We start from the raw sequence: 119,887 nt of genomic DNA, 5'->3' as shown, positions 1-119,887 counted from the left end.
ACAAGCTTTTACTTTCTCACTGTTAGTGGCACAAAGCACACTCTGCTCTCCCAACTGAGGCATGCAAAGCAGTGAGGTGCTGGAAGGTGGAAAAAACCTTCCTGTTGCATTTAAAGACAGCAGAACAGAAACACCTACAGAAGAACAGGTGATACCTTAAGCAGGTCTTTTAGTTTTCCTTATATTTTTCTTCTGGTTCATCAATGGAGGACAGGAACCACTCCTTTGTCAGTGGAATTCTCTGAGGATTTTCCTTTCTAATAAAATATTATGAGGTCACTGCTATAGGTTTGCAGCTGACTTTTGTGCAAGTGCTGACTGTGGCTGAGTGCACTGGGCTCTGGTGTCCCTCTGTCCCCTACACTGTCTGTCAGCTCTTCTAATGGCATAGAAGCCATCAGGATTTAAATGAAGAACAGCAGGTTTTTGTTTCTCAGTGAAATGGGGAAAGATGATTCTGGTGAGAAAAAAGTGACATATGGTAACAAAAATGAGCAAAAAAGCATTGCTTTTAGGAGATGAGGAAGAATATAAAAGACTATTAAGCTTCATCTTTAGAATTTCCAACTACAGTTAGAAATAGATGTATGTAGGATGCTTATTCCAGCACCAAAACATCTCCCCTATCTCCAAGTTTGCTACTTGATGATTTGGCCTGGTGACTTTAACATTTTATTTGTAGTTTTTGTAACAATGGCATACAATCCAGTTAAATACCTGTGCTTTAGTCTTTCTTGGATGGCCTACTTTAAAATCTCCAGTTAATTAACAAAAGGGAAGTGATATATACGTCAAAGAAATCTCATCTGAAATGGTTAATACTTGTAGTGACTCATGCTCACTCATTGTGCTTTGCCAGAGAGAAATGAGAGGAAGAACCTGAAGGGATTTCTAAGGCACTTTCCGTGTTGAAAGAGCACTTTCCAGGGCGTGTTCCCCTGTAGACTTATTCCACAGGCCTCCCACTAGTGGCAGATATTGTCCTGTTGTCACAGACGGATATCTCGTTTCAGAGATGCAAATTCATGTTTGCACAACCTGTGTGTGTAGGAAGTTTCAGCTCAGCATATCCGCTCTACATTTTTTTATCCTCAAGGTGCACCTCATTACAGACACCATGGGAGACTTTGAATCATTGCAACAGCCCAAGTAGTGTAAAGTCGTGCTGGAAGAGCATTTGTCACATTTTCATAAGCGGTCATAACAAGCTGGCTGCTTCATTTAATGCTACAACTCTAATGTCAGCTGGAATAGACTTAAAATAAGTCCACTATAGTGCTCGTGTTTGCTTAAATGTAAGAATTCTTGCACTTAAAATGTCCTGAGTTCTTCTAATACCTTGATTTCTTGCCAGGTCCAAAGAGTTTTGATCATAGTTATTAAAGACTTTAGGGGTATTGTTTTTGTTTGTTGTTTGTTTTTTTCATCAACAGTGTGTTAGGTTTTATCCCTTCCATGAAGAATTTTTTTTTTAAATGTGATCCAAGTTTTTTCTCCATGTGCCTTCACCTTCCTGTCAATTCTTTCTAAGGCAAATTAGTTACAGTATATGTTGTACCCTGGGGCTCTGGCCCTGGTTGCCAAATGCCTCCATGTCCTAGGTCAGGTACAAACACAAAGAGAAAAAGGACCAGTCTTTGATCTGAGGAAGGCTGAGCCTACTTACTCGAGGAGAAGTTCTTGTAAAATACAGGTCACTTTGGAATAGTAGATTTCTGTCAAGCCCAGATTACTTGACTTAAAACATCTTTACTTGCTTAAAACAGTTTTTCTGTCTCTGGTTCTTGCCTTGTTTACAGGAGTAAACTGATTGTGAGCAGGCTTGAGTGCTTGGACACAGCACCCTCCTCAAAGCCCTAGCCAAGAGCCCAACCCACAGGCACTTTTGGGGCTGGCTGCAGTTGTCTGGACTGGCAATAAGCACAAAAGACTCTGAAAATGGGGACAGGAAAGAGAAGGCTTGAAGCAGCCAAGGGAACCCTGCAGCAAGAGAGGAAAAATTACCCTGGCAGATGGCTTCCTTCACAGGAGCTAGGGCAAGGCTGCTCTTCCTAGGGCCTCCAAATGCCCCTTGCAGAAATCAAGAGGTGATAACCAAGGTTCAAAAAAGGGGTATAGGAAGGTTAAAAAGTCAGTGATCTCAGCGGTGTTATGCAAAAGAACCTGTAAGAGTCAGGATGGAAGGGATGTGATGGTGTGGTTTCTTTGGGAAAAGAGCAGACCTCTTGAAAAGAGGGAAGTCCAAGGCAGCTGATTTGGGCAACTGTGGTTTAAAGCTCCTCACAGGAAAGTCCCTATAACGCAACTATGGAGTGCTGAAAAGCTGCAGTGATTGCAGCACTTGTCTTGAGAGGGCCTGTGTCCACAGCTGCTCTGCCAGCCTTCGTGACACAGCAGCTATTTAAAACAATCTTGATTGGTTTTTGTTTGGCAAGCCCAAATAAACAGGTATTGCTGGGTACTTTTAAGCTGCTCTTCCCGTAACACATGCCAAAATTCTGGCTCTGTTAACAATGTGCTAAGTAGTCCAAGTAATCGCATCTTCTACATGATATGATATAGCTATACGATATGAATATCTAGATTCTATAGATATTCTATATATCTATATGATATATTCTATGTGATTCTATATGTCAAGTATGACTTAGTAAAACCTTCTGAGTTCTCTTGGTCAAATTAAAACTTTACTATTTCATGTTGTTTAGTTATTTTTTCTCTTTTCTTTTTAAGGTTTGGATTATTTGTCTTAGGTCTTCCTGAGGAAGCAAACAGAAAACAAAAAAAGCAGCTTCCCATATTCTTAATAGTTCTCTTTTAATTTTATACAAAACCATGTTTCAATTGAATTAATGAACACTTTCAGGCAACCTAAAACTACATTTTAATGAAAATTTTAAGTCACAGATTTTCTTCTTCCCTATTTCTATTCTTGTATTGTACTTTCAAGATTAAGAAAATGTCACATATTTATCCTTCATAATTGCCAAGGCATACTATCTTTTTCTCCTCTTTCTGAATTAAAAATTTTTAAACTGCAAGCTCTTATTTTAGCAGTATTGGAAGGCATTTTCATGTTCAGGCTGTGGATTTTGGCTCCAGCAATTTTCCTTTTCTAAATCTTCTTTGGGATCTATGCATCTTGGGGAAATTCTCAGCCAAACTGAAGCAGTGAAGAAGCACTGACTTGTGTAGAAGTGGTGAGGGTCAGGCTCAGTCTCAGCATGGTTGTATGATCACTCTCATGCTGAAAAGCTGCTGATAGCTTTTCTTGGCGTAGTTTTTGGGATGTTAAACACATCTGTGTCTAATGTCTGTAGTATCCTTTCATTACATTAATTTAATTATATCATTAATTAATCAATCACATTGCTACTTTTTGTAATCAGGTTTCTTTTTGTCTCGAAATGACACTTGGTGGTCCCTTGCAGACAAAAAGAAACCTGATTACAAATCCTCAGTCCCTTGCTGGAGATAGTGTAAAATCCTTTCAAGTGATTCCTTCTTTTTTTCCCATCTTTGCAGAAGTTATTCAGAAAATCCACACTTCTGGATTACTTTAAAGATCAGAAATATATTAGTTAAAATGTTCCTGCTGTTGTGTTTCCTATGCCTGAAGGCATAAAATAAAAAATAAAATAAAAACAAATTTAAACTGGAAGAGAACTAGGGCTGTAACCAAACCAATATAATGTAACTTAGAGCCCAGCTTGGCAGGCAGCTTTAAACTTTTTTTAAAGCTTCCTGCTTTGACAGGTGTGTTGACCCTGGCTGGATTCCAGGTGCTCACCAAAGCTGCTCTAACACTCCACTCCTCAGCTGGGCAGAGGAGAGGTAAATAAGGAAAGGCTCAGAGACCAAAACAATGGCATAGAGAGATTAATCACCAATTGCCAACACAGGCAAAACAGATTCAACTTGAGGAAATAAATTTTTTTAGCAATCAGTCAAGGTAGGATAATGACAGGTAATGTCAACACTTAAAACATCTCTCCCCCACACCTCCCTCCTTCCTGTGCTTAATTTTACTCCTGATTTTCTATACCTCCTTCACCCAGCAGTTCAGGTTATGAAAATGGTGGTTTTGGTCACTTCATCACATGTAACCTCTGCTGCTCCCTCCTGCTCAGGGAGAGAACTCCTCACACTATGTCCCTCCTCCAGCATGGGTTCCTCTCTCCATGGAGCCACAGGTCCTGCCAGGATCCTGCTGCAGTGTGGGTTTCCCAAGGGGCCACAGCCTCCCTTGGGCATCCACCTGCTCTGCAGTGGGGTCCTCCAGGGGCAGCAGGTGAATCTCTGCTCCTGCATGGGTGCAGCTGCCTCACCACAGCCTGCACTTTGGGCTTCAGGGGAATCTGCTCTGGCACCTGGAGCAGGTCCTGAGCCTCCTTCTGCAATGAACTTGGGGTCTGCAGAGTGGTTTTGTATATCCATCCTCCATATACTCATTATTCTCTCTGGCTGCAGTTGCACAGGGCTTTTCCCCCCTTCCTAAATACATTATCCCAGAGATGATACCACTGTCAGTGATAGGCTCAGCCTTGTTCACCGAGTCCTTCCTTGGAGGCAGCTGGCATTGGCTCTGCCAGACATGGGAGAAGATTCTAGCAGACAATCTACCACCAGTGCCTACCCAAAACCCTGCCACACAAATCCAATGAAGATTTTTTTTTCATTCTTCTTTCTAGTCATAAGCTTTTGCATCACATTTGAGAGGTCCATTTCTGTGAAAAGGTGGTCAGCCACCCCAGGGGACTGTAGACAGAGTAGAGTTAACTTTGCAGAGAGAAATCTGCCCTCAGAACACTAGATATTCAGCTTCTGTATGTAGGTAGCAGGAAGCAATCAGTAGTGCTGGGATGCTGCCAGGATGTTCCTGGCAGGTGCATCAGGACTCCTCATAATCTGCACTTTCGATAGATGAGAAGTTAATTTCTCCTAACAGGCACATATCTTGTCCATAACTGCATCAAAGCAATGTCATTCAGTGGTATTTCTACGTCTGTAACATAGTGCAGCCTGTAATTAGTGAAAATTAACTTCTTCCTCAGCTAACAGCTTTTGTCAGTCATGCAAGTACTGAATTGCCTGAAATCACTGGATTGAGTCACAGCCTCTAAAGCACCAGAGGTATTGAGCAAGTTACCTCTGGAACTTTTGTGCTTGGTACTTATTATGCATTTACTCATCAGAGATTTCGCAATAATTAATTCCCCGTATTTGGAAATGTTCCTGCTGGCTACTGCCTTCTCATGCACTTTGCTCTATCAAAGGAGTCCTAAACCTTTGGAAACTACAGAAGGGAATTTCCCCCATTTGGTTCTGTGTTTCCTGCATGATCAGCATTATTGCTGTAAGACTTTATTTACATCAATTCAGAAAAGATACTAATATGCAATAAAACAATATCTCTTTGTGAGGATGAAAAGCATGGAAACTTGTTAACTGCTAGTTCATTAACAACTGGCGGTATGTTTCTCATCTTATTGTAGGGCACAGGTAAAGATACAGTGTCTGACATTCAAGTTCATTTAGTCTTTCATCTTTAATGTTAGACTTAAGCCCATAAAGTGACAACAATCAAATGGTTAATGATTATAAAATTCCTTCTCTGTCTTTCTTTTCAAAAGTCCATGAAGTATTTTACCCCTTGCATGGAAACCAGGTAGACTGCTCCTGTGCATTTCTGTGAGGGGGAGAATGATGTGGTAAGCCCATCCCCTCCCCTCCAGTTTTTTGCCCTGTATGGAGGTGTTTATCAAGGTTGAACTATGAAGTCCTCTTCAGCACTTCAGACTTTCAGCAGGTATTTCTGTGAGTAAAAGTCCTTTGGGATATAAGAGAGGAAGCACATTACCAGGATGTAGCAGCTTGGTGAGCAGAGAAAGTTGCCTCTGGCTGTAGCTTTGCAGATGGTGTCTGAGAGCAGTTTGAGTCCCCAGCTCTCCTCTTCAACACCCCCCAGCTGCTCAGAACTGTCAATTCCCCAGTATTACTAGGGAAAAGGTTCTGTTTTCCCTAATGCATTTCTTCCACAGGTCTGACTGGATGGCTCTGCAACACTGGCACCTAGGCTGCCTTTGCTCTTACACACAGGAGGGGTTTGAGCCTGCTTTCTCTGGCCCCTGGAACAACAGGAGAGGAAGCTAAGGAGAGGATGATGGCTTTGTCAGTCTGTGTTTTATTGCTCTGCCTTACTGTGACTGCAGTTGTTGTGAGGGGATCTGAGGAGGGACAACAGGAGGGAGGGAAGCTGAGAAGCTTACAGCAAAGTCAAGAAGACAAATAAGTCAGGGAACTAAAATAAGAAACTAAGAGCTAAATGTGAAAAACCCAGAAGAAATAATTTAGGGTTGATTGTGGTTTGGGAAGGAACCGAAGTTTAAGATCATGTTCAGGTAAAGACCACATCCAGCTTGAGTATCTGCAAGGGTATTCAAACTAGGCTTTTCCATCCTGGCAACATGTCCCAGTGCCTCACCCCCTTGCTATGGAGAGGTGGCTTCTCTATGTCTGATTGGAATTTAGCTTTTCACAGCTTGTGGCTGATACCTCTCATGCTTTGGCTGTACTCTCTGAGGAGACCTGGATACAGTGCTCCCTACACAGGCCCCAGGAAAGGGAAATGATGGCTGCCCTTGACTTGGTGGCCCCCTCAGTGTTGTAGCCTTTGAACTGCAGTAGTGTTAGGACACTAAACACATTTATATGGCTCCTACAACTGAGCCAGGAACAGGTCTGGAGGTGCCACTGGCTACCCCAGGGCCTGGCAGCCTCATGGCTGCGTGGCAGTCCCTGGCCAGCCCACAAGGCCCCACTTGGTCATGCAGGTGCCAGAGGAAACCAGGTTTAAAGTCTGGCTGGGTCAGGGTGGACAACAGTCACTGTCCCCTCACTCCCAGGGAATAATGAAAAACACTTCCCTGGGACATATAAGCACCTTCTTGCTTTTTTATATTTTTTGCCTTCTGTTTCCATTAGGGGTTTGTGAAGGTAAAGACTGATAAGATACAGCTATGTGTCATATCACAACCAGCAGAGCTTTCTTCAGCTGTTTGCATTAAACCTTTTTGGATTAACTACTTTGTGCAAATAAACTGAGGGTACTTTGTATACACCAAGTACAAACAAAGTGACAGTGCTCCTGAAGCTGGGGCCCTCCTTGTGGCTGTTGTTCTAAATCTTAACCTAATTTCCTAAATCAAACAAAAAATGAGATAATAGGAACACCTTTTAAAATGAGCATGAGTCCAGCTGTGACAAGGCACGTCACCAGCCCTGGTCAGCTGTGGGAACCACTGGTGTGATGGAAACTGCCTCAGGGCAGGCCTAGGGGGTGAGCGCTGCCTGAGCAGAGTCATCGCCCTGGTATCCAAACTGCTGGGGCTTAGCTGGAAGTGTCAAAGCTCAGATGAGAAGATTCTGTCCAAGGAGCACTCGGTGGAGAAGAAATAGAGCTGTAGAGTCATGAGGAAGACATGAGGTGCAAGGCCAACTCCATCTGGATAACAGCATGGCCTAGGAAATGGCATATGGAATGCCAGAGCTGGGTATAGGTAGAATAGATTTGGGATCCATGAAACCTGTATGTAAAAGAAAAAACTACCATTCTAGTCAGTGAGTTTGAGGCATTGCCTAATGCTGACATATAGTCTTTAAAGCAGTGCAGAGATAGCTGCATACTGAGAGCATTGATCTTTTTGAACTTTTGTGGCATTTCACCATGATCCATAAAACACAAAATGCTGCACTCATTAGGGCATGGGTTCTTTGTTGCCTCCTCCCCATCCTTTGGCCAGTTGCTGTGGCTGTGCAGAGAAGCCTGTCCAGTACATGTGATGCCATGCACACTGCAAGGTTGATCATGTATACCTCAGCCATATGAAACTCCCTCAGTTCTCACTATTACATAGAGAATTACTTTCTCTGAATAAGTCTGTTCTAGAGTTCAAGCTGTTTCTATTTCTACAAATCACCCTTTGAGAGAGGTACTGGCACTCTGTGAAGGATAGAAGGCATGAAATTATGCACTGTCTATGACTGTCCATGAGCTCTACCTTAACAGAAGTCACTTAAAGCTCAGGTTACTCTATAAGCACCTGGAGCTGGCAGCAGCTCCTGTCAGCACTGGCTGGCCAGGACATGGCCTGCAGCCATCACAGTAGTTTCACACACATCCCTAAACAGCATGGGAAAGCTCCATCCTTGAGTAGCACCTCAAACAATGTACTTGGAGTGGTGACAGAGCCTCTCCCTGGTGGTTTCTCTAGAGCTGTGCGCGGCAAATTTAAGATTGTGTGTATTTTTGTTGAATGTTCAGGAGTCACAATACTCTGATACACTTTGGAAAAACAACAAACTATGGCTATTGTTTATTAAGTGCATTAATGCATTCTAGAAGGCACAGATTTGGAGAACATAGGCCCAGTTTCAAGTTTCAAGCTCATTCTGTTGCAGATGAAATAGTTCAGACATGTAACAACCTGGCAGGAAGTCATGGCAAGGAATATACGGTTAAGGAAACGAAATAAACCCATTTCCATGAATACTCAATGTTGCTCATGTGTCCTTGCCAATACCACAGTCCAGAGCTCAGAAAGCAGTAATCTGGAAAGTCCGATGTTACGGAGTTGGCCAACCAGGAAATATTAATGTAGTACTTTGGCATTGGTGCAGCTTGTGACCCAGCTCCTGTGGGCTTGCCACACTGAAATGAATCTGGCTGGCTCAGCCCACCTGCCTCTACTCCCAGGCTGTGTTTATTAAACTAGAGCACAGCAGACACACAGTTTCTATAGGTAACGTTTAAATTACCTACATTTGACTATCCTCATTTCACCCACCCACCTCTTTCCTCGTTTCACTCCTACCTCTACACACGCTTCACCCACAGAAACATTACCTCACAGCCTTTTTTTTCCTTTTCTTTTAGACCAAATCTTTTAAGCAACTTTAAAAAAAAAAAAAAAAGAAAATATTCCCCAGCACACTTATCTCTGTTTGTAGTACCGGGAAGAACTGCTGGGGCCAAATCGGGCGCAATGGAATTTGCTGTGGGGAAACCCGCTGATGACACTGGAACCCGCCCGTGTGTGAATTCCCGCGGCTCCTGCCACCCCTTTATAAGCAGGTGGAGGTGAGGCAGGGCTGGCAGGAGCAGCAGGCAGCAGCCAGGCACTCGCTGGAGCACAGCTGTGTGTGGAGAGGGAATGACTGGCTGCAGCAGCAAGAGCATGGTCCTGGTTTCCCTGCTGGGGCTCCTGGCACTGCTCCTGTGGGGCACCTCGGAAGGTGAGTGACCTCGGGTGTTCTGCTCTGGGAAGGGCTCCTGGTGCTGCTCACAGCTGGCAGCAGGATGGGGCTGAGCTGGGAGGGAATGGTTTCACCAAAATGTGCTGTCTCCTCTCTCATCCACCTCTTCTGTCATGAGCAAGCTGGATGGTTGGGGTTGAACAGTGAGTGCCCTAGACAGCAGGGCCAAATGGGGTTTATTTACTTTGTTGTTGTCCTTCATTCCAGCACAAAGCAACCAGGATTGCTGCCTGTCCTACACCAAAGTGCGTCTGCCTCGGTGGGCCCTGAAGGGTTACACTGAACAGCTCCCCAGTGAGGTCTGCGACATCCCTGCCATCATGTAAGTAACTTTCTGAATCTCTGCAGTTTTTTCTGACCTGTATTATCCTTGGGATGTCTGTCTGGGCTAAACCAGGATTTGAATGTTATAAAGGTGATTCTTCCTGCCTTTTCAGAAAGTTAAATTAACTAAAGAAATTGTATATCACACCCGTAAACAAAACACACAACCTCTAGTTGATAGGGACTGCTAACCCAAGGGACAGTCATTCAATGTAAATAATAAATCTGACTCTTTAGGAATCAGCTGTGCAAACAAAGACAATTTTTTTCTCCAGCTAAGAGCCATTCTGGCCAGCACAGTGTGCTCCCTTGCCAAAACCTGTGAACAGATACATAAGTGACAAGACTCCTTCTAATTCACAGGGATCAGATGTTTTTCTTACAAGGTTTTGGCCTTGATGTTGATCTGTCACCTTAGCTTGACAGCAGCTATTCTCAATTTTACAAATTGTTTCTGGCATCCAGCAAAGGTCTTTGCCTAAACAGATCAAATAAATTGAACAACATTTTATGGTGCAAAAAATGATCCCTGAGACTGAAGTAACTATTACATTTAACTTTCTTTTTCTTCATATAATATTGGAGGGATTTGGAGCATTCCATGTCTAGCTGGTGTTTACAAAAGCAGTTTCTATTGGTCATTATATAGAGTAACTGTACTCCACACAGCAGTTATTGGCAGGGATTTCTGATATCTTAATCATTATTTCTTTTCCAGTTTCCACACTGCCAGTGGGCGGAACGCCTGTGTAAATCCTAAGGAAGGCTGGGTGAAGAAACATCTCCGTTTCCTGAGGTAGGAATCCATCTCTTTCCATCTCCTGTCAGACTTAGCTACTCCTTTCTGGAGTCTTCTCAGAGACAGTCATATCACATATCCCTTCTTCCACCTGAGCTATTCTCTCAGGGAAGAGAAAACTATAATTGAGGTCATTATTTATGTGTGTTCTCTCTTCCTTTGAACAGCCACAAGCTCAGGAAGATGTCAGCCTGACACAGTGTCCAGCAAGGGCCTAAACACAGACATGGCTGAAGAAGTCCTGGGTTGAGGCTCCTGGCTGAGGTGGTTTGTACACTGCTGTGTGCTCACTCACCTCCAACTCTGGCTTCTTTGGAACCCATGAACTCTTGAGTTGATTCATATTGCATCACTGGTTTGCTTGAGTTAAGCATGTTGTTAAAGTTTTTATTTTTACTAATATGTGTATATTAGTGATAGAACATGAGTATTATTTACTTCGAGCTGTTGTACAGAGTGTGAATTTTATTAAGTTTATTGCATGTTGGTTTTGTTTTCTTCAGCATATGTAAAGCAGGTTATTTATTCTGTTTATTTTGTTATTGTCTTGTGCCAAAATGTTTCCTTTAACCATTATAATACCTCTTGAACTATTGTTAAATAAAGTCTGTTTGCAGAAAAAATTGGTAATTGAAGATTTAAAAAAAATAAATGTTAAAATCAGCACCCACTGTGATATGTTTATTTCTTTTTAATTGAAAATATGACTTCTCCTTGAAATTAATTCCTTTGTTAAGAGCCTCCAGGTGAAACAATTTCACAGGTGTGTTGACACCTGTTACAGCCACTTTCCACCTTACTCACTTTGCTTGCCCCAGGGGTAGCTATGACCTCCATAGGGTGTAATTCCTTCCTCACCCTCACACAGCTGCTATATATCAAGTTCTGCTTACCATGAAGACTTAGCTTCATCTTAATCAGACTCAAAAGAACTGCTTTTGCCAATTTCTCTGCTTATTCAGGAGGAGCCTTACACATTACTGGGCAAGCTTCTAGCTTATGCACCGAGGAGGATTCGTTGTGGTAACAGTCTGCTCTCAACCTAAAGGGCTTTCTCTAGAGGAGAAACTTGCAGTGCTTTCCTCTGCTTTTTGTGTCTGCTTGTGGTATCCTTTTTGTGTCTGCCTGTGGCCTCCAGCATAATGAGGTTTTCCTGATGCAGGAGTTCTTGATGGAGGTCAGGGATAAAATAATGAGACCTCATGGAAGAGATGGGTGCAGGTGGGCTCAGCTTTTTATCCTCACTTACATGGCCCATGTGGACTTCAGGGATGTGATCATGTAGGGTGTGCAAGTGAAGTCCTCCCACTGTCAGCACAGGAGTCTTGTGGATAAATTTACATCTTGCCTCTTAGTACCTTTTAGTCATGGAAACACAAGCACTAATTTAATTTAATTTTTAAACTTAAAGGCAAAGTATTTTTGGTGCCCTTAAGAGAGGAGCTGAGAGATACTGGGTTTTTAAAATGGTGTTCATGAGTGTAAGGCTGTTATCTTCTGGTTTCAACACCTGCTAGAACTTAAAAAAATTGCTTGTGGCTCTACAAATCTGGAACTTGTCAGTTCCCTGTGGGTGAAACTCTCAAGGAGCAAGGTATCTAAATTAGCAAAATTAATTAGCTTTAATTTCCTTCAGGTGGATTCCTGATATTGCGAACATAAGGTATTCTCTGGGGAGAAGTAATTACCCAGCTTGTTCTGGGCATTCCCCTAACTTCTGGGCAGAAGTGTGGAGCTTTGTCTTATTCCTGCTAGCACTGGTATGGGCTGCCTGGGCTCAAAGAGTTCACAGGCTAAATCAGGTACCAAAAAGTGGTACAGACACGATGAACGGGTTTGTGTTAAAAGTTTCCCAAGCCTACCCTGCGAATTGGTTTAGGAACCAGAGCTGTAAAAGAACTTGGTACAGAAAAGCCTGAAGTCCAAAGGCTGAATTTAAAGCAGGGGAGCAAAATAAGGAAGTGAAGACCAGTGTGTGGAATTCTGTGGGTGGCTCTTCATTCCCAGTTCAGGCTTCTTTAAAGTTTTGCATTGCTTCTGTAACTCATGCTTCCTCTGCTTATCCATGGTACCATTGCTACAAAACCCCACATGCTCTATCCACAGAGCTATGACTTGAGGGATTTCTTTTTAGTTCCTCTTATTCTGGGTGAATTTTTTTTATAATCAACCCCTTGGGAAGAGGAAAGGTATTGAAAATATTGGTTTCCATGCTCAATATCCGAAATTGCTATGGTTGTTATATTACTGGTAAGAAAGTCTGTGTAGAAATAGCCTGTCCCCTTCCTGAGGATACAAACAGGCATTGTAACTGAGTGCTGGGACTCCAATATCATCATATCAGAGGCACATTTTTGTATGTAACCTTAAGTAGTCAGTTAGAAGTTCTGACAGCTCTGTAAATCATGACCCTTTCTAGAAAAAACTGAATCCTGATTACTTTGGTGGGACTGTTCTGCATGTGAGTAGGTGAGTCTCTGTCTCCTCTCTTTGACCTTCAGCTCCTAATTCAGCCTGTGTGATTTTATTGAATAATTTGAGATGAAGAATTAAATAATGGTAATTTGGAGACTATTTCTCTTCAATTTGCATAATGTTTAAAAAATAAAAAAAAATTTTTTCTTGCAAAATGTTTTTTATTATAGCTTGGATATTTGGGAGGTGGATGTGAGAGCTTTTCCTTCAAACTATGAGCACTTTATACTTCAGTTTCAAAGTGTCCTGCTTTCTCTGTATTGAAACCAGTCCTCAGTGATTCTTGTGCTAGCTGCAGTACTGCTATTGAATCCTATTTGTGTCTGTTCGTTCTTTGCTTTTTTAAATAATTTTTTTTAAATTTCTTTTTCAATTATTTTTTTTTTTTACCACAAAACAATCTCACACCTTTCCAAATCAGGAATTGCAGCCTTTTGTTGTGTTAGGATCTTTGACAGAAAAATTTCTGTTCATATATGGAATCATAACTAGATTTACTAATTTCTAATTTTTTTAAAGTCACACTTCAGCACAAAGTGACAAAATAACTAGCACTGCGTGGTCAGGGACTTTTGTAAGGAATGGCAAATCTTATGATTTAATTTTGCTGTTAAAATATAAAACCTGCCACATTTCGTCTGCTGGAGAAGTACTCAGAAGTTATTTATTGCATTTCTCTTCAGTTGATGGCAGCTTCCCTGAGCTGAAGACTGTTTTACCCCTTCCTTGTATCCTCATTTTTCCACCAAAAGGGGAAAAACACGAAGAGGGGTTGTAAAGCCCCCTCAAATCCAAGAGACAAATGGGTGAGTGGCCTTGTCCTGCAGTGCACAGCTTTCAGTCATATCTCAAACCCCAGCTTTACTGGGTGGTGCCAGTGACACTTTCAGCCCCCCCACAGGGATGTGGATAATTGGTCAGTTATTTTCAATTCCCAACGAGCCCACGTGCAGCCTAACTTCACTCCTGATGAACTCGAGTGCACTACTCAGCTGCAATTTTGTTGAGAATTGAACTGGGGAACTCCAGAACTGCAAAGGGCTTTAAGCTTATGACACTGTCACTTGATTCTGATGGTATCCACCCAGCTGGAAAAACATCAAAACAATAGAAATGGATCAATTGTAACAGATTTTCTGTACACTGAGTTCAGCTGTGTTACACCCTGGCACCCTTGCTCCAAATATCAGGCTACAGGCAACATCCTTTGCCAAAAAATGAATCATAAAAGAAGCTTTTAGTCTTCAGAACAAGCCCACTGCATTTTGCATGCTAAGTATAATAACCAATTACAGCTGTATGACTGTACATAAATGAAAACTATGATTTATGTTCCCATGATCTTGTGGTTGCTCTGTTCTGGGAGGTGTCAGCCTTAACTGAGCAGTGTGGCAGTCCTAAGTCTGTAAAGGCTTTTGAATTGCTGTGTTTATTCTTTCTGTGCTGGCAGGTGCAGACAGCTCCCAGCCAAAGCCCTCCTAGAGCTGCTGGTGTTAGAACATTTAAATGCAATATACAATAGCTGCAGTCCTGTGGCTGCTATTGTACATTAGCCATAGAGCATTGCTCATAGACCTACCACTGCAAATAAACCCAGGCACACATTTAATAGTGTTTTAGCTTTCTTGAATCTCTAGCGTTATTCAAATATTATGCAATACAAAATAATATTAAATGTAAAAGCAGCAGATGAAATTTAGAATACTGAATGCATAAAAAGCAAATATGCCACATCAAAAGTAGAGACAAAAATACTATATTTAATTTTTGTTTTTAAATTTACAACAGCATTTCTATAGTTTTGTTTCCATGACTTTGTATCAAGGAGAAAATTTATAATTCGGGTTGAAACTCTATAAAAAAACAGCTGTTCTCTAAATAGTGTCCATATAAAGAATTTGTTGGATATATTTACAAGGCATATCCTATATGACAGGGATTTTATCCACCCTTGTGGCAACACAGCTGATGTACAAAAGTGAGGAGAGAGAGATTGCACATGGCACTTTCTCCTAGACTGATACTGCCAGCAAAGGGATATGAGCATCCAAGGAGAAAGAGTACTACCCTTGCTTTCAGAAGTGGTGGCTGATACGAGTGGGAGTTGACTTTGTATAGGAATCTGTTCTACAGATAAAGAGTTGCATCACAGGTTCTGTTAAATTTGGTTTCTTCCCAACTCTTAATATTCATGAGATGCAATCAAATCAGGTCCATTGAATATAAAATTAATTGCCACACATATAAATTTAAAAACCTAAGCCCCTTGATTAATTTTTTTTGTATCCAATGCATTTCAGCATACCAGGTTTTCATGAAGTATCTTGATTTACTTAAAAATCTAAGCCTCATAATGACTATTTTTTCTAGCCCTCAAAATAAACCCAGACAAACAAGTGGAAAATACGTCAACACCTTTTCACATCCAAGCTAGTTGCATGATGTTTCAACACCCAACACATGTTTTTGTGTAGCAGCTGTAGTAGTGAAATTTAACAGGAAGGTCATTGCCATGTTTCTTTCAGTGAACACTACTTCCAGTTATCAGAAATTATGATCTTGAGTCCCTTTTTTCAGTGAAAACAACGGCTGTTCTAGCTGAGGCTGAAGATGCCTACGTTCTTTCTATCTGTTTGGTTTATAGGTTAGATTTTTTTTTCTCTTGATGCCTTTACTGCTGGAGAGGGATGGAATGGCCTTTCGGGACAATTCAGCACAGCCAGGCTATCATTAGCTGTCCGTGTCACAGTGCAGGAGAGGACACACACAAGTAGCTGTAATATCAGATATCCTTTCTGTAAGATGACACCTGGTTAAGAGACGTGCCCGTGATAAGAAGGAGGGAGCAGGAAACAAACAAACATACAAACCAGGTTGTGGAAATGGGAGCAGGGTGGCCCACCTGGGCTTCCTGGTGAGAAAACCTGAATGATAGGATCCATTTAATAGACAGCTACAAGATAAGGCAACTCAGGAAATGTGAAGCATGGAAATAGCGCAGTTGGGGGTCCATAGTTAGTGTAGGCATGTACCAAAGAGTTTAAAACAGAGCACAAAATATTTCTGCTTTGATTTACACAATATGGAGGTGCCAGCAGATAGCATCATTAGGTGCCAAGGGCAGAGAAACATTACAAATCTGTCGGGAGCTACAGCCTCAGACCTGTGGGGGAGCAGACAGCCTGACCAAGCCATCTGATCAGAGTGTGCCAGTGGAAATGGGTTCCAGTAAGTGGTCCACTTGCGAAATTGTCAATTACAGTGTCAAGATTAAACTAGTAGTTCAATATCCTTGCAGCATCGTTAGTCAGGCACAAAGCCAGTGATAACTCTATAAACATTCAAAGTAGGCAAATGGGAAATTGAGAATGACAAATTTAATATGGCAGGTAAATCAGAGCTGTAGAGTGGTCAGTGTATAGAGTGACTTCAGTTGTTCACTCACGTATGAATTGCATCTCATGTATGAATAAGAATACAGCTGTGTTTAGGGAATGCAAATCAAAATGCTCACATAAAAGTTTGTCCTGCATATCTGAAAATTAATAATGTTTAGGCTATATATCCTACTACAGTGCTGGTTTTTTTTTTTCAAATGTACATGTAATACAGCTGTTTCAAAGAGATTATTGTGTGTTCCTGTGAGCATCTGAATGTTTTATGTTTTTATGACTAGGAATAAATGGTCAAAATGTCTTTCAGAGATGATGCAAATCTCAGATATCTGAGATATTGCAAATCTCAAAGATACCAAATCTCAAATCTCTATAGCATTCCCCAAATTGGTACAAGAGTAGGCAAAAATGTTTCATGACTATGAAAGCGGGTAGTGCTGTATTACTGCTAATTACAATTAATGGTTGATATATATGCACTTTGTTTTGCACATCCATATGAAGAACATCAAAATGATGGTAAAGAAGAGAAGACAATGTAGTAAGACTAGCACACTTATTGAAGGACTATAGAATCATAGAATGGTTTGGGTTAGAAGGGACCTTAAAGATCATCCAGTTTCCACCTCCCTGACATGGGCAGGGACACCTTCCACTAGACCAGGTTGCTTACAGACCCATCCAAACCCAACCAACCTGGCCTTGAAACAGATATGGAGAAAAGAACTGCTTAAGTGAATTGCTTAATAAATTTCAGAATTATAGATAATAAATATGAAATCATAAGTTAGTTATTCTGGCTTTAAAAAAAAAAAATTATGACAAACAATGGTGAGATGAACACACTTCTGCGGAGTCGTGTTTTCTAAAACAAAGTGGCTTTCACTACTTATATTTTCCAGTTCTATTGTAGACTTACTAGAAATCTTGTTATTTGTCAGGAGTTTTTGCTGCCTCCTGACTCATGGTTTGACCCAATTGTGCATTATGTATATGTAGAAGAGCTCCTCTCTCTTCCTCACTGGGTGCATCTGAAAACGACTGACCGCAGAACACTTGCGTTATTACCCAACACCGTCAGCCTCGCCGTCTTGATGGGACGATGCAGAGCTCAGCCTAAAGGTCCTCAGCACCCATGGGCCATGGAAAGAAAGATTAAAGTCATCTCTGAGTTCTTCTCAGAAGCGGTAAGATAAATATATCTCATTGGGGTTTTTGTACTGAGGATTTTTTTGTTGTCAGTTCAACTCATAAACTTGGCAAGGTTAAGAGGAAAGTCATAAAAAGTGGACAGGAAGGAAAAATTTGTTTCAGTTAAGTGAAAATTTGACTGAAGCAAGTAAGGATGTATGAAATTCCCTGACTGCATGGGATATGCAAGCAATTTGTCAGAGATGGAAAATGGAAAAGTAAGGAAGAGAACTACTGTTCCTTTCTGCGACTTGTTATTATCTCACTGTAGGCGAACATCACAAGCAACTATTCGTCTGAACAGAAATTTGTGGGTGACACATTTTCTTGGCAAATTGCAACCAGTATTATTTTTATTTTAGATTTTTAAATTAATGAAAATGGCCATGCAAAGAGGATAAACAATCCTTGGGAAAGAGAACACTGTTCTACAATGCACTGTCACTTCCTTCTCCTGGAACAGCTCTTACCTAGCAAAGGGAAAACTCCCAGAACATAAAGTCCCTTATGTAAGTAATAGTTTTAACATTTTCGTGGCTGTGGTGTCATGATTAGCATTGGAAATAACAGAGCAGAAGTGAGAAGGAGCTTTAGCAATGCATTGAGTCTGTTTGGGTAAGAGGAAGAGAATAGGCCGGAATAAAACAACCTTGGGAAAAAAAGATGTAAATCTGTTTAATTCACCAAGCAGAAACAAGGAACTATCAGAGAACTGTTCTTCTGTATTCTACAGACCTGAAAATGATGAGAAAGGACAACACACAAAAACTCCCCTTAGTAAAATTCACTTCACCCACTGCTGGCATAACAGACATAGGAAGTGGCTTTCTACATCTTTCTCTCTACTCAGACTACACTTGGGCTGGACTTTCTGACTGAGTTCAGCACACCACAGGCTGACCTACTTCAGAACAAGTGGGTCATGATGCAACTTTAAACCAGAAAGCCTAAACCCCACTCTTCTCTACAAGCAATTGTGTTTGAGTCAGAAACACTTATTTCACCTTATCCTTAGGATTGTACATTGTCTCAAGAGAGGATTTTTCAGAACCTGTGTTGGCAGGAAGAACCCAAGGTTCTCCAAAGGTGGTTCTTCATTGTAACTGCACTGATTTTGCTTCACATTGCCTGATAGAGTTCCCTTCAGCACTGTAGATAACCTACACTGAAGCCTTTCAAAGCCTCTTGAATACAGACCAATGAGTTTTATACCATCTCAACTTTCTGCCTCCCCTGGAAGCTGCTGAGATAAGCAAAAATGCACAGGGAGCAACTGCTCTATAAATTATCTTTCCAGGCTGATATCATCAATATTTTTGATCTCTGTGCATAAAAGATGTATGTCTCAGCATTTAATTTTTACTTCCAGTGTAGATATTTTTGAACTCCCTACATGGTGCATTCTTTGAAGTCAGTCTTTCATGACTAAGAGGTTGTGTGCACTCTTTAGACACTGAAAAATAGCAGGGCAACAATTTTGCCCCAGCAGCCTGAAAATATTCCTTCTAAAAGTATGCACTAGTGGCTTCTTTCCATGAACTTGGAGCAAAGTTGCATTTCTCCTTAACAGTCAAGGTTTAATGGCATGGACAGGAGCTCAGTCGGCTGTATCATCAGAATCCCTCTTATCTAGACTCCAAGAAAAAATGAAATAGCAAGTCCTTCTCATTTCTCCTTAACAGTCAAGGTTTAATGGCATGGACAGGAGCTCAGTCTGCTGTATCATCAGAATCCCCTTATCTAGACTCCAAGAAAAAATGAAACAGCAAGTCCTTCCATTCACTCCTTCCCCACAGTTTTCCCCTTTTTGCCTAAAGCCTCCCCAGGTAATCCCACCGGTGCTACAGCTCTGGTTCTGTTTTGCCAGAAGGACACACTGTGTCATTGTACATGTATTTTCACCCAGGCCCATCCTGGGTAGCACTGTGGGGAAAGCTTCGTCTTGGCACAGAGTGAGCTCCTTGTCCCCACTCAGGTGGTCAGCAGGGTTTTCCAGTGACCGCACAGGAGTGGAGCAAACAAGGCCATCACATCAGTGCCTCTCTGGGTCGGCCTGGAGAGCAGGCACAGGGCTCAGAGGGATTGACTTCTGCCATGACTCCACTGCTCCCTCATCTTATGTTTACAGAAGCAAAGAAAGAGGTGACAGCTGAGGCCTCATTTATCATCTCGTGTCATTATTGCATCCTAATAACAGGTAAGGACAAATTGTGAGGTGTTCAGATGGAGATTTGGAGTAAGAAAGTGAGGGGAAAACGTTGTGATCAACAGGTACTGACGTCATGGAGCTTTGCAGTCCTTCCATTTCCCTCCCCTGGTTTGACTATTTTGTTTAAATATGACTAAAACAATTAAATGTAGTACTTCCAGTTGGTGTTAAATAATACTGAAGGTACCAGAAAGGCTGCATGAATCTCTGTGTTTATGATGAACAAATTATGTTGTAAGGTAAGAAGCACTGTCCTTGCCACAGTTGTTTGATCACGTCATTTAAGTTAAAAGAACAGAAAAATATTTCTATTCTGAATTTATAATCTGGGTGAATAAATATTGTGCTGAACAAATACAAAAAGTTGTTAAGAAATTGGAGACCACCAAGATTTGGGGTTGTTAAAAAAGTTATTTTTGAACAGGGTTGGTCCAAGTAAGTCAATTCCGTCGGAAAGCTGTTCAGATTGTTTTCAATAAAAATATTTCTTATCTGCCTCAAGACTTGCCACATACAAACAAGATAAAAGACTTAAAACAAACAAGTGGGAATGAAAAATTTGGAGACCACTTTGTCCCCCAGCCATGTCCTGAAATAAGTCTGGAATTGGCCATTGTATTTTATTTCCTGGCTTTCAAAAAATCAAAGGACTGTCTTCAAAGTGAAGCTGTAGGGAGCCATATGGGTGTTTTTGGAAAAACTCTTGTATTGTTAAACACTGAGTGGGACTGTCTTGTATTGATCCATTGTCAACAATGTGGGCCACCAGATCGGCCAAATGAGAATGTGTTTACTGCTTCCCCCTATTGATGCTCTACAGCCATTTCAACATAAAGCTTGACACAAATTTTCCACGCTATAAATGCTATTATCTTCTCATGACTCCATGTTGGTTCTCTCTTTTCAATTACGTGTTTTCTTCTCTTTTTGATGACATGCACATGCAAAGAAAGGCAGTGAAACTGACGCAGGGAGCTGGGGAGAAGGAGTCTGGGGGTGACACCTGCAAGGAGCGAGGCAGGGTGGGTCTCTTCTGTGGGTAATAAGTGACAGGATGAGTGGAAATGGCCTCAGATTGTGCCAGGGCATGGTTTAGATTGGAAGTTAAGAGCTGCTGAGGGAACTGGTGGAATCAGCATTCCTGGCAGTGCTCTGAAGGCGTGTGGCCTTGGTTTAGTGGTGAACGTGGTGGTGCTGGTCAATGGCTGGTCTCTATTGCAAGGCCTTTCCAGCCTTAATGATTCTGTGATTCTAAACCGTGTTTTCATAGTTGTGCTTCTGCCCTATCTCTTTAAAAAAACTAAACTGATTAGGTTTTTCTTTTTTTAATTTAATCATTGCCCTCTTTCCTTAGTAAGTAACTATTCACTTTCCAAAAAGCTTTCACACATTTGCTATGCCGTTACTAGCGGCTCTTTGGCACTCCGAATTTTATACGTATATTTTAGCGCACTCCTTTCTAGACCGCTCCTTTCCTCTCAGTGTAGCAGCCCTGGCAGCTCTGTAGGACGATACAGTGCCAAGTGCCAGCCCGGGGCCGCTAGCGCTGACCCGGCTGCGCAGCCACAGCGGCACAGCCCACACCCGCCATGGCGGGCCCGGCGCCTCAGCGCCGCGCCGCAGCCGCGCATGCGCGTCGGGCCGTTGCCATGGCTGCGGGCGGACGCGCGGGCCGGGCGGCGGTGGCGGCCATGGCGCTGAGGCGGCTGCCCAGAGAGGTGGTGCAGCCACCATCACTGAGGTGTTTAAGGACTGGCACTCAGTGCCAGGGTTTGGTTAACAAGGTGGTGTTTGCTTATGGGTTGGACTTAATAATGATCCCAGAGGCCTTTTCCAGCCTAGCTGATACTAATTCCTATTTTGTATCCTTCATTTATGAGTTTTCTGAGTGGAGCCGTGCTTTGAAAAGCAATGCTGCCAGATTGGCATGGTGTATCCTGTACTCAGGTGACTCAGTGAATTTTCAGAAGTGAAACAAGCTGGAGGTGGCCAGCTCAGGAATTGTATTGGTAAAAAGGATCTTCCTTTCAAATTCAAAAACTCACCCACTTTCTGCCAGTGATTTGTGGCACGGGCTTTGTCTCCAGCTTGACAGAAATATCCACAAGCAATAATCATACATTACATGGATGGTTTACTTATTGCAGTGCCAACACATAAAGAAATGGAAGAAGCTTGTGAACAGTGTAGTCACAGAAGTGTGTGACTTTTCCTGTGAATTTTGTGAAATGCAGAATGACACAGAAGTTTATCTAAATTATCTTTTCCCACAAAGTCAAGGAGCAGCTGAGCCCTTTATCAGCTGTTTCAAAACAGCAAGCCATGTGGTTAAACATTTTAATACTCCAGTTCAGTGGAAGTTGCAGAGGTGCCAGAGCAAACCTGGGAATGTAAAGCGTTTTATGATTTCTGATACATTACTGCACTCAAGCCTTTGCAAAGACTAGAATAAATATAATGGGTTTTGCAAAACATGTTTTCTAGGCTTCCTGGGACACCAAACTACAGCAAGTATCTTCAGGACAGCTTCTTTGAAATTAATGCTGATGACGTGATGCAAAATGTTGTTGGAAAAAAGAGCTTGTTCATTTCCAGAATAGAAAATATCTCAGAAATAATATTGTTTAATATCCTTTTTCTTATAAGCATATCAGAGTTGTTAATCACCATGCTTGCTCTCAGCCATGGCAGCCAACCTCCTTCCAGCTCCAAGAACTGGAACTGAGTCTCCTGAAGCTGGTGGAGCTATGAAAGTGTGAGTGCTGCTGTCTACAGTGCATGTTATAAAACTTCAGAAGTCTAATTATGACCTGTTTATCACTTGTTTTTAAAGGAATTATTCTGGAATATGTAGAAGGTGGTGAGTCAAAGACCAGATCAATAGATCTGCTTGATCTTAGACCTGAGTAAGTATGATACTGCTTCAGATAACAGCACTCTCTGTGTTTATCTAGCATGTTCATGTACAACTCTATTTGACTGTGTTACACGTAACTGAGATCAGCTATTGGGTAGAGCCTGTGTGCTCTACTCAGCCAGCTCAGCTAGGAAGGGCTTCAGAAAAATAATAAAGTGCCACCATTAAATAAAGTTACCCAAATCCATGGAGTTTATTAGGCTGAAATACATGAAGTAATATGATTGTCTTAATAGCAGCATTGGTATGGAAGAGGCCTTGCATGTAAGCCCAAGTCAGCAGGCAGTGTAACCTGGATATGCAGGATGAAAAATCCCAATTTAAAAATTATTAAGTTTTGTCTACTTAGGACTGTCCAGTATGGTGCTGTGGGTAAAACCAATCAAGTCTCTTCGTGAAAGAAATAAGTTGTCTGGTGTTAGTGAACAGGAGTATAAACACTGAGAGGATATTCTTTTATGATGTAGTGGCTCCCACTTAGAAGACTGACGCAGAAAATCCCCTTAGACTTGAATAATTCCCATACCTACAGAAATACTTGGCTTTCTTGCTAAGCTGATTTTAAGAGGGTATTGTGATTTGACTGCTGGGTATTGTCAACCCTTGGTTTCTCAGAGAAAGCCAGAAATCAGTAGTTACCTGATGAAATGGAAAGAGGATCCAGTTGGACAGACCAGCTGTGTGCCCCTTGCTGGGGGCTCCAGGGACATCAGAACACAGCACCACTGGTAGTTACTGTCAAAACTAAGAGTTATGGAAGCAGCCATAGATTTCTGAAGCCACAGAGATAAATTTAAGACTTTGCACACATAGTTTGTCTTGTTACTACTTCATGGGCAATTTGTTTGGAATTTATGAAATTCCAGTATGATTCAGATATCTAAACTGACAGTGTGGGACACACATCTCCCATGCCTGATCCTCCATGGAAGTTGTTCCAAAAGATAAATTTCTTCCAAGCTACAATTTTTAAAAGTTGAATTTTACTATACAGCTTCAGTAAGAGAGGGAAGGAAATATAAAAACCAAGAAAGATTTATTCTTATTTCTTTATGCCTTTACAGAATTAGATAAATGCATAACATTTAATTGCTTACTTCAGTTTCTTTGCAAGTAAATAATATTCTTTGGTTTGAATTCATAATTATTTCCAGAGGATGGAGTGTGGTGGGTTTGGGGTATTTATTGAGTTTGTTTTCATTCTTTTCTCATAATTAGCACAGATGTTACAGCCTTAGTAGAAGAAATCCAAAAAAGAGAACCTCTCATCACAGCTTCCTGCTTGGAACATGTCATACATCTAGTGCAAAGATTGCAGGAGAAGCTAGGGGAAAAACAGAATCACAAATTCTCTCTTTTTAAGGTCAGAGGCGTCTTTAAAATAATTTTGGGCATTTGGGGGGGTTTAAGTTGTGATACTGTGAGTATATTTTTACTGCTGTGTATTGTGCTGTATGACTGATTCCTTGGCACTTTTCAAACCTCTCTGCACTTTCAGAGCAACTGAGTCTGGCCTGATTTTCCAGCCAGGAATTCCCCCAATAAAGCTGAGAGGTATAACTGTCCCTAGATATTGTTTTCCCAGGCTTAATCATTAGGGTGTGTTTTGGATGGAGAGAAATCAATCTTTTATTTGTTGAGAAAGAGTTTGTGGGCCAGCAACACCCACAGTTACATTTCAACAAAGCCTGTAAATCGACCCCACGTAAATTAGCTGTTGGGAAAGGACCAAAATATTTTCATACATGTGTCTACTTGTTCTTCATTTTGTGAAAATTGTGGGATTTATGCTGTTATTTTATGGGGTTTTATGCTACATGCAGTTGTCATTACAAATCTTAGTTTTCATTGCTTTCTTTCATTACTGTTATCTTTGAATATTGATAAATTGATTTTCAGCTTACAAAGAGCACTGGAATATTTTTTCAAAGAAAAAGGATTTTTAAGAACAATGATTACAGAGACCTTTCAGAGCTTCAAATCCAGGACTGAGTGTGTCAGAAGAGAATTGGTTTAATTGTATTTAATTGTGGAAATGAAACTTTCTTCCACGTATTACATGCTACAATCTGACATAGTTAAACGTTGTATCTTTATTGTGTCAGCAGATGGCAATGTGTAGTTGTTGAACAATGCTGGTCAGTGCTATGGCGTTTATTGTTACCTTAAATTAGAAGAGAAAAAGAAGGTTTGTGTTGGTTTGTTCAGCTGTAAAAATCCCTTACATGTTCTGAGGTATAGCTTTGATTCTTTTGACCAACAATACTCATCTGGGTGAATTCTGCAAAGAAATATGTATTTAACCTTGAAAACAGAGCTATGTAGCAGGGCATCTTAAATTTAAAAGTTTCTCTTCCAAGTTATGCTCTCAGCTGAGATAATGCCTTGCTTTTCAAAAGCTTTAGAAATTGTTTGTTCATCACAGAGACTGACAAAATCTTCAAATGCTTGTTCAAACTTGAGTGTAAATAATGTATTTGTTCATTGTTGGGTGTAGTGCTGTGCCTGAGCTTCTGTATTTGGAAATAATAGAAGCAGGCAAATCCAATCAGTGCTGGATTATTTCCTTCACTCAAGAGTGGTTAGAAGTGTGTGAAAAGAACTTTTTTGATGTTCAGTTTCATCTAAGGTTTCTAAATGAAATATGAGTACCAGGTCCTTTTGAGATACTAATAAAATATAAGAGATGGGTGGGAGTGAGATTTGTTTTTCTTTTCCCTGAAAAAAAAAAAGTTTTATGTGTACATTGCTTGGAAATGAATGGTTTTTATTCCTGTTGCACTGGAGAATAAACTGAAACAAGTGTATAAGCTCATCTTTTTGTTATTTCCAGTAATTGTAGTGATGGTGGTGTGTTAGGCACCCTGCAGAGAAATGAGGTATTATAGCAATTTCTCAGGTTCTAAAGTGTTCCAAGGCATGGGATGCTATAGTAATTTGCAGATTTTTATCTTAGGTACAGCTTTAGCAGATTTTGCAGAACGGAGGTATATTTTTTCTAATATTGCCTTAGGGTTTGATTATTGTATCATTTGCACAGGCAATTCTTGCTGGCTCAGAGTTCTGTGGATGAAGCAACTGCAGCACTGGGCATTGGAAGAACAGAATTAGTCTCATAATCTGAAATTACATAAAAACACATCTCGTTTTCCTCCCTTTTTTCATAATTTCAAAATACCTTTGTTCTTCAGAGCTGCCTGCATGTAGTCCTAAAAAAGTTATGGGTGAGATTTCCATAAATTTCCATAATTATTGATTCTCATATGCAGACGGATATTGTGGCTCTTTTTAAAAAACAAAATATTTTTGTCATTTCCACATCTTGATTGCCCATTCCCACTTCAGCAGCTGAAAGTACAACTTGTGTTGCTTTCTCAAGAGAGAAGAAATTGCTGTTTCTGTAACGTAAAATACATTTTCTGTTTCTCTCTCCCTCTCAGTCCTTCACTTATCAACTGTTATTTCCATTTTGATGAATCCCTACTCTTCTGAGCAGGAGATCTATGAGCCTTTCTCATTTTCCTTTTGGAGACAGGCAGCTTGGAGGACTTGAGATAAGCAAAAAAAGTTGAAGCTCTGGTAATATGTCAGTGATTAAATCTCACTGTTCATAAACAGTTTCTTCTTCATTCTTACACTGCAGAAAAGACCTAGTGAACCACTGGGGTATTTTTAACTTCCCTTTACTTCACTGTCAGCAGTTGTGGTGATTTCCCAGTTTATGATTTTATTATGGTTTAGACTTGAGGAGAGGGCAGCTTCTAAAAGGTGGAAATTATTCAAGTGCAAACCATGTTTTACAGCTGCCAATTTATTCATACACCAACCAGATTAAATTTTTTTGTTTCTTTTTAAAGTGTCATGGCAAGGTGACTTCCACTGCAGTATCTGAAACTATTTTCACCTCTGCTTAATAAACCTCAGTTTGTGTTACTATGGCTATGGGCTCATTCACATGAATTATCCTGTAGTGTCTGATTAAAGCACTGTTAGAAAACAGTGCCCTACACAATCTGTGCAGACATTAAAGTTGAAATTCTGTCTTGGAATTTTGCCTTGCTGAGTATCTTTGTTATGGTTTTGCACAATTTGTCATGACTTCATAGGACAGAGCTGAAACTTATATTTCTTATAAGCTGTAGCTTATATTTATTTTTTTGTTCCTGTTGTGTACAACAAAGTCAAGTGCCAGCTGGAAGCATCCCACACCCTAAAAGTCTCAAATTTAACTGGATTTCTTGGTTCACTGGCTATGGCTTAATATTAGTTGGGATTTCTTTTATCAGTGATCTTACATCATCATGGTCTCCTCTTTTGTTTTGCCCATTTAGCTCTGGTCTGGGGTTGTTTTGCTGGTCTTGAAGAAGGTGAAGACAATGCAAACATGGGAAAACAACCAGTTCATTGAAATAAAAGAGAAAATTGAAATCTATACTATATAACATCTTCAGTGGTAACCTGATGATTAATGTGGGGTTTCTTCTTCTCTAACAGGAGGACAAGAAAAAATTAATCTGTTGAATATTCTGAGCAATTTTGTTTATTTTTTTAGCTTCAAATGTTTTACTTCTCACTGCCTCCACTTCTATTTCAGGTGCTTAGAACACACATATTGCCTCTGACTAATGTTGCATTTAACAAATCTGGTTCTCGGTAAGTTGTTTTCAAAGTCAAGGTACCTAATACTTAATTGAAGTTTTGTACTTGTAAATTAAATGGTAAGGAAATGTCAGTGCTCTTATCTTGCTGCAGAAAGAATTCAGCTTTGCAGCTTAAAAGCAGCTTCAGGCATAACTGGAGATTATATTTCAGGCCTCTGTGGAAAACCCATGGGAGATGCAAAAAAGTAGCAGATGAGATTAAATTAATGTGATTTTTTTTCTTCCACAGTCATAGTCTGGTGACAATTACCATATTACACCTTTATGGCAATAGCACCTTTATGGCAGTAAACTAAATATTGCTAAAAGCTAAATGAGTCTTTGACATAAACTTATTTGGGAATTTCACTGTAGTGAAAGTGTAACTTTCATGTTAATTGATTTCACTGTGGACATTTGTCTAATAATTTTTTCCTTCATATCTTAAAAGCAACAGGATGCTTTCTAGTTAAAATACATTAAAGATTAGAAAAATATGTTTTTTTGACTAAGATGTTAAAAAGAAAGAAGAAAAGGAACCTCTATGGTCATAAATCTCTATTTCTGAATACAGATTTAGGGTCTGAGACAATGCTAATTAAAATCTGTGGAAATAAATAATTTGGCAGTGCCTTGGGACCAGTAAGATATTTGCTGTATTCAGAAATGAATTTCTCTTTGCTTTAGCTTTATCACTGGAAGCTATGACAGAACCTGCAAACTGTGGGATACAGCATCAGGAGAAGAGCTGCATTCTCTGGAGGGACACAGAAACGTTGTCTATGCCATAGCTTTCAATAACCCCTATGGGTAAATAAATTTCCTCTGAGATTCTTCATAATTGCTAATACTGTTATTTTACAAATGCTCTAACACAGAACAGACTATTTTAAATTGAAAGAGTTCAACTTCTGAGTTTGTAGAGTTCAGCTATAGCTAATCACTGTAGGATGACACTGTCATTATTTGTACAAGAGATCCATTCAAACATGTTTTCTGCTATCATTTTTAAAAATTAAATTTAGAAATTCTAACCAAAATTTTAATTAGGTATTCAGTCTGAGTCTAAATGAGTATTCAGTCTAATGAGTTAGTTGAGTGTATTGAAACACAGTTTATTTCAGTAATATCTACATGATCAGATTGTATTCTGAATGTTAATCATTCTCTTCTGCCTCCATGTAGTTGTATGTGGTGTGACATGTAAGCACTTATGACAATCCATGTTGCTCCACTTAAGGAGAAAGAAGTGGATTTTTCCATTTGCCATTACAAATTCTGTATTATTTAGGACATGATTTAGAAATGTCACAGCTTTTGAGTAATTTTTGTAAAATCCACAAGGTGCTGCTGTGTGAACATCAGATATTAATTTTTGCATGTTTTGTTTTCCTCAGTAAGTTTTTGCCCTAGGCTGGAATTGCCACCTGTTAGGTGCAGGGAATTATGTGTTAGCTACTGAAGTTTCATTGTCATTTGCTTGCTGAGGAAGCTGTCATGTGTGAGAAAACCATTTTTTCTGTAAAGATAAATTAATTCATATTTTTCTATTGAATCACATTACTGTTGGATGTCCTATTTATCAGTTGAAAAATACACAATTACCAACAGGAAATAAATGTTAAAATATTTGTTCTTACACTATTTGAAACTTCATCTCTTTTTTCTATATGAAAAGAAAAACTTAGACATTTTTGCGTCAATGTCTTATATTCTGATATTATTCTTTACTTTATAAAAGCTTTTAATGAAGTTCATTTATATGGCTTGGTGAAACTAATGACAAAAATCTGGGCTAAGATTAATAACTAGACTGAAACATAAAAGTGGAGAAGCAGCATACAGCGAGACAAAGCCTGATGAGAACCTTGAACTACTTTTGTATTAAAAATTTGATAAAACCCCCTTTTTTTTTCTGCTAATCTTCACGTTTTGGTATAGTGCCCCTTGGTACATTTTCTGGAGGTTGATAAAACCCCCTTTTTTTTTTTCTGCTAATCTTCATGTTTTGGTACAGTGCCCCTTGGTACATTTTCTGGAGACTTCACTTTAGTCTTGGTCTAACTGCAGATGGTCACAACACTTCCACTGACTTCAGTGGGAGTAGAGTTCAACTTCTGAAGTTTGGGTGAACTGCATTTGTAATTGTTGATAAACAGATGTAATCTGATGAAATTATATAACTTCTTAATAAATCTGTAAGTGCAGCACAGCACCATCCCTAAAGCAGGTCAGTCATCAGTTATGAACACTCCTGTGCTAATAGATAGGTGCAGTAGCACTCTTAGAAACTCCCTGTGTCTGCTAATTTTTTGCCTTGCTGTAACTTGTGTTTGTGAAATCCTGCTGCAGGGTCTTGTAGTGTGGCAGTGAGCACCAAAGTGCATTGGAGCTTCCAAGGCTGGGTGTTGTTTCTCTGGATTCTGCTGTCTCTGGAGTCAGAAGGTTTTTCTACATAAAAATTACAGCATTTTTTTTGTCTTTCTATTTAGTGACAAGATTGCCACTGGATCTTTTGATAAAACCTGCAAAGTGTGGAGTACAGAAACAGGAAAATGTTATCATACCTTCAGAGGACATAGTGCAGAAATAGTGAGTAGTGATGGATGTTTCTTATTCCTTTATGTTTTTTCTCACTATCATTGATGACTGTGGGTTCTGACTCCCTTTGAGCTCCCACTGGAAGGCACAGCTATTGTGGCACATCTACTCATACATCCAGGTCCTCTTAGCATTTCTGCACTGCAAGGGAGGAGAGTCTGACAGTTCTGGAGATAGAATAAACCCTCATACACTGTTTGAAATTATATTGTTGTTTTAACTTTGTTCTGATTTCCCTGTTTGCTAAATGTTAAAACATTGAAAAATACCATAGCAACTGGAATTTTCATTGTACATATTTTTTGTTTGATTACGTATCACATGTTTTTCTAGCTATCTTGCATTTCCTCCCATATTTGCAGAACTAAATATACAAGAACATCATTGCTTGTGTTGTTGTCTTTCACAGAGATCTGTACTTTGTGTACAGAACCAATTGGAGCTGTAGGGGAAGGAATTTCTGAAATTTAAAGTGTGTTAACTGGGAGTATGTGGGATGCTGAAATGTCAAAGATCTATGAAATTAAACCAGTTTAAACTTAAAAATGCTTGGTTTCCTCTCCCATGCACTAGGACCCCTATCAGCAGTAGCAAGTGCCTTGATGCACAAATTACAGTTTGAAAGATCAGGGCAAAACCACTAAAACTCTGAATTTCAATGATGAATGTTTTGTTTTTCTTTTTTCAACCCAAAAACTTTGGTTTTTAAATTTTAATTGGTTTTTTTTTTTTTTTTTTTTGGGTTTTTTTTTTTTTTAATTGCTATACAATCACTGTCCACGAAATATTGCTGAAAATTGTTTCTGAAAAAACAATTTAAATTTATTTGTAGATTGAGAGGCCTTAACTACAAAGAGGTGAGAAAACGGTGGTTTACTATATTGGGATTTGGGGTTTGTTTCAGTGTGTTTTTGATTCTCTGGATGTTTGAAAGATCAGGGCAAAACCACTAAAACTCTGAATTTCAATGATGAATGTTTTGTTTTTCTTTTTTCTTTTTTTTTTTTTTAATTGCTCTACAATCACTGTCCATGAAATATTGGTGAAAGTTGTTTCTGAAAAAACAATTTATTTATTTGTAGATTGAGAGGCCTTAACTACAAAGAGGTGAGAAAACGGTGGTTTACTATATTGGGATTTGGGGTTTGTTTCAGTGTGTTTTTGATTCTCTGGATGCTCTGAGCTACTCCTTACAATGGAGAACATATTTGCTTATTGAGAAGGGCTGCAGTGGTTTTACTTCCACAAATCAGTCAGGTAAATGTTTAAAGGCTTCTCCATTTTTTCTGACTTCTTAGAGGTAGATTAGACCCAGAGTGTTATGAGTTGTGCTGACAAGTAATTAGAAGTAGGTAATTGCCAGCAGGAAATGATGTGTTTCTCTGAATCCGACCTGTTTCTGAAAGGCCATTATTGCATCTGATACACTGCTGGCAAGGGCATGCCCACAGTTACTCAGGATGAAAAAACTGAGCTGCTATTTTCCTCTTTTCATTGCACCTGCTATTCTTTATTTGCAGAGCAATCACACCAAATAATTGCAGAAAATGGGAGGATGAATACATGATTTTTTAATGTGAGAAATTAATTAAAGTAGTTGTTGAGCTTTTATTCTTTCTTTTCCTTAAATATGATGTTGTGGCAATGCCCTTGGCAAATGACATTGATAATGACACCTGATAGGGTAAGAGTGCACAGAGTGTGTTTGTGGGTACACAGAACTGTTTGGAAGATCTTTGCCCCAGTTTCATCAAGTAACAGAGAAAATCTACCAAATGATAGTGCTAGTGAGCACTGTCAGACTGAACAGTAATTGTAAGATTTTAGTGAGAATTTTGAAATAAAGAAAACAAAGCATGTGCTTGCAAGGAGTCCACTTGGTTTGAGTACTTATCCAGAATTATGTGGTAAGATTTTGTTGCTGTTCTAGTGAGTGATTGGAAGAATTCTGCAAGTTTTCTGTATGTCATAAAATATTATCAGACCTTTGTCTTATTTAAAAATAGTAATCCTGACCCTTGTTTAGTTTACTTAGAAAGTATATATAAGTGGACTCCTTTAAACTTTTTCTACCCCATGTTTCTCGCTACAGGTATGTTTATCATTTAATCCTCAGAGCACACTCTTGGCAACTGGAAGCATGGATACCACTGCCAAATTATGGGATCTAGAGAAAGGAGAAGAAGTAGCCACTTTAAATGTATGTTTGCATTCCTTATGCTTTCAGAGGTGTTCCTTGCTTAGTTTTCCAGCTGAGATAAGTAACAGTGTAACCATTACAACTGTTTCAAACCTTGCAGTTTCTTTTACCAGGTGATCCCATAGTGACTACAGTTCCAAAACAGAATAAGAAAACTTGAAGGGAATGAGAAAGCTGTGGTGTTTTATGAATCCTATTTATCAAAAGACAGATTTTCTCATTGCAGTGGCATCACTGCTCTAGATTAGAATCCCTTCCATTACTTGTTGAAACCTGCTGCTCTACTGTCAGTTGTGACCTCTGTATGGAGGAGGTAAGCATGGGCAGAGGACAGCATCCAGTTACCTCTAGATTGTCATCCCTCTGTGCTCTGCATGGCTTGCTGGCATTCCCAGGGTCAGATTGGCCTCTGCTGCTGCAATGCATTTCTCTCACATAAATTCTAAGTCATATATAGTGAATAAGCTTCCTGCTTAAGTGGTGTGCCTGAGTTGTTGCAGTTGTTGGGATATTGACTATTCCACAATCAGGTAGATCTTTCTGTCAAAATTGTGATATTCTTGACAAGACGGTAAATAAAATAGTGATGAGTTGTGGAAGGATTATGCTGCTGAGAAAACAGGACTACATATTAAACAATATTAATGGAAAAGTAATAATTTGTATTCTCATACTCCTTTTTAAAAATTCTCTCAGGGGCACTCAGCAGAAATTATTGCTCTGTCTTTCAACACCACTGGAGACAGGATCATCACTGGCTCCTTTGACCATACAGTAGCAGTATGGGATGTTGGCACTGGCAGGTACTAAAGCACTAATATTATTTTACTTTGCATGATTTCAGGACAAATTAAATAGAAAGTGTTGAGCTACACCTTACAGAGCTTGTATTTCATTTAGAGTTTATGTTCTCTGGTCTTGTAATTTGTTACTCCTCTTCTCTTTGTTCTTTTGAAAAGCAATGCTGCTCATGAAATACTTTTGTATTTATTGTTTTAAATTCTATCTTATGAGTGCTAAAGAGGTGGAAAGACTGGACTGATCCTGTGCTTGTTCCTGTGAATTCTCCAAAGAGGAATATATTTTGTCAACATGGAAACTCATGACTTGCAAGGTGTCTAGGATTTCTAGACTGTTTAAGTAGAAAGCATATTTTGTATTACAGAAAATGATTCTGGTTATGTTATCTTTAAAAACTATAGAGGGTGTGTTTTTCCTTCTCACTATCCTTCATCAATATAAATTTAAAATGTGTTCTCCTTTGACTGTAGAGAGCAAAATCTCTTGATTAAGATGCCAACAAATAATAATGCAAGAGGTAAATATTTGCTTGTATAATGCTGACAAATTCAATTGTTTTGTCAGTGGGAACTCAGTGTAAGTAAAATAATATGATCACCCTGATTACTGACAAAGTAATTTATGAAGATAACCATTCTATTTTGTTTACAGGGGTTGTGCCTTTCTTTTTTTTTTTCTTTTGAGAGCAAGGGGAATATCTCTGAAATTTATACATAAAAGGAAAGTGTTTGTATAGTGATATCTTGGGATAATAGACAATATATATAAAAGTGAGACTAAGTGTGTGATTTATAAGTTGTGTACACATAGTGTATAATTTAAGGCTTGATCCCATAGTCTTTGAGCTTATTCAACACCAACACTCATTCAGCAAATCGACCTTTGAATTCAATTTCCTTCAGCCTGATGTTCTTGCAAGTATTTTTGTGTGAAAACAACTTCCTTGGGCTTATTGTCTGAGCCTACAGTGAAATCAAAGTGTGGGGATTTTCATGTTGCATTTTTTTTTCTATGAAATCAATATGAACTTCACATCAGGGCCATTACCAGCAGATTCTCCCTGGCAGTTCTGGTGATTAGCTAGTGGGCAGTAGAATTGTTCCAAGACCAGCAGTCAGCCTTTCAGATGGCACCTGGGCATGAATAGATTTAGGAATAATGGAAAGTTGCAGTCAGAAAGACTGTCAGCAAATCATAATTTACTGTCAACACTTTCAGGTACATTTGCAAAAATCTTGTAGGTGAGGTTTTGTGTGCTTGTTTTTCACCATGTGAATTCCATGAGGTGTACAGCTAAACAAATTTGAGTTTCTTCCAATTTTGCTGGCTGATGCTGCTAAGCATATATGTTCCTGAGTTTTATTCTGGGTAGGTGCCCTGAACTTCCCTGGGGGAAATTGATCTAGGGACAGGACAGCTGAACAAAGTTTGAGATTCTTTTCATACAATACTGTGATTTAAAAGAAAAAAGGGTGAAGTGGGAAACACGCTTTTGTAATCCAGGTCTGTATTTCCATGGCAGATACAGCCCATTGTAGTCCAGTTGAAGGTGTCTGCAGAGCTTCATTTGGTAAATCAACAGCCTGGTCCTGTATCTTGGGTCAGGAGTGCTGGACACCAGAGTGTGAGAGAAAAGCAGTTTCTCATTTGCAATTATAGTCAAATACTAGAGCATCCATAGATCAAATTTCACTAGGAAACTGAAGGCTAAGGAAATACTGTCATGACTAAAGCTGATTGCTTTTAATAAAAAACTTAAATGGAATTTTTATGGCACTTCATAAGTCTCTCTTCTGTGTTCTTTCTGTATCTGATAAGAGCTTCTGTAAGATGTTCTCCACATTGCTATTTATTCTGTTTCTTGATCAGATTTTTATGTCAAAGCTTGAAGGCCGCACTGCCTTTTTGAAAACTGGAAGTTTAAGCTTTCAGCTTTTAAATTAAAACTTTTTTTTCTAGGTATTTCTAGGTATTTTGGGCATTAGGTATTACAGTAACAGTAGTCTTGATGACCAAATAATATGTTTATAAAATTGACTTTTCTTCTGTTATCTGCTTGTTGATTTTTTGTTTTACTGTAAAAAAAAATCTACACAATTACAATAGTATAGACCTCACAGTGTTAGAAAATAAAAGGAGTAATTCTGCAAAATGCTAAGAATGTAATCAAGTTTTTGTTATTATAAACAAACAGCAAATTCAAAAGCTCAGGAAATTTTCTTTACTGTTCATTTAGCACATATATTAATTTACCTACTCTTACATATCTTGTACAATGAATAAAAACATTTCAGTCACAAACTAATTTAGTTGTTTTTCTAGTCATTAGTTTATCTGTTATTTACAGTCTGCTTCTATTAATGATGCAGTGATACTAGCATTGTGATAATAACCCAACTTGCTAATCCTTTAATAGATGTATATCTCAATTAATCTTTTTTAGGCTTTGTTGCCTTATAGGCCATTAAATAGGAAGCAGTATTGGCTAATTGTATAACCTCTCTACTCAGATAAAGCTGAAGAATTTAATGGGACTTGTATTGCTAGTCTTGTGCAGCAAGAAGTTGAGGATTAATGAGGATTAGAAATCATATTTCAGTTGGGCTGTCATTTGCCTGTTATTTGGGAACATGCTTGCATTAAGTACCTGATTAACTTCCATTTGATCTTCAGTGGATTTTATAAAAGGTTTAGATTATATGGAGTTTTAAAGATGTACTGTTTTTACAGTTCATTGAAGTAGGATAATGGGAGAATAATGTGGAAAAACTTGCTGTACTTGCTTAGCATGTAGATGAATACAAGGAATCTGTCGCTGGTGCTGAAAATCATCACATTTCACTGGAGATACATTCACTAAAATATTTTTGAAAGAGAAGGGAGGAAAATTCCATTTTGTTCTTTACTGCCTCTTTTTGCCAAAAATAGAAAATGGAATTGATGTAGTACTAGAATCCTAAATGAGCTGCACCACTCCATTTAATTGCTTTAATGGTGAAGACTTGATGCTTTAACTATACCATTTTCTAAACTTGTAATTTATATGTGTATATAAAAATACACACTATAAATGTAAATGATTATTTAAATTTGTTTTGGTAGGTTGTTACATACTTTAATAGGCCACCGAGGAGAGATTAGCAGTGCCCAGTTCAACTGGGACTGTTCTCTCATTGTCACTGGATCAATGGACAAAACGTGCATGGTAAGCTGCTTCAGTAGGTTTACTCAATAGAGCTACTTGACATATAAAATGTATCTTTTTTAAATTGAGGAGCATCATTTTAAAGTAGTACATGTAATGAATTAGAGAATTTACAACTAAATGTAAAACCCATAATCTTACTAATTTCAGTGAAGTCTAGTTAAGTCTTGTTTAATCAATACACTGAACTAAAAAATGTATAGAACATTAAACTAATGAAAGAATGACTCATTATTGATTTGTATTCAGCTTTTGTGTTTTACATGTCAGACATCAGAAAGGGCCTCTACGAGTTGCTCTATCAATCAGCTAGGTATCTATAAAGTGAATTAGGCCAAGGCAGCAATGCAGTGCCCCTGTTTGTGTGTGCAGCTGTGGGATGCTGTGACAGGGACACACATAGCCACGCTGGCAGGGCACAGCAAGGAGGTGCTGGATGTGTGCTTTGACTACGCCGGGCAGCGCATTGCGACGGCCTCTGCCGATGGTGAGTCGGGGCCTGCCTCTGAACTGCAGCTTCAAACACCTCTGTCCTTCCCTTTGCCTCTGCTTTGGGTGTAGCTTGATGAACAGGAGGACTTGATTCAAAACTATCAATCTGTTGCATGACAGAAATTGGGCATTCAACTTTAAAAGTTTTCTCCAGTGACAAAGTCCTTATTTTCATACTTCAATCAACTCAACATGTCTCCCCTTTAACTTCAAACTTAGAAGCAAATATTTCACTTGTGGCTGGAAATACATTTTAAATGTGTATGTAAATAGCTTTTGAGTGGGTTGATTTGGTGGCTCAGATTTAGCCTTAAATGAAAAATGTAGTTGGAGTTTTATTGGTGGATTTACTAGCAGGCTTTTCTAATGCACAGCAAAAGAATACACAATAAAGAGGTAGTGAAAGAAGCAATTTTGTTTTGTTATTGGTATGCAGAAGTTTTGCATGCTTATTATTTGTCTAGGAATCACAATAAATAGTTTTCTATATTCACCTGCTCAGTTATTTATATTATACTGCATAATGACAATACTGTATTCGTTTTAGATACACAATTCCAGAAACAGCATACCAGACTGGATGGGGAGGACTATTTGGATCTATTTTCCTGTACTTGCTATATTAAGACAAGAGCCAATGTAAAAAGTTTCCTGATGTTTAATCAATATCTTGTTAAATATAATGAATAGATTATTAAATAGTTAAATATAATGAAAGCTTTATAAATATATTGTACATGCATTCTGAAATAATAGGCTTCAGTAAACTGTGTTCTATGTGGACCTTTGTATTTGTATGTTAGGAATTTTTCAGGAGAATCCATTTCTGGTCAGGAAAGGAAGTAAATATTTTTCATGCAGATTACAGATTTTTTTTTTAAACATACTTTACCCTTGGAGGAAACTCCGTGAAGTTTGCCTTGTACTTCTTCCAAAATTAAACCTGAGAATGAGTTCCTTCTGACCTTATTCTAATATTCTTACTGAAATGGGTGCTTAAGCATAACAATCACATATGGCTCCTACTGCAACAGGGTCAGCAAGAGTCTATAATGCAGGAACAAAACAGTGCATTGCAAAGCTAGAAGGACATGAAGATGAAATTTCAAAGGTAAGTTGTGTGTGGTTTGCACCTTTTTTAATTTGACTCTGTGTGACATCCAATTCACCAGTTATTCCGTAATGCAGGAATACTGTTAATCATTATACCACCACATTCTTTAAGATAGGTCTGGCTAAGAAGTTTTCTTTACTAAAACAACATTCCTTTTGGCTGAAAGCTATCCGACAATGATTGTTTACCAATTTCCCACTTCTGAGCTTAGACAATACTGGGTGTGTTACTCCTAGGGATTCCAAGAGCCACTTCTCTGTATTGTCATGTCATTACCATTTGATTCCTTAGAATGGTGGCAGCTGCTTAAGTCCATTCCTCCAAGGGGTGGACACCTGGCTTTGATGCCATTGAAATGACTGGTTTTCCTTAGCTCTTTCCTTTTCCTGAAGCAGTTTATCAGTTGGGTCTGCACACACACTTGGTGAAGAGCAGGGGAGCAGAGAGGGAGATGCTCTCTAAGTGCTCCTTCAGTGTGATTGTCAACAGAGCTCATCTGACCTGTCCCAAACTCTGCCTGTGTTATTCTGCCATTGGAGTCCCACATTCTCTGACAGAATGAGCACAGGGTTTTTCATCTCTTGTTGACATCTTAAGGCTGTTACCTCTAAGGCTTTTACCTTCCTTCCTTTCTTCCTTCCTTCTACCAGATGTGTTCCTCTTTCCTCATTGTCATTTCTCTGCACACCTGATTTATGGAATGGAACAGAAAAAATATATTTCTGTGGAAAAATATATGGAGAATCTTGTTTTCAAAAGTGCATAAGGGATTTGGAAATACAAACTCTGTTTCGAGAATCACTTGGTCATGAGGAGTGTGCTCACGTGCTTTGCTTATCTGGCTCAATTCTGAACACCAAGGTTCTGATCCAAATAAATTTAGTTGCTTCCAACATAGTACGTTTTTCTCAAACTTTATTAACTTTATTTTTTATTGCTTGCAGCTTTTCATTATTCTTTCAAATAGATAATCTCCCTAGCTTCCAAGCTAGTGTGCTATGTTTATGCTGCTTTTTCGGATGTATTTTGATGTTGAAATATTAATATTTTTAATCTAGGATGGTTCTTAATGAACAAAACTTAAATGCTTTCATTTTATTGTTTTGCCTATAAATCATTTTGCTGAAGAATAGAAAGTTCAGAAGGATTGGTCTTTCCTCAGTTACTAAAGTCACTGCATATCTCACACTCAGTGCTGACCCACTGAAGACAGTCTGAACCCCTGCTGCTGAGAGGGTGGGTCAGAGACAGCTTCCATCAAGGCCTTAGTGCTGGAGGAGAGAATCTGCTCCTCTGGGAGCATGGGGAAAAGGCCATGTATTTGTGCAGATATTCTATGGAGATGTGACCACTTAGGAATGCTATTACCTGGAGACTGGATTTCTGGGGAGCAGACATTTTGCCTTCAGTGATTAAGCAATTTTGAATTATATAATAAACTGGTATTGTCCAGTTAGTGCTTGAAAAATGTACCTGATTATCTGGAAATCCATGCAGTTATGGCAGTGAATGTTTAACAAATATGAAGACTTACTATAAAATTAATTGTTTCCAGTGCAGATTCTGATAACAAAGATGTATGTTATTTAATATAAAACTCTATAAAACGTATAAATTTTACATTGGAATAATGGCAACATTTAAATAAAGCTGCTATTTGGAAGTTATGATCCTGTTGTAAGGTCATGGTATATCTGCTTTGTAAAAACACAAAATTTTCAGCCACAGAAATTTGCCAGCATGACTCTAGTGGAATACTACCCTTGATTTTAGCTAAAAAACTGAATGCAAGAGTTGCTGCTTTCTATTTTCATCTTTCAATCACTTTGATATGCTTCTTTCTCTAGGCATACTGACTTGCTGAGTAACAGAACTCATTTCTGTATTTTTAAAGGTGTGTTTCAACCCTAAAGGCAATTGCATACTAACAGCCAGCTCTGATAAAACAGCTCGGCTCTGGGATGCTGCTACTGGGCACTGCCTTCAGATATTAGAGGGTCATGCTGATGAGATCTTCTCCTGTGCTTTTAACTACAAAGGGGATACAATCATTACAGGTAACTAACACATTCTATTTTTCTTTTCTTTTTTTTTTAAAGACATCTGAAATCTTGCTACAGCAAAACAAAAACAGTCTGAAAACTTTCCTGAGGCCCAATGCAGGTACCAGCAGTGACTTACAATGTAGTCAAGAAAATCTAGATCTTCATTTTAGAACTGAAATTTAAGAGAATATGGCCATGAACAAATTTGTGCAAAGGCATGGGCACGCCCTCCCATCTCTCCAGTGGCACATACCAGCACCAGAGAGGTGACTAAGCCATTTTCTCACAATGCATTGCTATGAAGGAGGTGTGGATGAACAAAAGGCAAAGGAGCATGCCTTTGGTGTAATAAGTACTGAACTCGGACCAGGTTTCCTTCATTTCAGTCATGGGATGCGATGATCTCAGCTGAAAGTATTGCCCTTGATTCTGCTGCCTGTTGCTAGTTGTTGAGAAAAAAAAAAAGTGTCTCCTGGGTACATTGTTGATGTAGGTCTTAACAAAAATGGATAGACTGTGCACCTGAATGCTCCTTCACAATGTGTGTTTATTACTAGGGAGCAAGGATAACTCCTGTAGAATCTGGCACTGACTGAAGAAAAGGATCCAGTTTGATGTATGCCTGCCTATTTTGTGAGTTTCAGAGTCAATAAACTCAGCCTGTCAGATCTGTTTTCTTTCACTATCCTTGTTCACCTTCTTTTGAAGTAGAGCAGTTATCTAGATTTGATAGGTTTGACATGGATATGGCATCACAGAACTGCGAGGTTGGAAGGGACCGCTGGAGGTCACCCAGCACGACAGCCTGCCCTGCTGAGCCCTTGCATCCCAGCAGGCTGCCCAGGACTGATGTGGGTTTGAATATCTCCAAGGATGAAGACTCTACAGTTTCTCTGTACAACCTGCTTAGTATTTGATTACTTACATAGTAAAAAAGAAAACTAGGGTTTTTTCCCCCCTTACATTTAAGTGGAATAGTTCCTTATATTTCAATTGGTGCATGTTGCCTTTTCACTGAGTAGCAGTGAGAAGAATCTGGTCTGTTATTTCAGTCACCAGAGAGAAATCATGATTACTGAGAATGAATGCATAGGATAACTCAGTTTCTTTATGTGTGATTTTTAACTTGTAACCTTTTTAATAAAAAAAAAAAATAGAGCATAATGTAATCTCAGTCGTGAAAGGAGTGTTGGTATGCACTTACTTTGAGGAGTTTTGTATTCATTTTTTGTGTGTGTGTAATAAAATATTGAATTAAAATGCCAGTTTTTGTTTTTGTAATACAATGCCCCATTTATATTCCTGGAGAAAACCAGCAGCCATTTATGAGCTGTCTTGCTATTAACTATTGTGTGTGTGTGTGCTGCAGTTAAACTCCCATCTCATCCTTGTCCATATCTTTCCAGTCAATATATGCCTTTCTGCTCAGTCCTCATTCTTGTATTTTGAAGTGAGGAAAAAAAAAATAATATCAGTGTTGACTTAAACTTGGAATCCTGGCCCAGTGATTAAGTCCAGCATGACGAAACTCTGCTTTCCAAAGTTGGAAGCCAAGGATTGTGACATAAATGGAGAAGTGGATAAGAAACTCCTGCAAGTCATTTACTAGCAATGAGCTTTTAGCCAGGCATTCTTCTCCCAGAAATTGCCAATAGGTTTCACCTGTGCAGAGCTGGCTCCACTTGCTGAGAGCACCTGGAAGTGCAGTTGTTCTTTGCAGGCATAGTGAAGGAGCAGAACTGAGTGGTCTCCTCCAGCAGACTTGAAAGAAGGATGAAGAGGCCAAGAGAGGAAAAAGGAAGTGTACAGCAGAGAATGAACTTGGAGGTATTTTGTTTATATTTTCTATCTCTGGGTGATTATGGACTTCTAAATGTTGTTAAATGTAGTAGGAATTTACTAAAGCTGATGTGTTGGGACTACCACTGAGTGCTTTCCAGCACCCTTGTGTGCAAATGAAGAAACAAAAGTGCCTGTCATCACTTGGCTGATTTCCTGGTTATTTCAAGTAGTGCTGTGCTGTGGGAGAAGTGAGCAGAGAGCTGCAGATCATTTAAAATGAAACTTTCACCAGTAGGGAAAGTGGCTGCACAAATGTCTCTGTAATGCCTGTGGTGCTTCCTAGGTTTTTGTGCAAAACCTTCGGATGTCAAAAACTTATCTCAGTTAACTGGAACTGAAAGGGCCAGGAGGGGCAGTGCTGTTCTCTTGGTTGGTTTAGAATTGCCCAATGTCCCTGGATTGATGGGCACCTGTGACCTGGGAGATTTCCAGCTGACAAAGTTGAAGGAAAATTACTATGGTGAGCTGTATATAATTACTGCTACATAGTTAAAAACTGAAATTTGACTTGCTGTGAACTATCACAAAGTAGAAAATATTCTTTGGGCTGTGATTGGAAACTAGATTCTCGCACCACCTCCCCCCCTTAATATTTTAGTTTAGTTTTCTTCCTGTTGCCTCTTCCTTTATGATTTTTTTGTTATACTATGCTAGTGAATCAGATGTCTGTAATAGCTTTTGGCTTCAAGCCCTTGTCCTATTTTTGCAAGAAATTGTGAGTTGAGGTTTAATACAGTAAGCATTGGACTGGCAGGCCATCTGCCTTCTATTTCTGATTCTTCCTAGATTCTTGAGTGTGTAGAACTGCTTTTCAGGCTAAGTTATCTAAGTTTCCTGCTCATATGTGACATATCTTCACATCTGGTGTGATTCACAGCTGGAAAGGGTGCTGGCTTGGTAAGAGCTTCAGTAGTATTCTAGATACTCTCTGTGAATGCTTTCATGTTATGTTCTCTGCACCTTGGGTCACCCACTTGTGGATTTTGTAAATTACAGATATACGCATTAGGAATGTATTGCATAAATGTAACTTGCTGGAGCCATTCTGTGGGTCTGGCAGCAGCTTTATCCCTTTCTCTGATTCCACTTTAGTCCTTCAGCCAAAATGGTGAATGTGTAGGTCCAAGCTCTATTACCTGGCACTTTTTAAATCTGGGTACCTCATACTATCCAAGTGTTACTTTAATCACTGTATGGTTGGAGATGTAGCTTTCAACATTACCCTGAAATGGTGACAAACTTGGCTCCCTGTGACCTTACTGGAAAGGAATAGCTCAGGAGAGCCCTGAAGTGCTTAGGCTTGTCACTGTAAAATCATATTTGCTGTATTCTCTCTGTTCTTTAGCCTTTTGAAATCTTTTCAGGATGAACCTCTCTGAATATGCAGTTTTCTTTTTCTGGGAAAGAAGTTTGTGTCATGTAACTGCTCTAGGACAGAATGTACACTTCACAAGGATGGGGATTTCCATGTAAGCACATGATGTGTTCTTGGACTTGTGACGTGTGAGATTCAAGTTCTTTCTGGATAGGTGATGACAGTAATACTTACACCCACTCATGTTTTAAAAGTGGCATTTTGTGTGATTTTTTTTTTCTCCTTCAGTAAGATCACTCACATTTCCTGGGTAGTTAGTAAAAGGATGTGGAAATACATTCTGCTTCTATTTTCCAGTTTGCTGCACTTTACTGTCTAATTCTTAGCTGAAGCTGGGAGAGGGGTGCAGTACCCATCACCCAGCCCTGTCTTCACTGCAAATTGTTCAAATTAGTTTGATAGTCCAGCTGTCTAATAGAGCTGTCTGTCCTGCTAAATGCTGCACAGCTGCAAGTTGCCTTCTGAGGGGCTGTTCATTGTGATGACTGGGTTCAGAGTGGGTTGGGAAAACCAAAATAGTGGTGTTACAGGTTTGCTCATACCTGGAAAAGGCTTAGGAATGGCTCTGACTCAGATTCTTAAATTGGCTAGTATGGATGTGCCTTCCTTCTGAGCTGCAATTTGTTTTATTTAAGTAGGTCATGTGGGTTTTTTATTTCAATGGACTCGTGAGCTTTTTCCCTCTGTCATTTTTAAACAAAGAGTTCAGGATTCACAGTGAAATGCCTATGCTTGTCTGTCATGCAGCTCTACATGAAACAGGACAAGAGCAAGTATAAAACTGACAACTTCAGAAAAGTTATCTACTGAATCTACAGGTGACTATTTTTATCACAGACCATAAATGGTTAATTTACTTTAAGACAATAAAAATCTTCAGAGGTATGAACAAAATTGAGGTGGATTTCAGTTTTTCAGCTTCTAGTAACCTCAACATTAAAAGAACCCTAAACACAAAAACATAAAAAATGAAGTTTTTAAATATCTAATTCAAATACAGTAGAATTGCTTTTTGAAGAGTAGCATTTCTACAGGCCAAATGTTGCTGCTCATTATGGGGATAGAATCAACCCTGGGGGTTGCACCTTCCCCTGGAGCCACCTCCAGGAAGGGGAGCACTGCAGCCGTGGCTGCTGCTCCCATGGGGGCCTCTGATGGCCAGGGCATCCCCGAGACATCTCCTGCAAGAACTGCTCCAGCTCACACCAGAAGCTGTGTACAGTTCCTTGCATCCTCTCATTTGATAACTTCTCATCTCTTTTTGTTTGCTTTGAATCTGGCTCATATGATTTTAATTTCTTGTATCCTGGTTTTTATCCAGAAAGATAGTGAGCAACCACCCCTGATGTTAAAAACCTGCACCATGCTCATGCAGAGGGAGATTTTTACCTAAGGCTGTATGTTGTTCTCAATTGCCTGTATTTAATATCCACTTTTAAAAAACTGAAAATAAATTAAGAATGGACAGATGCTTTTCTGATTTATTCAGCGAAGTGATGGGTTTCCTTTTCTGTGTAGCAGTAGAAATACCTGTGATATCTAGACAATATTGCAGTAGCAGTAGAAATACCAGTGATATCTAGAGAATACTGCAGTAAATGCCCCTGTGAACTTACACAAGGAGAGGAAAGTCCTGAACTTCTGTCTCCCCACCCTCCCGCTCCTTTTGCAGATACTGAAAGAAGCCAGAGTGAGCACTGATACAGGCTTGCACACTGGGAGTTATGCTGGGCAATCAGGGTATCATTTCTCTTTACTGTGATACTAAGAATGTTATGTTTAGCCTTTTATCTCTTGAATGACTTGTGGAACCTGAGTAGCTTTGACACTGAGGTAAGAACTGGACCTTGCTCTGTCTTGTTTTGGTCAGAGCCATGGATCAGATTTGTCATTGAGAAGCAGAGCATGAGAAGCTCCAGGGATGGCAGGCAAATATTTAATAGGTCAAAAAAAAAAATCCATAGCTCATTTGTGAACATTTTAGGAAGGCAAAGAGGACACACATTATAACATAAATTTATTTCTGAATTAATTGCAACATTAAGAACTACTGTACAGAGAAACTGCATCACACTGTTACAACTCTGTCATGATATTTGTGCTTTGTAAACATTTATTCTATCACAACAAAAAATTGTATACTGACAACTAACTGTATTTGGTTTAAAAATAAATACACTTTCCCATTTATTAACTCAAACAAAGCACTTTATAATTCTTGGTGCTTTTTATTAGCTCTCAGCCTCAGAAATGCTGAGCATTCAGAGTTGCCACTCATGTTAGTGGGAGTTACAGATGCTCAGCACTTCTTAGGGACTGGCCCAGTGACTCCAGTTATGCTCAGTGTTTGCAATAAATTGACTTTTATTTTGACTGTAAAGCCACCCCGTTCTGTTTATAGTGCAGACTAGATTGAGAATTACTCATGTTATTGAATGTTCCTCATTAGATTTTGATTCACTAACAATTTGTATTTTGTAACAAATGAGTGATGCAATCATGCAAGTTTTGTAATGGTTTTAAAGATAAAACTGAGAATATGGCTCTTTTTCATAAATTATTTAAAACTACTTCAAAATTTTCAAAAATATTTAGTGCAAAAGGATAGGTTTTTTTTCAAGAAATATTACAGAAGCATATACTGTTATATGGAAAATAAAACTTCTCTTATATATTTTTTTGGGAAAAGCAGGCAGGTATTCTATTCCACTATTTGAGTAAGAAGATGAAAAGTATTTAAAAAAAAAGAAACAAATTGCAAAAGAGCTGTGATGTTGTAAGTCGTGTTTACCTTTATATTCACACCCAGTCTCTTTGGCAGAGTCAAGAGAATGTGTTACTAAGTGCATGATGCCAACAGATCATCTCAACAGGACAATAGCAGAGTATATCTTATCAAACCATTATAGAAATGTTATAGGAATGTGAACTCTCACACACAGTCCAAACAGTTATCTCCAAAATGAACACATATGTCTGCTGAAATTTTAACAAACATTTTGCTTTTTTCTAAGTTACAAAAATTAACCTTGAGATTTTTAGGACAAGATATTTTTTAAGATATGCATTTCTTCACCTCATTAACAATTTATTCTATTACGTTAAATTAAAATAGTTATTTTTTCACTATTTTTAATTGATATGTAAAATGTTACATAGTGCTTTCAACAGAAGCACTTCAGGTAACAATTGTACTATCATGATTCCCTTTTGCCAGGCAGGGACACTGAGGCACAGAGGTGAAATGACTCGCCCAAGGTGGCAGGGCTGGGGCAGGACAGGGCTTGAGAAAGCTGCCCTGGCTCACAGAGCTGTGTGCAGGAATCTGCCAGGTGTAGCTGTACTGAACTGCACTGCTTCCCAGGGAAAAGGAACCAGTCTTTTAAGGACAGTAACCAGGAGACTGGATTTTATTTCTTTGGGAAGGTTGCAGGAGTCAGGAACAGCTATGGAAGGGAAATAAACACATAGGAAGAAACTAAAATGTGTTTTCAGCAGCTTTTTGTTGTGTTGTCTAACTGCAAAGGTGTTGGTGTTCAAAAGCTTTTACCCCTTAGCAGATTATGGGGATTTTAAGAACCCATAAATATTACTTATCTAGGGACAAGGGTGCCTCCAGGCATTCTGAAACACACTCTGCTTCTAACAGTTAAACTGTACAAATATTGGTGTTGTTTTAAAGCTGAATGGTAGGCTACTATCCCATTTTACCTGACTGATTTAATCAAATTGATGAAAATTGAATATATTAGATAATTAAGCCTTTACTGTGTAGTTCATTAATTCAGGAGGTTAAAAATCCATCCCCTCATAGTACAGTGCATCCTAAAGCACAACATGTCAAGAGACCCTCATGACACAGAAAGACACAACAAATTCAGATTTGCTTTGCTCCTGGGTCAGTTGTGGCATGGGCTTGTGCTGTTCTTGTAGAGTTTGTACATTTTGCACATTTTATTCAGTGATGTTCAGAAATCAGAGCGTTACACAAACCACTGCTTATTTAGCTGGAATAAAACAGGAAAGCTGAACCAGGGAGCTGTGTTAGCCCAGCTCAAGCAGCCAGTCAAACAGGCTGGGTGTGACCTCTCTGCCCTCCTCGCTGAGCTTGCAGTACTGCACCACGGCTTGGAAGATATCCCCCACTTTCCAGGACTTCCGCTGAACTAACTGCACCACATCTAGAAACTGAATAAAAATAACACCATGAAATCAACACACTTGGGATTTGGTGAACACCTTTTTGAGGAAGGCATAGACACAAACTCTTGTTAGCCCACCCTTTGTAAATGCACAGCTGCATGAGGGAGTGGACACCATTCAGTGCACAGCAACATCAACATTCAATATTCTTGCTATTTATAAAACCTAATTTCTCTAGTTCCATAGCTCCCCAAAGACTGATGGGCTCTCATGACATTTTCTAAATTAACTGCTTCTGTCAATTATTTATTTATTGCAATGAAAGTAAAAACAGAAAAAGTCAGTTTGATAAAGGATAGCTATTTGCCATGTTATCAACAATTTATTGTCAAAATAATGGAAGTGTGATTATCCATCTTGAAAAAATATTTTTGCATTATCACTGGCTGTATTTTACTTTGTCTAATTCTCTGTACTTCCATATATACATGCCATAGTATTTAAAATATTCAAATAGTACTGGTGAGAGGGAATTCTTTGTAAAATTTTGTCACATGAAGATATCACAGTTGTGTTTTAAACATAGTAAAAACAGACATAAACATAGACAGTATCTGTATTTGACTTTTTTTTTTTAATTCCACAAGAAACCAGAGGTTAACTATATGTTCTTAAGCAGCTGTAAAAAAATCCTGAGTTTTGTCCACTCGGTACTTAATAATGGGTTCCACAGGGTCATCCATCTGGTCCCTTTTTCTTCTGAAGCACATAAATAAAAATCAAAACTTTTCAGTTCTTTGAATTTTGCAATAATTAGTTTGCTCCTTCCATCTTTAGTTTTAAAGCACAAAAGAAAAGATTGTGTCTCTACTTGGTGTAGCTGTTTGCTGTTTACATACTGCAGCCTAAACTTTTAATATGTATTTTAATGATATTTAATAGGCACGTGATTTCCAAGAATGCTGTTGTAGGCAGGATGTGCTTCATTATTCTCTAGTGTATTTTTGCAATTGAATTAACTGTTTGCCAAAGCACATGGGTAAAGCTGACAGCTGTTTCTTTAATTAGATGCAATTTGGACTGTTGCTGTTGAATGCATTTTAAATTATGTTTATGATTCCCAAATGCATGTACTCAAGAAAATCAAACAATATCTCTGCTACTCAAAATGATCTTCCCATAAGAGACCAAAATACTGATTTGTAATATTAATACTTCATTAATTGACTTAAATACTAACATGTTTTTAAGTCTTAAAGCATAAGCTCTCTTGCTGATCTTGGAAATGGGTCTCTTTTTTGGTCTTTCCTGAATTGTTGTGGTTGGTGTTTGGTGGGGTCTACAAAGGAGCCCCAGCTGATCATTCAGAAATAGAAAGAGTTTGCACTTGTTGTGGTTATTTTGGACTTCAGTGTTGCTCCTGGCTCTGGCTTGGACTAACACCTCAGGAGGTTTCTCAGTCATCTGTCTCTCCACTCTCTCTCTCAAGAGACTTCTGCTCTCAAAAGCTGTACCCTCAGCTGCAGCAATTTATGAACAGCCAGGCACAAGGCCAGCTGACCTGAGGCTGCTGTAATTGGTGTTACAGGCAAGGCAGAACCAGCATAAGGACTGAAAGTCTTAAGTCCAAACAATGTCTCACACTATAATGACCAAGTAGGAGACCATTGTGCATGTGATATCTACACAAAATGTTTTTTATTTTTATTTTTTAAACCTTTGCACTTAAACTCCATGTAAGCCACGTGCAGCCTTTCAAATGCAGCCACATAAAGGACTCTGTTAATTCTGCCTTGAGCATTAGTATTTGATGTATCATTGATACGAAAAAGTGAACACATTCATCAAAGCATGCTATACATACTTGGACAAGATATCATGGTCACATTTTCTTATGCCATAAACAATCTGCTACATATTTCATGTACTTTAAATTCTGACACACCTGTCCTGTCATTTCTTTCTCTCATAAACAGTAGTGTTGCCATCTTACAGTAAGGAAGATGTTTTTGCATCTGCTTTTAAGCTCAATAACTTCAATAAATTGTAACTCTTTCAGTTATGTAGACATTAATAGTATGCCCGATTCTGTAAACATTACCTTTTCAATTCTGTTTTCCTGAGATTTCTTAAAATAGATAGTTGGAATTCCAAGTTCAGAAGCAGCAATCCACTGCAGGGTGGCTCTCAGCTCCACGTCAGGGCACTCTGGCTCCAAATCAAAGTTTATCACCAGGAGGTCCTTTTGACAGTTGGCTGTTCCCACTGAAAGCTCAGAAGTACTTTCTGGAAAAATAATCCCACTAGTTACTGTGCAATTGCTTGTGTTACCTTCAAACTGTATGTTTTAATTGATATGGTTCAACTTACCCTCAGTGTTTTCTGTCTGTTCTTTAAGGAAAACCTTTTCTTCTACTAATTCACTTAGAAACAAACAACAACAAAACTTATTAGTCATACTTAGGAACAGTCTACAATATTGCTTCATGATGAATAAACTTCTCCCTCAATGCAAGACCTAGAAAACTGCAAGGAATAAGTTACATAGGATGAAACAATAAAATGCTGAATATATTTCATTATTTAATCTGTGAATCAGGAAAAACTGAACTGCAGCATTTTTCTGTAGCAGGATGAAGTACTTGTATTAGTTATGTCATGTATTACATTTCACCAGGATCTGTGCATCTTTACAGCTCACATAATGACAGGCAAACGACATTATGGTAAGACACAGCAAGTCTCATAATCTGGGTGGAAATGCTGAATTTCCAATGTCTGTATTTTGCTGGGACAATTTTCTGATGTCACTGACTTCAGAAATTCCCGTGTTCAGTATGTGATGTCCAGTCTGTGTGTTTGTGCAGTGGGTGTGCCCTGGCTGCATAATGACATTCACCAGCTGGCAGGCTGTACCAGGATCTTTAGGCAGGATGTGCTCGCACATCTCTTGATAATTGAATTGCATGGTCAGTAGAAACATTCCCAGAAACAATTGGTAAGATGTACTGTGGGCCAAATTATTATTATTATTGGAAAGAATGCTGTTGGGTTTTTTAAAATGGCTTTTAATTGATCCTCATTTGCTTGACCTTCCTTGGTATTACAGCAGAGCTTTGATAATATCTGAAGTCATTCAGAGAAGAAGGTTTGATGACAGAAAACTGATAGCACAGAGAACTGTCTTTTACACAGGGTGATTGATGGATCTATGTTCTCAAGAGATTCACCTGACTGGGTTTTCCTGTAATTTTTCACTGTCTGGTGCCCTCACTCTGCACAGACACCTGCACGTGCTTTTTTCTGAAACCATGGGCAGGCACAGCAGCAGGTGCAAAGCAGGGCTTGGCAAGGTTTCGGTGGCATAAATGATTTGCAGTTAAAATTGGACTAAACATCAAGTCTCACTTCAGTGACTACTTACTTAATCATAGGAGAAGATGGCACGTTCTCCTGATAAATTTCCAGGTCCATAATGCCAAGACTGCTAGTTGTACTGCTGTTGCCATTGCTGACAAAGCAAAAGTTTAAGTATTAGTGCCAAGCTGTGCTGAACATGTCTCCATACATCTTCTAAAAATTTATTTCTGTACAAAGCAAAGTGGGGAGGAGCTCTGTTCCATAAAATCAATTGTGCTCAGCAAGTAGTTCCCTGAATGAAGCACACTAGTCTGCTCAAAGTAATGAGGCTTTTATTAAAATAGTTCTAGATCGAGTATGCATCAGTGCATCAAGTGATGCTGTAAATTGCAGGAAAAAAGGTGGACTGTCTTCTTGTGAATGGCTTATGCAATGAACACTTGGCCTCAAACAAAAACTGAGCGTGCCTGAGTCCTTGAAAAGAAGGATTAGCAGGTACAGAGATGTCCTGCAAGAAACCTGCAAAGATCCAGTTCCCTCTGAACACAGGGAGTTCAGGAGCAAGGCACTGGCTGCCCTCATACACTTACCTGTAGGGTGAGTCCACATTGGTAACCAGCAGCAGTTTCAGTGTATTACATCATACCCCAAATACTGTTTGGGATCTGATGGAACCCACAGGTACAGAGATGGCCCCTCATGTTTCTGACTACTCTGAAAGACTGAGATTTTAATCAAAGCCAATTTGCTTGTTGGGACCAGAAATACACAGAAATATTCTCTTTGGCTTCTTCACAAGGATGAAGTAGCACACTTGAGGATATTTGGAAAAAAATAGTACCAGTTCACTTTATAACATCATTATAAATGTGACAGTGAATGTTTATGCAGATACTGTAATAGTCTCATGGACAGGTTGTGAATTTGCTGGCTTCAAGTCAATTACCATGAACAAATTCTGTGTGGCAAGTCATGGTGAACCACTTAATTTTTACTGAGAAACCATCCAATAGTATTTTCCCCTACATTAGAGGGATTGATTAGCCAGTTCCTCTCCCCATCAGGGTGCTCTGAGACATTGTCAGCATGCCATGCATTCAGACTTGCTGTAGCAATTTCTGTTCTAGTGCAGAGCTGAAAGACACAATACTTCAGCTCTCTCAGACCAAGGACTTTGGTAAAGGTTGATACTGTAATAACAGGATGAATGTTCAGCTGCACTGACAGCCGTGTTTTGTTCAGTAATTTCAGCCAGCCAGCAGTGCTCTCTGACAGAGACTTTCTTTTCCCTGCTTCATTACCATAATGTCTTCCCTCCTTGTCATCTTAATACTCAAGAAAAAGATGTAATTACTTGATAATATTTTAAAACACAGTCTAAGAGCATGTGAAGGAAAAACCTTACTCAATTTGGTGCTGTGAAAGGGCTGAAGTAAAACTACCACCGCTCTATATAAACTCCAAAGACTAAATAACATTTTCAAACATTTGTCCTGACTTGAGTTTGGAACAAAATCAGGTCATAGTAGTAGGAGCTGTTGAATTTATACCTAGTCAGGGAAAAATTGGTCATCCTCTGTTAATTTGCACCCTTGTGCCAGTCTAAGCAGATCAGGGCTCAATCTTTGCTCTCAGTGCATGGATTTCTGGTGGGAATGGCAGTCTTGTCTATCTTGGCTAAGGAGGTGCCAAAATAAACATTAGGCAAACAACAGAAAATAAATAAAAAGAAAAATTATAGTAATTAACTTGTCCAATGGCCTTTTTGCTGTAGGACTGAGACACTTTAGTGATGCCAGGAGGTTTTTTCTTTGCCTGAATTGAGCTACTCACCAATAGTAAAAAGACCTGGCTGAGAATCAGAACACGGCTAATATTTTTCCCTTATTAAAAAATAAAGAAATACAGTTTGCCATTAGACATTCTTTAGAGTATCCTGAGTAAATCTCAAGCTGTTGCCTCTCACTGCTGATGCAGGGTAGGCTTGGAGGGCAGAGCACACTGTGCAGTGGGAAGAGACAACGTGGGTACCTCAGGGAGCGCTCGCTGAGCTGCAGGTAGCTGCTGGTGTCATCAGGATTGTCCTCATCGTTGGCCAGCTGGGACCAGCTGCCAGTGCTTTCCTCACTGCTGCTCAGATGGGCTGGGAACTCTTCAGCTGCTTTTGTCTCTCCTAGGATCTCAGCATCCGACCTGCTCTGAGGACTGTTGCTGGCAGGGTAATAGGGAAGGCACATTGGTATTGTAATATAGGCAAACAAACTGGTGCCACCAATCTTCAGGCAATGCTGCTCATTAAAGTCAACCAAGCTGCAGAATTATAGACATGCAAAAGATTGGACAAGCTTATAATTTATACATAGTCCAGCAGAACATCTGGCCCGAGATGCTCTTAAAGGACTTTCTTATGACTGCTATAAATAAACATAAACCCTAGATTTAAGTATGCATAGAAAGGTTTTAGCTTGTACAGAAAGATTTAGCATGTATAAAAACCTGATCACTGTCAAGTTTCATTGCTTAATGCACTTCAGTCAATCAGTGATTGAAATATGTGGTCTATGTTACTGAAGAATGACAGAATTTCTAGGAAATATATATTGCTGCTAAATCTCTGTCATGCTAATGGGTGAATAAAGTTCTTGACAGGGTTTTCTACTTTATTAAAATTGTAGATCCGAAAGAAGTGAAAGTAAGAAAGTATTGTGGGTTGTGAATCACGAATGACTCTGAGTCTGCCATGTCCTTAGGATCTTCACTGCTTAGGCTTGGGAAGGACAAAATATTGCAACAGTCAGAAACCAGACTGAAGATGGAGACCAGGCTGAGTTTAGAAAGTACAGGGTTAAGGGAAAAATGCTTTAATTCTGCACACTTGACATATGTCACACATGTGTGTATGCCATATATATGTACACATGCTCCCAACTAACACAGAAACAAAAAAAGTAACTATATTTTTGCTAAGTTTTTAGAGCTAAGCTGGGCTTTTGATACAAAGAAAAATAATAATCAATTCCTCCAATAATTATATCACTGTAGTGCCAGAATAACAGGTAAAGCAAAACTGTAGTTTTGTTGTATTCACTGATAGTCTGCACTTGCAATTTAGGGATTAAAGCAATGTTATGTTATGTTCTGTACTGATAACTCTCTGCAGGATCTCTCTAGAGACGTTCTTGCCTTCAGACCTTTACCTGTAGTTATGGTTAAGGCATCTGCCTTCAGTTAAAGCAGGAGATCACACCAGAAATTCTAGTGCTCCTGAGTAATTACCTTGATTAGGCATATGCTGAGACAATATCCTTGTGGGTATCTCTTTTTGCCAAGCTCTCAGTCTCAGAAGCTGCTGCATTAATGCTGGATGACAGAGAGCTGCAGCCTGTGCAGGGAGTTGGGACTTGCCTGCCTGGGGCTCTGCTCCCCTGGCAGGCAGCTCTGCCAAACCCCTGTGCCCTGGCCCAGGACTCTGCCCCTGCCCTCTCTGACACCTGGGCACTGAGCAGCCAGGCCACAGGGCAGGGCTGCTATTCAGCTTAGTACAGGACAGGCAGCTCCTGATACCTGGTGCAAAACACAAGAGGTTTGTGTGGGTGATGTTTCTTGGCATTTTGGGTTTTGTTTGACTCATTACGCAATTACATCTCACGCCAGTGATGCTTTGAACTGACAGTTCCCCACTTGTGAACAGTCACTTGGAACAGTTTCTGTGTAACTGTGACAGGACTGGCTCTATTGCACTGCCTACATACAAGAAACAGCTTGTTTTCCATTGCTGAAGGTCTTAATTTTTTTTTCTCCCTAACTGACTCTGTGTCTGCTGGATATTTTGCCTGGAGTCCTATGTGCCTGTATCTGAACTAGCAAGTAATTTCATGCAGTAAGAGTGGATCAGAGCAATTTCTACTGATGCCTTTATAGCTACATTATATATATTTTTAGTTTTTCACTTCAGCCTAGACTTGGTCCAGACAGCCATGCCACAAATGGTTCAGATCTGTGTGAAGAACCACTGGAGGCTCTGCCTTCCCAGCAAGGATATGAGTACATCTGGAGAGCACTTGGGCAGCTTCTATTTGAGATTGCTTTTGGATTTCTCTGCATTTCATGCTGCTGAGGCCAATGGACAGAAATGGAGGCAAGCTGAACCAGAACTGCACAGCATTGCTGAGCCAAGATGCTCAGGCAGATGTAGCCTCTGCTTACTAATTCTGCCCTACCAATCCTATTGTTTTAACCATGTCATAGCCATGTTGGGAACTCTGCTTCAAAGGTAGAGGAAAATATGAAAGGGCTTGTAAATGGCAAAAATAACTTCATTTTCAGGCAGTCAAGATTCCAAATAGGTGGGTTTCTAAATTTATCTTACTAAAAGCAGGTTGCATTTTAATGAGGAGGAAAGTTAGTGTGGGAGAGTCAGTATGAAAGACTAGCGACACCATGGCAATTATCCACCTAATTGCTGCCGTACACAGGGAAGTACTTACAATCTATCTACTTTCTCACTTCAAGCAGAGCTTTGTCAAATGCTGAAACACAGCCCTGCCTAGAATAAAATGAGCTACAAAATGGTTTCTAACACCAGCACCTGCACTCTTTCTGCCACTCTGAGATAATGAGGTGCTGCAGTGCTCCAAGACTGGCAGTTTAGATACCACTGAAGTAACAGATACAATGAAGTTCTGTGATAAAGAGACAAGGCCTTGAGAGAGAGCATTCCCTTCACCTCAGAGCACCCACAGCAATACTCTGCATTTGCACTGCACTCTCATGCTGGCTCACACTTTAGCTTTGGAAGGAAGGTAAAGGAAGCTGCAGATTTCCTTACAAAAGGAGTACAGCTGTAAGGAGAGGGTGGTAAACTGTGTATGTTAACTGAGGATGTAAACTCCATGAAATGACATTAAAATAAAATGCTCTTCTTTTCCTTACCTAAATTCTACCAGAGAAGTCTTGAACTAAGAGGTGAGGGCTTTTTTTATTCTTACTTTTCCTTCACTAAAGAAATTTTACTACTTGTAGCTCCAGGTTGTAAACACAAAGTTAAACTTCAGGCTCTCAGAAGTCTGGTCTTGTTTCCAGGTACACAAAACATTACTTGCAACAAGCATAGCAGAGAACTACCGGTCAAATCCTGCTACTGTCTGTTATACACTAGCACTGATTTTTATTTATCCATTTTTTAGTTCAGATATCAGCCTGAGCTAAATAAAAGTTTAAACTTGGTCCATCTTTCCTATCTTAGGGGAGACATCAATGTCTGCAGAGAGAACTTGTCTGTACAGTATTAGATTTAAATCTTAATACCATAATGTCATATTCAATCTAGGTTTCCTCCAGAAAGTATCACTGTGACACATGAATGGGTGATTTTATGCCAAAAGAAACCTGTAGTCAAAACTTATCCTGCTTACTTCTTTAAAAGTACCACTCTCATCTTCTTCCTTTATCAAAATAACTTTTACTGGGAAAAGAAACCAAAGACCAAAGCAATGTGCTGATTTGCTGTTTTGTCACTTACCTACTTACTGGGGAACTGGAAACCACGTGTTTCCCATCCAAAGCTTCTGGAGGCTTTTCTTTGCTTTGATGCCCCTTTCCAGATGGGCCACATGAAGTCAAGGACTCTGAGTCTTTATCTGGCTCATCTCGTTGATCAGTTTCTATCTGAATTAAAGGCACTTCCCTGAGCTGTCCTGCAGGGAGGCTTCCAGAGCTCTTCACCTGTTCTTTTTTCTCATCCAAATTTCCTTCCTCCATTTTGGGTTTGGGCTGTGTCTGGGTTGTGCTTTGGGGATGTTTGCTTTCCAGCACGTGTTCTCGGCTTGTATAATCACAGGAATCCTGCTGGACAACAATTAAACTTTTACCACTTTCAACAATATTTGCAGCCAGTCTTTTTGCATATTGTTCCACATGTGGTGGAGAATCACTGTAAAACTGGTCTGCCTCTGTAGCCTCTGCCTCGTCTGCTATGATTTTGTTCTTGCGCATCAGGGACTCGATGGAACTGGCCCACGTCTCGTGGATCAGCATGTCTGTGATCTGGTCAGTCTTGCCCCTCTGGTACAGGCACGAGTCAGACTTGCAGAGCCCAGCAGAAGCCACGGTACTGACGGGCTGTACGCTTAGGGAATCTTGGCGATGGTGGGCAAACCCATCTAAGGAATTTGCTTTAATTGGGACGTTCACAGTAAGCCTGGAGCCTGAGGATCTGCTGTCGGGCATCGACGACTGCCTAAAGCAGAAAGGTGACCGCAGAGAGGGTGCCAGCAAACTGCCACACCAGTCCTTTGAATTCCGAGAGGATGATGCATTGTCTTTATTTTCCTTTTCGATTTCTCTTAGCATATACCTATAAAACTCTTCTGTTATACTTTCTGTGCTGGACTGTTTGGATGGGCAACTTGGTCTTACATTAAGATGGCCATTTTTCTTGGCTACCTGTTGCAAGGCAGAAGTTAAGATGTTGTTTGCATTTTTTCCTGCATAATAATCCAGTAATAAATCAAAACCTCTTCCTTCATTTTCCATCTGGTTCACCATAAATCTTGAAAATTCATCTGTAATGCTTTCACAACTAGACTGCTTTGAGACAGAACTTGTCTGGCTCAGAGAGTGACCAAAGCTGTTCATGAGGCCTAGGGTATTGAAAGAGGCTTTGGAATCTGAGTCCTCCTCTGGTATGCTCTCACAGCTTGAGGCCTTGGCTCGGCTCCACCTTTCACAGTGCAGCCTGTTCCTGGGGTGGTTTGGACCTTGCCAGATGCTATCAACCATGGAGAGTTCAGTGAGGTTCATGATCTTGGCAGCCACTTCATTCGCAAAGAGATTGACTGAATCTGGTGTGTCCTCAAGGTTTATAGATTCATCTACTACCCGATTCATCAATTTTTCCTTTAGCTCAGGATGCTCATCTGTTTTTCTTTTGATCTCACTAAGCCTAGGTGCCCTGTGCTTCCGAACCACAGAACCATTGGTATGAGTTTCCTTCTTCCTTTTCATGGTTCTGCATGATAAACTCTGGGTCACCAGATATTCATTGCCTCTCTTCCATGCACAGAACCAGGGTTGCTTGCCATTTGAATTTTCTAGACAAATGGCAGCTATTTCTGTTGCCATAGAGACAACTGTTTCTGCCAATTCTTCCGCAAAGTCTGTTATACAATATTTGTCCCTTGAATTTTTCACCTGTAGCACAGGCTGAGAAGGAAGCAACACATGGTTTCCTAACAAAGACAAGCTAAGTTGAACATCATTATTTAGCACAGAATCACACTTAATCTTGGCTTGGTTTTCTGTATTTATGGTGGCACTGGAAGACTGCTGCTCTTGAACACCGTGCCTGCATTCACTGTTTGCAAAGGTATTTTCTCTGTCTGAAAATGATCTGTAGTCTTTCTTCTGATGATGATTGTTACTCTGATTTGGGGATTTGTAACAGTCTCGTGCAGTTCTTTTCAGGTACCTCTTCTTGGGAGATGTTTTTGCACCAAGTGTGTTATGCCCTGTATCTCCACTTGGTTCTGAATTCAGTGTGGAACCTTCACTGCTATTTACATCTTTGATATCACTCTTGCAAATGCTTGTGACCTTTTCAAGATCTTTGCTAGTACTGGTGCTGTAGGATGTACCAAATGGCTTAGCAGCAGAGTGATCAAGGGGGCTGTGTGAAGTTTCACATGCTGTTGCCAGTGTTGGCCATCCTTCTGCTCTTGTTACTTTCTCTGCTTTCGTGCCTTCGGAAAAGAGAGGAGAACACTCTTCAAGTTGCCTTATGTCGTTCATCTTCTTGCAAGTGAAATATATTATATTATAAAGCAACTCGTTTGCGGTCTCTGTGAAAATGTCTTGTGTACTTGAGCCATCCTCCAAATGGGCTTGCAGCTGTCTCTTCTTCCTAACCTCTTCCATAGAATGTCGTAGAATAATATTGGATAAGTTTTGTGCAAGTTCGTCCCTGATTACTCCATCAGCACGTGGAATACGTGGTCTTGCTGCTGTTTCAATAATTTTCCCATTTATGGATTCCATAAAATGCCCTACATTTTTGTATGTGTTGGGTTTTGTCAGGATTACGGATGCCTCTTTGAGAAGCGCCTCTGCAATGCTCTCATTCAGCTTCTCCATGCTGCTTCCTACAGCTAAGCTGCAATGCAGAGTAATGGCTGCAGAGGCCTGAGCAGCAGACAGAAGTCCACTGGAAGTTGCAGGGTACTTGTCCTCCTTTGTTTCCCCCAGGCCACAGATGGCTACAGCACTTGCCACCTGAGTCATGCCACAGAGTGCAGATGGGAACGAGTATTCCGTGCCAGCGTGGCCGTCAGGGAGCTGTGAGGGTGCTGCGTGCCCCTCTTCCTTAGCAGCCACTCCACTCCTCGAGTCTGTGGCTTCCTGCTCCAGGCGGAATTTTTCTGCAGCCTGGGGACTGGAAATGGTTCCAATGACAGTGGCTGCACAAGCCAGAGCCACTTCCAGTGCACTTTGGTCATGTCTGTTTGAATGCTCTTCCTCCAAGTAATCGGAAACCTCAGCAGAGCTTTCTGCCTCAGCCCAGTGGCTCAGGCTGGGGAAGGCAGAGCCTGGCCACTCAGGTACATTCTCAGAACTGTCTGGACTTTGCACTATCACAATCTTTGGGAGTTCATTCCATGATCGGGAAGCAGAGGCATCTTCTGACTTACAGGAGCTTCCCACAGAGATGCTGACTGCAGCCTCCTCACTGAAACTGGGTCGAGACTGTGACAGTCTAATGAATGCATCCTGCAGAACAGATTCTACTAAATTTGTGGCGTACTGACCTGTGGTGGCCTGCTCATTCTGGGAAGGAGGATCAGTTTTCCTGATACCTGCACAATCTTTCCCATCTGCCTTGCTGCTGTGTTTCGTTGTGGGGTCACCCCGAGGCTCCAGCTCCTCTTTAGCCATTTTGGTTACAGACACATCTTCTAACATGAGTGCTGAGTTTTCAACCCCACTAGACAAATTAGTAGTACTAAATGATGAAGTACCTTTTTCAGCTAATTCCTTCTGTATTTCCTGGTCTGACTTATCTTCAGGTTGTGAGATGCCATCTTCAGCCACAACATTCACAGTTTCAGAGACCTGAGCAGCTGCATTATCTTTATTAATGCAGTTCCCTTCAAGAATGAATGGCAACCTGGCTTTTCTATAGTGGATGTTTTCAAATCCCTTTCCTTTATTTTTTTTGACATCTGAAGATGCTTCTGAAACATTTAATTTGTCATGACCTGTTGAGAAAAAGAAAAAAATAGTTTTTGGAGAGTAACTTGAGACTTCTAAAAGAAAAGAGCTGTACAACTTTGTAGTCCATTACTGCTCTGTAAAAGTACTGCACAGCCACGTACCTTGTCTTTGAACAAAACTTTAAAAATATGAATGGCTGTCCATTTTCTAAATTACATATGCATGAATTAACATCAAGTGCAATTTCTGTGAGCACTGCTATAGCTGTTTTGCAGTATGAGCAACAGCATAATCATGCTCGGTCCCCCTGCTTTTACCAGCTTTACATTCATCAGCCTCGTTGTCATCCTCGAGGTGCTCGGAGGCTGTGAGGAAATCTTCTTCTATTGAGGACACGGAGCAGTTTGTGTCATCCTCAGGCTTTAGGACACGAGTTTCTATCTGCAGCTGCCTCTCCTGAACGAGCTCAAGTCCAATCAGAAACTTGTTTATTTCAAAAATGATGCAGCTTGCGCTGTTCCTCCTGTCCCCCCTCGCACACTGAACCAAGCAGACATCTGCCAGCCAAGGACACTAGAGGGGAAAAGAATCTCAGTTATTCAATTAAAAAATAACACTTATTTTAAGTTTCCCACTCTATAAATATCTCGGGAATGTTCTGTTGCAAAGATGGAATACGATTTGTCATTTCAATCTTACTAACAGTGTGCAGTTACACGTATGCCAAAATAAGATTTCTTGGACTGGCAGCTTTTGTTATACAAGTGTTTTAGTAGAGAACCCAGCTGTATCACAGGAGATTGTTTGTTTTCAGTCAACTTGTTGTTTTAATGACAGATAATTATTTGATGTTAGTCATCTGACATGCTGTTATTAATGGCCTCACACTACCCGGTATTACCTCTCTGGAGGGAATTCTTTGTGGGCATGAATTCCTTTTCAGGGTCATTTCTGTTGCAATGCTTGTTTGAAGACAGCCCTGTAAATACTGTCTGATAAGACTGTGAAGAGCAGGCCACCTTTAGATGTTCCAACAGGCCATTTTTAAATAGTGTTTTATTTTGTTTCTTTGCTGCTCTCCCTCTTTATCCAAAGCCCCATTATTTCAGGCCAATGCAACCTCCCACTGGAAATGGGGATCCAGTGCACAATGTGCTCAGCCTTTATATAAACTGCCTTCTCTAGAGAAGCTGTACAATTAAGTTGAACTTGGGACAGAAACTGAGAGGAAGGAACTCTTGTTATCCTCATTGTACTGATATTAAAACAGTTGGACATTTATACAGCAGAGCTGAGTCGATGTCTCTGCATGGAACCATGCTTGTTGTGTGGATGTACCCAGAACCAAAGCCAAGATTTTGCAGCTTGTGATGTTGTGCTTTGAACTCAGGCCCCCAGGAAAGACCCAGCTTGGGTGGGACCAACTTTGGATTGGATTGAGGCAGAAATTTTAGGCTGTGCAAAAGATGCCCTGGACCCCCTGGGCATTTGCACAGTATCTAACAGAGGAAGGTGACCCCATCCTGGACCTTTTGTCTTTGTGAATGCAAACCAATCATCCACTAATAAAGAGAGTGCGATGAGTGTTATGCTAGATTAACATGTTTACTAGCTTGCTCTTCCTTTCCACCTAAAAAATGTGTCTGAAAAGAAAACCGAATAACTTAGTGTGTTAAAACAGAAAAGATAAATTAGATAGCTGCTATGAAATTGAATCAGGCTTGAGCATGCACTGTATGTGAAAAACGTTATGAAAAAGAGATTCAGCTTTAGATCAGATATTCCCCTGCTTTTTCCCCAATCCACATTTTGTGGGGTTGTACTTGTGAAAATGGCTTGAGGGGGAGCAGCATAAAAAATCCTTTTACAAAAACTCTGCCAGTCACCTTACAAATGAATTTCTCTGAAAACCAAACAATAGGATGACTGTGGCATATTTGGCCAATAAATCTCATCCAGTCTCAGTGCAAAGCTTTACTCAATAGAAATTTATTTTGTTCCTGTTTGTCTCTTGACTCCACTCTCTATGAGAAGGCTGCCAGTCTCTGTCTTTAGGCTTGTGCAGACAGGAGTGGCTTGAGTATTTTGGCTACCTTGTTTGGATCTCAGACTATCCCTGTGTGGATTGTAACATCTTGGGATGTGGGGTTTGGAGCTCCATTGCTCCCACCATACCTTGTGATTGTATTTGTTAAACATTTCTAAACTCAGCCAGTAGTCATGAGTGGCAAGAAAGCTCAATAACCAGGTAATTGCTCTGTTTATGATCAGCTTATTGGTAAACTATAAAATTCAGTGATCTCTGCAATACAGCTGTCACAGGGTCTGCCTCAGGAATGCTTTTGTACACAAGGTCATTTCAGTGAAAGAAAGTTCCCTTCTTTTCTTATCTGCAGCAAACAAACCTGGCAATACCTTTTCACTTTTTAAATTTGTTGAGAGAGTTTTGTACTCCATGGTAACTGCAGTTTTAATGAAGTTGAGAGGTGAAGATGGAGTGGGACTGAAAGTGGAAAGCGACAAGACCACTGGAAAGAGTCTGTAGGAGCTGTGCCCTGGCCCCGCTCTGTGCACAAAGTTACCTCTTTCCTTCCCCCTCTGCTGCCCTTCTGCTACTCTTGAAATCTGACCTAAGGAATCAGTCTTCCCTGCCACCAGTGCCTGCCTCCCCTGAAGGATCAAGTGCTAATGTGGCTTAAAGCATTACAAGCTGCAACCCAGATCTGCAGGATCCAGGGGGAGTAGCAGGATCTCTTAGCTATCTTTGTGTACATGGTGTGAGTCCCCCTGCTGTGCACCACACTTAAATCTGTCTGACAGAAGCTGTTGTTTGTTTGTTTGCAAACTTCCACTCATCTCAAATGGATCTCAGGTCTTTGCTTTCAGGTTCCTTTTTCCCATTTTCAAAATTCCACCCTTCACAGGCATGATGTGATCTTAAAGCTGAGTTTGACTCCTACCTGGGGAACCTCATAGTCAGCCTGAAGGTTTCCTGATGTCAATCCACTCAGCAGGACTATTTCATTTTCCTTCGGTGGCTGTACGTTCATGGAACTGATCAGTTTGGGGAGACTGGGTGAGACGCTGATCAGCTTCTGTAGTAGGAAACAGAGATTTTGCTCTCAGGCAATGAAGTCTGAGTTGCACAGTTATAAATATTAAAATGAAATATCACTTAGAGGAATCCTTTTAGAAAGCTCACTTGGAAGTATCACTTCAAGTAGATTAAGAATAGAACTGGCAGCATTAAAATGCACGTTCTTTCTTTTGAGACACCAGACAAGACAAGAATGATAGTATAAACTTTTGCTCAAGTGTCCACCAGGATCTGGACATCCCTCACATTGTCACATGCTAAACAGCTTGATTGGGTTGGTGCATCTGAATACTTCCTGTTACACGTGAGTTCCTTGGACTGTGAAAACAGTGTCTCTCTCATGGTCTGAAACACGAAAGCTTCAGTAGGTATGGTAATGAGAACAGGGCAGATCTTCCTGTTTTCCTCCAGGCATATGACTAGCAAGAAACCAGAGGAAGTTACCTGGAAATTACCAACGAAATCAATGCAATGCTAAACATGGAACAGCAAAAATATTGGAGATACATGAAATGTGCCTTTCTTTGCTGTTACACTGCATACCTTCATGACCTTCCATTTGGAATGATACAGTCACTTCCTATAGGTTATGTATCCATTAGGGGCAAAAGCAGTAGTAGTCACAGCATCAGTGATGCTATACAAATCTGTATTGCCCCCAGCACGTGCAGGGGACATTTGTGCTCCTTTGTGTATGAAGGCTAGGCCAAAAAGGCAATACCTACTGTGAGAGTGCAGTTCTCTCTGCCAAGGATCTTGGTGTCCTTGTTCTGTGAACAAGAATCTGACCCCTTAGAGCAGGAGCAAGTGCAGAGTAAACACCACCTCCATTTTCTGCACCACCATGGCCCATGTGTTAGTGCAGAACAAGGTGCAAAGCCCTTCTGGGAGTGCAGATTTGGGCACCCAGCCATCTGCTTTAGTTACTAACCGAGGCAACAATACTTCATTTTTTTTTTCTTTTCATCCTCAAAATATTAAGCTTTCAGTACTGTTATTTCTCCTTGGATTGAATTAGATTTAATAAAACGTTCTGGCTTAGAAAAGCTAAATCAATATTGGGAAACAGTTCACTTTTCAGGGGAATGATCTTCAGATGAGACTAAGTATTTTTATGACATAACTGAATTCAGTGCTTCAATTCAGTTTGATGTTTCACTGTAGCATAAAAAAAGTTCTCATCATTTATTTTTTCTTTAAAATTATAACCTTTCTGTTATCACAAACACTTCCTGAAGTATCTCTATTTTTCTGCCTAAATTAACATTTTATCAGATTTCTTAGGTAGGAAGTTATGGCATTTTATATCTCTTTTACTTCACTTCTTTACCTTTTCTTCAGAAAAAAAACATAAACAACAAAGTCTGGAAGCATACTTATTTTACACAAAGCCCCTCAATTTAACCCATTCCAAGGTTCAGTCAGTAATACAAAATACTAACAGTGCCTATTAGTAAATCGAGTACCTGCTAGTAAATTAGTAAATAGTTATATATTTCATATGCACAACAGCTGTGCTAACATATTCAAAATTCTTCTAAGAAATCCTTTCATCACATCACTGTATTGCATGAAATTCCATGCCACTCACTGCTAATTTACAAAACCTGCTTATTATACACAGAAACGGGGATGAGGGAGTTTCCTCTTGGAGAAGAATGCATAGCACCTGTGCTAGCAGGGGATTTTTATTACCTACGCCGAGAACTGAGAACAGATGTCTAGTTCTAAGATTGAGGGAGAAACTTTTGTTGTTTCCTCTTATAGCTTTTGTTCCTCAACAAACACCGTAAACAGCAATAAAACCACCACATTTTAGAAAACAACCAGTGCTTCTGTGGCTTCAGTAAAGTAAAACCTCTCAAGCTGTTATGCACAGTTAACCTGCTGATTCAATAGAAAAATTATTTTGCTGCAAGATGCCATTTTTATTTTTGACAACAGAATTTTCACAGATCCAGGATGCAGAAAACAGCATAGAAAAACTGTTCCTGCTAACAAATGACTTGCAAGAGGCATCAAGGTGCCAGCACTGGTTGTTCTAGGAGCTAGAAGTGTTTCCAGCAAATGAGCTGTAATGGTTTAACCAAGGAGCTCCCTGGGTGCTGTCAGGAGGTCCTACCTGTGTTCACTCACTACATATTGCTCCTGTGTCGGTGTGCCAAACATGGGCACTGAGTCAGGATGATAAAAGGAACTGATAAAGGAAGATGTAAGCACAAAAGTGACACTGGGCCCTTTCTTTAAAATGTGACTTCTGCAGGTTTAATGTTTTTTTTTTTTCTGGAATGGTATGTGTTTTAAATATCAAATCATGATGTAGTTTGTCTCAATGCTTGTAAAAGAACCAGGGTTTTTTACTGCTTTAGAAAATTTCTTTTTTTTCCTACCCTTGTAACTTTCAGTTAAACAGCTCAACTGTTTTATCTAGACCCCCTCCTCAAGAGCACATAATCTACCTATGTGGAGTTTGACTGAGAAAGACAGCTCAGCTGAACAAGACCTAGATGAAAGGAAGATTTTCACGGGCTTTTTGGCTGTAGGACAGAGAAAGAAATCACAGACTGGTGGCAGAGCAGGACACCAGAAACTCTTTTTATGTGGTGTTATGCCAAATTAAAATGGATGCATGTGAACATGTCCATGTTTACTTCTCTCATAAAAGCAAGAAATCTGCTCATATAACTGCTGTGAATTCAGACTGTAACAATCCATTACAAACTTCTGGGAAAAAGAAATGCTATATAACATAGAGCAGTGTTGAGACAATTTCAGATTCCTTATGCATTGCTCTCTGTAATGCTTAAAAATCTAGGGTTGGCTTTGATTTGCTCATAGAATTGTAATCTGTATTTTTACTGGAGAGTCCTGGTGGGCCTGAATAGATCCATTGTGCACGTTTTTGAGATCTAAGCAGTTACCTGTTTCACTTGCTCATCACTGCAATCATCTCTGTTGGCATCTAAATTCACAAAACAAACCTGTAATGAGAGAGGAAAAGAAAAATCACTTTATAAAGTTGTATTAGAGTGGCAGCAACCCTTTTAAAGTCACTATATTTTCATTTTCTAGCCTTGTAGCTGAAGCCTTTTACTGTGAAGCCTTTTCCTAGAACAAGAAAGGTAGAAAGATTAGTTAAGAGAACAGTGGGAGAGATGTTAAGAAAGGAAGAAAAAAAGGAATGAAGTCATGACTTTATCTGTGCTGACAATTGGCTTGTCTGATGAATGAGCAAATGCTGCAAATAAACTGTAATACAGAGGATATCAGTAAAGGTAGAGGAAATGTTAGAAGTACACTTGATAATATATCTGATAAATTCTTCATGTCTTGCTTTTCCAATGACTTCTTTTCAGACACTTGTTGCCAAATATTTTGTAGGTAAGTGCAATTGTGAGTTGCTTGTAGAGTTTTCTGCACACCACGTAAATATTGGAGTACTTTTCCTAACTTTCCAGAATGTCTATGAGAAGTTTAACACTTTTAAAAGTAATTCTTTAAACTTGGTTGATGAGGCAATATTCAACAGGAAGTTTTCAGCACTGCTAGCTGGGCACCATAGGTGCAGAAAAGCTCAACTGCCTGGTGAGAGCTTCACCAGAAAGTTCTACTTTTGATGACAAGGGCTTTTGCCACTTTGATTATTATGAGTTTCAGTGACTATTTAATGATAGTGAGATTAACCTAAACAGATACTTCAGATCTAAAGACCATTTAATTTGTGAAGACTTCTATTTTATTATATGCTTACTGGAAGGTAATTTTCTAATAAGAAAATCCATCCTCCATCTCCGAGTTAGAAGCAGGGACTCCAAAACCAAGCTGACTGTGAGGTTTATGAGAGTTTGGTGTTGTCCTCATTTAACCCAAAACCTAACACAAATTCAAGGCACAGCTGAAGCCAACACCTGATTCCAAATAAATTGCAGATCCAAACTTTAACGTACAAGATCTGAGTGATTTTTTTCCTTCTCTTTCAGTGAAGAGGAAATACTTTCCCTAATTCCATGTAAATATCCCATAGAAAATGAAAATGCTCTAAATTATCCCCTTCACCAACACTTGTGTTAGGCACCCAAGCTCCTGTTGTGTGCCTGCTTTTACACCAAGACAACCCTGATTTCAGTTTATATATGCACATGCCATATGTACAGATTATGACCATCTGCAGTAACAGCCAGCACAGCAGATGGAAAGATCCAGCCAGTGCTCCCATTATAAACCACAAAAAAACCCAGTGAAGAAGAAAGCTTTTTGCCCTTTTAAATAGTTTAATGTCATCTTGACATGAACTTACAAACATATTTTCTAGTCCTTTTACAATTTTAGCAAAAATATTTCTGTGTCTGATAATGACAACAGTCAGGATATGCCACTGTCATCTGCTGAACTTTTAAGAAATAGCTATAGAAATGTCTAAGCTACAAAATAGTAAAAAATATCCTCTAGCAACATAGTATGATGGTTATGTAATGTCCTAAACATGCTACAGTTGATTAGACAAACACTTCTCTTACTTTCTACTGGGTTTTCACATGCAGGCATTTCACATACCAACAATAGGTAGTTACCAAAAAGCCTTAGGAAATTACACTCTTGATTTGCACATGACCTTGCCCATGAGAGATGAGCTGTGAGTCTGCAGGTGCAGGGAGCTGTGTTTGCTGAGGGAACATGGTCTGGCCAGGCTAGGAGTGTGGGAAGGTGTGGGGCTGCTTCCAGGTCCTCCCCAGCAGGGTCAGCCCATGCCAAGGGAGGGCTGCTACTGAGGAGTGCTGTGAAAACGCTGCACAGGAGCAGCTGTGTCTTCAGCCTGATTCTCTGATAAACCTTGGTTTGCCCTTTGCTGCCTCCATGGGGTGAGGGCTCATGACTTTGCTGTGATGAGCAGTGGCACTGCCTGCCATCCTAAAGCCAGGCCCTCTCCAAGCAGCCAAAACAATCATCATCTCTGGCTCAAGTGTGCATGGCACATAACTCACTCATGCCTCAGCAGAAGAAACCTCAGTACAAGCAGGAATGTCTAGTGGTTTAAGTAACATTATCTTTTTTTTTTTTTAACTGATTTTCAGAACCTAATGAACTTTCACTATAAAACCTGTGGCAGTACTGAATCCAGTTTCCAAATACACTTATCAAATTCAGTTGACATTGATTTATTATACTGCCAGCAGTCTTTTAGCATTTCCTGTTCTGTGGATTTTGCAGTTTTAATTACAGGAAACTTTTTAAAACAGCCAGTTTCACAGTGGTGAAAGACACTGATGAATTCCTTTACTTTTTCCCTTTGCTGTGAGCAGGAGGCAGGACTAGATGGGGAGGTGCTGTAACCATAAATCACCTCTACAGTTCCATCCTGGCCTGCTCTGCACTACTGCTGCCTTCTAGGAAGTTCACTGTGAGGATATTTTTGTTGGAGATACTTCACCAGTGGTGCTCAAAGAGCAAATTATCTATTATGAAAAATCTCTTCATGTTTTCTGCTTACATAATACAAGTTTTAAGCTCTCATTAGCTTGCCTTGCTTGATTAACTTCTAGTAATTATTAGGGACACCTCCATTGAAACAAGGCAAAACAACACTAGAGAACAATTAATAATCTTTGGGATGGAAACACTGCATACATTATGAAGGAAGAGCCAAGGTCAGCTCAGGATTTGCTAACCTAAATTTAATTCTGATTTTTTTTTCTTTGTATCAGATGCAGCTTAGTTTAGCTGTAACCCAACTTTCTCCTCATCATGGTACCTTTAAATGTCAGTCCTTTCCCAGCCACTCCTTTACTTCTTCATATCCTTGACTTCCCACAAACACCTTATCAGTTCCAAAGTGTGTCTGCTTTCCACTTAGACTGATTTTCTGTCTGGAAACCACACAGAAATGTCAAGATATCACCTTTTCTTTCTGTCTTAGGAAATACTTATTTTGGAGAGAGAAAAAAAACCCCAAAATTTAAATGGTGTTGCATAATACAAAAAGGAAACAACCCAGCACCCAAATTCAGGCTTTACACAGTGAGAGTCACCCGCAACTTCCCGGGTAGGTGCCAGGATCTGCTTTTGGTTCAGTAGTTTTTACAAGTTTAGAAATCCCATTTGCTCAAGAGAGAAAAGTGCTGTTCTTTTGGTGAACATGTACCACTGCACTGAAATGCAGAACAAAGCTACACATCCCTAGACCATTTAATGCACAGGCACAGTGTGAATAGCAACCCTTGTACTGTGCAGAGTTTTGTACAACAGTAGCACAGATTTGGGTCTGACCCTCAACCTTCCTCTCATCAAGCATTTCTTCTAGGATAGTTCCAGCCAGGTTATCATCACCGACTTACTGAGCCCTTGAAGAAGTCTGTACTTTCCACAATCATATAAAAAGCAAATAGAGAAACTAGTTTTCTTTTTTAATTTTTCTTCCATGGTAATTTCTATGACTGGTAAGAGATGCATAGGGTAAATTCTACAGACCAGTGGAGTCCTGAACTCTGCTCTTGAGTTGGTGTAGAAATTATGTAGAGACCTCACTTCCTAAAATAACTATATATTAAGAAATTCTTTTTTATAAAGTATTTAAGGATGTAATGCAAACACAGTATGTTTTCCTCACTGGCAAATGGCCTGAGGATATAGTCAACCTGGTAAGCAAATTGAGCCACAGTCCTGTGTTCTGTGCTGTGAAAGACTGTGGCCAATATATGCTTGAAGTGCTGCAAGAGGTGGGTTTTTTTCCCCCCCATAAAATGAAAGAAATCTACATTATACCACCCTCCCAAAAATTTCAATATCTATTTTAAAAGAGAAGAAGTTAAACTGAAGAGACAAGACTTGAAAATGAGAACTCTATACAGATGGCTTGTGCAACCTGAATTTTACCTCATATGCCCACATTTATGCAATGCAATATTGCTGCCTGATTCAGAGAACAGGAAGCCTGCAAAAAAGAGGAAAATTGTGTAGAATCTATGTATGTGCCATTTTCTAACATGTGAGCCTATGACTTTGTAACCTAAAGGACTCTCCTAAGCACAGTTTCTTAGTTTCTAATCCATCAATAGCTGGATTAGGAGAACACAGTTAAATAGACTATTAAAGTGGTATCAGGATCACATGCAGATGACACAAACTGTTCCACCCCTGTCACTCCACCACTGCCCCATCCATGCGGTCCCCAACTTTGGCCTAGGTGTCCCCAGCAGGCTGGGCTTGGTGCCATACATCTCAGCAGAGCCTAAATGTCTGTGCAGATGTTTGGATTTGCACCAGAACCGTGCAGAACTCTCCACATCCTGTGCTGTCCTGGTTGGTATTTCAGGATGTAAATGCTGTCTTGAAAACGAGCTTATGGAGTTTTTATCTCCCAGGTCTGTGCTGTTCTGCTTTTCCCATCCTCTTCCTGACACATCACTGAGTCAACTCATGCCAGGTGCCAATTCAAACACCCCTTGAGACACTTAGAGGGAACAACTGGTTTGAGGCTGTTATTTTATCTGCCCATAAAACTCACGTCTAATTTCCTACAAACAGAAGTAAAAAAGGTAATTAGCCCCAGGAGAGATCTCAGGAGAAAGTAGTTCTGAGCAGGCAGTTCCTGGGTGCCAAGTTAAAACAGTGTAATGCCTAAACCTGAGGATGTGCAGGACACAACTGTGGGATGTGAGAAGGTGAGCAGCTGCTGAGGCCAGGACTGAAGGTAGTTTTATGTAAAAAACCAGGTGAAGTGCTGGTAGGAATGAAGTCCTCGTGGCAGGGAACTGCAGCAGCAACTGCAGCTCCACAGCAGGACAGGCAGGGTCAGACTGAGCTGCCCCTCGCAGCTGGAGCTTCCCCCATGGTTTTGTTCCCTTTAAATGGCTCCATCTGCTGCTGGCCAGAGTGCAGGGGCAGGAGGCAGCTGTGTCCTGTGTGTCCTGCTTTGGGTGACCAGCTATGCAGCTCTCCCATTGCCACTTTTAAATTAACAGGCACCCTGCTGTGCTCCTTTGCACCTTGCCTTGCACTTGGGAGTGACATGCACCTTATACCAGTGCAGTGGTGTTCTGATTATTATTAGCATCATCCTTTGAAATACTAAAGGCTTGGCATTTTACTTCCACGTGGTTTCTCCTCCATATTTTGGGCAGCTATTGTTTATTCTCAGGGTGTGTGTTGTTCCTTATACACTATTATTCCAAACACTTTACCCCTTTTTAAATGTAGGACTGTGAAGGTACAGTTTGTGAAGAGGGTGATTGAATTTTACATCAGCTGTGATTGCTGTGACAGCTGTTTTAAGAATTTAATGGAATCTTTGACCACAATAATTTTTGCTCTTAGCAATAACTCTGTGATAGGATGGCAGATTTGAAATTCTGAACCTATTTTCATCCTAATTTCATCTCTGAAAAGTAGAAAAACAATACAGTTACTCTAAACTTCTATTAGACCTAAGTCAGGGTCTCCTGGCTTTAGAAAGATTAGATCACTGTAATTTCCCCACAGCTCAATAACAGAATAGAGCTGCTCCAAGGCATTGCTCACTGGAATGTGACTATTTCAGAGAACCTACAGCTGCATGATGGGCTCCCTCAGGAGCTGAAATCAGTGAAAGCCCGAGGAAAAAATATTGTTTTACCCTGTACTTGTGAGCCAAAGTAAACTGTAACCCACAGAAAATATCAAAGGAGCGGCAATGTGCCAGATTTTGTCCAGAAACTTGCTGTGAGCTTTGTCTCTTTGAAAATGACCAGAATCACTCATATATTTCTGACTTATATTACGATGGCACAAAATGCCTTTTCCAGCAGATTGTTTCCATACAGCCAGTTTGTGTGACAGGAGCATTTGTTTTGATGCTGATCTGCAAAGCTCCCAAATAGAACTTTGCATTTATTTTCACTTGTCTTATTTATGCTAATGTGATGGCTAAATAAAACCTCCTGGACTTCTTGTGATCTATAGATGTAATTGTGTGTGTAGATATATGTGTCCTGTCTGTAAGGTCCCCAAATCATTGACCTCTCTGTTCTTTAAAATTGCAATTTCTTAAATCTTGTAATCCCAATAGAGTTTCAAGTATCATTTTTTAAAGGAAGATAAAAAAACCAAATAGCTGTGAAATGGTGGTTTCTAAATAAATATTCTACAATGTCACATAAGATCATCCATTAGCTAACAGGGAAACAGAAATATGGTTTTGAAGATCCTATGATTTTTTTTATCATTCAGGTTCTGGTAGGACTTGTGTGAAAGGAGGCTGATTGCAAACCTTTTTTGGAAGCTTGTGGCTTTGGTCATTTCACCACAATTATTTACTAAAAGAAAACTTTCCTAACTGATACTTGAGGCCTCTATGGCTCCAGCTCTCAGTATAAATGCTACAATATAGTTCTGATTCGTGTGCTGAAATGCTGCTGTCAGGTTTTCCCTGTGACTCAGGCTTTGGAGAGTAAAAGTCTCCCTACATGGCACCTTTAGACCTTTGGGCTCTTGGGCAAATTCAGCACATTTTATGGGAATTTTGTTATCAACCACTGTGTCACTGCCCCACTGAATATGCACATGTTGGGTGAAAACTTCCTTCACAGAAATGACTTTGCACCCATCAAGGCCAGGAGCAATAGCCAGCCTGATATTTCTACCCTGTGCTTGTCTCCCATTACCATTACAAAGTTAATTTCTTTTCTGTCACCACTTTTATTTTTAGAGTGGCATCAAAAGGAGTTTTTACTGCAGAATGAATAGAAAGTATTACTGCTTGTGCAAGATTAAAGAGTTAATGTACATTTCTGTAAAACCTTATATGCCTGCATTAATCTTCTTAAATTTTTTTGATAGGTCTTATTATGCTTATTTATTTTCTTTCTTTCTGTATCCATTTAAATGTTAAATAGAATCTCAGAGGACTAGATAATATAACTGTGACAGTTAACAGATCTGATTTGAAGGCCAGTCCAAATAAAAAAATGATAACTATAAACCAATAAACCATAATTGATACCATCATTTAGCTTTGTTCAAGTTAATCTTGACTTTTTCCATTTCCTGTATTTGAAAATTGTTGGTATGGAAAAATTATGGTTCCATCAGACTGTTGCAGGAAGGTGGTATTTTAAGGAGAATTTGTCAATGAGGAGAATAATAACCTGAAATCAGTTTGTGGGCTGCTCAGGAGCCAGTCCTGCACCTTTATCCCTTTCCTGCCTTCTCTGTCCTCCTGCTCAGCAGGGTGGGTCTGTTACTGAAATACAAGCACAGTCTGCAACGATGCATTAGTGACAGGCTACTCCAGAAAGATAACGAGAATATTTCATAAAATAGTGCTTTTGAGTTTTAGACACTTCCAAGGAAAAGATTTCATAGAAACAGTTGAAACTTTAAATTGCCAAAATGCAATGATGCAATAAAGTTTTAACTGTTGTGGTTAATTATAGGCCAGACTCTGCTAAATAACTCATCAGAAACAGAGGTCAGTCCCAAAAGGTTTTGTTTAAAATGACTGAGACCATCACTGGCTAAGAACACTGTCCCAAATGCACCAAAGAATATAAAATATTTAATGGTTTCTAAAACCAAGCCATTTAACAATGAAACCAAGGTGAAAGACTGACTTCCTCTAGCCCCAAATTCTGATTGTCTTGGCAGTCTCTGCACAGGCTGGTTTTGGTAAGCCAAGAAATACAACTGCCTGCAGTCTCCAAAGCCAAACAGCTGAATTATTTAATCCTATAAGCAACTGAAGCAAAGGAAATGATGATGATGTTTGATTTACAGAAAAGAGAACATTAATGGTACATTACTAAATGAATGCTCAGATTTCTGGGACAGTTGAGTATTTGCTTAATGTTTTCTTTAACACATCTAGATACTTTTATTTGGTACAGCATTGCTCTAAACTACTATAAAAATCAATTATTTTTCTCAAAGACATTTGTATGACATGTAGAAGCACAAAACGAGATTAAAGCGTTATAAGTACTTAAATCCATCCTGCTTATCTGTGCACAGCAATCCATTCTGTGGTGCTCTACAGGATTTTTCACTACTTGAGAAAGATGAGGAAGTCAATGTGGATAAGCCTAATTAAAAAATGCAAATGATTTTGCTAAACAAAGATGTCAAGTGAAAATACTCCAGAGCAGTGACTGTGAGATTGACTGGACTCAAATTCTGCCTGCTCTGGGTCTCTGGCTGTCAGGATGAGCAGGTATTACCAAGGTGTAAGTGGAGCTATCAGGGGATAGAAGGAGGCAATTGTGCATTACACAGCCAGATACAGGCTGCCAGATCAGCAGCTGAACTCGTGTCTGGAACAGTCCATTTGGTTTTGAGTTTTTAAACCAAGCTAGTTCTTCTTTCTTGCCTCCACTACTCTAATTATATTTAGCACTTCATTATAATACACAGTATGTTCCCCTCCCTCCCCACTTTTTAAGTAAAATGTTAGAGTGCATAATAGTTCAGACTGTATGTCATTTTTGCTCTGTTTTTTGCACAGTGGGGCAGGTCTGCTGTATTTTGCAGTCTCCCAGGCTTAGGTTCTTTTTGTTCTGGACTACCTTGGGAGAAAAAGGAATGGGGAGGTGGCACTTTACAGGCAGCAGGGAAAACCAGCAGCTCCATGGTTGTCACACCTTATGACACTCTTCCTGATAAATCTCTTCTCAAAGCTTTCTGTGAAGGGATTTCAGGACTCTATCCAGTAGATGAGAAACTGTTGTCTCTAGATGAAAAACAGGTCCTGTGTCTTCTCTGATTAAAAAATACTTTACTAAAAGCAGATCATTCTGTAAGTTCTCTGCTTTTCAGAGGATGGGGTGAGAAGGAAGGAAGCACGTAGGTCTGATGATAGCTTTTGATTGAGCTCAGTCATTTGATAAATTTGCACCATTATACACCATAAGAAATTAGGACTGTAAAATCTAACTTCTCTGGATAATTTCCTCAGCTCTTCCTTTTCTTCACCGGGCCCATCCAGGCCTCAGTCCTTCTTCTTGCTTCCTGCCTCATAAAATTACATTTTTAAACCAAGACCATTGTGTTCTCTCCCCTTGAAAGGATTGTTTCAGCCTTCCATTAAGAGAATTTACATTCAGCATACAAAATATCGAGCTACTGCTCACCACTGTTACAAGCAACAGAAATTACAGCTTTGGGATGGATACAGTTTGGTGACAGTGATGGTTTCTGTCATTTTTAACCAAACCTTTTGGGACTGACCCCTGTTTCTGCTGCAGTAGATGTGCACAGCATCTGTCTGTTCATGCATGCTCTACAAACTGCAGGGCAGCTCTGCCCCAGCTGTTAGACAGGTTATAAATAGGTAGAGCTCTGAGGCAGCAAGATTACTTGAAAAAGAAGGAATGGTGCAGGTTCTTGTGCTTATGAATCAGTCTGGAAAACAGCTGGCTGTCTGACTGCTGAGATTAGGAAAGTCTGTTTATCTATGTATTAGTATCTTAAGGTTAACTTTCCAGCATGTTGACATGTAAGCTCTGCCACTTTCCTCTCAGTAGACTTTATTAAAGTGTAGATCTGGTTTCTCTGTGGTATAAGGAAGGTTTGAGTTCACACCCTTACAATTTCTCAGTTTCATCTGTATTCATGAAAGCTGTAGGAACTCTGGCTCTGGAACCTCTGGCTCATTGTTAAATTAGACAGATATCATCCAGTGAGCTCTAAAGTGACTATTTCACTTGAGCCTGAAATTATTTCTGTTGGTAAACAGGCAACCAGAAACTGTAATCATGCATTTTGTAATCCTAGGTGTTCTCTTGATTCTTTAAAAAGTCAAACTAATTTAAATATAATTAAACTAGTTTGTCAAATTATTTTTATTCACACAAACCCGCAGCTGCTTTGGGAGAATGTTTTGCCTAATCGCATGTATTTTTGGATTTATGTGATTCCCCTATTGAGATCTGTTCTACCAAGTTCCTGAATCCAGCCTGAAATAGTAAAGCTAAGTAATTTCCTCTCACAGAGTTCTTCAAGCACTTTGAGGGAACTAAAAAACAAAAAGGGTGCAGGGTGGATGTGTAGCTTTGGAAGGACTTAGCTTACTCAAATACACTGTTCAAGGAGCAAATGGGGAAATTCTTTAAACTCTCACAGTAAATAAAGTGATTTTAAGGGAAAATTAATTTTGGTAGATTTGATACTAATTCTTCCCATATACCTAGAAAAATTACTTAAAAAATATGGCCACCAACATTTGCATACTGTCAGTTAAAAAGAGCACGGAATATCTCAATTAAAAATCTGCTGCAATCTGCAGGAGGTGGCCATAACATTAAATAACATTTAATCCATCCCCAATCCCTGACAGTCAGGCAGAAGTACCTGTACTTCTGCACACTCATCCGTTCTCACAAGGTCTGCATTCCCAGGTCATAGAGCTGCTGTAATCATGGATGTTTTTCTACTAAATTACATAGCAGCTGACAGAAAGATCTGTCCATGAGTCAGCTGGATTATTAACTTTATCGTTACCATTTTACATTCTGCGATTAAAAAAAAAGTAGTTGTTTGTTCTATATACTTAGTTGCATACGCAGCTGGAGAAAAAAACTACCTGAATAACACTTCTGAGGGGTTTAGAGCAAACCCCTGAAATGCAACAAGAATCTTATAGCTTTTAGTTTATTGTATCTGAATAGGGAGTCAGAAAGGTATTCTGGTCTGAACTTCCTTCCCTAGACAAGCTTCTACCAGGAAAACATCCTGGTCATGTTAAATCTGCAGGTCTATACTTACACTACAGAAAGGAGAACTACAGTGATGATTAAAGGCTGGGCTTCTGTAGTTCCCAGTCTCTTTGCAGAAGACCAAAGCGATGAGAAATCTTGGCATCTACTTGAGGACTGAACTGGATCTTTTTGGGAAAGGAGCTGGAAATCTCAGCCTGTGCTGGGTTTCTTCAGTACTATAAGGAGTGGTGTTTGTGGTCATTTCAGTGACACTGAAATGTGTGGATTCTGTTTGTTCTCACACTTACAGATATTGTATGGCAGCTGCAGGGCATCTTTCAGTTCACAGGGCACATGGACACCCCCTTTGTCTATCCAAGGTCCTGACAGCAGCTCTTTGGAGAACACCTTTGGCAAAACACTCAGCTGCACTGAGGTGCAACCCACAGTGGAAGCTAAGGTTCGTGCTAAAAGCACAAAGCTGTGCAGAAGAACATCCACCCTGGTATGTTCTTCAAGTTCTCACACTGTCTCTGTGTTTATGTGTGTGATAAACAACTGCTCACTTCACTCAGGAGGAGCTCTGCTGCCACAGCCAGCAGCAGCCTCAGCTGCAGCAGAGCAGTCAGACACCCTGCCTGGGGCACACAGCTCCTGCACCCACTCAGGCACACTCACAGATTTCTCTGCTATTTAAACATATAACTGCAGTCACTCACAGACACTAATGAAGAGGAAATGACGATTATCTGAAGCAGGAATGTGCACGTGGCTTTCTTTTGCATATGGTTTCATAATGCCCAACGTGTCATCTTCATTCATCTTCCTTCTGGTTTTATAGTAGGCTTTAAAATGCCTTCATGCAGAGCAGTGAGGCGTGTGACACTGCCATTATAAAGCATGTAATGGAAAAGACACTTTCCTATAATTTCTGGGAAAGAGAGATCTCAACCATTAACAAACTACTAGCTGAAATGTGTGGGTTTCAGGTAATACTCAGAATGTTCCTTCAGAGTGTTCTCCCACATTTTTTTAATCATTACTATTATTTTGCCTCCTATTACTCCACCTCAGAGTAGTTTTGGGATTTTGTTTCATGCCTTGCTATTAAATTGGTATACTGTCTTGGGATGGAAGAATCGGGTAACTTCTGAAAAGTGTGTCTCCTTTTCCTGAGCATACAGATAAGTATCTGCTGAAGAAGTGTATATATAATGTATATAATATATATATATAGAGGATATACATTATATATATATGTAGTATACAGTGCTTTAACGATTGACGTATTTTTGTGAAGATCTATAATATTATAAGAAATAAGGAAACTAAACATTACCAATTGCTGTTTTTCTGTTGCAAGTATTTGTTTTTAGATTACAATTTCCTTTCCTCCACCGAACAAATTCATTACTTCTTTTTAGGGTCATTATCAGTTATGACTATTATGCAGGGTGCACACTTTTGGTAGATAGAAGATTGGGAATGGTATAAGAGATGTAGCTCTCTCCTCCATGCACAGTGAAATCTGACTTTTGATATTTAAATGGTTAAAGAGGATCTTGAACTGGAATATGTCTTATATGAGGTGTTTGAAATAGCCTGATAGTGACTCAGAATTAAAAAAAAAAAGTTTCTGGAAGACAGAACTAATCATCCATTAGCATTTGGATGCAATGCTTGTCTCGCATTAATTTCCATGCTTGCCAAAATGATTCTGGCAGAGGAACCAGCTGTGAAATGTAGAAATTAAAATATTAGTTTGGAAGTACTAGATATGCCCTGTAGCTACTTGCAAATGGATTTGCATGAATGAAAATGTGAGGTAGCACTACTATACAGGTGGGAGAATTTCTGTCCCGCCTTTTCTCCTTGTCCCCCCTGCTTTCTGTGCTGAGCACGAGGTCACATCCATGGAACATCCCTTGGGCCAGCTGGAGTCTGCTGTCCCAGCCTGCTGTGCCCCCCAGTGAACCCACTGGTGGGGGCAGTACACAAGCCCTGCTCAGGACTAGCAAAGGCATCTCTCCATTCATTCCCTGCGTTCAGCAGAAATACAGAAATACAGAGCACAGCCCCACACCAGCCACTGTGAAGAAAATTACCTCCAGCCAAGCACACAGTGATAACCTCAGAGTATGAAGCAGCTCAGGCCCATCTTCCGTACTACAAATAACTCCAAAGGCTTCATGGCAGGTATGTCTCAGTGGGATACAGCAGTACCTTCCTTATCTCACCAAAGTCAGATCAGGCTACCATCAAAAAATCCATTTGTGTCAAAGTAGGACCATGGCGCTCTGCTGACAGTTTCTCTGCCCAAAATTACAACAGGATGCAAGGCAGGCTGGGGAAACATCAACTTGAAATGAGGTCTGAGCCTTCCTTCTGTTGTGTGGTCCTTTGCATGATTAGAGCGAGGCAATTTCCATCTCTAGCTGTGAGTGGAGGAAGCCTTTCTCCCGTTCTTGCCCTATATTTTCATTGGGATGCTGACAAAAGCCACATTACTCCCTTCAGTTTCCGTGTAAAAACCTCTCCTGTGAGCTGCACAACTGCTTTCTAACATGACATGAGGATTCCAACCACTCTCCTTGCAGGCCCTATTGGAATGTTTCCAAAAGCAGACAACTCAGTGCATCTCCTGTGAGTCACTTAAATTCACCTTAATAAGGTCCTGATATGACTCTCCCCTGTCTCCCCAGCCCAGCCACAATTCTCTTTCTGGTACACCTTGCATGTTGTCAGAAGGATATGTTATACTGCTCTCCTTCTAGCATTTTGAGCAGTAATGAATTTGAAATTTAGTCCAAATTATTCTTCAGAAGGTGCTTATCTCAAATGACTTGGTGGATTTATGGTTCTTGATATTTTAGAGACTATCCCTATATAAATGGTTGGACTGCATTAATGAATCTTCCCAACTTATCTCTTCCTAATCCACTGCTTCAAAACCAGCTGTGAATATTTTCTTCCCATTAAAGCTTATTCCTTTGGGTTTGATGTAATTAATTGCCACTTAAGACTTAGAGAAAATATTCCAATAAATATTTATGCCACATGCACCACCTACTCTCTCCAGTGCCCTGTATACTTAATGTTTAACAAATTTCTCCAAACCTCAGCCTGCAATTCATGTTACAGGGAGCCTGTGGTTGTAACAGCAGCACAGTCACAGATGTCCACTCTGGAGGTAGCACAAGAATCTCATTTCTTGATAAAGCAGGTCACGGAGGCACTGAGAATATGCCAGAGTGGAATTCTGGAGAGGATACAGCTGCAATACCACACTTGATCCTCCCAGCGCTTATTTATAGCTTTATCAGAGTAAGGTTAAGCATCTGCTTCTCTTAAGGACAGGTAGAAAACCACTGCAGTGTGAGACTGTCACAAAGGGACAGGAAAGAAGATGGCAGATCTAGACAGAAGATTAAAATGTCCCAAATCTGAAGTTACAGGAAAGAGAAGAAAATCTATTGTTGATCTTTCATACTCTGAAATTCACGAGGCAGCTTTTGACTGCTGTATGATACATGTGAAAATGTGGAAATGCAACCCTTTAAGAGCATATTTGAATTCTGTCTTAACATTAGCTCATATGTGAAGATACATTTTTCAGAGCCAAGTATGTACAAGAGCAGAAAGTGAAACATATTTTACAGATTATACAAGTAATCTTTTCAGTGGTCTTTTAAGCAAGTGCTCAGTCTGCCTGCACTGTGCTCCATAAGGCAGAGAGCAATTGGTGAAGAGGAGGGGTTTTGTTTCCCTGTGCAAGCCAGAGAGGGGCTCTTTGGAAGGTACAATTCCTTACCACAGCATCAGGAACACCCACGCATGCCTGAGAAAGGACTACAACTCAATGCTACGACTTAGCCTGCCGCTGCTGATTCCTGCACCTTGTCAGGATGTAATTAAGGTATCGTCAAGCTGAATAGGAAGATGAGACTTAAACCTAAAAATATCTCCAGTAATTTTGGTTTAGATCTGGAAAGCAATGGATGGATTTTGATTTCTGAAAGAGACAATGCTGTTCCTGAAGATGGTTGAGTTACGAAGTGAAAAGTAAAATAAACACGCTTGTAATTCCCTGCCTATGACATAGTGCTGAGGTGTGCAAGCAATCTCATGAGGGAGGAAAAAGGTCTTAGTACGTAGGTGTGGTGGTTTTAGGCAGAAAAATAGGGCTTTCCTATGTTTGCTAGCAAATGTAAAACATTCAAACACAATAAAACAAAGCACCTGTTTCAGCTGTGCATGGTCACTATTCAGGAACAAACAAGGCTTTGTTTTAAAACAAGCCAACAAACAAAAATCTCCTCCTTTTGAGATTCAAGATTGCACTTCTGTATCTGCTTGTGTAAAAAGCCTTGTTGACTACTACTAGCCTGGGGAATGATCCTTCTTTCTGAGCTCCTGTAAGACTACACTATCTCTCTTCAGTGAGGGCGTGCTCTCATTCTTTGGACACTCTGAAGAACATATTGGATACATGGGCCCTGCCTAAGAGATAGAAAAGGTCCCTGACATTTTCATAGTGGCTGCAGTCTGTACTATTGCTAGCAAGTTACCTGGAAGTAATCTACTATCAAAGAATGATTAAAAAAAAAAATAAATTAAAAAAAAAATTTCTGTGTATTTTTACATCCAAAGATCTGTAGTGACATATCTTTAAAAATACTTGGGTGAAGCAAAGAATGAAAACCACTCGTAATATACTTTATTTCAAGTGAAAGCTGCTGTCCTCTATTTCATCAAAATACACCTTGCCAAAGAATTTTTTCTTTCTGCATACGTTATCATTCAGTTTGAATTAATTTGTGGTAGCTGCTTCCTGGATGTTTTTGTTCCATCCCTTGAGTGAGCACTGGCAATATGGTGAGATGATTCAAGGAAGACTTGGCTAGAAAAACTAATTTCTTAATTTCATAGTTACTTTTCTCTCTGAATTGATTTGCTGCACATTTGTGCAAATGCCAGGGCAGTAAATGAGATGAAGCAGGAACTGTAGGAGGAGGTGAGACCACAGAAGCGCTGATTTGACCAGCTCAAATTAGTGCATAAGGGCATCCTTAACCTCCTCCTGAAGATGTTTGAAAGCTTGATGGTTAAACTGCAATGGAAGTGATAATGCTGAAATACCTGCTTAGGACAGCAAAGCCATGTGGCTGCAAGGCAAGCAGCCAGTTCTGAAAATCCAGCCACTCTGATAGCAAAATGACATTCCTCACTATCTCAGTTAACAGAGACAGCACAGGCCATGTGATCCACCACCACATTACCTGTTTGCTTTGGTAACGATCTGTTTTCTCTCTCACTTGTCACTCACTAAGGTAAGCATTGCTTCCCTTCTTTGCAAAGCACGTTTGTCTCCTAGGCTGGTGTATGTTCTCCTGCACTAAACTAACCAATTTAAGTAACCCTAAACTGTAATTCTTTCTCCTTCTGTGCTGCAGATGGATTAGGGTTTTTCCATGTGGCATAAACCCACTCAGTGGCTGCTGCTGCCTCCAGTGTCCCACTCCCCCAGTCATGCTGTCCTCCACTCTCCTTTGTGCTTCCACCATCACCATCAGACCACTTCCCAAAAATTGCCAATGCACAGGGGCACAGAAGAGCAGCCAGCAATTAGACCAGAGCATGTTTTACCATGACTGAATGTGACTGAACTTTGGGCTGCTGTCCTTGTCCTTTCCCTCTGCTCTGACCATGTGTTCCCTCTGCTCCCTTGGGCTGGATCTAACCAATGTCCAGCTGCCTATGGCTGTGCATACAGCCTGCATTACTTACATCCCTGCAGGGAGCATTCTGGAGTGAGCATTTTTGTAGTTACAGAGTAGGAGCACTTGCAAATGGAAAAGCTGCTGGACTATTTCAAGAATGTTTCAAAACCTTTAACACTTTATTGAAACTGTTCTCTCATCCATCTGCCTGCAAATCCAGTTTTTTTCTCAGTTTTAAGGAGATATAAAACAATTTAAAATGAGCCCTTGTCACATCCTGACTCTTTAAAAAGTGTTATCTTGTTATGCTAAAGTAAGAAATGAGCACTGTTTCTTAGTGCTTTCTTTTAATTGAAAGGCAGGTATTTTCCACCTTCCACACTGCTATTTAGGGGTATAGTTTCTGCTTCTCCAAGATATTTGATAGGAAGCTTGCAGGATTTCTGCCAGTCTGGAAATCCACTGCCCCTCACACAAAGGCACACTGCTTGGGAAGGGGAGGTTCTACCTGTCTGCATCAGTGGTTCTCAAGAACAGCTCTCTGTTAGGCTGTGTGGAGTGGGAATGTCTTTCTCCCAGCCTCCATGTTAGGACAGGGTGGTCATGCAAAGAGTGATGGGGTGTGATGATTTTGTGGAGAGATCATTGGAGCCTGGGTCCTTTTTGAGTTTGGTTTTTTTTTCAGTGCAAATATAATTTCTAATGGCATTTTGCTGGCCTGGAGCATGAAAGGCCAGAGAATATATTGAAAATTCACTTATAAGCATCTTGAGCCAAATGAATGCCAAATATCTTGCAGGATTATACCAGCATTTTTTTCTTCATTTAGTTTTGTATCCTGCTCTTTTCCTAAATATTAGTCTAATGACTATGTTCTTGAAGGATTCCTAAAAGAAAATTAAGATCTTTAGCAGTGTGGCAGTACCACCTTAAACATGGAGACGCTGTAAAAGCATTGCAAAGAAAAGTGTTAAATCTTAGCAACTGCTAAGATAAAGTCAAAATTGACATTTCTGTTTGCAAGATAAAGAGACTGTGCTTTAGGAGGGTCCAATGCTAGAACAGAACTATAAGTCATCTAATTAAGCAAGAATTTAAATTTCTTAACTTGTACTAACATAAGCCAACCACAAATATTCAGCACTGGCAATTAATCTAGATCTACATCTTTGGAGAGAGATTAGGGACAAGGTATCTGTAAGTCTTTTGTCTTTTCCAATAAGAAAAGCATGTCCATGCTTCATAAAGCATGTCCAAAGCAGGACACATTTGTTATAGGTCCAGAGAAAGAAAGCTGGCAATAGTGGAGTAACCAAAAGTATCTATTTTTATGTGAAACTACTTTTATTTTATGAGGTTACTCCACAAGGTAAGAAGAACGTCATGTTACAGAAATTTTAGTTGCATTTATAAATCACTGTGTGGATCTATGCATGATTATGTCTCACAAATTCATGTCTTTTATTCTATTAAGTGGATTTTGATTAAGTTCTCATTCAGTAGAAACAAACAAACCAAGAAACCCATAATTAAACTACTTTCAAAATACCACCTGATTATATTAACAGGAAACTATGTATCCTAATCTAAGTGGTAAACTGCTGCTAAACAGTACCATTGTTAATTGAAGTAAGGTTAATGAAATGTTTACCAATTAGACAAATATCCTCCAAAGAGAAAAAGATCAGTTATAATATTAGTGTAGAGGAAAAAGCTCTTTAAGGTAGTTTAACCTTTTAAAGCAGCATGGCAAAATCAGACAATGTTGCCTGAAATAAGGAGGGTAGCATGGCATAATCTTTCTATAACAACTTATCTTTGCTTGATATACCCAGCCTATCAGCGATAAATATAATTTCCTCTAAGATTCTATGAAAAATTAAGAAAAAGTCAAAGCTCAACAGGTAAAAAGGCAAGTCAGAATTAATTATTGTATTATTATTTGAGGTAGTGATTTCCTCTGAGAAAATAAGCCAAATTTTTAGGATATTAAATACTAAATAGTAAAATTAAGTGCCTGTAGTCAATATGTTTTGCATTAAAAATAATCCCTTCCTGTATGAAAAAACGAGGATACCACTGGTTATCTGCCTGAGGAACCTGCTCTGGTTAAGAATGCCTTGTAAGGTTGCTCACTTGCACACTGGGACCTAGGTTGTGTATTCTGCTTACTCTCTCTTGTGGAAACTGATAGAGCAGTGCTGGGTATGACTGAATTAAGCCAAATAACCTCTGACCATATTCCTCAATTTCACGGCTGCAGTGACACTGCTGTGTCCCTCCTGCTGCTCTCAGGCACTCTGTGTCACCCCGGGCAGGACACCAAGGTTCCATGGACGGAGATTCAGGTCCATCAGCTGGAGCTGGCTGTCCACGTCCTTGAGGGAATCCCAGCAGGCCCCATGAGAGCCCTCAGCTGTCTTTAGGCTGTGTGCAGCACAAGAAGTGCTGGAAACCTTTTACCTGAGATAAAGTTGATAGTTCCCAAAGTCCTTCTCTGCTCACTGAGACCAGGGAATAGCATTCAAATAGGATTCTGAGGGAAGATCTGCTCTTCTGAGTCCTCCATCAAGTAAAAAACTATTAAAAACATAGCCATGTATTTCCATCCAGTTTCATGATGATAGTTAATAAAGCAGCATAACTACTATTTCTTCATGCACATTGTTAAACAAAAGCTGATCTTAATTGCATTATAACCCACAATAATGAGAATGAAATTTAATTTCAAGTGCAAAATAATTCTGTATGGGTTCTTCAGCAGCTTCCATTCATCTAACATGGAAAGAGCTTTTTCTCTTTAATTGTCTCTCTCTGCCTTCAGGAACATTGAGCAGCCTTTTAAACATCTGCTCTTTCCAACCTGCCACTTAACAAGTTATGGTTTGGAATAATTTTCTCTTTGGCTCATTTTTCTCTCTTGTGAGTTGGAGATTATGAACATAAAAAAATACAGAGAGCCACCAAAGTCTGAAAGCCAAATATGGGGAAACCTCTGCAGTAGTCTTTATTAATGTGCTCTGTATAGAAATCTGTATTTTTAGTTTGCATATTTGCTTTTAAAAGAAAGCTGCAAATTACAGACTTATTTTGGTTTAACATGTACTGTTGTCAGCTCCACACCCCATCCAAATAACTCTCAAGGAGGAGATGGCAGTGAGTACTTACTGAGGCACAGTTGCTTTCCGACTTGTCTTCTAGAAAGCCAATTTGGCATGGTGTCCTCTGATTCTGCAGCCAGTAGTCTGTTGATTCTAGCAGACTGTTACTGCAGAGAATCTGTTAAAATAGTTAAAAATAGTTAAAATAATTACAAATTTTTCTGAGCCCAATTGTGCTCTGGGGGCTGGAACCCTATTATTGTAACTCAATGGAAATTTTGTTGACAAAATTGGGGGAAGTGGGCTGGGGGGAGAAAAGACCTGTCTGCTTTGGACCTGTTCAGTTACTGCACCTTTAGTCAAACCACTTATATATCCCCTGAACTATGAACCTATTTTCTTCCAGAACTGAGAGTCCTTGGAGACAGACACTTGAAGGAAATGCGCAAACCAAGTATTTTTATTGAAAAATATTGCTATTAGTTTTGTTCTGCATTAAAGTGATAAACAGACATATTAGGAAAACTAATTACTCAATTACACCAGAGTACACCAACTTGCAGCCTTTATGACTGACTGTATCTCTCTCCACAGTAGATCAGTACTACTCATTCTGCCAGCAGCCTCATTTCTGGGACTTCCAAGGCTCCAAACTCCTTCTTCTTAAACAAGTTTTTCAGTTTTCTGAGAAGCTGAAGTATTTTGGACCTTCTGTAATGAGTCCTGAGGTCAGTCAGCACCCTGAGACCAAAACTTTGTATTTAATCTCTGAGCTGACTCAGCCCTACAGCTTGTGCCACAGCTCCACTCAAACCAAAATGGGGCTTTAGAGATTCGTAGGCTTTAAAGAGGCAAAGCCAGTTTGAAAATCTGGTGTTTAGATTAAACTGAATTCTTTACTTTCTGCCTCTGTACAAATATTCTACCATGAAAAAGAGGGACTATTAGTATCTTTAAAACAGCTAGGGAACAGCAGGAAAAGTATTGCTGCACCATTGGTGCTACTTACAGAACATTTCCGATGGCTTATCATCTTCCCTAGGCAGCAATGTTAAGAGGCATGCTTGTGAAATAGATGTATATTTTATTTGTACTTCTTGCAATTCTTGTATTACATTGAAACAGGCTGTACTCTAATTTTTGGACTTTTAATAATTATATTTAAAATACAAATTTGTTGCTGTACCTAGAGAAAGAAAATCTATCTACAGTACTTTCCTTTACCTGACTGCATGTTTTGTATTGACACACATTTGTCCTACTTCAAGAACACTTGATCTCTAAGCCTAGATCTCTTCCTTAGGAAAAGAAGTGAGAATAACTTGTCAGTCCTTCTCATTTCTCAGGGAAGATGAATGACTGCAGAAAGCTCATCTGGCCAGTTGACACAGTTTTCTAATACTTGGGGGCATCCAGAAGTAAGCTTATTACCACCCACAGAATAACTCCCACTCTAATTTTTATCTTTCTGGTAGGAAGTCAGTTGCACAGTTAATATTTCACTCCCTGTATCATACTTACATTGATTTCTGAATAAAAGTCAGCAGGAGAGGGATGAGGAGGTAATGGGGAACACCCCAGGCCCTGAGCTTGGCCTGCTTCAGTGCCTTTTTCAGTGCCCTCCATGGAGACTTTCCACCTTTGTGGTTGTTTCTCAGTACACCAGCCCTGCTATGGGTTTTCTGCCAAAGAGCTTTAAAATACAAATTTAAGGGTCACAAAATACTCATGGGAAGTACTGTGCCCAAAGACTTTCTTCTGAGAGTGCTAAAGGCTCATGAATGTTTCACCAGCCTCTTCTTGGGGGCTGCTAGCTAATCTTCTTAACCAGTGCAACAACTCTGCACTCAATAAATTTTATAACCCTCCCATCTCAGTGCAAAAAGATTCCTGCCATCATAACTAACTCCAAGACTAGACAGGGAAAATAATACACTCCATATCCCAAAGAAACAATTTAGTTTAATAGTTAGTGTAACCAACTGCTGTGTGGGTTTGGTTTTTAATTTTTTTTTTTTTTTGGTTTTGTGGTTTTTTTGGGTTTTTTTTTTTTGGTTGGTTGGTTTTTTTTAGGAAATCTTGAAACATTATGAACTGGTTGGTAAAATCTAGAATTAAGCATTCGTTTCCTCCTTCTGAAAAATTACCATTCACGGAGGCTTTGTGAAGACAACACAGAATTGAACATATACAAAAACACACATAAACACACATATATATATGATTTCAGATTTAATTAGATTCTAGATATTCTCATCCCCAAGGGCTGAGGTTCTAATAGCCTGTTAAAACAAAATTTTTCATACACAGGAAACTTTTTTTTAAGCTCAAACAGCTTTTCCTGTAACAAGCAATCTTGTTTAATTTCCTTAAAGATCACAGTGAATTTTTCTTCAACCTTAATCACTTTAGATCTTTCTTTCCCAAAACTCAGACAGCTTCTGAGAAACTGTGATAGGCAGAAATTTATCATGCCAAAACAAGCTGCAGATATCCTTGGTGCTGCTCATCTTTGTCTCAGAAGGACTTGGTGTGCATTTCAGAGCAGCTCAATCACAGCACATGTACATTGTACATGAAAAACTCATGAAATTATCTGGGCAGCCCACACTTCACCCACTTTGTCTCCTGTGGGATGTTAAATGACCCTTGGTAGCTTTAATTTTCTTTCAGAGATTTTTTTTTTTTTATCAGGAAGCAACTACTGGTAAAGGCAAATGTTTTGTTCTGGTCAGGTCAGGTCCTGGTTGCCAAGCTTGAGTCACTCCAGAGTGGTTTATGAGTTCCAAGGATTTATATTGCATTTAAATTTTTGTATGCAGCTTTTCATAACAGACTTTGAAGCCACTACATGGAAGTTTTGGATAGCATGTGATTTCCAAGTAACCTTAAGTAGATAAGTTGGCAGAGGTCAGCTGGTCAGATCTAAGGAACAGAGACCACCTCAAAGTAATTTGGAAAGGCTCCAGAAACTATTCCTAAAAGACAGCGCTGTGGGGATGGGGGAATGTAGGAACGTGTGCCAGAGGTGTTCTTGCACATGGTCTGGTTTACACAGGTCTGAGTGGTGCTCAGGAGATGGAGGTGACATTTGAATCAAGGGTGGCAGCACTGAGGGGTAAACCTTGGATCAGTTCAAACTCCATCTTATGAAAGACAAATTCTTTCATTACGACCATGTAGATATGATATGGCTCAGAGCTTTCCCCTTAGTACTTCTGGGGAGCAAGGATAATTTGGGCTGCCTGCAATGCTGGTAACAGGTAGGGTACACACACCTGCTGTGCAAAAATGTATCTCTAGAAGCCATGTCAACTTTTGGGCATATTTCATTGGTAACAGATAGTCTTATTGTGATCAAAGACACACATATAGTAAGAATAAATTGAATATTTCTTACAGCTTCTTACTATTGTAAGGCAGTCCTGTCTCTTAAATAGGTTCATGAGTTTAGAGTTTGTGGGAGTTTGCACATGCATGAAAACTTGATGGGATATTAACACTTTTAAATGAACATATGGAAGTCTTTCTAGTAAAATAATATATGACTACAATGATCAAAAGTGTATAAGCTTGAAGGAGTTTATCTAAAGTAACAGAGGTAGTTAATTAATCAAAAGCAATGTGAGAACTGGTACTCTTTGTATCTCTACCAGCATATTACCACTGCCATTCTTGCATTTAAGCATTTTTTTCAAAATATACTGAGGTGGTCTGTACCAAATGACAAGAAAACGAACCCTCTTCTCCTTCAGCTGTCAGTCTGCAGTCCTGCCCTTTAAGGCAAACAGTATCACTTGCCAAAATTTCATCCTCCTGTCTTCTACTTATCTTCATTCTTATTTAATTAAGACAAGTGCAGGGCCAATTCCACTGACACATTGTTAGGATTTTTCCTATCAGCTGAAAACTGAAAGCAGAATTTGATTCATTGACCATCCTCATGTGACAGCTGCACACACTGTAGGGCTGTATATCTGGTTTGGAGCAGGATCATCACACTCAGAAAATAATTCAGGATGAATCTGCATCATGCACTAAATGTGAAATCAGCAGTAATTCATGGTTCTAAAAAAAAGTTTTCCACTCTCATCTAGAGACTCAGCCGTCAGCATTACTCAGTGTGTTGTGAATCAATGAACTAAATCAGCCTCTAGCAGAGTGTGGATTAGAAAAGTCACTCTTTCCCAGAGGAAAATACTGCATATGAGTTTAGTGTAACAGCTTCCTGCTCCCTGATTTAGATCACAAGACATTAAAATACAGTAAATATCTATAACCGAGACAGCATTAAAAAGGCTCTGCTCCACAAATGAAACATCTGCCTCTTCGTGACTGAACATCTTAATTGCTTTGGTTAATTACTACTCATCAAAAAAGAGAGGAAAGTGGGACATACAGAATAAAATGAAATTGAGGGGCACATCTTCTGCATTCATTTAGGTTGGTCTGTGTAGTAACAGGCTACATCTCATGTGGTTCCTGACAGGAGCCATTCATGCCAAATATAACTACTCGAACCTGCAAGGCAAGTGTTTAAACTGCTCCCTTGCAGCAGGAGCCCACAGCATTTCACTCCACCACCAGTTACACATCTAACTTCAAAACCACCTAACACAGGCTGAAGGAGAATTCTTCATCCTTTTCCACACACACATGCACAAAAGGTAAACTTCCTCTGACAAAAGTGTAAAGAAGCCCAAAACCTGCTGTTTGTCAGAAGTATTGTCAGAAGTGAATAACTTCTTTCAGTGTGCTGACAGTCATAGAATTGACTTGTTTTACAATGAACAGCTCAAATTTTATGACTGACAGGTGAAGCAGCTCTCAACCATGTGATACAGGCTACCCTTTAAAAGAGAGTGATACTCATGAAGGTAACCAGGGCTTTTTTGTGAAGGCAGTGGTGGCACTTAGTGTTGCGCCACAGTCCTTCACTCTTGTATAAACAACTCTGAGATTAAATGAAAATTTAAGATGTTTTCCCACACAGTAGATTTTCTGTCTATATCAGGATTCCAATTACAGTCAGCAGTATTTTTAAAAACTAAGTGTCATTTTGCAAATGAGTCCTTTAATCAAATGAAATATTGACATTTTATCTTTTAGCCATGTTGGGGTGAGGAAGAAAAGCCCAGTCCCAGCATACACATCTGTCTTGTTGAGTTCTCTTTTTATATCAGTGATATTATATCTAACAAATTTTCTGTGTGTGGTTTTCAGTATAAGGAAAAAAACTTTAGCATCTACATGTTTTATCCTTTGCTCTTCTTACACAAAACAAACAAACAAAAAACAAACAGCAAAAGAAAAACCTCCAAGCCCAAAATGAAAGCATTATTAAAAGAAAGAATTATGAGAAGACTGAATGATCTGTGAAAGTTTAAAACAAATGCTATCTTTTCAGCTCCAGAATTATGCCTGTGGGAGACAGTAGAGCTCTGAGGTTTACTGCAGGGTGAGGTGAAAGACAGACTGTCCTCCCCAGTAGTCTCTGGTAGTGCCCCCTTCCCTCAGACTGTACTGCCATAACAAGCTCCTAGGAAGGAGGAATAAAAGGTCTTCACCTTTTATTGTCAGTTGTACTGAAATTAGCTACATGCATAAAATGACATTCGACCTCTCCTAATGACACACACACACACAGGTGTCACTTTTTTCCCCCCCACATGCTCTAAATTAAATTAATCATAACATATAAACATGATTTTAGGAAGAAATAACAGCAGTCTATACCACCTCTTGTTGTAGAAACCATTCCAATCAAAGTTTTTTTCATGAAGGACCCTCCATTGCATTCACCTGAGAGAAGCAAAGCTCTGTCTGGGTCCCAGAAACTTGTCATTTATTGAAGAGCAGTCCTGAAGGTATTCATGCTATACATGGCTTTTATTTCATATAATGAAATGCCAGATAATGAGGTAAATTAGAAATCTTCAATGGTAGTTTATCTCCTATATATGTATAATGTATTTTGGGACCAGACAAGTACAGACCAGGCAGACAAAACTTGCAAGATACCATAACAGAACCACTAAGTTACTTTTCTGTATCAAACCTTTTCAAAGTATCCCTTAAATTTTGTATTCCTAAAGAAAGCTGAAGGCTAAAAAAGCAAAGGTATATATATATATATATATACTGGACTTTGAATATAACATAAACTTAAAAGTTACCTTCTTACATGCTGTGACAGAGCTTCCCAAACTGCTTGCAGAACTGTCTGTGCTGCTGCCTTGGCGCTCTGGGACTTCACGCATCAGTGGAGATTCAAAGTTGCTGAAGAACAAAAAAGAAACAAGCCCCCAAAAATCTTTCCAGTGACTCAGCTACATAAATAACTCAAGTAACACCAAAACACAGGTCAGTAAAGAGATGTAACTTAGAATACTAGATGCTGTCTGTACTCTCCTAGCTGATGTTACTAGTCTATTTATTGCTAATTTTCCCTTTTTGGAAGGCTATCCTGAGCTACACATTTTGGATATAAAATAGCAGACTGATGCCTTTCTAAGACTAGAGGAAAGCATAAACTGCCTACAGCCAGACCTGTCTGTCCTGAATGCCACTGTAAAAAGTGGTACTAGCTTGTTTTCGTAAGCAGGCAGCTTGAAGCAGCAAATGAAATACTTGCTGCAATAATTCTGCTTGGTAAACAACAGAAATATCTTGCCTTTTTTACCTGCCAGGATGGAAGTAAAGGGGTAGTGATTACAAAGTAAAAAACACAACAGGAGAGGCAGTATTCTGTAATCTAGATGGAACAGCTCGGTACACTGTAGGTTTGGGGCTAAGCTAAGTCATGAACATGTTCTGTTTTGTGATTCAGTGGTACACAACAAACATGTTTACTCTGGAACTGTGCAGATGTGAAGTACAAAACCATAAAACCAAGTTCCCCCAGCCAAATTATTTGTATACACCACAAGAACCAACCCTCATACTTTTCTTTTGGAATAGTTCAGGCCAGTATTCAAAGATCTTCCATCATTTAATAATCACATTGGTCCAAATTAATGAGGCTTCTCCTTCTGGTCATGGCATGATCACAGTTAAAAGCCACATGTGCTAAAGGACTATTTTTTACAGGAACATAGTAGGGCAGAAGTATCCTACATGATCATGTTCTGCTTTCCAGACTGGATCTTTGGAGTGCTTTTAATTGCAAGTCACCTATGAAGAGTATGTGGCACATGTTGTGATGGACCATGAAGAGTGACCAGGTTACCATGGCTCGAGTAACAACCTCTCATTGGTTCCCATGGGATAACAGACTGCCCTGCTATGCCCAAACCTAAAGTGCATTTTCCTCAGTCACCTTCACTGGAGTGTAAACCAGCAGGTTACCAGGAGGCCACTTGCACTTTCTTTTCCTGAAATCCAGAGCCAAGCATGACTGAGGCCACCTTTCCCTCAAAGATCCATGCACCTTTCACCTGACACTGCTTAGGACTAGCTGTGAATATATGCATTCCCACTGGTAAGAAACTTTGTCAATGAGAATTCTGCTGATGTGTGTGGTGCTATTCCATAATAATTTTAAAAAGTATCTAGATGTGCGGGAATTAGAAAAGTGAAAAAAAAAACCCAAAAACTAGTTTAGGACTTGTTAATTGCTAGCTGGGGGGAAGTTTCATGAATCACATGGGAGGACTGAATTTAGATGCACAAGAGAGACCAGAGGGTTAACTGACTTCACTTGGAAAGTGTGTTACCACTTAATACTCTGGAAGATACCAGCGTCATTTGTACTTAGAAAGAAAACTTTTGCCTGTTTACAAAACTCTGCTTCATTGTTCAGATGATATAGATACACCTAATATTTCTGGGCAGTCAATTTCTCTGGCATTTGACACAGCAAAATAGCATTTTTACTGAGTTCTTTAACAGAATGAGGGAAATTAAACACATTAAGTCAATTCTGGCTTTCTGTCTCCATCTAAAGTAGGAACCTCATATTCAGAGGGTCAAATCTTATCTAAGTATCCTACTTGATAAGTCCACATTGAGATGCAGCCTTTGGACGAGGTAAAACTCACCACTTCCAGCAGAAGCTGTGCACTGCCTCTTTTTATAAGATGCATCACCTCTGCAATCTAACAGAAAATTACAGATTAAGGCTGACCTCCAGGTTGAACTACAAGGCCTGTGGTACTCTTTTCTCCTGCTCTTCACTGAGAGGAAGGCTGAGGGACCCTGCCACAGGGGGCTGGTGGGCTGCTAATGATTATTTGCTCTCAGTTTCACTGTGTGCAAGGAACAAAACTTCCCCGCGTGAAGCATTGCTGAGGCTAACAGCAACAAAGATAAGAATTTGACAACTACCTGAAAGCCTTCTTTGGAACTTAATTAAACAGTACAAATAGAATATCACATTGAAGTATAGCTGAAAAATGTAGTTGAAGAGTTACATTCCGGATTATAAACAAATCTGTGCTACCTCTGGACAGTATTTCAGCAAGGGGTAGCACATGACATGTCCCATACAGAAGTAAAGCTCTCCTCCAAATCATGCGGAAAGTGAAATGATCTGTAAAAGCTTCTTAATCCTGTAAAATCTGTGTTCTTTTCAAAATAAGCCCACTTTTCATTTGTAAATATAGAAAACATTGTTAAAAGCACATGATGATTGAAATAAATGTAAAATGCCACTAAATATTTTACATGAGACTAGGCTCCCACTCATACTAAAGTTCAGACAGGAAAACCAACTGCCTTTGGTGTTCCCAAAATTTGCTAAACCTAAATCCTCTTGTCACCTATCCCAGTCCTCAGAGTTCTATTTCACATCCAGCTGATTACTTGGAGCACAGGAAAAAGCAGCAACTGTGTTTCACAGGACAAGGGACAATACATTTAAAAGCATCTCTAACACTTTCAGAGCTTCTTTTCTGTCTTAGGTTCACGCCTCTTGTTCTGTCAGTGCTGAGCAGAACCCCTGTTCTCAGGCTGCACTGCAGTTCATCTCCTGGATGTGCCAGGGACAGGAACTCTGGGCTCCACTGCCTGCAAACAGCTTCAACCAGTCAGGGTTCAGTCACTGAAACACAGAAAAATTTCAAAGTCTCAAAATAGGAGAGCTACAGTTTGTTTTAGACTCCACAGCCTTTTCCCTATTGAGTTTATGGTGACACAGTTTCTAGAAGAAGCACAGGTAAAGCCCCCTGGCCACGCTTGCTGGTCAGTCAGGTACATGACTAGTTGTGACACAAAGGAGATTTGCAGCAATGCATGCCAACTGATGGGAAAATGAGCACCCAGCTGTGCTTCTGCAGGCTGGGAATTCAGCAGCACAAAAGTGAGTTTTTGTAACTCAGGGAAGTGCAGTGTGTGAGGTCCTGCACAGATACATTCAGGGGCACAGATCTTTCTTCCAACACCGAACATGGATTTCGCTTTTCAACATCTCTTTTTCAATTATCTCAACTCTCAGTTAGTGCAAAGTTTCCTCTTCTCTTTATCCCATGGGTACCCTTTCCAAGCTTTCATTTTCAACAGGTGTTTTCTCAAGAGACCCTCCTCAGGCCATACAGCTCTGCCACCCTCGCTCTGCAGCAAAGGCAGTAATATAAACCTATTTTTCACTAACTCTCCAAGGAAAAACTATTCTGGCTTTGAGAAGCTTCTGCTCTCATTAGTTCCTCAATAGCAGGTAGCAGAATGAAACTCTTTCAGAGACGTAGCCAGCTCATCATCAAGTGACAGCTCTGCATTCACGTACTATGCTCCTTCCTTCACATTAAGAGCTTACACAAAGTGCTGGACTTTCAAGACATCTGGCACAGATTGGAGCCTTTTCATTTTAAAATAAAGAAAGCTGTTTTTAGGTCTCAGTTATCATATTTTCTTGGCTCCCTTGTTTAGTATGGGATGGAGAATGCTGATCTGTATTAGATGTGCTCATCTGATTTGCAGGTACCACCAAAAGCCACGGGCATAGCAAACAATCTCTGTTAAGGAATGGCTCATTTTGAGAGTTTTCTTTTGGTGTGAAAGATCCTAACCTATAATTCAGCTTTCGAAACTGAAGTTGGGAACCTGGACCTAAGACTTGGTGTTAAGTGCACAATTTTCACTTTGGTATTTACATTAACAGAGAAGTCTCCACACTCATTTGCCACCAGGTGCTGTCTTAGTGATTCATGAATTGTAACTGATAACTTTTTTCCTTACAAGCTATATGCCCTCACAAAGAATATAAACAAATTTCCTGGAAATTAGAGGACTGTAGTAAATAGCTATGAGGTTTATATCACTAACTGTAATAATAAGACATCGTGTATTACTGTTCAAAATGCAAACTAATTGCTTCATCTCTCCTATGTTAAATAATTCAAAAATACTGACCTGATGACTCAAGACTTAATCAAAAAACCCACAGCTGCTCCTAAAAATAATTATCTCCTTTGCAGATGTGGCAGATGGTGCTACATCAACTAAGATGAAGTAATTTAAAGAATTCCCCAGGTTACCACTAAAGAAAATTAATCTTGTGAAACAGTTTCAGAAACTTCAATTTCCTACCATCTTGAACAAGCATAACCATCTTCCCAAAACTTGCTGTTCAATAATCATTCCTAAGGAGCAATCTCAAGAAATAGTAAGTGACCATTAGATATATATTTTTTGAATCAATCATATTACAGCCTGCTGCTTTTCCTCTTTTCATTATGACTCCTAATCTTGGCATTTTGAACACAGCAAACATACTGATCCATGAAAAAAATAATCTGGAAGGAAGCAAACTGAATGAACACAGGGAGGTTTCTCAGTGCAATTAATGCCAAGCTATAGTGAGCTACATTTCTGTTGTTCTGCTAATCTGTAGTGAACATCATGAACAACAAAAAAGGGATGAATCTCATTTTGAAATAGAAATATGAGAGAAGTGAATGCAGAGCAAAATACCTTAGCATCTTCTTACTTCTACCCTCCCAAATAAACCCAAAATCTAATAAGCAACTGAGGAAGGCAGCCAGCTAAATCCAGACCCTAAGCAAGAAGCAGTTTTGAAAGGCATGCAGTGTTCAAACAGCATCTCTTAACTTCAAAGCCTTTTGAAGTGGAGAGACTAGACATACTCTTTCCTCATTCTACCTTTCAAATTTTACAGTTTTAAAATTTACCTTTGCAAGTAAACAGGTCAGCAAAGTCACTAGGAGCAAAATCTTTAGATGTAACAGTGTCAAAGTTACTATTCTAATCCATATACACGGTTTTTATTCAGTCTGGACAATGTGTATACTTCAATCAGAGCACAGATGGTTAGTCAAACAGATGCTCTATAAATACCTCAAACAAATGTCTTTCTGATTTTGTTATGGATTTGGAACTCAAGAACAGAATATAATCACTGGCAATATCAGGATCACATCTTGTAGGGTATTAATAGACTTTTCCCAGTCTCCCATGGCTGCTATTGGCTTCACTGGAAACACAAATACTGAATACTTCCCTTCACTGTCTGTGCACTCTAACAGGTACAGGATTGGGTTTTACAGTTCAGCACACTAAAAAGACTAGAAGTTTAAATGCTTTATATTCTCATTTCTCATTTCACAGTGTCTACTGCGTACTCTTGATTTACATTTCATTTTTATCAATGATACAGCTGCCAAAAGACCAGGTCTTTAGCTACATGCTGATGAAAAACAGATGCAGAGAAAAGATAATCCATGCTGGGGTACACTTCAAAATGCCCAAAGAGCCCTGAATGATCTCCAAATTAAACCAGGAAATAAATCTGTAAGTCTCTGTAAGCAGTAGCAATCATCAGCCTTCTTTCAAATCATGTTTTTAAAATATTATAAAAGAGCAGACAAGTTTTACTGAAGAACAAATGTAAACAAAACTAACTACATTTTTTATGACCTACTTAGAAATATTCCTTCCTTCCTGAGTTTACTGATTGAATTACTAAGGCTAAAATAACAAGGCTTTATGTACAAGTCTGACAAACTCCTCCACATTCAATAGCTGTGGCAGGATATATTCACTTCAGAGAGTTGACAATTGAATCAAAGAGTTGGCACTTAGGAGCTGAACGACAGATGACTGGGCTGGTGGCTTTTGATGGTCAGTAATTTATTGACAGAGAGTCAACCCAATATAAAACTGGCTTTTGCACACAGCTCATAGCCATCCTGCCTTTTCCCCACCTATCCCTGGCTTTGGCATGGCTTTAAGCCAGTTCTAGACAGACCTTTGTTGGTAGAATGGCTACTTAATAAGGAAAACTTCCAGAAATAAGTTCTGGAAGGTTATTTCCTTGTTTCCTTATTTCCGGCCTTGGACCTTAGTCAGAGGAAACTACTGGAAAGAACAGGAGGAACTGTTGAGATCTCTTTGGGTGGGAAATGCCCACACCAATTCACAGGTAACTGGAGCTTCTGCTGAGTTCCTGAGGTGGAGAGTGTTTTAGAAGGTACAAAAAGATGACCTGGATTAAAAGCTAGAGACCAGCAAGGTCTGCTGAAGAAGAATGACTGACTTGGAGAAGATTGAGGAACAGACCCTTAAATGCAGGGAAGGCTAAAGGACTTTACCTTATGGAGATGGACTGAAAGACAACTCAGACTGCTTTTCTGCCCCAAAAGCAAGGAGTTTGTACTCAGGTCTGGAGTGCCAGCCAGTGGGAAACTAAGGCTCTGGTGAGGGTTTGACTGCAGGAAAGATAAGAAATCTTGTTAAAGGAAGGATTCTTTGAGCAATTAGTCTGTATACACATAACATAAATGAGCAGTGCTGATAGTGAAGACGGTTTTAGGGAGATACAGGCACAGGTATCACAGAAACATCAGAATAAGGTAGTTTCATTTCCTCTGCAGCAAAGCAATAGAATTGCTACTATTTAAGCCTACTGGTCAGCAAAAACCAATATAAAATCTGAAATATTCTTAAAATGATGTCCCACAAAAAATCCCTTATTCACTTAGCATATGTAGGTGCACTGTACAACATTACTAGTCCTTGTGCTGTGGAAAGGAGAACAAAAGAGGAAATTGTTTTTCCATTCTAGCAAAAATTGTTCATGACTGTGTGTTTATTAAGAAATTTATATTATTTCTGCATTTTCGATGGCAATGCATATTCTTAATACAGGATGTGTTGTTAGTGCAGCACAATGTAATAGCTCAAATGTATGATGTTGTCTGATCCTCCTTTAAAAAGAATGGAAAAAACATTGTGACACAGCTGGAAACTGGTGAAATTTGGTCCAATTTAAATACATAACAAATGTGCAACCAGCTCCCACAGATTTCAACTAGAAATAGAAATTCTCAGCACTTTTCAGGATGACATCAAAGACATCGAAAATTAGGCTGTCATGCCATAAACCACTGGGTAATTTTTCACAGCCTGTTTTATATGTTTCTTGTGTCTAACAAACAAATTGTGCTCACTGCCTGCTCCTCTCATGCTTTTGCTGTGCACAAACTGTCAGCTGGGCATCTCAGGACAAGCAGTGCAACACGACACAGGAAGACACCAGTGTTTTTACGTGGAGGATGTAAATCTCCCCCGAACTCATTCATTAAGAATTTCTGGCATCCCATTTATATTATATAGCCAAACATCACAGACAAGCTTCTCAACCAGCTTTTGTCATCAACAAATGTGAGTCTCATTTGGAGCATCAGAGCAACAATAGTAAAATTCTGACAAAACAAGCCTCAAAGCACAGCACATGCAAACAAGTATTTCACTATCTGACATTTTTTTTTTCAAGGCCATCCTCTAAAGATCTGCAATTTAATTTATAAAAGATTTTCAGTGATTATATTCAAGACAGATATTGAATATTTCTGAAGGGAAGAGTAATGTGACAAAGATGTTCATAACTTAGAAGTAAATGCATATGTCACAATTTTATTTGAATAGAAAATGTGTGTAGCTAATCAAAACTTGCTAGCTGTTCGTGTGTTTTCCTTTTTAGATTGATTACAAATCAAATAGACTGTACAAGCATAATTGGAATGTGGTAGGTAGTCAGGATTATGTGCGTGATCAGAAGGTGAACATCACTTTCATCTTCTGAACGGCATTTTACTAATCAGCAGACTTTCTGAAATTCTTTGTACCACCTCTCCACAGAAATAATAAATCTGGCTTTGGAATTATGAGATTAAGGAAGGGGTCCTGTCTGTACCTAAATACAGATATTTAAGATAGGAGCTTGGGAATTTCCCACTGTTGCAGCATCACTTTCAGCTACTTTTAAAAACATAAAAGGGAAAAACTGTTAGTGAAAATGGACTACTGATACTGGAAAACCAGATTTTCCAACACAGAATTTGAATTATGGAATAGCCTGGGGCCTTGGAAACAAAAAAGTAGGCATATGACAAGCCAAGTGGTTTTAGTATCATGATGTTCTTTATTACAAAGCATAAGAATTTGCTTCAGTGTAGTGAAGATGCACCTGTCCATATCACAGAAGTTAATATCTCTGGATACTATAGGAAATTATAAAAAAATATTTATTCCAAATGCCTGAAGACTCCCCAGCTACCAGTAAGCCACAGAACTGATCAGTAAAGCATGACAACTTCTTTTATTTTTTCTTTTTTTCCTGTTTTTGGAAGGGGGGGAGATGGGGTAGAGGAGCATTTGTGTGATCCAAGTCAATCACAGCAGAGGGAGAAAAAGATGATGAGGTGATCAGGAGTTCCTATTATCAAGAATCTGTAAGGCATGCCCTAGCTGAACCAGTGTCACACACAGGGACAGTGACAGAGCAGAGCAATCCCTCCTACCAGCAAATAAATAACCAGGTCAGCCTGTGTGGACGTTCTCAGTCGTGAAGGAGGGAGTGCTTCAAGTGAAACAGGCAGATTAGCCTCACCCTCACACAATGGTGGCTTGCAGGTATTTTGGGAGCCACCAAAGACATTTTGATCTCCTGTTTGGCAGAACAGATTGAAGCAGGTGTTTTGAACCCAAATGCTTGAATTCATCCCTTCCACTCATCCACAAGAGAACCAAGGTTTTGCTGCTGTGAGCAAGGCCGGGAGATCTGGCTGATACTCTTCCAAGGAGAGTTTGCTCTTCTTCCTCTGCTCTCAGTAATCACACTGCCCAATTGTAACATCATTTCTACAGCTGTAAAATGAGGGCAATTTGTAGCCTATTGTAATTAGTTCCTTTGGTTAGCCACTTATACCAACATATCTATGCATTAAAAATAAAACTGGTCAAAATGACACTATATAGTTGTGATATTTGTCCCTACTAAACTCAGTTTTGATTATGGGAAATATTTTACCTTAATGGTATCTAAAGTTCTTTCTAAAGTACCTATCCAACAAATATATTATTTCTAGTGAACATATATATTTCTTCAACTTCATTATGTTTCCCAGCCCTTTCAATTTGCAAGAAAGCCAAGTTGGTTTAGATTCCTGCTAAACCTTCCAAAATATTGTCTAGGATTATGATAGAGTTCAGAAAGCAATATGTTTTTACCTTGCTAATGATACTAGAAAGTTAAAACAATAGTCTAAAAACAAGTGTTTTCATCTGAAATATTCACAGAAATTTCCTATTCTCTTTAATTCAGTATTGTTTCTATGACCACCTGCAGTTACATTCTTAAATGAGCTAGTTGAAATGTCAGGGTACTTTCTGTTTATTTTAATGCCAAAGAATACATTTTGTCATGGTTTATTCACAACAGATCTTATTTTAATATATTTTACATATGTAATATTCTGAAATATTCTTGAACAACTGATTTGCTACCCATATCCCAAAGAAACAAAAATCTTACCAAATTTGATGCTGTGTGAATATGTCAATGAGTACAGTCTGTGATTAGAGAGAAAAAAAAATCTCAAAACTCATTAGCTTAAAAGTATGTTTTTTTAAAAAAAGCACGTGAACAAAATGAAACTGCCTCTAATCAACTTGGCTTTTAATATAATAAAACATGCTTTTGTGCCATTCTGTCAAGATACTGCAAACATTGTATTTGGTTTAACTTGCTTCAATTTGTGATTTTTTTTCCATGGACTGTAATGCGATTAACAGGATTGAGTGGTAGGTGAAGGCAACATTCACAACTTTTTCCTCACTTATACCAGCTTAAAAAAAGCATGAGATTTCAGTCCAAGAAACTTGAGCTTTTTTGGCAGTACGAATGTTTCTTTCTACTCTCCAAAATCTACAGTCTTTCATACTCTATAATGAACATGGGACATTATCCCTGGGAGTCTAACAGTGAATCAGGTCAATGTGTTACTAATTTAATTAATTCCTTGGTAGCATGATGTAGATAAACTGCCACTGCTTTGCAATGAACTTCAGATTAATTATGAAACTGTTGTGATACCTGGGCTTGACATGGTTAACTTGTTCCCACTGGGACGCACAAGGCCCAGCAGGACCATCTGCACCACGGACTGAGCTCAGCTTAAGCTCCCAGACAACTTTATCACTGCCTGCAGTGTGATTCTGTGAGTACTTGCCAAGTGAGTATCCCTACACTTACAACTAATGAAAAAAAAAACCCAAAAAACCAGCTCTTCCTCCTATTAATATTAACTTCATTAAGAGTAGAGGTTGCCACTTGTTTTATGTCTTTGGGGGTGTTTAAATTTTACTCTGATCAACACTAAGCTCTTTCAATTCAAAGGCACAAAAAACCAAGTATGTACTTAAACCCAGGTTTCACCAAATTCCTGCCCATTGTTTCATTATTGGGGGTCACTGTAACAATTGCAGCTACAGAAAGTCACAGGAAACACACAGATCTGGTTCTGTGTATGCAAAAGCAATTAATGCAAAGTAAATCCAGTCCTACAGCCTCTTTGTTTGTTTCATTATTGGACTTGGACTAGTATTTGTATTTATGTTATTTGTTTATGGTCTGTCACTATTTTTTCAGTAGTCAATTATTTTTCTTATACGTGATGCCTTAAAAGCCTTGTCTTCTGAACCAGAAAATCACCTGCTGCATCCAACAAATACATACTTAACTATGAAATAATTTTTCTTGTATGAAATAAAAATCTGCTACTGTTGCCAGTACCAAAAGACACCTCTATCTTATATGCACCGTTCCATAATGCACAGATTTCCAAAATCTGAGAAATATGGGTATATTTGTAAAAGTACCAAAACTCTGTCTTTGGTAGCTATGCTAACCTTAAATTACATCATGCAAACAGTGATACAGGTCATATATGCTACCTTTGGGAAAGTGGATAAAGTAACCACTGGATTTCACTGAATTTATGGCATGTATTGTGTTTAGGATTGAAGGACTTGGAAGATACAATGTGATCTATAACTAAGCTCCCTAAGAGCTGCGCTATTACTTCTGTATTTTTAAATATTCAAGAAGCATTTTGTTTTATTCCAGTTGGGGGGAAAGCCTTATTCCAGAGTTTATGGGAGGATAGTAGGTTTTTATTTCAACACCACAGCACGCAAATCTTTTCCTTTTAAAAATAAATGACCTGTTCATTTTTATTAGATGTCTACAATGGTAATACACATTTTTCACTGAGAAGGAGGACATTGCCCTGACAACATAGAAGAGGAGCAATCTATAAGTATGTTGTTGAAACATTACCCTGCTGATTTGATTTCTTCTCTTTTCAAATTGAAATAGCACAGATGGTTACAAATGCATCTTAGGGGAAACGGATTGGGACCTGATTTAAACACAGCTCTGAAAACTAAGAGTTGTTTCTTTCTTCCTTTATTTATTCTGAAGAGCCACTGCATGTAATGAACAGCTCCATGGCTGATGGAATGTCTGTACATGAAATTTTGATAACTGTGCAATCTCACAGAGACTGCATGAAGACCACACGTTTTTCACTGCTAAAAGAAAATACAAGTAAGTCCTATGAAAATCTGTGCATCTTTCTTTAGAAAGTTTTAACTACACCACAACAATGTACTCGTTCAACCAATTTCAGTTTCCCAGCAATTCATGTAATAGAATGTCCAGTGAAATATGTACTCCAGCATCAAGTTCTGTGTTAGCAGTTTTAGAAAAGAACTTCTTCTTTCAGCGATAAATTAAATTTAATCAAGACTTACAAATGACACTTTCTTACATAGCAGTCAAGAATAATTAGATATAAAAGAAATTGTGATGCCACAACCAAGAGGAAACATAACTTTGATAACTACTTATTGTGTGTTGTGGGCACTTGCAGTAGCCAGATATTTAATAATAACCAGGCAAGTCTTGAAGTGAAGCAAATTACTGAGGGAAACAATAAAGAGATTAATGATAACAATCCAAAAAAAAGAAGTTTTAAAATTCATTCTGGGTAGCAAATTAATCCCAGATATTGTAGTATTAATCTGCACATGCTATCTTTGTAGTTCTGGTTAAAAGACAACCAGAAATATGCATTATGGTTTTTTTTTTTTCTCTTTCAGTGGAGCAGGAGGAAGGGAAGCTGTGCTGCACAGCAGTCTAAAGCACTATCAAATACACTGATAAGCAAAGAGGTGGTTAAAAAAATTGGGAAACAACCCCCACCAATTTCTGGCACTGAGATCCTGAGAAATGTGAAGTTTTTCAAAGTGCCTCATCCCCATGAGTGCCAAGCAGGCTTCCCCTTTCTGCTTCTCCCCAGCAAGCACAGGCAAGAGCCTGTTCAACACACCAGGAGAAGAGGAGCTGCTGCTGCATTTTATCCAGTGAGTTGGCAATTAAAGCTATTGTTTTGATGTAGAAGTTTAATTAATTTTCCTTTTTCTGAGAAAAAACTAAAGCTGCCTGCTGCACTTCTGAGTTAATGCTCAAAACTACATGGCTATTAGTGCTTGCATTCCTGGTCCTTCATGTTGAAGCTGCTTCTCCAGTGAAATAAGTCAGTACTGTGTGTGAGAGCTGCAGTGAGTGTAATCCAGAGCAGTGAGCCTGGAGGGACCAGTGCTGGGACCCTGCCACCCCAGGCTGTGTCCTCAGAGAGGGAGCTCTCCCAGTCTGCTCCTGCCCATCAGCACCTCCAGCACACCCCACTGCTCCCTGCATATGCCACCTCTGTCTGCTCAGGCACCAACCATGGCTTGAAATACATGGCTTTAACACATCTTCTTTAGAGGGTGTTCTTAAGTTTGGGGAAGGATAGCTGCATGAGGAGTGGCTGGGCTTCCTTAGCCACAGTGCAGATAAAGGTTGCCATAAGTCTATGCCTCCCTCCCCCTGTGCCTTCTCAGGTAGTAGCTGAACCAACCACATGTAATAAGAAAGAGTAAAGCAGAGTAAAGAAAGAGCAAAGTGATTAATGTAGGGCTGAGGAAGGAGATGACAAAACCCTGATGAATTAGTGAGTGTGCCTACAATGATTACTGGGAGGAGGTTATAGCACAAATCATATACAAAATGAGCAGCATAGCAACACATCTTTATTAGTCCAAATTATCACTGATAGCTGTTAGTACTTCTCAAGTGTGTCTGGAGAAGGAGAGGACTGAATGAATGAGGAGAAGGGTTGGTGTGCACAGGCAGACTGTGAACAGAGTGACTGACACTACTGCAACTACTGCAGTCACAAAGGGGAGAAGGGATGCACGGGATTAGAGCCGGAGCTGAAAGAGGAGATTAATGGATATTTCAGGAAAACAGTGAGAAATTCATGTGGGAGGCTAGGGTAGGCAGGATTAGAGAATTTAAACCAGATGGGATTGGTTAAATAAGGAAGAAATGGAGATGCCAAGCCTGGACATAGGCAGCATGGTTTGGCCACTGTAGTGTGCAAGTGGGTTAGTGAAACAAAGCATGGAAATTTTATAGTTAACTTCTTTACTACTTCTACATGTCTCCCTCTTCCCTTCACCCACAGTCCCATTCCTCAAGGGAGCAGACCCCTCAAGCACAGACTTATGACCTTTGACAATTTAGGTTCCTTCTGGTTTTAGCTGATTTTTTTTCTCCCCTGACCTCACTGAAGGAAAGAATCTCTGAGAATTTTGTCTATGTTTAACAACACAGGTTAGCTAGGTTAGTGAACTGCTTAATGTAATTGCCCATGAAAACAGGGCACAGCATGTCATTTCAGGAATTCCCACCACTGAGACTGAAACTAACACTGGACGAAGTTAGTGAGTATTGAAACTTACCAGATTTTTTTTTCTGGCTACTACACTCATAATATCTGGTACATTCATCTGCTAATTTGCAAATAAAAAGCATACCCAGCAAGTATTAAAGTGATTCCTCTGGTTGGGCTGCAGTACTGGTTCTGCATGAGTGCAGAAAAATAAATTTCATCCTCATATGTGACGCCAGCTGCTGCTCTAATGCATGCAGTTTCCTCATAATGGGAGTTCTGATATTACTTGTTCAGGGGATTTATTTGTTCTCTTCAATTTAAATAAGATTTGCAATACATTCGGTTTGCCTTTACTCACAGAGGTGGAAAAATTTGGATAACAGACCTGTAAGATTTGGTCTATGTGGTCAGTCCCACCAAACACTACCCATTGCTCCTCTTCACTTATATATTTTCACTCATCACTGGTAATTTTTCCAGAATAAATGTTTAGTATTTATTTCTGTTTATGTGTTGCTTTCCTGTTTATTTTTGTTGGCATTCTCTTTTCTTTAATCATTTATTCAAATGAATTGTTATCTGGCTTAGTCCCATGGCTGTTGTGGAGTCTTTGCAATCTTGTCTCCTTAAAGGATCAAAGTTTTATTTCACTCATTCCTAAAAGCATCTTAGTTCAAAGCCATCAAATCTGTTTTCTCTGTTATACAAGATCCAGGCTGCTTTGCTGGAGCACAAGAGCAGCTGTCAGCTCTGTCTGTGACAGTGTTACAGTGTAAGTTCCAGTGGCACTGTGTGCCACATGCCTGCTGCCTGTAAGGAAGCTCTGATACAGCCACAGCTTTTGGATCTCTTTTCAGCTTTAAGTATCTTAACTTACCTCTTTACGTCTGTGGTCAGCCCTAGCACGTTCATCAAATGTAAACAGTGCTTGGTTTCCACCAGGATCCCGTAAAACCACACAGGTTTTTCCTACCCATTCTTTGTGCACTGTGTGCCACACCAGGTATTTCTGAGATGTAGCAAAGATCACTTTGTGTTGGTGATTCAACACTTTTTTTATTTCACATGCAGAGAAAGTTCTCAGAAATAGAGAGAACTTGTCTATTCTTGAGCTTGTCTTTTCACTTTTTAAAACGTAAGACCTGCTATTTCTCATCTCTGTTGAGCATTTCAGTTTTTCCAAATTACTATTCAATCTAATGTTGCTTCTAAGCTCCACTGCTGTTTCTAATTCTGAATTGAAGAACACTTTTAGTTCCTCCATTTCTTTCTAGTATTTACACAAAAGGTGTGTTGAAAGCAGGTTCCAGTCCAAAAGATATGTTGGAAGACTTTTCTTTGGCAGCCAGTATTTCTTTCAGATACATAAACCAGCATATGTTTATAGGTTTGGTTTCATAAGCTTGAGCAGAAAAACTGCAGTTCTACTGAAGGGGGTGGTTGTATGTCCTTAAGCAGCAGCATCCCAGATAGTCACTCATACAGGGGCCAGAAACAAGGAAGTTCCTGCCTCAAATGTAAAAAGTTCATGCCTTTTTCTTCCTGTCTCTCACCTGATGAGGCAGAGTGCAAGCTGGTATATTTAAGGTTTTAATGTGGGGGTATTTTTCCTCTACCGTAAAAAACCCCACCAAACCAAAACCAGCCACCACAAACAAACAAAAAACCCAAACAATAAATTCTTATAGATCACATTGCCAGCTCCCCAAATGCAACATGAATCAAAAATGCAGCTTGAAGGGAGAGTGGCAGCTACCAGTTCTGTGCAGTTCTCTGCAGCTGCTCATCTGACCCCCAGGCTAAGTGTTCACTGCAAGAAGCTGCTGCTGGAAATGCTAAATTATCAGAAGCCTGGAGGCCACTTGCCTGCACTGCTCTGCAGTGACTGCTGGCATCCCAGCCCAGGGCTTATGGATTGCCTTCAGCTATGGAAGCCAAAGGAAGGGAAGGCACTGAGCAGGAACTGATGTGCACCCTGAGTTTTTGTTGAACTCTGGAGTGATGGTGATGTGTGGTAGTCAGCAAGTGGGCAGAGCTGTGGCCTCGACTTAGGAAGGTATTTGTAGGTGACTAAGATAAGGTGTAAATAGTCACAGAAACAGGTTAATGCCTGAAGTGATTCTGTAAGGAAAATTAAAAATACCCTTGATTTCTAACAGTTTGACAGTGAAAACTTTCTTTGGTGAGGTTAGTAAAGCTAACTCCTAAATGCTGACATTCCAAGTTTGTATTTCTCAACAGCTGCTGCAGCTACATGTCAATTAAAAGTTGCCTAAATATTGTACGGTGGGCATAATGAGCTGCAGGTGTATGATGACAAGTTATCTGTCCCATTGCTTCCCAGATATCTTTTGTTTTTTTGTTATTTTTGGGGTTTTTTTCCTCAGGGTTTCCTGATGAAGACGGAAATGACCTGAATAAATTACTTGCTGTTCTGGTCACCCTTCCTGGAGTCCTGTGATCCTTACTCACAGACAGAAAGCTTAAGCTTCTAGCTTCAGCAAGGAAAGGGTTACCTTGATTAACAAATAACAAGCAGCTGTCAACAGTGAGCCTCAGGAGATAGAGATGAAAGAGAGAATAGTAGCTCTTGGTGAAGGGACGTCTGACCTGCTTAAGCTCTGGGAAAAGGATCACTCTTCGGGAAGATGAAAGAGGTACCTTGCTCACATGAATAAGATTAGCCTTGGCCTTGCTACAGAAATAGGCAATTTTATCTGGGTTAATAGGCCTACAGCAGAGGTGAGGAGATGACCAGATGGCAGAGCTCTGGAATGGAATAGGACTGGTTTCCTCAGTTTCTAAACACAGTGATGAAAAGCCTAGCAACAGTCGTGGAATTGGAAGATGACTGTAGGCTTATGAGGAGGTAAATTTGTAACAATGAGAACAAGACCAGAGGCAAGGAAAGCAGCAGCTTGTCCAATTCTTGATACCTTCAAGACTGTCTTGCTGGAATATCTGTTTTATCTTGGGGTCAAGACTGCATTCTACCCAATTTTTGTAGAGTGTGAAATATAAGATGTTGTGTCAAATAACCTAAAAGTCTCTCTTGCCTCAGTCTGCATCCCTCTCTCTTTCAGATAGTGACTTCCCATGAAATACTAAAGTTACTATAATATCTTTGTTATTCATAGTGTAAAAATGCATTAAAAATTACTTGCCATGATCAATAACAAAAATTAAAAAGCTAAATAATTTTCATTTCACCCTAAACTGCCACGGGAAAAACTGGTAAGGACCATTTCTAGATCAGGCAGTGCAGATGGAAGTGCAAAAGCATTATTAAGGTTTGGTCAGTAAATGTTTATTGATATGAAACACCATCCAATCCAGTTTCTAAGGGATTGCTTTAAAGCCTTTTGTTTCCTTCTAGTAAATAGAAGTAAATTTCTAGTAAATTTCTCCTCAAAGTAATTATCACCCATTCAGGTGTCATTGTCCCTCCCTCCCCCAAGTAGTTCCTCTTGTGTGTTTAGGTAGTTACATCGTTTCACCATCTTTCTTTTCAGGTTGTGCGCTCTCCAAACTTTATTTCTATCGTTTTTTTACATCTCATTTAGACATTGCACTGGGAGCAACTAAACCAAAACTAATTGCAATAACTGACAACATATGCTTTTTATCTATGATAGTCTTAAATGGTACAATTTCTATAATACTTCTGTCTGCCTGCTACTATCAAAATGCAATTTACTGGCGATTGTTGAAAATTATGCTTAACCACATCTTGCATCTCCGGTAGGCTCCTGCTACCCGTACATCCATTTCCGTCTTGCAGGAAGTTTTGCGCTAATCGGTTCTTCATGTCTGCTATAAATGCGCGTTTGGTGGAGCCAGGGTAACAGAACTACAGTGATTTTTAGGCTTTTCTTTCATCGTGAAACAACCTGATTAACTAGGTAGCGGACACGCGTCGAAGTGATTTAAACACAACATCCTAAAGGTATCATTAAGCGCTAATTAACTTACCGGCTCTCTCGAGATGCTACGGCATGAAAACCAGCTGTTAGAGCGAATTTAGACGACAATGGCTATTCTTCCTTTCTACTGTAAGAAAAGCCCTCTAGTTCCTGCTTTAGGCGTAGGGGCAAAGCCGCGGCGGGTGACCGAGCACCTCCCGGCAGGTGCGGCGCGCCGCCCGCCCTTCCGCGGCCGCACGCGAATTCCCGGAGCCGCTCCGCGCCCGGCAGCGGCTCCGCTCCCCCGCGGCCACCGCTGAGCCCAAGAAGCGCGGCTCCTCCGTGGCCGTTCTCAGGCCGGGGACCCCCGCCCGTCCCGCGGGCTCCCGCGCCGCCGACAGCCCGGGCGGGGTGCTCGGCACCGCGGGGCCGAGCGCGGCCCCTCAGGGAGCCGCGGCCAGCGCGTCCCCCCGCAGGGCAGCGCCGTGCCCGGCGCTCCTCGCACCTGCGAGCCGCTGCCTGGCGGCCGGAGCCCGGCCGGGACATGCGGGAGCTGTTGGCTGGAGCGATGAGGTGGCGGCTGCGGGAGTTCAGGACGGCTGCAGAAGTTGCTGGCGTTGTGCTCTGGCTGCGGTGTGGGAGCGGGGGCGTGACAGAGAGGTGCTCGTTGGCTCCGGAGAGAAACGGGCGATCCTTGCTGAGTCCTCGTTACGAATGTCATGATGTTCCCGGAGCCCCAGCCCCGTAAACCATGTGATTTAAATGACGGGGATTTCGTTCTGGCTGTCTCAGATGTGACACTCGAGCATTTAGAGAAGGAGCCTAGAGTGAACTACAACTTACGGCTCGTTTTGAGCTCGTTCAGACTATTTTATTTGGTTACTTTCAGCAAACTTTTCCTGGTTTGTTTGCTTTTTCTTTTCAGGAAAATACCGAGTGTGTTGAGGCTCTGCTCTATCATGTTTTCATAACCATGTCAGAGAATTTGTGCAATGCAAATTATTAGAATTGGTCTCTAGTCATGGAAGGAGAGATTAAAAACACTTAACTCACAAGAGATGGATGCACGGTGCAAACATTGTTTTGAACCCAGAGCCTCCTGGGCTCAGCAGGAATCCTTTTGCCTCAGGTGTGATATTTGGAGGGCTGGAGACCACTGGGATCACCTTGTAGTTCCTAGCAAGATTCCTCTTCTCCTGAGATTTGTTTTCAAGAAGTTTAGTCTCAAGGTCAGAGCCCAAGATATGCCCTGTCCAGTTAGTAGATGAGTATTATGCTTCTGTTAGTTACACAGCAAACACACAGCAGGAATCCAGCAGTAAAACCATGGCAGGAACTTACACAAATCGACAAATGCTGCTGAAAGCTTGACTCGTGTGTGGTGAGCCCTGCTCTTCAGTCAGTGCACTGTTCAGAGATTTGTTGAGTGAATTCAAAGACAAAGACGAAGGGCAGGGGGTGAAGGGCTTTAAATACACAATTCCTTTGCCTTTTCTACACCTTGCTATTCCCATTAGTTGGCACATCATTATGAAATCATTAAGTTTAGTGAGTTTTGGAAGGGCTTGGGGCATGTGGAGAGAATTATTTTGTATATTAAATTGGGTTTAGTTCTCTGTTCCAATTTACAGTGGAAATTTCTTAACCAACTTTGGCTAGAGGCACAGTATCATTTAACTACTGAATCAACACTTTTTCTTGTTAAGAAAGGCTACCTGAAACCTGAAAGGGTTTGTTATTGGTGACTTCCACATAACCAAGAGGCAGAAGTTTCATCTTAATTTTTAAATATCTCAAGATTTTGTGCTAAGGATATGGATTGCACCTTCTGTCAGCATGTGAAGTGACATAAGAGTCAGAGAGGCTAACAGCTCCATCATGGTCGCTAAAGTTAAAGGTGAATCAAAGCAAAGAGAAGTATTGGGTTTTAAATGTAAAGTGGAGAAGCTGAGGAAATAGAGACACAGCAGCCTAGCAGGGGGTTGGACTAGATGGTCTCCAGAGGTCTCTTCCATGATTTCTGTGATAGTACCTAGGTGTCTCTTAGGCTGCATTTAAGCTACTGATTAAAGCCGGTCAAGGTTTATTTGCTTTACAGATGTGGTTTTCACATTTGTATGCCTGGGTTTGCTGAACAACTTCTTCAGTACTGTTAACATCTTTTGCTTCTGTTGTGAATGGGAAGGACAGACAGACTTTCAGTTAAGGACTGAGAAAGGAAATTACCATTTTCTCTCAGTGATATTGTCACTCCAGAAGTTTATAACAGGTTTTCTACTCTCTAATTTCAGATTTTTTGCTCTTGTAATTTGACAAAAGGGAAGAGCTCTGAGACAGAAAAAGATAGGAGAGGTTTTTTCCTCTTTAGCATTGGGACTATATGTTGCTCAGTCTCAGATTTATGTTTGATTTTTGTTCCCTGATGTGATAAGGCTCTGAACCCTCATTTTTCTGTCATAAACACTGCCATTCATCAGTCCTTCACTCCAGCAGATAGCACTGACGTTACCAACATACTGGTTTTGTTTGATTTTTATCATATGCTTGTAGATGATATGAAGCCCCCTGATTATCCCCATGTAATTTGATTTCTTTTTTTTCATTAGTAAATCTTTATTTTCTGTTTCTGTCATCCTGCAAAAATGCCACAAACCTGTTTCATGCACATATCTTCTTCTATTGCTTCTTCTCACTATTTCAGAGCCCTTCTTTGAGCCAGCCATTACAACTTGATTTCTCTGCAATGTACCAGAATTATCCTTTTCTCAGGTAGCCACCATCCCTCTTCACTGAGAGCCCATAGTCTTTATTTCTGAGGGATTTAGCCAAGTACTACTTTATGCCTTTGTTCTTATTCCTTGACAATGTTGGCACATAGCCTAAAAAGAACTATTCTTTTTCCTGGAATCCAACTTGACAGAAGAGAACTGATTACTGTCACACATTGACTTGTTTCAAAGCTGTCACCAGGAGTGTATTTTTCTCTCAGCTTTTAGATACGAATTGGCACCAGGAAGAGAATACTGTGGCATTTTAGTTAGCTGTCTTTTATGTGTCAGCCTAGGACTCTGTTCCCATACTGGGTGACAGAAGGTTATGGCCAGAGAATACAATATTCTTATGTTTTAAGGGTACAGACAATTCCAGTTGTTAAGATTGTGCTGATTTCAGCTTTTATAAAAAAGAGCTGTTTAAAAATAATTAGTCAGCCCTTCTGTTGGGAAAAGAAGCAGAAGAAACTGCTGCAGAGCTGTTAGTTTGAACTGACAGAAACTGAAACAATAGCACCAAACCGAGCTGTCTCCTAAGAAAATATGTCAGTCATTCCTGAAAATCAGAGGGAGCCAAACTTACAGTAGGACTTTGATTAGACTTCAGCCATTCTTTGAAATATTTCATACCCCATCTGGACATGGTCCTGCACAACCTGCTGTAGGTAACCCTGCTGCGTGGTGGGGTTGGACTAAGTGCTCTCAAGAGATCTCTTTCAACCCAGAAGATTCTGTGCTTCATTAGATTTCAAGTTTTGTTCACTTGCAGTGAACAACTCTCCCCAAAAACTGTGCTTATGCATGCCTTGGTTTGTCTCAGGAACTCTGCAACTCTGTACTGACCCTGTAACTGGATGGTATTTTCAGGTATAGATCAATGTTGTAGGGGACTGGAGGAAACAGAATTTTTCTTTCCACTTCTCTTTGCTTGGCTTTATACAAAGCTCTCCTAATTAAAAGTACAGAGGTGGAAAGCTTAGCATGTTGCAAAAGCAGCATGAAAAAACTGTCAGCAATTTGGCATTTTTTGGACATAGGCATATTTCCTGAATAAAGCATATTTTCTGATATTGTCAAATCTCAGGTACAGGGACCATGTCTCTTACATAATAAAAACAATTGATGCAGTTAGGACAAGCAGCACCTAATCCTCATAGGGGCTTTTGGACACCAGTGTTAATCAACAAGTATTTTAGGATGAACCTCTCTTTATCCTCCTCCTCACCCATGTTTGCTGTGCAGTTGGTGTGCACACAGATTACTGTTTCAATGGATATTTAGTTAGTCCTTTACAACTAAAGTATATCCCTTTTCCAATTAATGTTAAAGGGATTCTACATGGTTGCCCTGTAGTTACTGAAAAGTTTTTTAAATATAAGCAATCTAGCAGGGTTTATATTTGTCTACTAGATGTTTGCTTACCAAGGTGGGTATTACAGCTGGCTGTGTTACCATGTGTTTGATTATTGTTGTGCATAAGCAATGACCTTGTGCAGTCAGGTTATTGATGAGGTTGCATAATTCTCTTTGTGTTGCTGCTCAATAGATTGATTGAGCACTGACACTGTAGAGGGACACCTCTTTTACCCAAAATACCAGGTGTATTTTGCTTGTAGAGTTGCATTGTTAAATTGTTTGCATTGAAGATTAGGTTACCTTTTGCATGTTAGTATGTTTCAGACAAAGTTTGTTATCCAGTAGCTTGTTTGTTGCTTTGATTTTGGTTTGGAGTTTTTATACAGTGGTAAAGTTCTGTTTCCTTTGAGGTGGGTACTTGGGCTGTGACTGAAGCACCCTCAGTCAACAAACCAGAACTGAAGAGGCATCATAATGTGTTGCAACAAGTAAGTAGCATGACTTACTTTTATATCACAACAGATCTGGCTGACAAGATTCTTACTGACAATAGCCAGGAGCTTTAGAGAAAGTTGGTCTGGCCAAGATAGTTGTTGAATGTAGTCAAAAGAGAATGAACAGTTTGTTGCTTCACTCCAGTCTGATGACATGGCTCCCTGTTTAATAAATGCAGCTCATTGCTTTTAATTTATATCACAACAGATCTGGCTGACAAGATTCTTACTGACAATAGCCAGGAGCTTTAGAGAAAGTTGGTCTGGCCAAGATAGTTGTTGAATGTAGTCAAAAGAGAATGAACAGTTGTTTGTTGCTTCACTCCAGTCTGGTGACACGGCTCCTTGTTTAATAAATGCAGCTCATTGCCGTAGGGCATGGGTGCAAGATTATTTTTCATCTATGTACATATCTGCAACTACAAAGAGAATTTTTTCTAACATAGCCTCATTTTTTTTTTGAGTTAATAGGCAAGTTTAAATATTAAATCTACTCTGTCTGTCTGCTTGTCTCTCTCTAGCTCCCAAACCTTCACTCTGTTTTCAGCCTACCTGCATCTCTGGATAAGATGAGGGAAGAGAAAGGGCAAAGAGATTGCATTTAAATTCTGAAAGATAAATCAAGAATAATAAACTGGTCCCAGATTTTTGAAATTCTAGATAGTTTGTTGTCACTCTCATTCCAGTAAACTAGAGAGCTCCTATGACTGAGGGTTCCAGCTGATTTCAACTGTATTATTCAACAGGGAAAGGAGCTGGTGTTTGCAATAAGCTCAAACTGAGCCATACAGTTCCTTTTAGGTCAAAAGTAATGCACTCATTTTATTCAGAACTGGGCTAGAAGCTGATAATAATAACCAGCTGGTAGGCAATGAGCCATCATGTGTAGCATTAAGTGAAATCTTTTAGGCATCTGAAGGTGATGATGCATGTAGAGTAGACAGAAGGTGACACATTCCCAAACACACTCTTTGAATTCATCTATGCTGCCCTGGGTTTTTTGATAAAGATGAAAAAAAATGCTCTTGGCTTCCTCTGTTCTCTGAGCATCCAAATCTAATGTCCCATAAACTGTGAGAATAGAGTATACAACTGCTGTGTGTGCCCTTTCCTGCAACTCCAGAGGTTGTCCAGAATGCTGCTGCTTACTCAAAAGGCTGTGGTGATAAGGGTCAGCTCTTTTTGCAAAATATGCGTGGAATTTTTAGATTATTCTGAAGAATTAATGGAAATAAGATCTGGAATTCTGAGTCTTCCTGAAAATGGCCAGCATTTTTCATTGCTAAACTATTTTTGGAAATTTTGTCTAAATTCTAGCTGCCATCCTCCAGTGTCATGTTTCCCTCAGGCTTCATATTTTTGGCTGTTCTCCTGGGTGAATTTTTCAAGTGCTGGGAGCAGTTAGATTTTAAATAGGTAGTATATTTTGTATGTCCCTAGAAAAAGAGGTTAAGTCAAAAGACTTACTAAACATGTCTCATAGTATCAATAACAACTATCCATTTTTCCTTCATGTCAATAGGCAGGTAGAAAAAAAGAAAATATGAAAGAGGTCAAAAAAGAGGCTGAAAAGAAAATTCAAATACCAGTATAACAGATAATGCAGAATGTTTGATTTGATAAGGTTGTCTGCAGCGATAGTGTTCTGTGCCTTGTAAGATCGCTATTGAAGCATAAAAATTGCATAGGTGGTATGAATATACAACTAATATGTGAGGGGAAAAAAGAGCTTTAATTTTTTGGTAGATTTTTCATCTAAGAGTATACCAACTGCTGTGTGCTAATTTTCTGTGTGGATTATATATTCATGAGATGCAATGTGAAAAACTGCTCATGCAATATATTTGAATAAATGACAGGATATGCTGACAATAAAATGCAGGTGTATGAAAAGAAGCAGGACAGTTACTACCAGTAAAAAAAATAAAAATAAAAATCTTCAGCCCTTCATTCTCACTTTAAACATCTCTGGCTGAACTTGCAAGAGAATAACAAATAGCTAGCAACCTTTTTACAAACAAGAAGAACTTAAATAGGTATGAAAACCTGACCTTTCATGTTTTTCATACTTTAGGCTGCTAAATTACCATGTACAGTTGTTTAAATAGCTGCAGGAGGGGAGACTGTAAACAGATGCCTACAGTCACATACAAAATCCTATGGAGTTAAAAGTTTCAAAATTACTGTGAAATCAATTTTCATCACCATAGTAGCTAATGGTATTTCTAGAATCATAAACACCAGTTGTTAAACTGAAATGTGTATTTCCACTGTAACAGGTACACAGACATGAAAGCCCCTCTGCAAGCCCTTTCATCATAGTTCAGACCTACTCTGTGTTCTAAGGAAATTTAACTAACATGACCCTTGCACCTGTAATCCTCCATATTTTCTTAGTAAGCTTGTCACAGGATCAATTTTTGCGATATCCATGAGACCCAGGATTGCATCAGAGCCTAAATTAGTAAGGACTGAAACCCTTTTGAATGAAATTTTGTTTGTAGGGAAACACAGGGATAAGGCAGATAGATAACTAGCAATAAGGCACACTTTGGGTAGATTTCAAGCAGGAAAAGGCAGTTTCATTTATAGTTCTGAACAGAAGAGGTAGTCTAGATTTAGGGAGAAGACAAGAGTGTTTAGAGCTTGATGACATCCTGAAATAATTTTCTGATTTATGAGAAAAAAAATTTAAAAATTAAGATCCTATAATTGTATGTGAAGGCAAGCGTTTCATTCCACAAATTTCTGGTTTTCACTATATGCTTTTTGACTTCTGTCAGTGAATTTGTACTTCAGTGTTTAAGTTATTTACAGTTTGATATAGAAACAGTAATAAAAATAAAGCAAACTACATGTGCTTCTGCTATGTGTCTGAGTTCTAATTCCTAAAAGCACAATTAGCTACAGTCAGAGAGATGCCTCATTTAAAAAGGTAATTGAAGATTCATCTAGGGAATGGTATATTTGAGAAATAAGTATTTCATGTGGATGTGCAATGCAACTTCATTTGAATTGGATGAATTGCTCATCATTAGAAGAGGAATGGGTAAAATAAAAACATTTTCCTTTATATGAAAAAATTTGAAACTTATGATCCAACCCCCAGCTTTTTGGAGGGCTTTTAGAAGACAAGTTGGAATAGTTTGAGAGACATTTTGTTCATGGTGTGTGTTGGGAATTTGTGGAGGACAAAATTTCAATTCTTTATGGCACAGTTAAGCATACCTAGAATGGGCAAACATGCAGCAAATATTTAATGAGTCCTAGTTTGGTGATGGCTAAGGATTTTCTAGGTCTAATTTTATGTTTTCATATTTTTTTATTTGTGGTTACATTTAAAGCATTATGAAGGTCTGCTGTCCTGCCAGACCACAGTACTTAGGGGTTCTCAGAGTCTTAAGAAATTTGGTTTAGACAACTGGAGATTTATGGACAGTAAATCACATTTTCAGTCACTGAAAATGACTGTGAGATCACAGGATGCTTTTGGGAGTGGCTGGGATTGAGTTGAGCTGTACTGAATGAGTGTGTTAGTTACACTGATGCTACAACATGGACTTGCTGACTTCTTTAGGTTCTTGCCAGTACCAGTTTCTGTATGAAACACGAAAAAAATGGAAATTAATTTTGTTTGTTTGAAGAAAAACATGAACAAATCCAAAGCAAACAAAACCCAACTATATTAGCAGAATAGCAGATCACACTTCAGTGAGCTCTCCCATGAGATTATCTTCTCATGCTGCTATAAATGAAGAGTTTGGTTCGAACAATGTACAGTAAACTCATGTGAAGGAAGGATTGGGCCCTCACTGTGTAGGTGTTATGTTAAAAATTGGTCCAGGTGAGTAATGCTATTAAATTTTAATTCTGGCAAAAGGATCTCTTCTACTAAACCATTAAATTATACAAATATATTTCCTACACTATTTTGATGACGATATTCTGATGTGAAAATCAGGAGATGGACATAAATGTAGCTTTTTCTATTGTAAACCAAAGTTCATATTTTGTGGTGCAGTAAAGTTTTATCTGCAAGTTATATGGTTTCACACAGAAAACTGCTCTGCAAAGCTCCAATATTTACAGGTTGTTTTGCATTTGGAGTATGTTTGTGTACATATTTTGTGTAGTACTCAATTTAAATCTTGATGAACAAAATTTAATTGAAAATTCGTTGCTTGGCCTTGTAGACTTATAACTGTAGGCTCAAAGATACAATATATAAATAGAAACATCCTTTGAATAAAATGCATAATTAGCTTGGGAGTATGGAGTGCAGTGAAGGCTGTACTTTCTCAGGTTAATTTTGTTCCCTTTCTGGTATTTTTGTACCTCATTGATTCTCAAAATCGTTCACACAATAGAGTAACTTCAGGATTAGAACATGGAGTTTGCCATCTGAGGCTGTCTGGGGTGACACAAGCATCAGCTTGACAGATTGCTTTTATGGCTCTGAGCCTAGTGAAAAATATTAGACCCTGGTCTTTAATTTTCCGTATTACTGTTCTAATTAGCAGGCTATCGTATATGCAAAGATCACACTCGTTATCAGCTTTACTCACTAGGTGTGTAGCTGAGTTAACAGCCACCTGTTCACTTGGAGGAAGCTGTGCACAACTTCCTCTGAGTCCTTTGTCAGAAAAGCATGAAAGGTGCCTAATAGATCAGGTGAAAGTGAAACCAGTCTAACGGGTGGTTGGTTCCCCTGGAGCATTGTCAGAACTCACTTCTAGATGTGTGTGCATTGATATTTGCCTCTCACTCTCCCCAGGCTGTTAATTCTGTCTGTGTGGATTCACCATTTGTCCAATATCTCTGTATATTGGACTTGTCAGTCCAACAAAGACTGCTGTGCTGAGCCTCCCCGCGGCTCCTGGCTGCTGGAACCCCCAGGTCTCCCTGCAGTGCCCATGCTGGGAAACCACAGCGTGTGGAAACGTTTAGGGAACTGAAAATGCACTGTGCACTTGATTACTCCATGCAGAATGTGTTTGATGCATGGCAGTGTTAGATGTAGAGTGTGCCTGGACTCTGTGCACAGAGGTGAGAAAATACACATGAAACTTTGTCTTCAAGACCTAATCCTTTTTTTGGTTGTTATCCAGAATGAATTTTTATTGTTAGTATAAAATGAATAAATATTGAAAAAATAACATTATGTTTAACATCAATGTCCTCCAATGGAAAATTAATTTCTGAGGTTTAACTCATATTCATAAACTATTTATTAAAATTACTAATTTGCACTTATGTTCAAGAATCCAGTTTCTCTTCTAGTGTTTTAAGACTACAGTAATGCTAATACCATTGTTAATGCTAATATCCTCCCTGATGCTAATGTTAGAACTTGGTGAGTCTGCATTGGCAGATCCTTCTGTTGCTGCAGAGGGGGATCTGTTGTGGTTTTGGAGAGATTAGTTTGCTTTAGTATGGTCAGGTAAGATAAGGCACACAACTGGAGAAAACCCTTCTAAATGTTGTGGTGTTTTACTTCACTTTGGAGATTTCTATAGTGCAGTAGGAATAACTTGTGTGAGAAAGGCTGAAGAAATGGAACTCTGAAAAATAAAGCTCTTGGGAGCCCTCTTCAGAAATTCTGGATAGAGATTGCTAATTCTTAAGTAATTGTTTGTTTGGCAATTTTTTTTAAGCTCTGTGGGGCAGCCTCCTGAGCAATATGTGAGTAACATCACAGGCTCAGGCTGTACTTGCTGTGCTGTGTGACATTAGAGAGGACAGTGCTAATCTGAAACTGGACAGCTACTGCTTTTATGTACTTTTAGCACTTCTGCTCTCTTTGAAACAAATAGATCTGTCAGCTCGTGGGAGTCTCTAGAGACTCATCAGCAGAGTAGCCATGTCATTAAACTTTAATCACGCCACAGTAATTCAGTGACAATAAAGATGTGTATAAGGATAACCTTTCAATCTAGACAAATGGAGTCTACCTCTTTTTAAGGACCTACAGATAATGTGAAAATCATTATTAAGAATTTTCTCATTGCATGTTGCTATTCTCACAATGAAAGTACATATTATGACAAAGAGCATGACAAAATTGAAAGATTTTATTGTGCTGATAGGGATTTCTTGTATGGGCTAGATTTCATG

The 119,887-nt window shown here is 39.6% G+C and overlaps 3 protein-coding genes and 1 long non-coding RNA gene across 9 annotated transcripts; 3 read left to right on the top strand and 1 right to left on the bottom strand.

Moving 5' to 3' along the window:
• The first annotated feature begins 8,279 nt into the window (after nucleotides 1-8,279).
• On the top strand, nucleotides 8,280-11,102 carry CCL20 (C-C motif chemokine ligand 20). Its single transcript, XM_039722359.1, has 4 exons — nucleotides 8,280-9,294; nucleotides 9,523-9,637; nucleotides 10,358-10,435; nucleotides 10,606-11,102. The coding sequence occupies exons 1-4, from the start codon at nucleotides 9,213-9,215 to the stop codon at nucleotides 10,631-10,633; spliced, it is 303 nt and encodes a 100-aa protein (XP_039578293.1). The 5' UTR covers nucleotides 8,280-9,212; the 3' UTR covers nucleotides 10,634-11,102.
• A 1,783-nt stretch (nucleotides 11,103-12,885) lies between these two features.
• On the top strand, nucleotides 12,886-18,128 carry LOC120508578. The gene is made up of 3 exons (XR_005629015.1): nucleotides 12,886-12,907; nucleotides 17,308-17,495; nucleotides 17,862-18,128. It is a non-coding gene; the product is annotated as an uncharacterized LOC120508578 (long non-coding RNA).
• Nucleotides 18,129-19,566: 1,438 nt separating this feature from the next.
• DAW1 (dynein assembly factor with WD repeats 1) lies at nucleotides 19,567-40,948 on the top strand. Its single transcript, XM_039722322.1, has 13 exons — nucleotides 19,567-19,696; nucleotides 22,542-22,614; nucleotides 23,844-23,988; nucleotides 27,220-27,278; nucleotides 27,953-28,075; nucleotides 29,758-29,857; nucleotides 31,959-32,066; nucleotides 32,763-32,869; nucleotides 35,970-36,072; nucleotides 36,445-36,559; nucleotides 37,599-37,675; nucleotides 39,573-39,735; nucleotides 40,281-40,948. The coding sequence occupies exons 1-13, from the start codon at nucleotides 19,594-19,596 to the stop codon at nucleotides 40,313-40,315; spliced, it is 1,311 nt and encodes a 436-aa protein (XP_039578256.1). The 5' UTR covers nucleotides 19,567-19,593; the 3' UTR covers nucleotides 40,316-40,948.
• A 3,990-nt stretch (nucleotides 40,949-44,938) lies between these two features.
• On the bottom strand, nucleotides 44,939-109,882 carry LOC120508604 (SPHK1 interactor, AKAP domain containing). 6 transcript variants are annotated; one of them, XM_039722369.1, is made up of 13 exons: nucleotides 109,658-109,882; nucleotides 97,775-97,891; nucleotides 91,406-91,508; nucleotides 85,297-85,407; nucleotides 65,669-65,728; nucleotides 62,611-62,745; nucleotides 59,968-60,223; nucleotides 55,965-59,694; nucleotides 52,475-52,654; nucleotides 50,508-50,594; nucleotides 49,454-49,506; nucleotides 49,185-49,369; nucleotides 44,939-47,128 (listed from the first exon to the last, which is right to left on the bottom strand). In XM_039722369.1, the coding sequence occupies exons 3-13, from the start codon at nucleotides 91,487-91,489 to the stop codon at nucleotides 46,985-46,987; spliced, it is 5,025 nt and encodes a 1,674-aa protein (XP_039578303.1). In that variant the 5' UTR covers nucleotides 91,490-91,508; nucleotides 97,775-97,891; nucleotides 109,658-109,882; the 3' UTR covers nucleotides 44,939-46,984. The 6 variants fall into 6 exon arrangements, with proteins under 6 accessions (XP_039578303.1, XP_039578299.1, XP_039578300.1 ...); XM_039722365.1 differs by lacking the exon at nucleotides 97,775-97,891; XM_039722366.1 differs by lacking the exon at nucleotides 97,775-97,891 and having other exon boundaries at nucleotides 52,475-52,651.
• Between the last annotated feature and the right edge of the window lie 10,005 nt (nucleotides 109,883-119,887).

Source organism: Passer montanus, unplaced genomic scaffold (assembly GCF_014805655.1).
Source record: "Passer montanus isolate IOZ18808 unplaced genomic scaffold, ASM1480565v1 scaffold48, whole genome shotgun sequence".
Taxonomy (NCBI): Eukaryota; Metazoa; Chordata; class Aves; order Passeriformes; family Passeridae; genus Passer; species Passer montanus.
The sequence above is the reverse complement of the archived record's forward strand: the minus strand, read 5'-3'. Positions and strand labels throughout refer to the sequence as shown.

Excerpts from the sequence above, each read along its gene's own strand:
- CCL20 (XM_039722359.1), top strand. The coding sequence starts at position 9,213 with ATGACTGGCTGCAGCAGCAAGAGCATGGTCCTGGTTTCCCTGCTGGGG. Across the intron at positions 9,295-9,522 it reads CCTGTGGGGCACCTCGGAAG|CACAAAGCAACCAGGATTGC; the intron begins GTGAGTGACCTC and ends CCTTCATTCCAG. Across the intron at positions 9,638-10,357 it reads TGCGACATCCCTGCCATCAT|TTTCCACACTGCCAGTGGGC; the intron begins GTAAGTAACTTT and ends TTTCTTTTCCAG.
- DAW1 (XM_039722322.1), top strand. The coding sequence starts at position 19,594 with ATGACTCCACTGCTCCCTCATCTTATGTTTACAGAAGCAAAGAAAGAG. Across the intron at positions 36,560-37,598 it reads TGCGACGGCCTCTGCCGATG|GGTCAGCAAGAGTCTATAAT; the intron begins GTGAGTCGGGGC and ends CTACTGCAACAG. Across the intron at positions 37,676-39,572 it reads ATGAAGATGAAATTTCAAAG|GTGTGTTTCAACCCTAAAGG; the intron begins GTAAGTTGTGTG and ends GTATTTTTAAAG.
- LOC120508604 (XM_039722365.1), bottom strand. The coding sequence starts at position 109,698 with ATGTCCCGGCCGGGCTCCGGCCGCCAGGCAGCGGCTCGCAG. Across the intron at positions 91,509-109,657 it reads CGCCAGGCAGCGGCTCGCAG|CAACTTTGAATCTCCACTGA; the intron begins GTGCGAGGAGCG and ends TTTGTTCTTCAG. Across the intron at positions 49,507-50,507 it reads CCATCTTCTCCTATGATTAA|TGAATTAGTAGAAGAAAAGG; the intron begins GTAAGTAGTCAC and ends TTTGTTTCTAAG.